Below are 117,954 nucleotides of genomic sequence, written 5' to 3' on the forward strand. Positions count from 1 at the left end.
TGCTTTGTCACATCAGAAGCATCCGTCCAAGGATCAAAGTACTGCAACTAAATACAATTATTCCTGTAAACTGTTGTTAAATTTTGGAGTACATTACAGTCACTCCACTTGAGGAAGACTTTAGAGTACTCATGTTTCCAATGCTGCACCTACTGACACATTAAATCATTGATACTGAGTTCAGTCGTGTTATCACTCTACATATGTCCATAAAACAAATATTTGAGCAAAACCCCTGTGTGTTTTTCCTCGTCTGTTTCAGTCATCATCATGTGCATGCACTCAGTCCTGGTCGGAGGGGAGCAGCAGGCTACGTTTCTTCTCAAAGCACAGAAAATGGGCCTGACGTCGGGGAAGTACGTGTTCATGCCCTACGACACCCTCCACTACAGCATGCCCTACGTCAACATCTCCTACTTCCCCCTGCAGAACAACAGCAGGCTGAGGGAGGCCTACGATGCCGTGCTCACCATCACTATGGCCTCCGAGATTCTGTCCTTCAACGAGGCGTTCGCTGCCGCCAAGAGGAGTGAGGAAATTACGCTAGCCGTGCAGCCAGAGGAGGTAGTAACCAAGTCTGACTTAAAACTCACATGCCCATATGTACATTTCTGTAAGTGATTATTTCCTATCGTGACTCCAATGTCCGGTGTAATAAGACCCATGTACAGTCATTATTACAATAAGATTCACTCATTCTGTTTCTATCCTTCCACCACGGCTCCACAAGGAAAGAGAAAATACAAAGAGTTTATTCAAATGTAATTACCAAAAAGTGACCTTTGTGACGATTTGTTGCACAACATTTCTGGAGATGATGATTTAAAGTACTTGAAATATTATACCAACCCATCTTTTCTTGTCGCCCTTGCAGGTTAACCCACTATTTGGGACCATCTACAACAGCATCTACCTGCTGGCCAAGTCCATCCACAACGTCAGGAGAGCAGGCATGCGCCTGTCAGGCTCAAACCTGGCGTATTTCACAAAGAACACGACCTTCACTGGCTTCAACCAGAATGTCAGAGTGGACACTGGTGGGGACGTTAAGACCACCTTTGTCGTCCTGGACTCTGACAGCAGGGGGAGCCAGCTCTACCAGACCTATCTGGTGGACCTGACGTCCGGAGTGCTTCGTTTTGCTGGGAGGTCCATTAACTTTCCAGGAGGATCTCCTCCGCCGTCTGATTCCAGCTGCTGGTTTGACAAGAATGCCATCTGCACCGGAGGTAAGAGGCTTCGCTTTGGCATGTGTGTATTTGACTGTTATCAGGCCATTAAATAGACGTTATCGGTCACTATAAGCCCCATAGATGTGGGTCAGTAGGGCCCTACTACGCCTATTATGCTGTAAAAGTGAAAGTGAAACTTAAAAGCAACGTAAAACTGAATCAAATGTTATATTTTGAACACAAATAAAAAGGCTTCTTTAGGTTTAGGCAACAAAAACACTTAGTTATGTTTAGGCAACAAAAACACTTAGTTAGGTTTAGGCACAAAACTACAACTTCTTTAGATTTAGGCAACAAAAACAGTTCGGGTTAGGGTTAGTTAAGTTTAGGGGAAAACATCATGTTTTGGCTTAAAATAACTAAGTTTCAAAAGTGAAAACGAAACTTTACGCTTGTGAACACAAAGACAACTACACACTGTTTCATATGTGTTTCACACAGGATGTAAACCCCAGCCTCCTGTGTGAAAATACTGTGTTTTGTCAAGTTGTATCAACTTTCACACTGTCTATACTACAACGCCTGACTTCCGCTTCCGCGACTGTCATAATTATAACTGACGCTAGAGGTTGCTGTCGTGTTCTTTTATACCTTCTTTCAGTGATCTACCATGTGAATAGATGATAAAACCTACTAATGGGTGTAGTAGGGCCCTATTGATGCACATCTATGGTGCTTATAGCAACTGATAATGTCTATTTAATAGCCTGACAACAGGCTAAATGGCTGGTATATTCATGCTTGTGTATGAATATCGGTGCACATGGATATATATGGATGTGTTTCCTCACAGTTTTATGGCATGCTCTCCATACATTTCCCACAACATCATGTTACCTGTTGTCATCAGGTGTGGAGATCACCTACATCATAGTGGCGATTGCTGTCATCTTCGTTCTGGCTGTAGGAGGGCTCCTTATAAGTCTTTATATCAGGTACAGCCTGTAAATACAAACAGATTCATCTTTTCAGTCAAACAAATTGTGTTTCTCTCGTGTGCTTCCCCCCCCCCCCCCCCCCTCCTCTGTCTTTCCAACCAATTTTAAGCAGACAGATTTTTGTATCTCTAAGGTTTGATGTAATAATGGATGTTTTGTGTAAATACAGAATGAGAAAGGAAGATTGAGTGAATAGTCCTCCAAAGCATGAGTTAGCACAGACATCATATCTGGAGTAAAGAGCATTAAACAAAGGAAAGCAATAAGTCAAAGTAACCTTTAATTTAAAAGTACTTTAAGCAAGTACATATGAATGTATTTTCCAAAAGCAGAGACTTGATTACTGAAATCAAAAATCCTCACCCTTATTTAATATCTTCCCATTTGACTACCTTATAAGGACAGGCCTTTCTTGTTCATCATCTGTCTTTGGTCCAACGATGATCTCCGAGTTAGTTTTAGGAAACCCACTTCCATTGGTTGAACTTATCTTTATCTGAATCTCGTTGGCAGGAGGAGACTCCAACAAATCCAGCTGGTCAAAGGTCCCAATCGGATCCTCCTGACCTTAGAGGATCTCACTTTTATCAATCCTCAGCTTAGCAAAAAGGTAAGCAGTGTCACTGTCTCAGTCATCAACATGAAAAACATGAGCACATTAATCTATTGTCCACGTCTTTTCCTCATTCCTTGGACACAACACTTTGAATATTAGTTCAGAATATGAGAAATTGTGCACATTTACTAAATCAAATCTTACCCCTGGTGTTTTTATGACCTACAGAAAATTACTTTAGAGGATCTGAGCGAGTCCAAGAGCGCTCTAGAGGAGAAATCTGGAGACCACTCCAGCATGCAAACGGCAACTCATGAGACCACCAATGTAGCTGTGTACGAGGTACGTTACACTGAAACAAGCATTGCATTGTTGCTTCAGTCTGTGAACGCAATATTTACAAATGCAGGGAAGGGTGTCCTTAATTACGTCTGGGCCCTTAGCTACTCTAATTGTACATATTCTTGTCATATCTTCCACAAAGTGTCCACACTGGTTTAAATGTGTTATTTGCATGGTTGTGTTTAAATTCAGTTTTTCTGGCGGTTAAGGTTAAACCTTTTGTTTAAGGGTAGTGTTCAGTTTATTCGGCTAAAGTTAAAGTGAGGTTTTATATATGTTTTGTATTCTCCAATATCCATTGATTCTATATGGTCCAAAACTTTTTATCCCTAATTCAATAATGACTTTAATAACTTTTACAAACAATTAACAATTTTACATTATTTTAATCACTTATTTTATTGTATTTAAGATTTAAAATTGTATTAGATTTTTTGTTTGTTTTATTAGTCACTTATTTTATTGTATTTAAGTTGTACACTTTTATTCTATTTTATTGTTATTTCATTAATTTAGTTTTTATTCAATGCTGTTTTACTACTATTACTGTTATTATAGCTTTTAATTCTATTACATTACATTTCTATCATTTTATTGTCTCGTGTGCATTGGTCTCTAATTGTCAAATCGTTAAATTGCTGAATTGTTTTTGTCTTTTCTATTCTGTCTCATTTTTGGCTTGTCAGTCAAGTGTGAAGCACTTTGAACTGCACTAACCTGTATGAAAGGTGCTGTTCAGTACAAATACAGTTTGATTGATTGATCTATAATAGTAATACCTTCTTTAAGGAAGTAAAACCATATGTCCAAAAACTGCAAGTGGAAAACAAAGGTTTGATCTCACTGTAACAACATGGCTTCTCTTCCAGGGCGACTGGGTTTGGCTGAAGAAATTTGAGGAGGGACAGTTCAAAGAAGTAAAGCAGAGCACCACCAAGATTTTCACAAAGGTAGAGCAACATATCTTCCACCTGTAGAAAGACAGTTAAAAAACAAAAAACTGCACCTGGAGTTCCAGTATTAATAAATACTGTAGATTAATAAGGTATTATGATTATCTAAACATACGTATCCCTGCTTCCTCAGATGAAAGACCTGAGAAACGAGAACGTGAATCCGTTCCTCGGCTTCTTCTTGGACTGCTCCATGTTTGCGGTGGTGACGGAGCACTGCTCTCGGGGCAGCCTGCAGGACCTGCTGAGGAACGAGGACGTCAAATTAGACTGGATGTTCAAATCTTCGCTATTGCTCGACCTCATCAAGGTAAACTCTGACATACTGAATACTGTTACCATTATCCCCGTTGGCTTGTTGATATTTCCTTTATGATTAACTACACTGTTGAACTGCTTTCAGGGTGTTAAATACCTCCACCACAGAGATTTCCCTCACGGCAGACTAAAATCTCGTAACTGTGTGGTAGACGGGCGTTTTGTCCTCAAGATTACCGACCACGGCTTCAATGAGCTGCTGGAGTCTCAGAAAGCTGTTATAGAAGAACCTGCACCTGAAGGTAAAACATGCCTCATTACTATTCTTGACTTAAGATGAGGTCGAAGGTTTTAACGTATGCAAAGCCATACATTTATTCTCAGAAATAATTAATCTTTTCTCTTTTTCCCTCAGATTTATTTTGGACAGCTCCAGAGTTCTTGAGGGACCTTGCAAGCTCACGTAAAGGCACCTACAAGGGAGACGTGTACAGCTTTTCTATCATCCTTCAAGAGGTGGTGGTCAGAGGGCCGCCATACTGCATGCTGGGTATACCGCCCGAGGGTGCGTATCCATCATGGAAGAGGAGATAAAGAGTAGCAGACAAATTTGAGATGGATTTCATTAAAAGTTTGAGACAACCGAGGTGTCGATTTCAGGAACATATTTACAACATTTTGATTTGAAACTTGATTGTTCCATGTTCTCCGCCTCCTCATCAGAGATCATCCGTAAGGTGAAGAAGCCTCCTCCGATGTGCCGCCCCACCGTGGCGCCGGACCAGGCTCCTCTGGAGTGTATCCAGTTGATGAAGCAGTGCTGGAGCGAGCTGCCTGACCGCAGACCTTCATTTGATGAGATCTTTGACAGGGTATGTTTTTGGAGACACATAAACCACTTTAAAGAATATTATACATATTGTTTAACGTCATTTTGTTGTTTTTTTATGAGTAGTTCAAGATAATCAACAAGGGTAAGAAGACTAACATCATTGACTCCATGCTGAGGATGCTGGAGCAGTACAGCTCCAACCTGGAGGACCTCATCAGAGAGAGAACAGAGGAGCTGGAGGTGGAGAAACACAGGACAGAAAAGCTGCTGTCAGAGATGCTACCACCGTGAGTTACCATTCAGTTACGTTTACCTGATAAAAAGCCTGACCGTCTGGTTCTTGTAACGTTTCTGCCTCTCCGTCTTCAGCTCTGTGGCCGATGCCCTGAAGACTGGTGCCACAGTGGAGCCGGAGTACTTTGACCAGGTGACGATCTACTTCAGCGACATCGTAGGTTTCACTACCATCTCCTCACTTAGTGATCCCATCGAGGTGGTCGACCTCCTCAATGACCTCTACACTCTGTTTGACGCCGTGCTCAGTAACCACGATGTCTACAAGGTCAGAGAACGTGCTCAATATTTATAAGTGTCATCAATATTTTAAGATGTCATTCAACCATAACTGAATACATATGTGAACATTATCTATAGGTGGAGACCATTGGTGATGCCTATATGGTAGCGTCGGGTCTGCCAAAGAGAAACGGCAACAAGCACGCCGCTGAGATCGCCAACATGTCTCTGAACATCCTCAGCTCAGTAGGAACCTTCCATATGCGGCACATGCCAGACGTGCCCGTCAGGATACGCATAGGAATCCACTCAGGTGAGACAGGACAAAGTCTCTCCATCACACTGATTACATTATTTTAACTCAAATTGAGCAGGTGCACAGCTCTTTGCAGAATATGAGGGACTGTGGGGCTTATTTCGACTGCATGTTTTGTCTAATAATGGTCCACCACAGAGGAGACACTCTGTCCCATATATCAGACAAACAGAACAAAGACAGTGTTGTGAGGCTGCACCAGCTGTCTGAAACAGGTGGTCACTCCTATTTTTCTGGTGTCAGTGATTTTCTTAAAACATTTGTCTGAAAGTTCCATTGTTTTTAATGTAACCAGAAGTCACTTTTAGCTTGTACATGTTGAGATTGTGCTGATGTAGTGTTTAACTGTCAATGAAAGTTCTAATGCATGCTGGGAGCAAGGTTATAATAGTTATGAATTTTCAGTTAAATCTTATTTTATTTTAGTTTTGACTTTTCGATTTCATTTTAGTTTAGTTTTAGTTCTTTTTCAGAGTGTGTTTGTTAGTTTTAGTTTAGTTTCAGTTTGTCAGACAGGTTTAGTTTTAGTTTTTATATATTTAGTTTTTTACAATAGTTGTAAAAAAAAAAATTGTTAGGGCCAGGTATAAGTATATCTCAGAAGTATGTAGCTACATATATATACAAAATATGGTTGGAGAACTGTGTAGGAATGGCCTTAATGTTTAATTAAGTAGTTAAGCAATTGTGGTCTAGCGCCGTCTCCTGGAACGTCAAGTCCATTCAGTTTCTGTGGTTCAGTGTCACGTGAGTTCAAAGAAATTCATGCGGTATCCATTCGGTAGTGATATTGTGATTTTTTTAGCCAGGCAATATCTTTTCTGTTTAGTTTTTCATAAAGGATATGTTTTTTATTTAGTTTCTGTTTACTAACACTATTTTTCACTGCTTATATTTGTTTTAGTTTCAGTTTAGTTTACTAAAATAACCCTGGCTAGAAGTCATTGCTGAGGCAACGAAGCTCAGTGACAACGCTAAGTATATTGTGCTACAGGAACCAATAGACATTGATGACAAAACAACACAGTTATAGCATTTGTTAAATTGGACTTTGTAATGGTATCACTTACTGTTGAATCCACCATTAATCTGGATAAACTCTGGCTTTGGGCTTGACTTGTTAAGGTCGTCTTGTTTACACCTGTGCACAGCTACAACACAGCAGACAGTGAAGCCTATATGTGTCTGATGCATTCCCCGTATATCAGATTCTTTCTGCTGTGTCTTCAGGGCCCTGTGTTGCTGGGGTGGTGGGTCTGACGATGCCTCGGTACTGCCTTTTTGGAGACACCGTCAACACGGCCTCTCGTATGGAATCCACAGGGCTGCGTGAGTTTCCTGCACACATACCTGCCACATTTTGTTGTTGTTTCATGTTTGGTCTGATGTCTTCTGTCCTCTTTGTCTCTCAGCTTATAGAATCCATGTAAATATGACCACTGTGAAGATCCTCCGTTCTCTTAATGAGGGTTATAAAATAGATGTCAGAGGCAAGACAGAGCTGAAGGTAACATAACAGACTTCTATTATTTAACATCAGTATTTGGTATTGAGACAGTCTCAGGTTCTATTAATCCATGCCTTGTTTTGTTTTTCAGGGTAAAGGTATTGAAGAGACATACTGGCTTGTAGGGAAATCAGACTTTACAAAGCCTTTGCCAAATCCGCCAGAGATCAAACCAGGGTAAGAGCTCCAATCTGCACCTTGTGTATGGCTGAATCTTAAAAGAATAACTAAATGTAGGGCTGTACCGCATAGTTTGAAGTTTGACATTGACATTCGAATGCTGCCAGCATTTCTGCACAGTTGCAGATAAAGATCAGGCTACACTAATGTTATTAGTATCAGTACTATTTGTAGAATTAGATTCCAGTGTTGGCTACATAGGATTGTTTCTGACTAGTGTGATCCAGACATTTCCAATAACTCCAGAGCGTTTTAAAGTACAAAAGTAAAAAATGTATTGAGAAAAGATAGATTTCCAAAATTCACAACATGGTGTTATCTTACGAAATATTCTGCTGCAATCCGTATTTGTTGGCGTTTAGCCTTTAAAAATCAACAATTTCAATGCAGTGTGTTCTCCTGCTTGCCGCACACAAAGGGAAGCACCACTGGCGAGTTATAGTCATTAAAGAAAGTTGATTTAATACAAAAAGACTAACTAATTTAATCCAATTAATCACTTTATTCAAATAGAGGATTTTTGTACAAGGATTTTAAATTTTTTTGTAGGGTGATGATGATGTCATAAAATATGATGACAGACATTCGAAAACCTCCATCGGATCTTTGAATGTAAAATAAAAGACATTCGGTACAGCCCTTACTAAATGTGTTTATATTGTTTGATATATAGTGATTAAAAAATCTCTCTTAGTTGGAGTTGGAATATAAATGACGTGTAAGTTACATGTAAATTACAACATGTAACTGCCTCCTGCTGCCACTGATTCACTCTCGATTCATGCATATCACAACTATGTGCATGTTACTTCAGGGGAGACAATCATGGGCTGAACCCGGAGGATATAGCTGCGTACAGGAGAAAGAAAGCTGAGAAAAAGGCTTGACCCTCTTAGTCCAAACACAGGAGGTAGAGACCTGCATGCCAGCTGGTGTTGTGTTGTGGAAATGTTACTGTCAGCTCGATGTGACCAAATGACCTCTGAGTGATTCCTGAATCTATGGTTTCATTAATCTCTTGATCTTATCACTTTCTACATCTTCTTAAGCAGATTGGGGAAATCCCCTCTTTGTTTAGTTCCCTTTTATTGTGGCACATTTTCATGATTAACTCTCGTTTATTTTGTTGTGTTTTTGGCAGCATTTGTTGTGCTTTCTGTCTGCTTTGTGGTTTGCTTTCGTGGTATTTTCTTGCTTTTGAATCCCAGAGTTACTAATTATTAGTAATGCTATAATTTATGTTATTTTAACAGTTTATTGTTGCACACATTATAACATTATATGTATCCATCCATTATCTGTAACCGCTTATCCTATTCAGGCTCGCGGGGGGGCTGCGATTAATTGCATGATTGTTCATAGTTAATTGCGATTAATCTCAAATTAATCACATTTTTCATCAGTTCAAAATGTACCTTAAAGGGAGATTTGTCAAGTATTTAATACTCTTATCAACATGGGAGTGGGCAAATATGCTGCTTTTTGCAAATGTATGTATATATTTATTATTGGAAATCAATTACCAACACAGAAATGATAAATATAGTCCAGAAACCCTCACAGGTACTGCATTTAGCATAAAAATAAATGCTCAAATCATAACATGGCAAACTGAAGCCCAACAGGCAACAACAGCTGTCAGTTTGTCAGTGTGCTGACTTGACTATGACTTGCCCCAAACTGCATGTGATTATCATAAAGTGGGCATGTCTGTAAAGGGGAGACTCGTGGGTACCCATAGATCCCATTTTCATTCACATATCGTGAGGTCAAAGGTCAAGGGACCCCTTTGAAAATGGCCATGCCAATTTTTCCTTGCCAAAATTTAGCGCAAGTTTGGAGTGTATTATGACATGGTTGGTACCAATTCAGTCCACCAATATCTTCACTCTAGCTTTAAAACTGAGCCCACTACGACTTAAAAATCCCATTGCATTGCGTTAAGGCATTAAAGAAATTGGTGGCGTGAAAACGAATTTAATTGTATTTAATTGTTGTAATTTCACGAATTGTTGCGTTAAATATATACATATAAATATATATAACCGTCTATAAACATTATTTGGATGGCTTTTATAAAGTTGCAACTGATGATTATAATACCTTGTTAAATGGTTAATAAATACTTATTGTTAAACTAATTGTTTCATATTACACAAACTAATGATAAAATAACAGAAATTATATCATTACTAACAACTAGTAAACATTATTAATTATCATTTCATTGTTTATTAATGGTAAAATAACTATTAACTAAGTTTAATTAACTATCAATGTACTATTTATAAATGATGGTTATTATCACCTGTCACCATGGTAACTCTACCCTCTGTGTTTATAGGGACAACTGGCAGCTGATGGTGACAGACGAGATCAAGATGCATTTTCGCAAAGCCAACAGACAGGTGGACAAAAACAACTGAATGAGAGGAAGAGGAGGAAAGAAGTAAAACCAGAGGAGAGGAAGAGAGGAGGACACATCCAGAGAGACAAAGAGCTGGGGTGGGGGAGCAGGCAGAGGACAGAGAGCCCCACCCAGCCTCTCACTGTGGCTTAATGCAGACTTGTTTAAGAGGATTGTCCATCGACTGGCTAATCTGCCTGCAGCCAGCGCAGCAGAACACAACGGTGCTAATGTAATGAGAGTTACCTGCCTACGTACCTGCCTGCGTACCTGCAGCCAGCAACGCAGCAGGGAAGGTGTACCGCTCCTTTAACCAAGGATGCACTCATTCACTCCTCTCTGCGCTCACCGGCCACTGAGTGGTCACCTATTTCAGGGCAACCAGAGGTTCACCCATCGGATGATTGAACGCCCCAAACGCCTATTTCAAAATGAAATGTTACATATTTCTGGTGTCTGTTTTTTAGTTTGCCTTGAGAGCTGATGATAGAGTTGAGGGGGCGAGGATGTTACTTAGCTATGGCTGAATATTATATATTATGAGCTTCTGAAGTCGGGGGCAAAGGCTGCTATTGTATATAATTATCAACAGAGAGAGAAAGAGACATTTGCCACTTTTATTTCTACTCTATAAGGGCAGAACAACAAGGAAGAGTTGGTCCATTCCTACAAATTATTACATGTTTTTTGAGCTGTCACTTTTTTATTTACACAAATGAAAGGGTGACAGCACTTGGAGAGTCATGACAAGTCAATAGATTTTAAAGTCCTTTAGTGCACTGGTTCCCAACCTGGAGGTCCCGACCCCCACTAAAGTTTGGATTATTATCTAATATATAAAATTTGAAGACCTGAACACAAGTTATATTCACAGTCTTCCCTCTCTGCTAAACACCTACACCATGCATTAGAAAAGTATGCAGTTTAAACAACCAAAGAGCTAATAGAACAATGGCCAAGCGTGAGAGGAAAACTCTGAATTTGTAAAAAAAAGAAGCCTATTAAGTATGTATGATTGTTAAAATTAACAAGACAACAGAAACTCCATTAAAAGTTCCTAAAAATAACAGGAAAACTGTTACAATAGGAAATAATCTGCTTGAAATGCCTCCAAATCGCTTGTTTTACACAAACTTCCTGCAGTTATTGTGTTCACTATTTGGGTTAATTGTACAGTTTATCAGTTGTTCTATACTGTCATTCTTATGCGATGAATATAATGTGAATTATTCATAAAATATGTCACTTAGTCAGGGATCGTCAGTTTGCTCAATGATAGAAAAGGGGTCCCTTATGGAAAAAGGTTGGGAACCACTGAGTTAGTGAAACGTGTTGCAGTTTCCAAAGAGCTCAGTGATGCATTTATTCCACTGTTCATCAGGAAAATGATTTGTGAGACTCTGCATTGATGCTCAAACAGCAGTTTTATTCATTACACCAACCAAAATGTCCTCTAAATTAAATGTCACTTTGTAGCTGTAGTGCACAAATCCATAAAGATTTATTTCTTTGTTCAGGAGAGCAAACTGTGTGTACAATGTTAATCACATGTGGAAGTGTTACAGCTGATGTTGCACTATTAATGTTCCACTATGGTGCATTTAAAGACAGATGTGTCTGAGAGCTGAAGAGACACGTCTAGTGTTCAAATTAAGATATTTTCTAAAGAACATCGAAAAAATCGTAAAAAAATTATAATCAACATATTCACTGCAATTTATTAAACAATGTATGAAGGCATAAGGGAATACCTGAGAGCACACACTAAAGATAATATGAAACTAAATAGATAATAATATTGAAATATTCTACTTAATAGACGTGTATTTGTGAAAGAATTGTTTTAACTCCAAATATGAATTTTTTAAATATATTTTTTTTAATAACATTTGGAAATAATCCCCTGAATCTCATCATCTGAATGTTGAATATAGGAGCAGCTTATTTCATGCTTGGTGCGCAAAAAAACAGCAGAGTCAGTCAGAAACATGTATATTGTGTAATTTATATGTTGTCATTTGTCATGTATATTATAACTGCAATGCAAAGTATAAAGTGCATGTAAATAAGACGTCAATAAGTAATTAAATCATTAATTTGTAACACCTTCATTGTTTGGCCTTCCTTACCAGTGTAACCAGTCCAGTGGTGAAATGTAACTAAGTACATTTACTCAAGTACTACAATTTTGACACAGAGTTTATTTTCTGTAATAATTCTGAGTGCTTCTTCCACCTCTGAACCAGTCCTTTTCCTCTCTGCCATCAGAGGGGGGCGCTACAGCTCTTACACACAAAACCATGAGGCATTTATTTCTCACAAAGGTTTTTTTTTTGTTGTTTTTATCATTTTGTAAGAGAGAAGTATTCAAGACTTTAATTGGTTTTGCATTCTTTGACTTATTATTATTATTATTATTATTATTATTATTATTATTATTATTATTATTATTGTTATTATTATTATTATTTATGATCATTTTAATTGTGTGAAGTGTCTTTGAGTTTCTTTAAAAGTGCTATATAAATAAAATGTATTATTATTATTACTAATAAAAATAATAATAATAATAATAAAAAATAAAAAAATATATTTAATTATTTATGATCATTTTAACAATGTAAAGTGTCTTTGAATTTCTTCAAAAGTGCTATATAAATAAAATATATTATTATTATTATTATTATTATTATTATTATTATTATTATTATTATTATTATTATTAATAATAATAATAAATTATTTAATTATTTATGATCATTTTAACAGTGCCTTTGGGTTTCTTGAAACGCGCTAGGCTATATAGATCAAATTAATTGCAGGAGATTCCCACTCACCATGAGAACCCTGCACTCCAGTTTTTGCAAGTCTGCTTTTCCTCTGTTTGGGACGTCCAAACAAAGATCCCACTGACTTTATTATTTAGGCCAGTGGTACGAAGGGAAATTAACCACAAAATTCTCCCGATAGTTGTCTACAGCAGACTAGCAATAGCCCCTACATTCCAGACCTGGGAGGATTGTTTGACCTCCAGCCGACTGGAAAGATTGTTATCCTTTTCCTTCGAGCTCACATTCCTCTGTTCAACGCTCCAGAAATATTCAGACATGACACAAAGATCCTCTTTGTTATTTTTATTGAAAAATCAACACATTTTTGTTTAATCACACAATTCCAACAGCTTTTTTTGTGGGATATACCTGCTACAGCAACACAATGACACAGATGGCAAGTGAACATGAATTAAAACACCAGACTTTTGCCAGCTTTCCTCTGCAGGCTCAGCTCGTGCAGGGGAACAATTCAGTGCAGACTGGAGGGAGGTGCGTGACAGGAAAGAGATTGTTGCAAAGATCTTTTTGTCTTTAAACATTAAAGATGATGCAAGAAAACACACATAGCCGAAGCGATACTGCACTGGCAAAAACAGGGTGTAAAGAAAACTTACTTAATATAAGCATGTTGTCTGCCGTTTGTTTGTGGAGATCTCAAATGAGGCACATGATATTTGTAACTGACAACATATTCACTGCAAAGGGGGCTTAATAAGGCTGAGACATGACAGAATTGTTCCCTGGGAAAGTTTAGTGTCAGCTCCGGTCCACAGGTTGCCTATTGGAATGTGCTCATGAGGTAACAGTCAAACCAAAAACACACACAGTTTCCTGCCATCGTTTCAGAAATAACAAAGCTACCCGACACAATTCACAACACTGAAATCACAGCTCGTCACGCATCTTGTCTCCTTTAGGTCTAACCACTCGGCCGATGTACAGGATGGAGTTGGTCTTGTTGTCCTTCACCAGGAAAATGAAGGGGTGATCTACGTAGAATAGTCTTGGGTCGCTCAGCTTGCCGGAGCCGTAGATGCTGGCGTTGAACGGGTTTCCTTTCACGTCCATCTCCAGGGCTGACGCGTGGAAGAAGTTGGACAGGTAGAGGTCCTTCTTTCCGGAGATGTTGGACAAGTCGGCCTTGGCTTTGTCCACAGCATCGGTCAGGCCAAGATCTGCCAGATGTTTCTGAAAAAGACGGAGAAATGCTCAATTCAATTCAAAGATTTTTAGATGACTATACTTTAACTTTCAATTATAACAACCATCTTATTTACCCCAGGGTCAGCTCTAGCCCTTTTGGTGCCCTAGGCGAAATTCGGATTTGGAGCAGCTGTCAGTGTGCTGACTTGACTATGACTTGCCCCAAACTGCATGTGATTATCATAAAGTGGGCATGTCTGTAAAGGGGAGACTCGTGGGTACCCATAGAACCCATTTTCATCCACATATCTTGAGGTCAGAGGTCAAGGGACCCCTTTGAAAATGACCATGGCAGTTTTTCCTCGCCAAAATTGAGTGTAAGTTTGGAGCGCTATTTAACCTCCTTCCCAACAAACTAGTATGACATGGTCTTGGACTTGGTACCAATGAATTTTTGTGGTTTTCTAGTTTCATATGATGCCACCAGTATCTTCACTCTAGCTTTAAAACGGTGCCCGCTACAACCTCCGAAAGATCAATTGCGTTAATACATTAAAGAAATTAGTGGCGTTAAAACAAATTCCGGTTAACATTGAGTTTTTTTAAACCAGCCGAACCAACTCCAGAAGGTGGCGCCCTAGGCGACCGCCTATATGGCCTATGTCTTAAGCCGGCCCTGTATTTACCTGCAGGTTGTGGCTGACTTCCACTGCGATTCTGGGGAGGGAAATGGCCACAGCCTTGTTTTCCAACTTGCTGATCCAGGTGTCCACCTGCTTCCTGGTCAGGAGTTTCTCCAGGCGCTTCAGGGGCTCCAGGTAGTGGGGCATGATATAGATCATAGAGGCCTGCTTCTGGCCCAGAGGCATGTTCAGCACAAGGACATTGTTCTCTTTGTCCTCGTAGAAGTCATACAGACCTGCAGACAAACCAAATATCTTGACTTGCTTGCATTCTTGTTGGCAGAATCAGGTTTGAAGACATAATGAGATCAGAAGTAGAGACGATGGAGAAACTCACCTGTGCGATGCATCATGGGAACTGCAACGGTTAATGAGCGGGTGACCAGGAAAACACGGTCGTCCACCATTTTATCATTGAATGTCTCATCCCAGTGAGCTGTGGGACAAAAGATATCAGACTCAGTTACACATCTGCACAATCCTCCGCCATCTCCATTTGATTAAAAGACACTATTTATACTCACGCTTGAAGAACATGGCATTGACAATCATGGCTCCATCTGGGTTCTGAACATCCTTGGTGACCTCCGCCAGCTTGCCATCTGTGGACTTGGCCGCCCACTCGTTGATGGAGTTCACCGCACTCCTCTTGTCTCTGAAGTTTATCTTCGAGTGGTCGTAGTTGTAGTGCTTCTTGCTGCTTTTCACAAACTCATCAGCAAAGGAGACGGAGCTGGGGCCGTAGAGGCGGTTGTTGATCTTCCAGGTGGTGTTGCGCGTTTTGGCATCGCTCACCTGCGAAGGAGCAACGTAGTTTGAGGCTGCGTCTTCTTATAAGAATACGGTCTCATATACAGTGTTTTATATCGTTGTTCTTACCTCAGAGAGCAGCTCGGACAGGCCTGCATGCAGATGCTCATCCTTCAGTTTGTCAGCGCTGAGGACGGTTTTGACCTGGGAGGCGGTGGCGGCCTTGCCACCGAGAGCCACCATCCCCAGGGAGGAGGCCACTACCACGGGAGAGATGAGGATGTTCTCTGTGTCTTTCTCCTTCGCCATGTTGTGGTAGAGGCTGCATCAAGATCACAAGAAACATTAGTTGCTTAAGCAAAACCAGGTGCACCATTATACACTTCATTATAATGCATAGATGTCAGACCTGAACGCCAGATTGGCGCTGTTATCAGCCAGAGTGGTGGCGTGGCTGCTCAATTTCTTCTCCTCTGCAGAGACCACGAGGGCCAGCAGACAAAGAACTACGACGTTTGTCATCCACATCCTGTCTGTCTCCAAAAGCAGCTGTAGCAGCCTGTGCAGAAAGAAGACAAAGACAGGGTTAACATCTCTTTAACCGGGGTCGGTTTCCTAAAATCTAATAAATGTGTACTGAGTTTGAGATGGAAGAAGGCACAAGTCAGAATATCTCATCAGAGCGAGTTTGTGGAATGATTTTGATTTCATAAAATGATATATGTCAGAAACAAAATGCCAGGACTATGGCTGGGATGTGGAGCTGTTAGTGGTGGGGCAGGGTTGGCTCAGCCCACAACAAAGCTTGGAAACGCCTCCAGTTTCAGGCAGACATGTTCCTCGCCACGTCAGCAGCAACTGAGGCTTAGCTGTACAGCTGGAGCTGCCGTCCACTCAGACACTGAAATACGATGCCTCACTGTTCCCTACATTTATTCTAATTGATGCAAACTGTTGCACGTCTGCACTTTATTGACTTCTTCTTGAGCCAGTAGAGCAGAAATCACGGCGTTTAACTGTGTAGACCTGCAGCAGGCCTACTTCTACATGCTCTCTGAGCCATCTTTTGTCTCAGAGACAGGGCGTGTGCCTGCAGGCTACATCTAACTCGTCCCATAACTTGTTCAAACAAAGGACCAAATGCATTCGGCTGTGATTAATCCAACACGTTTCTGATCCTCATCCACCATTCTGAGTGCAGAGATAATGTTTTGTCCACCTATCTGTATTTGTATATTTGTGTTACAGTAGAAATTACTTTGCATCGTATTCGGATACCTTGAGATGTTTTCATATCTGTGATTTTCATTCTGAAAGACAAGAAGTGTACGTAATAATCTCCATAGAGCAGACAGTTACACATTATACAGGCTCTGGTGGAGGCATATGCTGCGTTGGATAATTTTCTATCCTAGTTTCCAACTTTCAGAATAAAAACATTTAAGTTTATTATACAAGTTAGTCATCACTCATTCGCAATCATGTTTTCAGTCTGTTCGGTCTGTTTGTGACCCAGATAAAAACTTTCATCCTGTCAGCTGTGCCACAAACGAGCAGCACTAATTTCTAGAGGACAGACTTGAACCTCTCTTCATCAAAAAGTGATGGATTCATGTGAAAATGACAGATTGGGTGCATACACAGCACTAATGCATTAAATAGACTGCAAAGAAGTGACATGCAAGAGGCAAAAAGCTTCAGTATCATCATGCCGTATGAACACTTTAAGCAGTGCCAAAGATTTGATCTTTCGATGAACTATAATATTCTGTGTGCAGGACAAACAGCCAGAGAGATAGAAGAGATTTGAAGAGTTAAAATGAGGAAAAAATGCTGCACTGTAACTTTAAACCATAAAAACAAAGCACCCCATTCAGCCTCTGCATTCCTTTCCTGAAAATAAAGACGGTTTCTAATCCTTACCTAGTGTAGATTCACAGGGTTTCTCTTCTGAGTTGTGTCCTGTGTAATGTTACAGACTCTCCTGCTCTTTATATCCTTGAGATAGAACTTTCTAGAAGTGGGAATGGGATATTCAAATGAGGGTGTCTGTTTCCTCAGGAAGCTGGGAGCTGGGACGTCCCCCCCTTGAAGCCACAGGCTGGTCTGGGCTCAGCTTGGAAACTTTCTTTCCTGTGGCTGTAGACAGAAATACAGAGAACATCTGATTCTGGGTCAGTCTCATGAACAGAAATACCTCCTCAGCCTTTAGTTTCTGACTCAATCTCCAACACTGGTTTCATCACATGTAAAATATGTGTTTTAATATGAACTGAATGATTCTTATGCATGAAAGTATGTGGGATGTAAATACTGTTTTTGCAGCCTCTTTTGTTTCAGCCTCTTTGGGGCACAAAGACATCAGTGAATGGGCTCATTGTTTGCAAATGTTCCCAGAAGAAAAGTAGTCATTTTTACATTTTTACTCTTGCTAACCTTGTTACACAGATGTCTCACTCCAGAACTGTAAAAGCTTAACTCGGTGGTGTTCCTGCTCCACAGTAGACCTCCAGCCCTGCCCCCACCCAGACAGTGCCACGTCTGTCTCAGCTGCTGATTGCAGGGTGCTGGAAGGACGGATGGACGTTGGTGTTAAGGAGAAACACTGTCGTAAAAACTGCCGTGTCCTGACCAGAACAAACAAAACAGAATAAGTTATAAATACTTGTGTAAACCTGCTCAGTCTTTAATGTCTGCATTATCATATCAAAGTTGAACAATGTTAGTCATAATGTTAAAGGGATAGTTTGGGTGTTTTGAAGTGAGGTTTTATGAGGTACTTATCCATAGTCAGGGTATTGCGGACAGTAGCTAGATGATGGTCAGCACACAGCAAGAGTACCGGTGTTACACCAAAATCTGGGACCGCAGAGCGCCTCACATTTATTTACACAAAGGTTTTAATGTGTGGAATCAGCAACACATGAGCAACATGTTTCGAGGTCACAGTTTCTGATGGCTGTCGTCAGAAAATGAGTGACTCCACTTTACCTGTGTAATAAATGAGGCAAACACTAAACAATAGATCAGAATATGTGACAGAAAACACACAAAACTAAATTGTTAAAATGTATTTTAATATATTTATTTTAAAGATATATTCACCAAACTCTAAAAGAAAAGCAAAAGATAGGTACAGTGGGTACACATTTTCTGACGACAGCCGTCAGAAATGGTGACCTCAGGTGTTGCCGGCTCTCTGTGGTCACAGATTTTGATGTAACACCGGTAACTCCTGTCTGTTTCTCCAAACTAGGGGCGTGCTGACCGTCATCTACTGGAGGTAATACGCTGACTATGGATAAGTACCTCATACAACCCCACTTCTTTCCTGTATAATCTGAGTAAACAATCTACAGAAATCAATGGCACATTTGTCCCAATCAACTCCACTATAGAAGGACAGAGCAAGACATTTTATAGATTTGTGATCACTCTGCATTACATACAGTTTAAATATTGATCATGGTGTCTGTGGCACAAACTATTTTCCAACCAGAGGAATTCCATCAATCTCTTAATCCCTCAAACTCCTCCTCTTCTGCAGCTCTCTGCTAAATGCCCTGACATGTTGAGTGGTTTGTATTCTTTGTATTTGAGTGACTTGTTGGGGCAGGCATCCAGAAACTTCTATGAAAATAAAGTCCCCCAAATCCCAATTTATTCACATGTTGGGGGATAGTGAACCCACCCAACAATTCCTCCTTTGAAAGGTTTGACACCAGAGCAGGATTGCCAGCTCTTTCTTCCCCTCAGGGGGTGTTTGTCATCCTGGAGCAACAGTTTACACTGAAATTCCTCAGCAGCGTGCTGCAGAGTGATGAGGGTGACTTCTGGGTCAAGCAAGTCTGGTCAAATCTCCTAATACACATAATCCCCATTAAAATAGCAATCCTGCCATTGTCTCCCTTGAGTGGCAACGACCTGGAAGGTCCAAGACGTAAAGACTGGGATGAAAAGGAGGCTCACAGGGGCAGGACATTTAAAAAAGGTTTGGGGCATTCATTTTGGAACAGTATATAATCTAAAGACTCATGACTGCAAAACAGAAAATCTGACCAAATATATTTGTCTAATTACCAGTCAGAATATCTCATAACACTTAATTATTAGACACACCGCGTTACAGTAATGCGGTGGTAGTTAGTATCTCCTGTACACTGATTAAATATATACTGTGTGTATGTGTCTGTGTGAGCGTAAAAGAAGCTTTCAGCACTTTTCTGAACCACCACATGCAAACATTTTAAATACTGTGAGACTTTTACCTTTAACATGTGGAAAGAGAAGGATTTAAAAGCTATAGGCACAACACTAAATGATGCAATATTTCACCGCCAACCAAGATAGCGAGAAGACTGCTTTAAATGACAGTATGTAAAGCCTGTTTTTATTTTTTTTGACAGGCTGAATCTGATGCAACAGCAGGAATAAGAGGCCTCAGGGGGCGGAGCGATTCTCACACAACTGCAGCAACAAATTGCTATTTAAGGACCAGATTCAACATCTGGATATCGTTACACCAACCTCCAGTCTACGTCAGCTGCATCCTAGTGTTGCTAAAAGACAATCTATCAATAAGGTTTTTGCTTGCGGGTTTTAATTTCCAGTCCATACATTTGCATTTTAATGATAAATAATGTGTATGGTTGACAGAATACCAACACTTTTACAAACAGGATCATATTGAGGAAAGTTAGGTAATCATTATTATTTTTATGAGTTGTACGTCTTTGCTATCTATCAAGTTATAAAGTAACTAAGGAATGGAAAGAAGTCATATTCAAACAGTTGTTCATACAGCATTGTAGTTAATGTGGCTTCTGTAGAAGAAGACAGTCGTATTTGGGGGTTGTGAACAAACAAAGTCACTGTCCTGTTTTACCATCTGTGTTAGTCCTTCAAACAAAAAGACAAACAGGATTTTGGCAGCCCGTTGCAACTCTTTAGGGGGGTTCTAAACACCTTTCTTTCTGCTCATCTCTTCCAGACGGATTGGTGTTTGGTTTCCTCTCTGATATACTTTCCAGATGGGCTGCAATGTTGTTGTTTACTGATTCCAATGCTAGACTCTCCCCAGATGTCAAGGAGACAGTCTGAAGCATTCTCTTAGAAAATGTATTAACCTTGAGGTGGAAAAGTTATCATTATTATTCAAAGTTTCCAAAAGACAAAAGGTTTCTAACAGTTTTATAGATTATATACAGTATATGTTACATATCTGTCTTTGTTGGTTGCTTGTAGTTTGCCATTTTGTAACAAACTTCCACAATCACAACTGGACTCTTTTTAGGGGTGCTCAAGCACACCTAAATAAGGAATCCACTGGTACCAACCAGGTCATGTTAGCTTGTCGGGAAGGAGGGTAAATAACGCTCCAAAGTTTGGCTAAATTTTGGTCCCTTGACCTCTGACCTCAACACATAAAGAATGCAGGAAATGAAGTGTTTGATGCCCAAAATTTCCTGAGGGCAGACCCCCAGACCCCACTTAATGTGTGTCCCCCTCCTCCCAGTGTTAAAACAAAACCTACGCCCTTGTCTGTACACGTCATATTGTCATTAGGTGCTGAGCCCCCCTAAAGGTCTGATCCTAGAGTCGCCATGCACTGAGGAAATGTTGGACACAAAGACTCCACTGAAGGAAGCAGAGCAGCTGCCAAGTAGACCATGACGCAAGACCTGAGAAGTGTTTCAGCTGCTGTATGATGTAACTTTCTGAAGTTTTGTGTCGATGAGTGCAGCGAGCTGCTGGATTATGCACAGTTTGTAATTCAATTCAATTTATTTTTATAAATCATAACAGCAGTTATGTCGAGACACTTTTCATATAGAGCAAGTCTAGACCACATATATGTAATTTACAGAAACCAACATGAAAAGCAAACACTAGGGCGACAGTGGCAAGAAAAAATTCCCCTTTAACGGGAAGAAACAGGATCTAATCTGTCAGTGAGCACCGTCAATCTAAACCAGACTCACAATCACTATATGAAAAGTGTCTCCAGATAAATTCTGTTATGATTTGACGCTATATAAATAAATTTAATTGAAAATTGAATTTAATGAACCAGACAGGATTATATACAATATCATATACTCCATTTTCAGTAGATTTATGGCAAGAAAAAAGGATTTCTCACTATACCACTGTTTGTATTCTGTCAATAAACAGTTCATCTTTAAGTTCAGTAATAATAGATAAAGCTACTCTAACACTGACACCCATCTGTCTGATATAAAATCTATTAAAAATGTCAAATTAATTACTTTTTGGGGCAAATTAATATTCCATCAACATTATTAGCCCACGTGTTTAAAATCTTTATTGGACAAAAAAAGAAATGATAGTTGGATAATCCAGGGAAACATATGCAGAACATTTATTGTCAGTTTTTGCAGGGTAACAGTCTAAATTTGGTCTAACTTGATGATGAAGGGCAGCACCACTCAGGTTAATCTCTCTAATGGTGTTAATACCCAACATGCCCCCTGGTGGGACAAGTCTGAAAACTTCCTCCAAAGCCATCAACGTTTTCTTTGTTGTAAGTCATTAATTATCTTTAGTCTTAATTAAGGTTCAAGTTTGTCTTCTTTATTTTACTCTAGGGATGTTTTTTAATTAAAAAATGTTTTTGTTGGATTTTTGTTTTATCTTCCACTATTTGCTTGAGAAAAAAAAAATGCAAAAAGAAGAAATTTTGCACAGAAACTAAAGACATACACCACCAACCCTCATGATCTTATAGGATATAGACCCTGAATGTCAACAGAATTATAGAAGAACCAGTGGAAATCATCATATGTGCGTTCCAATACCCATACTACTATACTATTTAGTAAGTCCCAATACACAGTATGTCAAATGCAGTATGCCAAAAATAGCAGGATGTCCTAGTACATCCGGTCACATTGCTTTTCTGTCTATTCTGACCCACAATCCTCTGAGCAGCAGATATGTGAGCAAGAGGGTCAAAGTTCAAGGCACTAAGTTATTTCAAAGTAGTACGTCCTAATTGTATTATGCATACAATGACATAATTACTGCATGCAACAGTAAGGGCAGCTACAGTATGTACTAAAAGTAAAAAATAAAAAGTACACAGTTTATAGATATTTTATTTGCTCCTGTGTTGCATCGTGGACAAACAACCACTAGATGGGGCGCAAAGCAACCAAATAAAGTATCTGTTGATGGACACCAACAGGAGATCTGACTTCCACTGACACATTTCTCTATTTTCATACGTCCAGTGTGGCAAAACTAAAGAAAATTGAAATCAAAATACTCAAACAAGTTCAGTGAATGTGCTCCTGACACATCAGCATTCGTCTCTGTCTTCTACCTGTGGGAAAGTTGTCACATATATTGGATAAAGTGTTTCAGATCAAAGTAATATGTTTCATACTGACTCCCTACATATATTTATATTATATTAAGTCAATGCTGTTTCAGTTCCCCCTCAGACTTGGTGGCCTCTGAATAATGCGTACCTAGCTGTGAAATTCCAGCAGACCTTCAGAGTCATAACAAGCTGTTGAAATGGCATTTAGACGATACGGTCAGTATTTCGTCTTTGTTCCCTCTTTGTGCCCTTTCAGACGGTACCAGTCACAAACTCTCCGCCTACAGATGAGACCTCTACCTGCTGTCCTATCCCTTCCTGCCTGTGGATTCTGGTTGGCATTTTAAAATGGGTGGAGATCATAATAAAGCGCATGCAGCAGCTGGAGCAGCCCACTAATGCCTACCTGTGGAGAGAAGAGCAGGAAAGCTCAGCTCTGCCACATCAAACGGGGATATGCAACAGGAAACCCACCTGTAGAGATGTTCATGGAGAGACAATGTCAAGGTGTGTGTGTGTGGCTGCATGGATCTGAGCTGATATAATCTCAGCATTTAAGTATTTGAAGTCTTGTTAAATGGTAAGAGTATTAAGTGGCTGTTTGATCTGAATACAGTCTCAGGAAAGATGCACACAAACTCTTCATTTCCATCAATATAATGCTGATGAATCTGGCAACATCACTGTTTCCTTGGTGATCAACCTGATCTCCATAACACAACTCCTCCTCCACTTGACACATAAATAGAAACGTTCATAGTTCAGGCTAACAACTTAAAAGCAACTGATGTGAAAATGGCTGAACGCTGCAAACACATCTGTATCTGATGATGAATCATCTCACACACCAGAGACCTGCTGACTATGTGTCATTGTCTACAACAATCAACTGAGTCTGAATAAGTTTCACATCCAGTGTTTATTATCTCTGTTACAATTAATACTGGAATTTGTCTGTGTAGCTTTGGTGCAGAGAAACATAACTTACATGACACATAATAACCTGATGACACGAGGATAACGGAAACGTATGAAATAAACAGTTAACTACTATATAATAAATGCACTTCAATGTGTGCAGCTGAGTGAAATACAGTGGTTTGTTGACCACTCTTGATCTCTGTTGTCATGGTGTCCGGGAAAATCAGTCCATCCAATCAAACACATTGTAATAACACATTTTTATGTTGCCAGCTGCCACTTTTGGACAACACAGCACATCCCTGTCTGGATTTCCACTTTAACAAGGGATTAAATTTAATCTAAGCAGTCAGAACAATGTGTTTCTTGATGTTTTTGCCAGGTTAAATGAGGTTAAAATGTGGTTGAATGTAGTTTTTGATATCATTGTCTTGTCAAGTCAATTTTATTTGTATTGCCCAATATCACAAATCACAAATTTGCATCACAGGGCTTTACAACCTGTGCAGGATGCTACACCCTCTGTCCTTTACAGTGTGACCCTCTCATCGGATGAGGAAAAATGTCCCCAAAAAACTCTTTTAACCGGGAAAAATAATGGAAGAAACCTCAGGAAGAGCAACAGAGGAGGGATCCCTCTTCCAGGACGGACAGACGTGCAATAGATGTTGTGTGTACAGAGTAACAACATAATGAAAATACAACATAGACAATCCATATGACAAAATAAATACAATACACATAATGTGAACATATTTTGTAGGTAAAACATATTTTATTTGATTCATTTCCTGAAAACCATTCCCCCATACAAGAGCTTAAACATTTGACATCACCCACCAGCACTGCGGCACCATCAGTGGCACTAAATCAAGAGGAATACTATACTTTATGTGTCACAGTGTGTCTCAATTGGTCGATTATGAGGCACTCCTGTCCTGACATTTCATGCTGTCTCTGATTAAGACTGGTGTGCTTGTGACAAAAATCAATAAATCAGTTTCGTTTAATGAGTCATCAGGTTATGTGTCAATATGAACAAAGGTGACAAAGTCTGAACCTGGAAAACACTTGAGAGTGGAGAGGCTGTGGTGGTTTGATTGTTTACTTTGTTTATTTGCCTGGTGGATGAATGAGAGTTATTTGAAGAGTTGCTGATTTTATCAGACACAGTGGTCTGCAATGATAAAGGAAAGTAGACCTCACCCCTTGTTGAAGTGTACAACGATCACAGAAAATAATGATATTAAAACATGCAATGCAAATGAGTAATCTGACTAAAAAGAAAAGCCTTCTTTGTTTTCAGATAAAAGAAAAAAAAATGAAAAAACAGAAGTGATAAGAGCAGGGTTGGTTCTATAGAAAGTGTGTATAACCTTCCAAGCGGATTCTGTTCATAACCTTTAAAGAGGACCTATTATGCTTTTGTGTTTTTTTCCCTCTCCTTTAGTGCATCGTATAGTTTTTTTGTGTATGTAAAAGGTCTGCAAAGTTAAAAAGCCCAAAGTCCAAAAGAGAGGTACTCTCCCCCACAGAAACATTGCTACTGAACTGCCTGAAACGCCTCGATTCAAGTACGGATTTTTCTATCGTAACGTGGTGATGTCACCAAGTAATACACTTGCATAATATCTGCCTAGTGGCTAGTTTGGCACGCCTTAAAACAAAGCTAGTTAGAGCGGAGCTGGAACGGAGTCCGAAGAGTTTGGTTTGGTTGACCAGTCACAACAGTGGGCCAGCTGACCAATCAGAGCAGACTGCAGACAATCAGAGGAGCTCAAACAGAGCGTTTCCAGAGTTTTGTTGTTGTGAGACAAATCTTTGCGGGGGTTGATGGAGTTTAGCGATACTAAGTGGGCAAAATATGGCAAAAGAGTGGACTTAAAGATTGGAATCGTCCTCAAGAGGGGGACAATACAAAGGCAGTTTGCCGTTTGTGACATACGAGCACATCATGCCGATCTGGTTAGAGAAGAAAGAACAAGATGTAAATGTAAAGTTACAGGCTAAAAATAGGATGCAAAAATCCAATGCAATGCAAATATGAAATGAAATGCAGGCAATCCAAAATAAATTCATACCTATATATGAAGTGATCAAGTGGCCGCCCCTCTCTCTCATATTGTGGTAGGTAGGTGAGGTTGCTTGTTTTGGGCTTTTTTGGGGGCGGGAGTTGCTTCTTTTGGGCTTGTTTCTAGACCTGGTTGCTTGTTTCTCTCCCAAGATCTGGCAACACTGAGCGTTTCCGACAGCTGGTGAAAAGAGGTGCTGCAGCGCAGCCGGTATGACAAAAGCAAAGCGCTTTTCTAATATTAAAGGGACTGTTTGTAAGAATCAGAAATGCTTGTTAACAGCGACACCTGTGGCCATTAAGTCAACGAAAGTCAGCGTCGGGCTTGAGCTTGTGCTCGCTCTAAATAGACTTGAACGAGCATCGCTCAAAACAGTGAGGCGACACACGTCAGCTAAAACCACAATATCACTCTATATTTTACCTGCTTGGCAGTAATGTTAGCTGACCAGACGAAGGTCTCTCCATGAATCACTGCTGATCCTTGTGTTGGCTTTTCCTGCCTCAGCCTCCTGACCGCGGCCGGAGGGAGACACCGGCACCCGGTCGGAGACGATAACATTTCTCTCTGTGGAGCCCCGTCACTTCACAAGACACGGAAAACCTCTGTTGGTCTGGAGGAGCTGCAGCAGTTATTTCTGCACAAACGTCCACTGTACATTCACTAGATATTCTCAGAGCTACGAAGTCTTCTGCAGTGTCTAGTGTGCAAGCATGCACGTGAGGTGGAGCGAGCTGAGTGAATGCAAGCAGGCAGGCAGCGGAGCAGAGTACAGCAGAGGTTGCTTCCGTGTAGTTTGTGCTGGAGTCTTGTCTGAATAGCGTAGCCACAGGCGAGCAGGCATGGGACACCGACCCAGATTGATTTATACTTGTAAGGAGTTACAAACAGTCCCTTTAAAGCATGTAAACATGTTCTAGTAGAAACCCAAAATACAAAAGTATGCACCTGAAAATAAGCATAATAGGTCCTCTTTAATATTTGTCATGTGTCAACAAGCAAAACTGCATTTTTTAAATTATCAGTCACTATCAGCAAAGTGTATCAAGGTGTGCTTTTAAGATGATAAACAGATTCATAAAATGCATTTTTTTGCTGCACGTTGTTGCATTCAAGTCACATCGGAATTTTTGCTTACACACGATCAGACGGCTGGGGAAACCCAATGATGGTGGTTTTTAGTGGTGGCTTCGATTCATCCCACTAATAAGGTGACAATAAATGATCACAATGACATTTAAGACCTCGTGAACATTATCTAAATGTCAGATAATAAATAAATAATAAATGTCGGTCTGTTTAGTGAATTAAAACGAGGTTATGTGTGTGACCTGAGAGAGTGAGCTCTGTGACGCTCCTCTCTCTGTTCTCTGTTCCAGGAGGGCTGGAGATAAAAACACCGACACTCACTCCTCCCACCGTCCACTACACTGAGCTACTCTGCCGGTGTGTGTGAGTATCGCTGCTCAACACAGAGAGACGAGGAGTCACGCTTTATCTCTGCAGAAAAGGACCGAAAAACACGGAGGAACTGAACAAATATGACTTCTTTTTATAGCTAGATAACCGACGCCCTGCTGACACCGTGAACCCACCGGCTCTCAACCGGCTGCTTCTTTGTTTTCGGTGTAAAAACTTTGTCAGCATTTCTCGTCACCGACCACCCACCTCTCTTTCTCTCTCTCTCATACCTTTGACACCGGGTTGTCCCTGTTTGACTGTCTCTGGGAGGAGACATTTCACCTGGGAGAAGAGAAAGAGAAACTTACAAAGCTACCTGGAATCAAAGAGCAGCCCTCAGACAGGTGAGTCGCTTGGTTTGTTTGTATCCCTTTTACCTGTCTGGGAGTTTTATTGCAACATTTGTAGCCTGTTTTATTCTTTCAGAACATTTTTTGCAACATTTTTTGCAACATTTTGCTGTTACATTCCTCACTACCATTTATAATGTTTAGTTAATAACAGTTTTTCACCATGGTAACACTAAGCTAACATATCTGTCAGACTCCACAACCAGCACTGCTCCCAGTAGACCACTTACACACCAAAAGACTGACAATAACCTGACATTTTCAGGTGGAATTTCATTCATTCTCACTGTGCAATATCATTTTCCACTTGTGCAATTTTGTTAGTAGTCTGTTAATTGTCAATACTGTATATACAACTTTAGGTTGAGCATGGGCAACAACATATATCAAAGATAACATTTAAAGTGAATATAAATAATTCATTGTGCAATTTTGTTAATAGTCTGTTTATTGTCAATACTGTATATACTGCTCCTATTTTTATACTTCCTTCTATTTAAATGGTTCATATTTTGTTACACTTTGTTTAGCTCTTTTTTTACTGTGTTAGCTGATGCATCTTGTTTTTTGCACTATCCCCTTAGCTGCTGTACACTGCAAATTTCCCCATTGCGGGACTAATAAAGGAATATCTGATCTTATCAAATACAAGCTAACACCCCCTCACAAGTTATTAGGATGTTTCTTTCCTGCTTTATATTTAGAGGTTGGGCTCTGTTGGCATCCTCACTTATATCCCTATTTAGTGTATTATAGCTATAACCATGTGTTTTTACCCATCACAGTACTTGTCCCACTGCTCACTGGTGGTCTCGTGTGCACCCAAAGACATGTGGACACGCCCATGATGAAGTGTCTCTTTTGGTGAACCTATGGCTTGATTCACACATCTGAGTTGTCAGTTTACTGTATTTAACCTCCTTTGTGATGAGCTAGTATGACATGGTTGGTATCAATGGATTCCTTAGGTTTTCTAGTTTCGTATGATGCCAGTATCTTTACTCTAGCTTTAAAACTGAGCCTACAGTTACAACAGCCGCTACAACCTCCAAAAGATCGATTGCGTTAAAGACATTAGTGGAGTTAAAACAATTTTGCCTTAACGCGTTATCGCATTAACTCTGACAGCTCTAGTTTTACCCATCACATGCTTTAAGCTCAGTACTTGTCCCACTGCTCACTGGTGGTCTCATGTGCATCCAAAGACATGGGACACACCCATGATGTTGTTTCCCTTTTTGGTGAACCTATGGATTGATTCACACACACATGAGTTGCCCATCACCAGTTTATGTCTATCACAGAATAATGAATGCATGTGTAGCGGCTTAATGCAAGTAAAGCAACAGAGGCTGAATGCAGAGTGTGCATTTGTGTTCACTCATGCACAGCACCTATCCCACTTACCTGCATAATTCATGACCCCATTATTTTTTGTGAAGGATGAAGGATTGTCATTTGGGTGTTCCTGGTATGATGGTATTCCAAGAAAAGATTGCATAGTGTTCTGTCTTGCTTATTAATTTTAAATTATGTAGCACTTAATCAGAGGGAATTTAATGTATAGAACCACAAGGATTAGTCGTCAACTAATAAACGAATTGCCAACTATTTTGATAATCGATTTTTAGAAAAAAGCGAAATTCTCTGATTCCAGCTTTTTAAATGTGAATATTTTTAGTTGTGGACAGCTGTGTGCAGGTTTAATAATAACTGTGCGCTACATAAAACGTGCAGTCATTTTCATTGCCATTCATTCATTCTAATATAACGGGTATTTTTCTTTCAACTCTTGTCCCAAATTTGTCCCAAAATTAACTTTCATCCTCCTTGATCATATTTTTTCGGCCCCAGGATGCCCTTAAAGCTGGGGACATACCAACCCGACATCAGAGAACTAGCAGCAACAAACGCCGCCTGTTGCATCGCCTCATGTCGTCTTTGTTTTGGCTGACAAGTTGCATCTGAACACACCGCAAAGACTACAGCTGACGGTCAGTTAGCACGGATGTTCTGCGCATGTGTGAGAGGAAATAACTCTCCACACCAGCAGGTCACGGTAGTGTTCGTCATTCAAAAAGGGAAACCGGAAGACTGAGGGCTGTGGATATACAAGCCGTTGTTATGATAGGTACATGGAACAAAGCAGCGTTTGCTGACCATTTTCACACCACTCTCACTCACCCCACTTAGCTTCATTCCAGATAGCCATGCCGTTGTGAACATATCCGTGTATTGGAATGATCAGATGAGATGAAGATGAAACATGAGAACAGCCTTCTGTGTTTTTTTTCTTGACTTTACTCGTTGGCTTGCTTTCTTCACGTCCGTTTCTTTTCTCGTGCACTGATTCGTTTAAGCTGAACAGCCAATCAGACGGACACCGCCGCCGATTCAACATACTGAATCGGCCAAAAAACCTCAGACACTGGCAGACAAGAGCCGACGGTGTGGGACACACCAAAAAAAAGTAGGACCGACAGATGCTCACTGATGGGCCCCAAACTGTCCAACGATCGACCGTCGGCTTGGTGTGTCAGGGCCTTAATCTCGAGCACTGGTTGTGAACATTTTAGGACGTCATCTTGGGCTTTGGGAAACACTGGTCGACATTTTTCAACTTATTGACTAATCAAGAAAATAATCAACAGATTAATCAACAATGAAAATAACCGTTAGTTGCAGCCCTAATCTAGTAAATATGTCGGAGTTTCATCATGTTAAAATCTTTGGCCGTTTGGTGCATCATCTCTTGACCATGTTATCACTTCTCCATCTGTCACTACCACACCTCCAGTAAAAACAGCTCACACTTATTTGCTTTATAGCTTCCAGTTGACAGATGACATGTATGTGAATCTATCTAGGCATATCAATAATTACTTTAGAAGGGATTACGACCTGTTTCAATAGACGGATGACTCAGGACGAGTCAAGACTTTAAAAAGTCTGTGCAAGGCTGTTTTTTTTATCACTTTTTTACGACATTTTTAAATGGATTGGAGGGCTTCGGAGTGGAGGGCGCTGAATACTGTATTTGACCGTACTGTATATGCCTCTGCATAGTAAGTTGGGCTCCTGTCCTGAGGGCAGCCAGCACTATGAAAATGTTTTCGGATCATGACATTGAAACTCATCTCGTATGCCACGTGAGAAACTAAACATCACTCTTGACATTCAGATTGCTCCAGTTTCAGCTGAGGGACTTTGACAAAATGATACAAAGGTTGACATTTTGAGGTAAGCTGGGAAAACGGTGACATAACATATCCATTTCTACAGTTTCAGTTTTCAAATTTGCTTGGATTACAGTGAGATATGGGTACGGTGTTGTGGTCAAAAAAATGTACAGCTATGCTGAAAAGGCTTGGGCTTGTATTGAAAAGTGCTTTAAAGATCACCCTAGAAATGTTGTTTTAGGAGAATAGATGGAGAATAGAGGGAGATGTAATAGGTCAGAACAGGGAGGAATGTGGTGTTCACAGCAGTAATCCACTTACTTCTTACTGACTCTTTGACACACGGTTTTGTAGATATGTTGTAGAGCTTTTAAACAATTTCTTCTTAATCTTTCTTTATCGTGTTGCTGCTGATTTGAAAGTAGCTGTGCTGCTGACTAGAGCGGACGCTATTGTCCATTTGAGTCGAGCATTGATTCTGTGTCCTAGACATTCTTCTTTGCTCTGCTTATATAACAGACACTGTGTACGTATATGTTGTTGTACTGTATCCTTAAATAGCTGTTTCTAAGAAGAGAAATGTATACAATAGATGCAGTATCCTATAGGTTATTTGCTAGCTTCATATACCAAAAGAAACACATCTGTAAGATCTGTCGAAGCTGTGCAGAATCATCCAGAGGGAGTGCAAATCTGACTTGTAAAAAATGACCTTCGGCGCTGAGTTGCTACAGCCGTTAATTATGGGTGTAAAATTATATTGATTCTTTGGACAATGATACGATATTTGCTGATATCACAAAGTCTGTCACGATTTGATTCTGGGGCCTGCAATCAATGTTGGACAATATTATATGCCCATTTAACACAATCACATTTATATAAACTCACAAAAAGCAACTAAAATATGATTTGATAATTCAATTTCTGGGCTCTGTAGGAAGGGCGTGCTTGGATCTGCCATGGGGATTTCAAAATAAAGGCGCGTATCTCAAAGATGATTATATGTATCAATGTTTTTGCTTTGCATAAATGACATTGGATCGTTGATCATTGAATCAATATATCGATCCAGATCGATCAATGTATCGTTACACCCCTACCGCTAACTGAAAGGTCGTCTCGTCTCCCGGAGCTGCCGCATGCTTTCCTCCCGGCGAAGTAGTCTCCTGGCGGCGGGGAGGACGAAGCGAAAATTCAGTTTCTAGTGACACATATTTCTGCCCATAGAATATCATCAACAAGTTGGATGATTGGCTAACATGGTGGCAAGACCAATTGACAAGTCAGCTCTTTATCTGCATGTGATATCACTTAGTCAGCGTCTTTCAGTTGGCAATTTTCAATCTGTCAGAGAACATGGTGGGCTGAGTTTATTAATTCATATCTCTACTCATATGTTAGGCGAGGGATGTAGCTGATACTGTGATTACTTTCATGCTAAGTGCAGCAATTCCTGGATTGATATTTTTACACTGCAGTAACAGATTGTGAGTTAAACAAATAAGGGTTAGCTCACATTTACAGACACAACTGGTTTGTTCCAGCATCATTTCACCCTGCTCCCGAGAAGGTTGGAGCCCTGCTGTGTGAAACGTGCTTTATATTTGCAATGCACAGCAGATCCTGTCACTATGGATAAGTTCAGCATTTGTTAGCAAATCTGTGTGAGGTCGTTACCTGAAGGACTGTGGTTTCTGACAAATTGTTGTCAAATGGGAGCCCACAATCAAAGTCAGAGAAAACTTCACTTTCTCTGCCTCACCTTATTTGTGCAGGTAACATTCCCGAGGCCAATTGCTATTAATTGAACCCTCGTAGGAACACAGGAGGCTTTGGTTCGCTGTCTTTACTAGTTTGAAACTTGAGCTGTCTTCAAAGTCCAGCGCTCAGACAAACTACATAGTTATTTTGTCAAAGCTGAGGCTCCGCTTTGAAAAGAGGCAGAAAATACCTACTTGACTGGATAACAAGTCTGCTTGTTTTTCTTTCATTCTTGGGGATATTCCCACCATTTGAGACCCACCACCAGGGAGTTCACACATTGACTAGCTGAGAAAAATAGACTTTTATAGTTTTTTATATGGTCAGTGCCTGCAAGTAGTTTTTCACATTATTTCAGACTTATACTCTACTTGTATTTACCATACAGTTGTGTTGCTTTTGTGTAATCCCTGGACTAGAAGTAAAGAAGCCAAATGTTCATATAAGGAGAAAGCTCAGTTTCCCTTTCAGAAAGCTAAGTTCACCATAGCGGCACCTGCTCGTCTGGCCCTGCCTCCCGGGCTCAGACAGCAGTCACAGTAGAGGACAGAGCTCACTGTGATGTCAACACACAGATGGTGGTGAAGAGCCCTCATGTAGACGTACAGATGGCACATTTGATAAAACATCCTAGTTCACCGCACAGAACAGTCAGACCGAAGAGGCCGGAGTGAACTAAGCCAACGGAGTTGTCCATTTGCCACACACACACAGTACAACAATGGTTCCCACCGTGTCTCTGCATGCCACGGATGTCTTTGTCAGCTGTTTGTTTTCCAGGCCACAGTATCAGCACTGCAGTTTCACCTATGATTAGGAACCAGAATACTTTCTCTCAACCCTAACAGGCAGACAGGCCACGTGGGGTCGAGATATAACTGATTCTGCCATAGAGAGGTGAAGCAAGTAATTTTGCATGTCAAGAAAGTCGCAGTTTGTCGTAGTATCATTTAGTTTTGTGTGAAACCGCTCAGTGAACTACATCTCTCGTCTCGCACAATATACGTCACCAACACTAGCTAACTTAGTTATGTTCCACGCACAAATGCAACGTTATCTTACCTGATGTGTTTTATCCAGCGACTCCTGGTATTTATATCAGCCAGAAAGCGAAAGAACGAACAAGACCCGTTGCTCATGTGAGTACATCCCAGTAGGAAACACACAAGCATCGTAGCTTCAGCTAGAGTTGGGTGTGCAGTCTTTCTAACGTATTTTCACAGTCTTATACTTTAACAGTTTTACATCAAACTGCGACTTGCAAAATTATGTTTTAAATTGACAAACATCATATGTGTGATTCATGGTGAAATTCAAACAGGATAAAAACAAATATTTGTCTCTCGCCGTTGACTACCGTTCATATTTTTTCCGTAATAAGGTCCCATGGTGGTCCACCGGAAGGGACGGGACTTCGGCTCTCTCTTGCTTTATATTTCTTTTAGCCTCACAGCAGAAAGCAGGACACATTTGGTCATAGCAAATGAGTTTAGGAAGCATTGCTCCAGGATGAAACAGTGATGTGTTGAAAGTAGTTTCAAAATGTTCTGCCTGGCAGCACTATAATCATGCACCATGAAGTGGCAAGCACACGGTTTTCATCCCATCAAAAGGTACGGTCACTGATTTCAGTACATTCTCAGTACAGTGATTTTGACTGGTCAGAGGCCCCACACACTCCTCTCTGTTGACTGGCATTTTATGGCAAAAGCAGCTGTGAAAGCAGAAACAGTTGTTGAATAAAATACTGTAGGTTCAACTATATGGGGGAACTGTAAAAAAAAAAAGTAATTGGAGCCTTGGTTGAAAAGCATTTTTTGGTAGGCTGCGGAGCTCTGACAAGTGGTTGTAATGGACTGTATATGCTATTACTCTCTTTCACAGATATGTAAAATGGACCATTAACTTTATCAAGCGTCAGTAAAATGTATCCAAAAATATCTGCATACGCTTTTCTCTGTCATTACCAAATTCATGGAGCATTTTATGAACAGTTTGGTGAATTAATAATTACATGCTTGGATAGCTGGGACAGGCTGTTTCTGTAAATTGAAGCTGCTAATATGGCAGGAGAGCTTTGAGCCTGGAAGCTCAAAGCTTTGTTCTCTTTTACTATCAAAGCTTTAATAATCAGAGAGGAGGAACATCAAATCCAGATGAAAGAGTGATTATAAAGCTGTTTAAAGAAAAGAAACCTCTTCATATAAGGCTTGAATATAGGATCAAGATGTTGTAGACCTGCTGCTGGTTATAACACCCAAAACACTCAAGTTGATGTGACGAAATAGGCAAAGTGCCCGTCTTCTTCCCCCTCGCTCCACCCAAAACACCCTCTATCCCCCTGTATTGTGTTTATTTTTTTTATAGAAACAGAAAAGATGTCGGAAAACTCTAGTTTTCACCTTTGCACTTGTAACTCTTGGTTTCTTAATGCATTTGCATTTTTAGCCATTCTAGTGGCATGGCTCTATGTCAGTCTGTCCGTTGGTCCAGCACTTTGGTCCAGACTAAAATATCACAACAATTACTTAATGGATTGCCATGCAATTTGGTAAAGACAATCATGGTCCCCCTGAGAATGAATACTACTGACTTTTGATGGATTTAAACAAAATTTCGTACATACATTCATGTTGTTATCTAGGGCCATCATCAGGTTTATGACTAAATACCTGCAAAATGACATTCCCTTCAGCCTCAGCTGTAGGGAAGAGCCCATATGAAAGTAACGCGGTACAAAAGTAACAGAGCGATTTCCTTTGAGCCCGTACATGTCTGATATGCCAAAATAAATCAGCATGTACAGCACGCAACACATACCTGAACTGCGAACATTTGCTTGGATATGTCATACCGTCGCGGTGTGTTAACCAGAAAGCTGTTTTGGATCACGGAAAGTAAATTCACTCAAGCGGTATTTTTTGTGAGTGACAGGTTGTTTATTGTTTCATGAGTCATAGTCTTGATCATTTGACATTTACTTAGTACTTTAACACATCCTGAAGTTTGACATGTCAGTATAGCAGCAAGTCGGGTTCAACTGTCAGGAGTCATTGTTTGGAAGAAAGTAACCGATGTTTCCTTCATCCCTTTACACCATTGTTACTGTACAGTCAAACAACAAAATGAAATGTGTTATTATCAATAATTGTCTGAATCACTGTTTAACAGTTATACTGATTTTGTAAAACGTTCGATGAAATTGAAAATTCAAATTTAAATGAAATTTTATATTTTTTTATAAAGATAAAGGACATATGTTTACAATCACATATTAACAAGGACATTGTTTGTTGTTACTTTCGTTCCCAGCTGACAGTGTCAAAAGTAACATCCATTCAAAGTCAAATTATACCGAAGTTGTTCCACATTTGTACAAAATAACACCTGGTATTGACAGAACACACATGTGAGTTAATTTGTTTCTGTCTGTAACGTTATCTTTTAAAATGACGTTTATCTGAAAAGTCCCCTACTTTGTGTTTTTAGTGCTAATTCGCAAATGTTAGCTTGCTAATATGCCAAACCAAGATGGTGAACATGGTAAACATTACACCAGTTTAACATCTTAACATTGCTGATGGTAGCATTTAGCTTGACGGACCACTGTGGAATCTAATTTTACCACGTGACACCAGAGCATTTAGCTGTTATTTATGGATTCTTGTCAGCTTGAAAAGTTGTGTGGGCAGCGTGGACGCAGACATTCAGCTCCGGTCTCCCTAGACATGTCCGTCCTGCTAGCTCTTCATAGCCTGGCACTCTTCTCTGTGGGTGCTTCCCTTCACTTTTCCTCCAGACATCCGAAATCACAGGCTGTACTAAAGCTGATGAGGGAAGTGTGGTGCACATGTAGATTAAGCCATCCAGTCTTTTAAGGTGATAATTATTCAAACCCACACACCATCAGCTGCCTAAACAGTGGCATGGTGGATCAGAGGTTAGCACGGTCACCTCACAGCTGGAAGGAGCAGGGTTCAAACCCCACAAAGTTGACTTTGGCGTTTCTTTGTACGCTTTCCTCTCCAGTGTGTCTGGGTGGTCCCCTTGCGGCATGCTCCAAAACACAGGAATCCTCCCGCCTTTTGGCTTCCACATCTAATAGATGAAACCTAATAGATGTTGCTCAAACTGTACATTCCTATTTTCATGGTACATTGGGTGAGGCCTTCAGGGAGAAGCAGTATTTGCAGTACCTGGCTGAAATACCTAAATCAATAATGAGCAACCCCTCCATCCTCAAGGCTCTGGAAAGCTCCTAATATGGCTTTATTGTTCACTATATCCACATTTCTTTGTCAAGCACTGTCCCTGCAGCATCAAGCCAGATCACTTCTCCATCAGATCATCAAACCGTCCTTCAGTCCATGAAGGAGGCTTCATACTATAAGGTGAAGCCCACTCTTTAGAGGTTATTTTTACCTCCCAGATGAAAAATGAGAGCAATATCTCCACATATCACTTGACCTACTTATACCGCTGTTGTTTTGTCCGCACTGAAATGAGTGGGTGGATTTCTTTCTCATCTCCCAGTCATTCATTTCATGTTGTTTAGCTCTAATAATGGAAATAAGTGACAGTAATGGCACTTCCTCTTCCTGCTGTCAATGTTCTCATTTGAAGACACTAATGGAGGGTGATTAGATGATTTTTTACTCGGATTATCTCTGACCCATATTTTTTCAGATTGATGAGCTGTCAGTTTGATGTGTCAGATTGTCTGGAAGTTCTTCTACCACCAGCTTTACTAATTCTGTTGCCGGTTGTTCTTTGCTATTGGTGCCTTCAAATGGGGTCGTGTTTACCGTATTCACGAGTTGAGCCCATATGAACGCCCCCCTCATGTGGTATTCATGACCTCGTAGGTGGAACATTTTTGAAAGCTCTGAAAGTGACACGTTTGTTGACGTTATCAGAAATGGCGGAGGTCATGGAAGTTAATTTTTTTTGTGCATAATAAGGGAATATATTGAAATTATAGGCGTAGATTGTTTTTCTTCGTAATTTTATAATATGTCAGAGGAAAATGTTGATATACCCAACGGCCTCATCTTGTTCCTTTGTCATTATGCCTTTGCATTTATTGCATTATGTTACCCACTTGCTAAATTGTTAGCCTTTGTGGCTTCTAGATGCTGACAGTAACATTAATATTGTTGTTGCTTAGCAGCGGTGTTTTCACGACTTAAACATTTGAACGCCAAGCATATCGTCTACACGACTTCCCATGTTGTAAACACGAGCTCACGAGTTTCATTTGAAGGCACCATAAAACTCTAGTTGACGGATTTTCAGCCATTATTTCATGCTGTTGGTCAGTTTGAAAAGTAAGATTCCCTCCCAATAATTCTTCTTTCTCAGCTGCACTGCTCACTACCTTGTATGGCAAAACCTTGGAGTCTTTTAAATCTCGGGTTTAATGTACGACTCTGATGCTGTAAGCTGCTGTGAAGACTGCTCGGCTCAGTTGGCCAGAAGAAGACCCCAATCATTCTCTAACAGTGAGCTGTTGTTTGTGCTCCATCATGCTGTTCTGTCCCTTATGTTGTTTCTAAAGCTTTCTTAATGTCCCAGAGAACACAATTATTCAAGATTATTTATACAAATGGATCTGTCGGTTTCATAGTCAATACTCATTAGATGCAAATCATGACCTGTCCAGTATTATGAGCACAGGAAGGACATTAACACAATTGTGTAAGCGTTTGGCAATACCCCTCTATCCTCATTCGTCTGTCCAGAATATTCTGGCACCGGCGCCTCTCAACAAGTATGTGTTGAATACTCAATTCTTTTTTCATCTTGATGTCATAAAGCTGGAGAGAGCTAGAGAAACTTTATGTTACTGAATATTCATCCTGCCTCAGGTCTTGTATGCTCCGAAATGAAACTGTATTTGTTCTCATGAATATTCTTGAGGAATATGTCGAGGAATATTCTTAAGGTCACCAAGCTGACAAAGAGCTTTAGAGGTGTCGGTGCACATTGCCTCATGTCTTCTGTTAAAAGATGCACTTTACACCACAACTACCGCCGCCTGTTCTGTCAGCTTAAGGCTGGCTCACACTAAAAGATTTTTCAAATCTTAAAGGGACTGTTTGTAAGAATCAGAAATGCTTGTTAACAGCGACACCTGTGGCCGTTAAGTCAATGAAAGTCAGCGTCGGGCTCACGCTTGTGCTCGCTCTACATAGACATGAACGAGCATCGCTCAAAACAGTGAGGCGACACACGTCAGCTAAAACCACAATATCACTCTTTATTTCACCTGCTTGGCAGTAATGTTAGCTGACCAGACGACGGCCCTCCATGAATCACTGCTGATCCTAGTGTTGGCTTTTCCTGCCTCAGCCTCCTGACCGCAGCCGGAGGGAACAGGGGAGACACCGGCACCCGGTCGGAGACGATAACGTTTCTCTCTGCGGAGCCCCGTCACTTCACAAGACACGGAAAACCTCTGTTGGTCTGGAGGAGCTGCAGCAGTTATTTCTGCACAAATGTCCACTGTACATTTACTGGATATTCTCAGAGCTACTAACTCTTCTGCAGTGTGTAGTGTGCGCGCATAAACGTGAGGTGGAGCGAGCTGAGTGAAGGCAAGCAGGCAGGCAGAGGAGCAGAGCACAGCAGAGACTACAGCCGTGGAGACCGGTCTCCCCTGCGTCCTCCGACCGTGGCCAACACTGTTTTGCAAGACGGGCTTCACTAGATATAACTTTGGTGCTTCCGTGTAGTTTGTGTTGGAGTCTTGTCTGAACAGCGTAGCCGCACGCGAACGCGCATGGGACACCGACCAGGATTGATTTATACTTGTAAGAAGTTACAAACAGTACCTGTTTGTATAAAACTGATAAAGTATGTCCATGAATATGAGATATGAGTTTACAGTTAATTACAAGTCCTCCTCGGCATTGAGGAGTTTGGTTTATGGCGTTTTGCAGGTCACGCTCGTTAACTTCTTCGTTCTTCACAGAATCTTTTGTTTGTATGCCCTCTGGCGTTGCAGAGAATACTGCAAAGAACAACACATTGAGCTTAAACCCCTTTGTGCGTGCGCCATCTGTGGAGGTCCGTGCCTCGTGCGGGCATAAACAAAAGCCTTACAAAGCATGTGCATCACCTTTTTTTGCCCCGGCCCAGGTGGATCAGATTATTTTAATATTGATTATCTGCCAATACTGAGTCTCATGCAATATGTTTAGTCTATGCATGAAAGTGAATACAGTAAAAACATAAATCACATAACACATCTTCACATGTATGTGCCAGTTCATTCTCAATTTATTAAATCCAGCTAACCATTTGTAGTTGAATCTGGATGAAGACCTCGGGAATAACTTCCCTGACATCAACCTTTCCTAACAAACTGCTTGTTAGCCAGGATGCACTTCATTCTACAGTGTTGGTGCTTATTAACTTTTGCTTACCTGCAGCTACCTAATCAGTATCCCTCCCTTCCTCTTTACAATACTGTATGAAAGCAGGCTGCTAATCAAAACACCCTCCTATCTGAAGGTGCACCAAACAAAGTGGAATCAATGGCTGTGATTAATTCTACCATAGATCAGTTATTTGCCTCCTAAAGCTATGAAATGCCCAGTTAATCCTAACTCCAGATGCCTGGATATAGAGTGGATACATAATTCATATAAAACTGGTAAACTGTAAGCAGGCTGTGAGTAATTGTTTCAGTCTCCCGCTGTGTATTCATGACTGGAAGGCTTAGGGAGGAAGATGATGTTTTCATCACTATCACAAATCAGCTTCCCTCTTATGTGCGCTAGTTGTCACTAACTGGCACAGCTGACCAGACAATTTGAGAGTGGTTTGTGGTGGGACTTAATGTCAGACTAGGGATGAACAGGAGCTGTGGGCTGGAAGCTGTGGCCATTAATTCTTCAACCACACTGACTCATGGGAGTGATTTAGGGTTTGGTTAGAATTATGTGGATAACTTGTGTTGAGCTGATAATATTTACGGTTGCATTCGGGATTAGATGGAAACATGCCGAACATTGTTGTTGTTGGGTAATGCAGAGGCTTTCTATTTGAAGTGGCAGAAACAAATTGCAGCACTAATTAAAAAAAGCTCCTTATATATTGCACTGTATTGTTAATACATTGCAACATGCAACATTTTAAGACCACCAGAAGTATGTTGTACGCTCCTTTCCTGAGCTTGGGCAGAGTAGAGCCGACGGTGCGGGACACACCGCAAAAACTAGGGCGACAGATGCTCTCCGACATTGTGTCAGGGCCTATAGACTGTCAGCACATGATGGCAGATACATGTTTGTTGTCTGATTTATTATTTTCATTATACAGGTAGAAGAAACTTAATGAAACGGATGCTTTGCGGGCCTCAGAAGTAATTTAGCTGTGTGAGAACGGCATGAACTAAGCAGAAAACCTTTTTTTTTTCCTTTTTAATCAAGTGCTGAGACTCTCCTGCTGGGATTTAATGTATGTTCTACAGTCTTACTTTAGAGAACTTAGACTGATCCACAGCTCTCCTTTGTGAGTTAACTTAATATAATCGTATTATTAAGTGACCTTAGTTCCCCCTTGCTTTACCTGAGCACTTGAAGGAGTTATATTCTGTAGTCTACGTCTGGCCAGTTAGAACACGTCTCCAGACTTTTGCCTTCTCAAGAATCTCAACTGGCTTTGTCACATGGAAAGATGAATTAAAGAAAGCAGTGATCAGCTTATCCTGCATTAGTGGGTGTCTATCTATATTATCTGTGCTCACCTCTGTTTACAAAGCTGATGATCCGCTCTTATTTATCTGTCGCCATTCAGGATTGATCAAGTGAAAGTCTGCCTTTTTGAGGTTATTAAATCAGAGATTATCTGTGTAATACAGGATGTCCTGTCACATCATATTTTAATTTAAGCTTTAAACTAAAAAATCTTTCATTTTCTTTAAATGGATTTGCCAATTCATAAAAGCCTGTAATGTTACTGTTATAAACACTGGTTTGTTTAGTTTAAACAGAGGAGGAGGTGAGTAACATGAGCTAACAGTACCAAGAGTTTTCTTGGAAGGCAAAGGATCTTTCATGACTTCATTTTAAATATTGCCAAGACTCTGCATATTTTCTACAGCGAGAGCACTCGACTGTCAGTGCTGAGCCAGCTTTAATAGCTCCGATATAATTACTCTCTCATTGCTTGTTATAATGGTCTTTATCACCCATGTGTCGCTAGTCGACTCCCTCACAGGCATCTTCTGTTGCCACATGATTCAGCCGAGTCTCCATGGTGCTCCATTGCTCATCTCAATAAGCAATTCAGATTATTCAAACAGGACGGGGATCAGGAAGAGATTAAGTGGAGGCCCATTTGCAAAAGACTAAATGGAGATTAGGGTGTTGTGTTTAAGTAAAGATTTACTCTACTGTCAGTGTCACCAAGGTGTTCACATTTAGTCTTGCCATTGTGCCTTCAAAATTCTTAAATATGTGTCACTGTGTCATGCAAAAATCTACTTTGTCGTGAAATCCGCACGGAGTATAAAAGATTCAAACGCTTCCTCGCCATGATTCCACGTCAGCTCATGTCTGTGTGGCCGTCCTTCCGGAAAGTATAACCGAAGCTTTACTCTAGTAACACCCTGTTTACTGGTGGTAACAGCAAATGCAGTTTAAAGGACCAGTGTGTAACAATTAGGAGGATCTATTTTCAGAAATGGAATATAATATTAATAAGTATGTTTTCTTTAGTGTATAATCACCTGATAATAAGAATCATTGTGTTTTTGTTAGCTTAGAATGAGCCCTCGTATCTACATAGGGAACGGGTCCTCTTCACGGAGTCCGCCATGTTGCAACACCATGTTTCTACAGTAGCCCAGAACAGACAAACCAAACACTGGCCCTAGAGAGAGCCTTCCACGTTTTTACGTTACCTGAAGGCCACCGTAGTTCTCCAACGAACTTTAAAACAGTGGCACCGCCAGCCGCTGTCTGACTTACGTTGCTCCTAAAGTAGTGTTATCATGGTAAGGATGGCCTGTGAGTGTGGAGAACGGCATTACCACTGTTTTGCACTCGGCGGCTCACGTTACCGCAGTCTTGGAAAGGGAGGAGTGAGCGGAGGGGTACTCAGTTGGTTGCAATCTGCAACAACACCACTAGATGTCACCAAATCCTACACACTGTTCCTCTAACACACAGCGCTCAATAAAATATCAGGAACAGCTGATAATAAACATTACCTTTGTGAAGCTTAGGATGTCATCTGTCTGAGTTCAGCTGCAGTTGTTGGTTCAACTGTATAGTAATATGAACAAGAACACTTTACACTGTAGTGTAATATATATAATATATGCACCAGTTGAATAAAGTTGGGAACAGTAAAATTAGCCAATTACCTCTCTAAGAAAGTCAGTAATTGAACATTACAAGCTTCACAGCATTATTAAAAATTAGACCAGGTATTACTGTCATTTTGTCAACTCTCTGTACATTACAGTGGTGTTTTGAGTGACCTTGCGCTGGTTGAGAAGCATAATTTGTCCCTATTTTGGTGAACTATCTTCTCTTTTTCGTTATTGGGTTGGCCTTCGATCCCATAGTCCTCTGCCTCTTGGCCTCTCGCTCAGTTCCCTGGTCAGAAGAAGACACTGTTTTCTGCTGGGAAACTGCTGAAGCATTTCCTCCCCTGCAGACTGTTTTCCCTCGCTGAGCCTTTGATTGAAGGAAATGAGGCAGCAGAAAAGGGGATGACAACAGCCGTTTTTGGGGTTTTTCATACAACCCTCTTATCTTCTCTTCTCGTTCAGACAACTTGTGACATAAATGTTAGAGAAGCTGCTTGACTTGCTGATTTCACCTGTTAAATCTATTTCAGTCACGATGGGGCAGTGTAGCTGACGGGATTTGTGTATTCACTCGAAATTTTGATGTGAAACTAAGCACGAGGAACATGGTCTTCTCTTATTTTTTGCTCAATCGTCTCAGCTTTTGTGGCTCTGTTGTGGTGAGTCAGTGTGACAGTGCAGCCCGCATGGTGGTCACACTTCTGCTGCACCTACTGACTGTGGTCTGAGGTGTCACATCAATGTTGGCAAAATATGAGTGCAAGTGCAGACTCTTGGATGAATATTCTCTCTGAGATTCAGAACATTACGGCTCGTGCTGGATTTAACTCGCCAATTCATTGCGGTTTATTCAAGATTTAATCGTCTCCACTGACTGGGTCACATTTAGCTGATGAGTTTCTGCTAAGACATCATGCTGATAAAAGGATTAATTGCAGCGCTTTTCCTTCTGTCTTTATACAGCTCGGATGAGGGTCGGAGCATATTAACTAGGAAGTAAAAAATGAATGAGCCTGCTAGCTCAAGGTGACAAATCTGTGGCCTCAGTGCTGCTCTGCCTCATTATGATAAGATTTCACATCAAATAGTTTGAATTAAAAGGCTGTTTGATGTTCGGCTCAATTGAAGTAGCGATGATGTGTGATATTTTTGACTTTGAGGATACAAGTGGCTGCGACACTGGCATGAATGGAAGCTTTAAGAGGTAAACATGTTGCTACATAAACCGCGTGAGCCTCTTTGCTGTAACAACATGGAGGTACTGCTGTGGATACAGGTTTGAACGCTATAATTTGTCAACAAGTGACAACATGACGACGTGCAGAAAGCGGTTGTTACTTGATGAGCAAGCCAACGGAGCTTCACTGTGTCAGCTGCACGCTTGTTTTTCTGTCTTGAGGGCTTGGTTGGCATGCCCAGACACAATTTTTTTCATTATGTAAGGAGCTGTTGATCATGCACAACCATCATTGACAGGTGGTTCAAGCCTGCCAATATTCATTTTAAATCTTAATCAAATTAACCCCTAAGAGACCCAGACTCGTTTTTGTCTTTTAAGGAAGGTACAGTGGGTCTTTAGGGGGAGATGGCAAGTAAACAGTATATGTTACATAGAAGTGGTGTACATCATCTGAAAGCTGGGAACCACAGCTGACAGCTCAGCACTGTGTGTCAAGTTGTTCTAGTCATAAATCAGAAATAAACATGAATTAATTAAGTGAATTGTGAGTGTATAAGGGTGTAGAACATTATGATAGAGGTATATGATGGCCATCCCGGTGCTCTATCATGTCTCATAAGTTGTTGCAGAATTTTTTTTTTTGTTACACAGACCCTCAGACTGCAACACCATCCTTACACCTCTTCCTAACATACAGCGAGTGAGCGAACTCTGGCGAATGGAGCGCGAAAAATTGTCCAGATATCCTATGAGTGATATCACTCTCTATTACATTGAGAGCGTGATATTGATTAACGGTCGGCGTTGATTTAGACCAATGAAAATAGGTTGGAGGTGCGAGAAACTTTGCTTAAATAGAGCCAGGGGGAGCGTTTTTTTTTTTTTTTTTTAAACGACACGTTGGTCAGCCTGTTCGCTGACACACGGAGCAGGTTAGGACATTTTCATTGGGAAAAACTGAAAAATCTGATGTTAACTCGTTCGCATCGCGTCCAGTTAGGAAGAGGTGTTGGAGCCCTTCTGCTAGCAGGATTGAAGACTTAAAAGTCTGTGCTTGCAAAGCTGTGATCTCCATCTATCCGACAGACATGATTTATTCAGCAGAAGCATCAAACAGGCGTACTTGCTATGATGTTCGCTATGCTAGTCGAGCAGTTCCTGATGTGATCAAGGTCTAAATCCCTGGTTGACAGCTTGATGAGGATACGGTAGTGCAGACTCCAAGTTAGATAAGATGATTATTGATAACACATTGGCTCAGTTCTCTGCATCCATCCGGTCTATGCCTGCTGTTGTTTGACAGTTTGTCCTGTATCAGCAAAGCACAACATTGACCATGTCAGCATCAGGGGTTTGAATCTCATTTGTAATATCAGTATGTGGTAGATTAAAGTGCAGCACTTTTCATTTTAAGAAGCAAGATTGCCTGTCAAGACCCTTGTGGTCCTGCTGGGGTGGGCGAGGTTCATAGTACCCTCGGGTCACGCCCGCCCTCCTCAGAGCAGTTTTACTAATAACAGGAAACATGGCCACTGCAGCAGATGCTAATGAGCAGCTGCCCAGAGCCTGAGAAAGCCTGATTACAGCAGGAAGAGTGTAGTTAACATGCACAAATGCTCTGAGAGATCAGATGTAGCCGTATGCTAGCTGTGCTTCACAAACTGCGAGGAAAGAGGAATATCACCAGTTAAAATGCTCCAGGGAAACCTGTTTTTTTGGGGGGTTTTGTTTACTTCATTCAAGTTTCATTTGAATTTCAAAGTCAGTATCACGGCTTTTTCTTTTTTTTCTTTTTCGTGTTTTTCTTTTTTAGTACATCTATCCACATCCCAACATTTATATAGTCCAGTATGTCATAACTGGAGTCCATCTTTGTAGAAAAATGTCCATCTTCATTTGCAATTTTGCTGTCATATATTCCGTTGTGTAGACTTGTTTCAGTCTCTGAGTGCATTGGACTTGCGTGGTCGCTTTCCTCCAATTTACAGTTATCTTTCTAGCAACCGGTTGAAGTATGCGTAGTATACTGTCTATCTTAGGTCTTTACCCTTTACATTTTGGGGTGGTTCTCCAAGTAAAAACAACACAGGATCCATTTGGAAAGCAATTTTCAATATTTTTTTCAATCTCCTCTTTTTATATCTTTCCAAAATCCCTGCAGTACTGGACAGTCCCAGAAGATATGTGAATGATCTCCACTCATCCCACATTTCCTCCAACATAAAGCTGATATTGAACTTTTGTCAAACGTAGAAACTATCAATGGAGGTCTGAAAAATCCAATTTTCTCAAATTCTTTCCATGGATGACTGTTAATACTTTTGTGGCTACTCATACAGATATCTCGCCGCCCAGTCCTGTCAGCTATTAACAATCTATAGATGTGGGAAATGTGTTTTTTACTTGGCAAAGAGTTTTTCCATTACCATAACAAAGTACTGTGTGAGTACTTGTTGGGTTTCTATTAAGCTTTTCCCACTCTCCATGGCTTTTAATGTAATGCCTTATTTGTAGGTGTGTACACTTTTAATCGTGTTTGTTTGACTCTCACCAGCAGAGAGATGACATTAATTATGCATGGTTTATTTATGCTTTTGATGACCAAGAGATGCACTTTCAACCCCAGATTGATCTGAGGCAGCACAACAGGCTCCATCATGTCTCTGGAGAGTGAGGTAAACTTGGGATAACAGCCAAGCACTGCTCTGATATCATTATTGTTATTATAGCTGATTGCGAAGTCTCAGTGCTGAATCAGCAGCAGCTCAATGGGAGGACTGAGTTATAACTCTGATTATTCACAGCCAACGCAGCCTGTTACTGCCTACCATGGTCACTAATGCAGCATTAGACAGGCGTGAAAGGGGTGCTGGGTTTTATCTAAAATATCGTGGTGCTCATTCACTGGGGATAGTGGAGTTGTTTGGGTTCACTGCAACACAGAAGTTGTGTTGTTCTGCTTGCAGGTTTAGTTGCCACATCTACCATTAAATATTTTTATACTGGAAGCTGAAGGGTTTGCTAAAATGTCACTGTTATAATACATCCTTGTTGCACCTGTTGGCCTTTTCTTTGCCTAGCCTTTTTTTATCTGGCCCTGACAACATAAAAGGGAGAGAAGGGGCCTGCCTGCTGTCTTTTGACCCAGATATGTTCTGGCTGTGTGATATATTCATGGTCACTGTAATTTAATGTGATGTTCAATAGATGGTGGGCTCACCAAGCCTTTTTCAATTTAATTTTCTTTTCTTTTTTTTCCTTGATCATATTGATGAAAGCTCGCAGCAGTTTCAGTTGTCATTGGAAACGGGAGCTTGGAAACAAGGGCTTAATTTTAGGCTTTGTAATAAAGCATGTTGCCTTTCGGGTCAGCATGTGTTTTCTATCAAAGTGCCAGACATGCTGCTACTCTAGTAACCGTTTGTTCCATGGATTGTTCAGTTTAGTTTCAACATGTTGTTTGCATCAACTTTAAATACTAACGTTTCATATATGTGTTTCTTATTTTTCTGACAGGATACTTCGCGGTCAGTGGGATGTTAGAGCTCTGGGAGCGGGACTGACTGAAGGAGCATGGTGAAACACCAACCCCTCCAGGTCTATGAGCGCCAGCTGTGTTTGTCATGTATCACTGGGATCTACGGTTGCCGCTGGAAACGCTATCAACGTTCCCATGATGACACCACCAAGGTGAGAGGGGGAGGAAACCCGCTTTGTGGGTGAACTACACCAATCATGATTTACATCAGAATTGCTGTAAATAAGGCAGTCAGTAATTTAAAAAAAACACATCATGACTTTTTCTACAGAACATAGTCACATATTGTATACAGTGCAAAGTACAGTACATGTATATGATGGTCACCAGATAAAACACTAAAATCACTTATCTGTTAATGTACTAGAATGACATTTGACTGACTTTGCAGCGTTATACTGCAAGTCTGAATCTTTCACATCTTATAGCAAGAACAGTGTTTTTCATGCACTGATCAATTTTGAGATTTTGGGCTGTTTTGCTTCCACAACATGTCTTCTTTCTGACTAGTAAACATCCAAAATACACATCTAGGTGTTTATTTTACTACTTTGTCTATTCGTGTCTGTAGATTTCTCCTAAATTCACTAAGAGTTAGCATTAGATAATGCCTCATTTGCATATTTAAACATAACATTTCAGAAAACTTGTAATACAAAAACTAATTGTTTTAATGTAAGTAATCAACTGGGGAAGTTTCATGGTAATAACTATTAGTTTTTTTCTTTCACCCTATTCACCTGTAGTGTCTTCAAAATGTTTGATATTTTACAATACATATCTTTAAAGGCCGTTTTCTCAAAATTAGTTTTTTCCAAACCTTCTTTACAGTTTTATTCCTGTCTATATTCTTAAGGTTTTTACAGAGGGGTTTGTTCATACTGTATGTCATTCATAGCCTGGTTTATATAACATTTTATTCCTACTGTTGACATTATTTTCTGATTTACAGAGGTAAAATAAAAGGCATATCCAAATTTTCCTCTGTAAAAACCTTTGACTCTAATATGTCAACAACATGAAACAAGGCTTTATCCAATGTTCAGATTTCTGTTCTGGAAATGTATGTAAGTTAGCACATATTTAATAAGATAACGCTTCATTTGTATATGTAAACATGAAATGTCATTGTCGACAGTAGGAGATATGGTTGAGGCTGACCTTGCCGTCATTGTATACCTCTCACAAGATAATTATAAGCTGTATACACACTCATATGTGCACACATGCTCACGTCAGCTTGGCAGTAAATGAGACCTGATCATGTCATTCTCTGATTAATTTATCTTGTCAAGGTCCTCTCAATGATAACCGTACTGTCCTGGGAGATCGATGCAGAATCATATCACTTTTCAGCTTTTTAATAGCTTTCCTGTTTAAGAATGTGAAAATCTATGAATTTTAATTAGACGTTACAGTTTTTCTCGCCGGTTTTCTGCATCTTCCAGTGACCTACCATCTACATTTAGACAAATGAAAAATGATGGCATTCCTCTTCTTGATTTCTGGCTGCTGAATTAAAAAGGCATTGTAGCTGTTACATTAACGACAAGATGGCTGTGTAGGAGGTGGGAAATTAACTAAAGAGCACACTGTTACTGAATGTGCTACTGAGATTGTGATTGGCATCCATAGCAGTGTGCTGTGACACCTCATGGTCTCTAGATACCTTTTGTCTCTCAGCATTGATTTACGATGAACAATCTTTGACTAAATATGTCCTTGCTGGCTTATCCCCCATTCAGTAACCTTGAGCTTTCCACATTGAGCTTCATTTGACATTGCAGTCCTCCACTGCTTCCAACAGTCTGTCATCTCCTACGTTCTGCACATTTTGTAATGAGTTTAATTAGATTTTGTTATGAATTTTATCCATCAAATGTTTTTTTGTCTGTATGCCACGACCTTGGCAGTTTTTTAGTGCATCTGTATAGGAGTCACATTTATCGAGAGACAATATGAGAGTTATGAGAGTTGTATTTGGCATCTAAATTATTTTCAAGCATTTAAATGTGTGCCTTAGGTGTGGGGAAAAAAAAGCAATGCAGCATAGTATCGCGATATTTTGCGTGGCAATATTGTACTGATACACGGGCGGCAATCTTTTATTACATACACTATTAACCTCTTAACAATCCGACGGCCACTATTCTGTCTTTCAGAGGTTGTAGCGGGCTCAGTTTAAAAGCTAGTAAAGGTACTGGTATACTATAGAAACTAGAAAACCTCAGGAAGCTATTGGTACCAACCATGACGTGTTAGCTTGTCAGGAAGAACGCTAAATAACACTCCAAAGTTACGCTAAATTTGAGCGAGGAAAAACTGGCATGGCCATTTTCAGAGGGGTCCCTTGACCTCTGACCTCAAGATATGTGAATGAAAACTGTATCTTATTAGATAAAACAGATGTTGGCAAACTGCTTAATTTGCAGTTGAAAAAGGTAATAAATCACAATATATCTTATCGCAATACTTTACATATTGCAAAATGTTTAAAATAATGGTGATGATATATACATTTGTAGCTAAAATCTTAAACCAAAGTGTGCACTGAGAACGGCCTCATGTAACTCCCAACCAAAGAATACCACAGTGTTTTTTTTCCAGTATCACAGGATAAGTATTACAGCCGACACAAGATGAGCAATTTGTCCTGACCTTTCCCTTTTCATCTCTACTCCGTATTTAGGAAGGACACACAGGTTATGTTGCTGCAACAAACACACAGCACACACCCATGTGTGCACTCGCACACACTCAGACTCTAGTAGGTTGGATAATTTATTTATGCCCACATACCATACTGTAGATAAGCAGGAACCTAGCACACAGACAATAGACTCTCATGTCACTCACACGCCAAAGAATATATGTGGCGTGCATTAAACCTACATTAGGTGTGTAAACAAACAGACACAAATGGGGATGGGTGGTTATATTTTGATAGCTCTTGGATCATACACATAAAAAGCATTTCAGAACTAAATAAAGAGGTATAGATTTTTCCCCTCCAGGAAACTGGACACCGTGTTGCTCTGTTTCCTGTTGCAAGTGCTTGTCTTTCAGTCCAACTGATGGCAGTGGCAGGATAGTGCCGAGTCAGCATTCTTTGTCCACGGTGCTCATCCTTTGTTTTGACCGTGTGGTGGACGGATGGATAGCACTTGTCTTGACCCCACAGTGTAAGAAGCACACAGTCAGGCACATGCACTCTGCAGGCTGCTGTCAGTTTCTGTTCAGCTGATTCAGGAAGTGGATATTTTTCCCTCAACATTCTTCTAATTTTTTTTTTTTACATAATCTAGTGGTGCAGGAATGAGTCCTAAAACCTGGAAATGAGTTAGCATTTTAGCACTTCCAGTTCCCTCGTCTCAAAGTCAGTGGGTTTTTCGAATGGGGTATTTAGTTAGATGCTTGAAATAAGGTCTGTAATTAACACAAGCTGAACAGATTGTAACGTTTTGTTCTAAGATATAAAATACAACAATAATTAATTCACCAACTCGTGAATTTTGAAGCTTATACGTGTCTTAAAAAAGGTTGTTGCTAACAAGTGGCTAAATGAGACTACTAAGCGTCATCACTCTGACTCGTCTGCCATTACAGCCTCGTTGTGTATACTCACGCCCGTGCGACCCGTGGTGTAGTTTGTTTATAGCCTAACATTAGCTTTTTACTTCTAGCGATTGCATTCGCACTTCAAAAATCATGGTGGTGTTCATTTGTGAAGATTATCTTGCTGAACAAAACCATAAAGTATCATAAACATAGTTTGCCACAGAGCTTATTTTCTGCAATAATCCAAATCTCAATGGAGAAATCCCATTGGCTTTTTATCTAGGGAACCAGGGCGATGCTAACTTCCTGGTTGGCCTTCAAAAATATGTATTTCGTAACAAGGTAGATTTTCTGATCTTTCATACTGTGAATAAAGGTATCAATCAACACATTGTGCGGAACAGGTTGAGTTATAGTTGTCCATATTTATGAAATAACAACACGGAGGCTCCATAGTCCAAACCAAGACGACAAACTTTATTGTTCTTTTCAACCAAACACAGAGCAGATCCGCTCCTTCCGTTCTTACCCTTCACAATAAAAGCCCATGACATATAATATTTGCAGGCAAGTATTTCGCATTTTCATGTCATTTATTCGTCACACCCCTGGTGTGTAAAGGCCTTGAGAGTGCAGCTTTGTAGTGCTGTCAATAATTATGAAGAAAAGAGGAATAGAGCAGTATAATGTGCTATTTACCTGTCTGTATTTATTTGAGTGTCTACTAGGAGAAGAGAGATGTCATCTCCATTGAGGATGCTTCCTAGCACAGGTCAAGGTGATGTCATATAAGACTGCATCTTTAACGATCCCAGTAAACAAACTGTGACCAATCAAGGACAGGTATCAGCTACATGTAACTGGACCTGAGCGAATCACAGAGGCGTGAGAACTGAGAATCTCATGTTGAAACAACTGTAGCCTCATTCATAATCTACAAGTGGATCATGCCATTTCTCCCCTTCTTCATCTTTGTTCACTGTAATGAGCCACGCAGGCTGACATGCGGTCCCAGTGAAGTTGCCTCTGTCTGTGTTCAAGGTGCTTTGTAGGAAGACGGCCCACGTCACGCAGTGCAAGCCGATCTGGCCTCTCAGTAATAATTGAAAGTATTTCCATTTAGCCAGTCTTTACCATTCAGTCACACAAAAGGCTTCAAAAATAGAAGCAAAGCTGCTCTGCCTTCATTAGTCCGTGATCTTGCGGTCTTCATTAGAGCCGGCCTGTGAAATATTGGACAGATAATAAGACAACAGAGATACCAGGAACAAGCAAATCACTGATGGTGACTCCACAAAGTGGCACATTGTTGTTTCATTTGCTTTGGATAGCAACAGTTAATAGAAGATCAAATGAGCAGAATTCAAAAGTGTTGTAGTGATGTCTTTTTTTTTAATTTATTTTGCATCCTTTGAAATATAACTTGGACCGGTGACTTTCATTCATTTCTGAAGGACATTAACGGTTTTCAGCTCATTTTTTTTCTGCATTTTGTGTGCTTGATCACATATTTGTCCACTCGTCCCTCCAGCCGTCAGACTGAAAGGTCATAAGCTTCAATACATCAGAGGAGGTGACTCAATGATGAGGCTGAGGGTGTGATGGACGGTTTGAGATGTGTTTAATGTAGGAAAAAAGCAAAGATCATATTCTTCCGCTAGACCTCCTCTCTCCATAAGTCACATCTACGCCAGGGCATCTGTCATCTTTTGTGATTCTGTCATTTTTGGAATCACATGTGGTACAAAATATGATGGTCTTGCAGGGCAAAATCTTCATTGAGATTCATGAATATGCTTCAGAATATTATAATAGGAACCATTTATCTATTCACTAATGAATAATCCGTGATGTCGCAGTGACTACGTCCACTTTTAATTTACAGTCTATGTGTCTTATACCACTTATTGGCTGGAGCGGCAGCATGATTTCCTGTTTAGGATTTATAAAATCTGCACATTAAATATTAGAAAATTAACATCTTTTGTCTGTAAAATACATCAACAGTGTTATTTCTGTATTTGTATCTTCACTACGCTAAAATTAATTGAGAAACTGGAGGTTCAGTTCATTATTAGAAATGTGTTTCCAGTTATTAGGACCACAATTGTATGTTTGCAGACACTTTTGCATTATGTGCATCGTCGGGCTGCCCCCGTTCGTTCGGTCATTTTGTTCTTAGCCGACTAAGATTTCTTTAGTCGATTAGTCATTCTTTATCCTTTTTTTTAATGCTGAATGATTTAAAGTGGCGATTTTGGGTGATTCTTTGTGGAGAAACTCAAGTTTTACAGATCTGTCTATTAAATCAACTAATCGATTAGTCGACAAAATCGTATGAATTTAAGTTAGCTACCAATTTCTTTGGTGGAGGACAGCCCTAGTGCATCGCTCTGGTGGTCTGGCTGCATTATAAAGCGGTGCACAGCCTGTGTGAAATGCCAGGGATTTATCTGGATATGCTCAGGAATGTGACAAGGGACTGAGGTGTTAAATCCGGTGAAGATAGATAGAGGCATGTGAGCCTGTGCCTCACAGGGAAAGAAGCACCGTCAGCGAAAGAATAACAGCTTTCCTTCTGCTTCATGTGATGATCTCTCCTGCATTTACATGAGTCTTCACATTTATTCACACACACCAACATGTTTTTGTTTGTTTGTATCGGTCTGGATTTATCTTTAACAGCAAATAAATTCAGGACCGTCTCTCAGCATATTTCCTCTCCACAGTGTTGGCATGTTAGACGGCAACACACTGAGTCAAGCTGTCATTTATTCATCATTTAATTGTCATTCACTACATAGGAAATCCTTATGTTGGCTATTCTTTATTATATAAAGTACATTTTATGAGATACATATGGGAACATATTCTTCCCTCTGATGACTAATCTTTTCATATAGTCAATATGTACTGTAACCCACAGCCTGAAGCACATAATCAGCTGAGCACAAAGAGTGTTCAGACAGTTGTATTCTGATATCTGTGTGGAGAACGTTCACTGTAAATGGAGACGCACTGTACATGATACAAGGACAGTTTCCTCATGTACTGACTGTCGTCCTTGCGCCTTAAGTAACCAGCAGCACAGATGCAAACATGCTTAATTATTATTTTCCTGCCAGCTCCTACTGTAGTTATACAAAACAAGGCTCTGTGTGCAGTTATTATTAAACTATAATCCACATGCTTGCCTGTGTGATTTATAGGCTGTCAGGCTTTGTTCTTTCTCCGTGTACGTGCTGTTGAGGGCACAAAAAGCTATTGTAGCTGTGTAGTTTGACAGTTTGTATGAATTTAAATATATACACGTCAGGGCTGTGCGATATGGCCAAAATCTTCTGTCATGACAAGTTCATATCTCAATAATGATATATATCGGGATATAGCATGTCTTCTGGTAATTTAATAAATAGTCTATATGAAATAACCACATGGTAAAGCCTATTTTTGTATACTCCGGTGTGAATATAATACTGATAAATGAAAACTTGAGTACAAAATGAACATAAGTTTTAAGTGAAATAATAGAGAAAAAATACATAAATATAGGTCTAGCCTATCACAAGAGAAACAATATAGAAAAATATATACGATAGACATTTTTATATTGTTTTGACAATATATATCATCATCATATTGCCCGCCCTGATACACGGCAATACACAACTTGACTTGTGAATCTGCAGAGAGATGTTTTGTGTGTGAATGTATTTATATATTTTCTATCACTTCTGAAGAACATTGCATCCTGGCTCCATATTTGGTCCCTGGTTGACTTGCAAATCAGATGTAAATCAAAGTCTATAGTATTGTCGTTGGCTTTGTTTAGATAATCATAGCATGTGTTTGTTTTCTTACGTGTATGTGAGTAATGCGGGGTACAGACTACATGAAAATCATCATTTTAATGGTTCTAAAGATTATCTAGCCCGATATTCCTGTGATGTGAGCTATGATAAGAGTGTTTTCTACATCCCCCGATCTGCTCAGAAGTCCATCCTGGAGCCGATTTCATGTTTAAATATTAAACATGTTCAATATTTACGATCCGATATCCTGTTGTGAGGGAGGAAACCCCGGACAGCTGAGGACGCAAAGTCGCAATTCATTGCTCTCCACACACTATAGGAACCAAACTGTTAAATGTATCGCTTCATGGTGTTATGTGTGGGGTCTCTCATATGTTAAACATCTGTTAAGACTTTAAACATCTTTTAGTGTGGGCCAGCCTTAAGTAAGCATGCATGTGTTTGTCTATGCATGTATAACATTGTGCTGTAGAGCAGCTGCTGGGCATGAATAATAACCATCCTATGGATATGACACTATAGCCTACATCCTGTTTGACATATTGAAGCATTCTTGGAGCGATAAGCGAGAGACACGTTGGCATTATCATTAGCGGTCGCTCTTACAGGGAGAAGTGGAGCAAATGACTATCGGAGAAATATCTGCAACCGTTGTCGACTCAATGACTAAATGCTACGTGCCTCATTTTCCTGGTTTTAATCTGATTGGGTCGTCCCAAAGGACCACATTAAACGCGCCAGAAAGTCACCACTAAAATGCAAAGCACAGTATTTAGAAGTCAGTTTATTACATATCTCTGTACACTAATCTTCTATAATTACAGTAATTCACCGCTAAGGGGGATATTTACAACAAATTACTGTCAGGGCTGCAAAATTTTGGTCATCAGTTTAGCGATATATTTACTAAAACGAATGACTTAAATGATCTTAGCCACGGTTAAGTTTATTTGCATGAACTAAATTCAATATATTCATTTCTAATAGACCTGACGCTATGTGAGGAAATGGGAGTTAAATAGCTTGACAGCGTCAGTTCAACAAGAAAATTGGTGATACAATTAAAGAGACCTCCCAGAATTATGTGAGATATTAAACGTCACAAGATTACTGCCGTAAACAGATTAAAAAAATCCAATAAGCCTGTTTAATAAATACATTATTGGCTGCTGCGGTCATAATCCACTGCACTGGACTGAGCCATTAAAAGTCAAGATAAATAGAAACTTCAGGCAGAAAGCCACTGAGGGTAGCAGAGAGGTTATTGCAATGCTGCTCTGCGGTGGTTCTGCGCAGACGGAACCTGTAAAATGACTTTATATGCTCCTTTTTTATTTGCATTACATTATTTGCTGCTGTCACTTAAGTGACGCAACTTGCAATTTTTAAGGTTGTAGCGGGTTCAGTTTTAAAGCTAGAGTGAAGATACTGGTATCATATGAATGTCGTCTGTCATACTAGAAAAGGAGGTTAAATAACGCTCCAAACTTACACTAAGTTTTGGCGAGGAAATACTGGCATGGCCATATTCAGGGGGGGTCCCTTGACCTCTGCCCTCAAGATATGTGAATGAAAATGGGTTCTATGGGTACCCACGAGTCTCCCCTTTACAGACATGCCCACTTTATGATAATCACATGCAGTTTGGAGCAAACCATAGTCAAGTCAGCACACTGACACACTGACAGCTGTTATTGAGTTTACCATGTTATGATTTATTTTTTATGCTAAATGCAGTACCTGTGAGGGTTTCTGGACAATATCTGTCATTGTTTTGTGTTGTTAATTGATTTCCAATAATAAATATATACATACATTTGAATAAGGCAAGCTTATTTGCCCACTCCTGTGTTGATAAGAGTATTAAATACTTGACAAATCTCCCTTTAAGGTTCATTTTGAATGGATAAATAAATGTGCAATTAACTATGGATAATCATGTGATTAATTGCTATTAAATATTTTAATAAATTGACAGCTTTTAAATATTCATGAACAAAGGCCAAAGATTTCGTCTCTCTCTCTCTCTCTCCACACCTGTTTTTCCCAGATGTTAAATCACTGATGCAATATCACCTGACGCGGTGGTGAGTCAGCGAAGATATATCAGTTTCACGCTATTTTTAGAGGGTTTTTTTGCAGTCCCTTAACGTAATTGGGCCAGAGCAAAACCTTGGTGCAATCCCGCAATAAAAAAAGGACATGAAACACTATGAAAAAGGGCTGTCAGTCCTTGTTAGATATATTCCTAAGAGTTGTTTGTTTATAGCATTTATGACACTTTTAGTGAGCAAGTGAAGGATTTTCATGATTGTATGCTTTTTAGTTTTTAATATGATCCATTTGATCCTTCTATTTTTAGCATTGGAGTTTATCCTCTAATGACTTCCATCCTTTTTCCATATTTCTGGTTTAGGAAGCAAATGTGTTCACTATTTTAGAAATGTATTTAATCTTAACCACTGCAGCTGTCTGGACGTCATCACTCAGAGTAGCTACAGAAAGGGTCCTTGATGGTTTTGAAAAGTCATTCGAATATTTTTTGAGTTACGTTTTAATTACAGCAGACCACATAATTTGATTTGAATTAAAGCTAATCCAATAGGTCTGAATCTTCTGAAGGAGAACTTGTCCTCTTTGTCCTCTATGATGTCTCCAAGGGGCGAACAGCATAACACAAGTCAGAATAATTATAGGAACAAAGCATACACTGCTCTTCAAACATTCCCAGAGACTGTGGTGTTCTGATAGATTCCTGTTTCCGCAGTCGGCCCGTGCCACGGGGCGCTGTGCCTGGATAAAACGCCAGCCATGCAGAATGGTAATGTGATGTCACAGGGCAGGCCAAGTCATGCTCTACTGCTGAGTTAGCTGGCAAACAGGAAGACAACATCAGACCCAACACGGGGCTTCAATCTTCAGTAAATGAGAAATCAGTTATTCTTCAATACAGATTTATTTGTCTAAGTTTTAAAACACTGTCACACTCACAGCTAAACTACGAAATTAAATAATACTGTAAAATGACTTCATCTTTTTAATTTGCTACAACATTCTTTGCTGCCGTCACTTAAGTCTTTGAATATTTCTGAACAAAGGCCAAAGTTGTCAACTTTCTCTCTTACTACACCTGCTTTTCCCAGATGTTAAATCACTGATGCAATATCCTCTGACGCGGTGGTGAGTCAGCGAAGATATATCAGTTTCACGCTATTTTTAGAGGTTTTTTTGCAGTCCCTCAACGTAATTTTACCAGAGCAAAATTAATAAAAAAAACAACTAAAAGTTGGACCTCATGTAAAACATCCATGAAGAACAAAGAGCTAATAAACTGTAGCGTGTGCTGGTTGACACATTCAGGTTGCATTTGTCATTTGGATGCAGTTTTCATAATTTGCATTAGAGCTGCAATGATTACTCCATTAGTTGTCAACTATTAAATTAATCAGCAACTATTTTGATAATCAATTAATCGGTTTGAGTAATTTGTTTAGGACAAAAAAGTTAAAATTCTGATTCCAGCTTCTTAAAAGTTCTCAAAGTGTTTTACAAAAAAAAGCAAAACATTAAAACAAGGGCAGGTAGACAATAAAATGAGACGATAAAAAGAAAGTTGATGCAAACGTATAATAAAAAGTGAAATTAAAAAAGAATTAAAAAAAGGAATATTAATAAAAGAATAATAAAAATTAGAGAATTGATTAAAAAAAAAAGAGAAAAGGAATCACAGGGATGATAAGCCAAACAAAAAAAATGTGAATATGTTTTGGTTTCTTTACTCCTCTATGACAGTAAACTGAATATCTTTGAGTTGTGGACAAAACAAGACATTTGAGGACGTCATCTTGGGCTTTGAGAAGCACCGATTGACATTTTTCTGCATTTTCAGACATTTCATAGACCAAACAACGAGAAAATAATCTACAGATTTATCGATAGTTGCAGCCCTAATGTGCATTAAATTAATCATAAGAAATGGGAGATCGAGCAGAAAAGATGGACGGGCTCAAATGAATTCTGCCATGAGAGATATATAATTGCGATATTCAAGTCAGTATAACAGTGTGAGTTATAGTAGATAATAAAATCCCATATTTAGCATCAGATCTCAGAAATGACATTGGGATATAGTTTATTAGGTGATCCAATTAATTAGACCTCAATGTAGATAACTTATTGACCACGCCATCACAGCTCTATCGGGATCGTGTCTAGAAGGTAACCCGCGAGTTGAGAAAACTCTTGTGAGATGGATAGGGTTAGGCATTGACTCGTCGGGCAGTGAGTCTCGCAAGAGTGTTTGCAAGTTTTTGCAGATTTCAGATCAGATTTCGCGGTTACCTTCTAGACACAACCCTCCATCAGGGACGTCTCAGGTCGCATCTATCATAATCCAGATGAGAGATGGTGGGAGTGAACAATGCCCTCTCTCAGGAGCAAGATCGGATCTCCTCCCAGGTGTGTCAGCTGGTCATTAAGGTCCACCATGGGAACCGGGAATCAGGGTCGCTGCTTTCTCATCAATGAACAGAGTTGTCTGTCACACATACACAGAGCTGCTTCCCACAGAGACCACGGTGTCCTTTCTGTTACTGGAATTGATCTGCTGTGCTCTTTTTGTTATAAGACATGTAGGTAAATGTGTGTAGGGTTAGACATTGCTTTTTTTTGCACTGGACAAACAGTATTTGCTTTGTGTGTTTTTCTAGATAGACTGCTTTTACTTTTTTAGGTTTGTTTCCTGCCTGTAAAGACAGCCAAGCTGATCTGGTGCCCGTATTATCTGATGAGAGAGAACCTCCTTGCATAATAAAGTCTGTACTTCAGAAACCATGTCCAAATATGAGAGGGAGATTGAATCAGCATTCCTTAAGGCTTGTTTCCCTTTTTTGTACAACTGAGTGATCTCTGTTATAAAACCATGCCCAGAAATTAATAATACATCTTTATATCATCATGATTTCCACTTCAAGTCTGACCCCAAGTCTGGATGTTGAAATGTGGGAAAGCTCTTAAAAAGAAACTTGAGGTCAAAACATGACCTTCAAATGCTGCACTGTTTTGGATTTTGATTGTATCGTGATTCAAAACATCCATATTTCACATTTGAACAGCTTTTACTTTTTGTCCAAGAACCAACCTCACTGAGACGGAGAGCAGATATAAACAGGTCAGGCAGACTGTCTTACCTGTGTGTCGCATCAGCTGGCCGAGGTGATAATAATCTGATCCTCTGCACACACAACAATGGTGCATTCAAGCTGATGTGCTAAGGTTGCTGAACTGAGTGTCTTTATCCTGACGCTACAGTACAGCACACACATACGTGAGAGTTTTCAAGGACACTTAGACGGTAACTAACAATGAAATATGGATTGGTCAAATTCTTCTTCTCTCAGTCCATTGTTTCATTTTATAAAATGTGCATCACTGGGTTCTTGGAGCTCAAAGTCTTCAAATCGCTTGTTTAGTCCGATCACCAGTCCAAACCCAAAGATACTCAATTTACAGTGATATATATAATAGAAAAGAAGCAGCAACCCTGTGAATCTTTGGCATTTTTGCTTCGATTCATCAATTATCAAAATGCAAATCCATATTAGGGCTGTCAAAGGTAATGCAATAATAATGCTTTAACACATTAGATCTGTCAGAGGTTGTAGCGGGCTCGGTTTTAAAGCTAGAATGAAGATACTGGTATCATATGAACCTAGAAAACATAAGGAATCCATTGGTACCAACTATGTCATACTAGCTTGTAATGGTGGCAACGCAGTGTGTGGTTTTCTCACATCACTTCATGTGTTCACTGGCCTCAGATGATTTAAAGTCCTATTACTCTTTAACCTAGAGACTTTATTCTTTGAACACTGTGTTTGTGTTTCTTAAAAGTTATCAGCACATTTTAAGTCGACCAACACTGCTGCTGCTCAGCTTCTTCATGTGCACTGAGTTTTCTTTAAATGATTTTCTGTTCTTCATGAAAAGGTCATAAGGTTTTATTCTGAGTCACAGCAAACGTAGCTGTGTTTAATGTACGCTGAGAGGGAAAGATGGAGATGAGCATGCCTGCTTGCACGTATCCTCCCGATTATGGCCTTGGGGTGAGTTTCTGTCTGTCTGTATCTGAAGATGGAGCCAATTTAATATCTGCTGTAGTACAAAAGTGCACGGCAGATGAGGACAGTAATTAGTGGGCTTGCTTGTGAAGTTATTAAAAGTCACTCCTTGATGATGAGTCAGGTGTATGAGGGAATACTTTCTCCAAAGGTCAGCAGCCAGGTTGACACCACTTAGGTATGTTTGCTGAAACTTCTAATGAGCTCTGCCGCTGTCTGAAGATCTTCTGGAAAAGTTGAAGTTGTGCTTTTCAAATTTTACAAATTCATCACACAGACATTCAACACAATAGCTTTGTGTCCACAACAGCAGAATTATATAATTATATATTTTTTCTTTTGTTTTCGCTGCATTCAGAGCTGCTCTGCACTAAGTCATGTTTCCAATCAAACATAGTGCAGCCGCAGAGTAATAAATTGCATTTATGTGTGTGTGTGTGCAGTGGGAGCTGCTGTGGTCCCTCATCCTCCTCTTCACCTTCAGTCTGCTGCTGGTCTGGTTCTACTTCTGGTGGGAGGCACACAATGACTACAATGAGTACAACTGGTGAGTACCATAGACTGTATATAAGAAGTGGACGTTGTCACCGTGACGTCATTGGTTTGTGGACTGCCATTTTGAAGCTTTGAGTTCGTCATGTTGGCCGTCACCATCCTGGTTTTTGACCACTGAATAAGACTTCTTCAGGCGAACAAAAATGAACTGAAAACACACTATGAAAGGTTTAAAGTTGTAAGACGAAAACACAACTGGACAACTCCCAGACCGGTCAACGCCGTGGTAGCGACCTGTCAATCACAAGGTAGCCACGCCCTAAAACATACCCTAATTTGTTGTGTATTTGACTCTAAATGTGACCATAATTTACTAAATGAACATCATGCTGCATTGAAGAAGACTTGAAACTAGCGATTGAGACCATAAACTCATGTTTACATTGTTTACTGAGGTAATAAATTAAGTGAGAAGTAGGCTCATTATCTCACAGACTTCTATACAATCAGACTTCTTTTTGCAACCAGAGGAGTCGCCCCCTGCTGGCTATTAGAAAGAATACAAGTTTAAGGCACTTCAGCATTGGCAGACCCCGGAGGTTACCCACTAGTGAGTACACAGCCAGAGTGCTTCTGTGTGTTGTCGGGTCAAACTGGAGCCAGACGCCTGCCACCATATTGTTTCTGCTGTAAATAAATTCTATCCATGCTTGTCGGCTTATTGATTTCCCTAAATCATCCGTTTAATCCGTCCTCTGCCTTAATCTGACCAGAGACCACCCAGCCCTCCACAGATTAACACCGTTACATAACAAAGTTGGCTCGCCCACCATTTCCTATACTGTAAATGACTCAGCTCTGTGACCACAGCAAGTTTATGTGACTGAAAACATTACAAGAATTCATCTGTTTTCAATTGCATGTGCTTATGCAAAACCTCACACACGATTTTCCTTAAAGCTCAAGTAATCCCATTATTTCATACCAAAAGTGCTGCTGAAATTCAAAACAGATGCTTGACTTCCAGTCTTCAAGGTGAAAGCACTAGCAGACATTAAAGGGACTTTATGTAAGAATCAGAAATTCCTTGTTAATAGTCACACCTCTGGCCATTAACGATAGTCAGTGTCCTGTTGCTCATACTACGTAGACGCGAGCGAGCATCGGTCAAAACAGTGAGGCGACACACACGAGACAGAACATGATTGGCAGCTAAAGCCACAATATCACTATAGATTTCACATGCTTGGCAGTAATGTTAGCTCACCAAACGAAGGTCCTTCCATTTATCGAAGGCCCGATTCTAGTTTTCCCCTCAACATCGACATTCCTGTTTGCAAGACGGGCTTCACTAGATATAACTTTGGGGTTTTTTTTGTGCTTCCGTGGAGTTTGTGTTGGAGTCTGAGTTGTGGTGGGGGCTTGTCATTTGTTGGCGTTAGCAGACGCCATTTCTAACTGAACGTTAGCTGTCGTTGCACGCTGTTAGCCCTGAAGCGGAGCTGAAAATAAAGGCACTTGCGCATGACGTCACATCCGTTGGATTTTCCTCAAAAAAACGTCCTGCAATCTTCACATTAAAAACGGTTTACAGGCTGATAGAGGAAATCAAACTAGTCGCTGAAGGTCTAATTTTTTAGGTTAGGTTATAACCTGTTCACACATTGACAATAAAAAATTATTTATACGTGTAAAAACGTACGTACTGTACAGGCCCTTTAAGATTATGTATTATTGGACAAAGTTTCAGCGTCCTACAAGATGTGGATCAGACAGCTCTCAAGACATTATTTCCCCAAATTCTTTTGTAATAAATCGTGTATGTTATTCCTGTTCGGCATGTTCTTGTATATGCTGTAGTAGAAAATGGTTAAAATGGCGTTGTCCCATAATGTCACATCCCCAGGTCTTTCTATCCAACTACCTTTCCCATCCCCCTCTCCTCCTGCTCTCAGTAACCTCTACAATGTCACCTTTTCCTCTTAATATTCTCCTCCTTTCCCCAATGTAGTTTTCCTTCTCTCATTTATCCCTTTTGCTATTGTTCTCATTTAACTTTTAACAGCCCTCCACATGTTTTGCTCTATATATGAATCTCTATCCAGTCCACTTTTATCAGCAATCTCACCAGTGTTTATTTATCTCTGGATGTCAGCTCTGGTGGGCAGACATTTGCCATTCCTTTCTAATAGGAAGTGTACAAATTTCCTGCTTTTTCCTTCCTGCTTTCTGTGAGGTTTCCACAGTTAATCACTGAGATGACATCCCCTGCCCTTATGTGTTTCAGTGATTTAGCAGCAGGGAGTGTCCCAGTCCATCTGCAGTATAAATTTATTCACAAAGGGCTCGGAGCATCAGCGCTAAGTGACCCCGCTGTGGCTCTGTGCCACTAGAATCACTGATAAGGCTTTGAAAGTAATTAGTGCTATAGGCGCGAGCTGTCATGTCAAAGCACACATGTGCACGCTCACACACTTGTCTTTGCTCTGCAGATGGGAATCTATTGAAACACCCAGTGTCACTTTTTTTGAGCATTACAGCTTAGAGACATGGATTTATATTTTTACAACTATGTCTGGCTGCGTCTGTCTGCAAAAAATAAATACAATGGCAGGCAGTAAACGCAAAAACAAACATAACCAGCCTGCACTTGTTTCCCTCACTGAAGCTCCCCATAAAACAGAAACCAGCAGTCAATAATCCATCCATCCATCCATCCATTAATAAAACATCACACAATCTCTTTGGTGTGTAGGCCAACAATAGTGTTTACAGTCACTGAGGTTGCTGTCTTTTAGGGTTGCCGTAGTTTCAGAGGATCAGCTGTTCTAGCGGCGGAGCATTGTAAAACATTTCATTCAAACTCAACAGAAACGACCGGCGCTGTACTCCGTCAATAACAATGGTCTTTGCTGTATCTGTGTTAGCTTTAATACAACAATAAATAACAATAAAGCATTAATCTTGAGGGTACTTCATTGGTGTCTGCACCTTTTGAAACACCAACACCTGCCATTGTTAACTGATACCCCCGACTTGCAGAAGCTGTAGACGGTTTTAGAGCTACAGTAACAAATGATATCAACCCAAAGATTTCTGCAACAACTTATGAGATGTAATAGAGCATGGGGATGGACATCATATACTTCTATCATAATGTTCTAAACCCTTATACACTCTCACAATTTATTTTAATTAATAAATTCATTCATGTTTATTCTGATTTATGACTAGAACAACTTGACACACAGTGTTGAGCTGCATGTCAAATTAATCTTCAGGTTCCCAGCTTTCAGATGATGTACACCACTTCTATGTGACATCTACTGCTGACCTGCTATCTCCCCCAAAAGACCCCCTGTACCCCCCAAAAAAAGACAAAAACGGTTGTACTGTGGGTCTCAAAGGGTTAAAAACTAATGCAAAAAGGCACACACATGCATAGACTCAATTCTCCCAAGCCTTCACACCTGTTAGTAATGCTGAATTGCAGGTGAGCTCTCAGTGTTTCTTGTTCCTGCAGGTTCCTCTACAACCGTTCTGGGGAGTGGAGCGATGGCACCGTTCCCATCCTGGCCACCACCGCTGCTGGCTTCACCTACATTGCATTTTTAATGGTCAGTCCTACATCAAGTATTCACTGTGGAGGTGTTAAACATGTTGTTCATCACAATGCCTCGGGGGTGAATTAGCTGCTTTGCATGTGTTGCCAGACATCGTTACAGAATGTTGTTGAGCAAGTTGAGATCTGTGAAGCAGCAGATGTGTTTTTGAAATGTTGTGTTGTTGTGTTTTTTCAGGTTTTAGCACTTTGCCACGTTGCACTTGGGCAACAGTTGAATTTGCACTGGCTCCATAAGGTAATGTGCCAAATGTGAGACTGAGCAACTGTGTTAGTGTGGGCGGTGGAAGGAGAGTGGGTGGGTTTTACATATGCATCTTTGTTGTGTGTGTGTGTGGTGGTGGGTGTTTATACATGTATCCGTTGGCCTGGTGCCTGCATGTGTGCTCAATCATTGCTGATCAGCTGAACTTGTCCTGAACTTACAGCTTGGACCGTGTTGTCCCAGGCAGGTTGTGAAAGTCCAGTAAATGACTATCAGCAAACCAAACACATGGACAAACACTGTTTGAGGTGTGAAAGTGCTGGGAGCTATTTGAGTTTTTCTGTAGTGTGTATGTGTGTGAGTGTGTGGGTGGGTGGGTGTGTCCATGCATGTATCTAAAGTGACAGCCTGTCTGATTTTCTTGTATCTCTCCCTCTCTGTCTACACAGATAGGAGTGATTGCTGCTCTGCTCACCACTATTGTTGGGGTGATATCTGTCACTCAAACATGGGGGCAGGAGTGGGATGTCATCCCCATCTCCCTGCAGGTCAGCAGACACAAGAAACACAGTAAAACCCCAAAGTCTCTTTTGACAGCATCACTGAGTTTGAGTACTAAACTGAGTGTTATGATACAAAGGCTGGTCTATTATACCCTACTTACAACCTAGACTTGGACTATTCATTTGTGGGAACTAGATAATTTATTTAGCAGTAACCACTTTTACCTCGATAAGGAAGTCCATGATCGACTGTTAGAGAACTCGCAGTATCTCTTTCTGTCTCTCTTAGTACTTGTTTGAGCCTGGTATCACTCTGATATTCATAGACCTGTATCTATATCAATCAATTTTTTTTTCTCTTCTCTTACAAAAAGTCCTTGTAATGTAAGCATACTTTGGGGATAATTTACAAGCATGTCGTGAATTATGTTTGTGATCATATTTCCATATTTAAAGGGATAGTTTGGGTGTTTTGAAGTGGGGTTATATGAGGTACTTATCCATAGTCAGTGAATTACCTACAGTAGATGACGGTCGGCACGCCTCCGGTTTGGAGAAACAGACAGGAGTTACTATACGGGAGCAAAGCAATACAGTGCTGCGGACGGGGCCGGCAGCAAAACATATTTTAGTCACCTAAAAGAAAGGCCCACCGAAAAAAAATCAATATCAGTTTAAGTGTATGCTATATTTAGAATATTTTCACTGCAATATCTTGCCGTGAGACAGCCCTTTCTGATGTGGAACTGAAGCCGTTGTATCCATCTATGCTCTCGCCCAAAGCCACCAGACTCCATCGAAAAAAACAGTAATTTCACAAGGGAGACCAAGGGAGTTGCTGATCTACCGCTATCTTGATCGGTTAGTTTATTTGTGCTGTTGTGTGACTTTGGTGAATCCAAACAAACCAAAGTCACACAATAACACAAACAAACTAACTGATCGAGGCAGCGTTAAACCAGCAACTCCTGTGTTTCTGTGAGGTAGAAATTTTTCAATGGAGTCTGGTGGCTTTGGCGAGAGCATACATAACGTCTTGAGTTCCCTGTCGGAAACACAGAACTGTCTTACAGCAAGGTAAACCGGCAAAAATATTCTAAATATAGCATACACTTAAACACATTTTTTTAGATGTCTAAAATATGTTTTGTTGCCGGCCCCGTCCACAGCAGTACATTGCTTTGCTTCCGTGCGGTAACTCCTGTCTGCTTCTTCAAACTGGAGGCTAGCCGACCGTCATCTACTGTAGGTAATACACTGACTATGGATAAGTACCTCATACAACCCCACTACAAAACACCCAAACTATCCCTTTAACACTACCATATGGAAAAACAGTGTAATAATTTAAACTGCATATACTGTGGTGAGGAGACACTCAATCCACATTTATCCTACTAACAATCAATAGCTAAACGATATCCAGGGAGTTGTGAGAAGCTTATAATTAGTGTGTCCCTGTGAGATTATTGCACCTCCATGAATGTGTGATTGAAGTGGACGTGCAGTCCCACTGAAACTGATGCCATTAAAATTGAATGCCTCTACAAATTACAGTTATTATCTCTGAGTAGTGTTGCCACTGTCTTAACCCCAGATAATGTCTGTAATTCCATGCCTCCCTGTTGTCGTTATCTTTGTTTCTCTTCTCTTCTGTCATCTCTCTTAAACCATGATTCTCTTTCTCTTAACCCTTATCCCTTTGTCTCCATTTCTCCATATCTCTACATCTCCATCCAGGCCACAGGTCCCTTCCTGCACATAGGGGCTGTTGCTGCGGTCACAGCGCTGTCTTGGATTGTGGCTGGACAGGTCGCCCGCGCAGAAAGAACAAGTATGTTTACCCCTGCAACAACGCACAATACGAGTTACTCTTACCTGCCGTATCCGTCTCCCACACTCCTACATACACGCAGAGGAAGAGTGGTGAATGATTAACACTATGTAGACAGAGGCCAGGACCTCCACCCAGGGTGTCGGAGATAACGAACATTCCTACGGGCTCATGTGATGTTTTCCAGCCAGGACACCTTGGATTGTTTTCTCCTCGAGTACAGGAGTCTTTCTGGGGATTAGCAGCTCTTAGTGGGTATTGTAACTCTCGCTGCCATCAATCCTCTGAAGAAATTATAGCCAGATAGTAATATTGATTATATAAATGCAGCCAAGTAAATCATGCAATTCTTCAGAAGCAACCCTCTGAATCAATCTGAAGATGCATTTAGCTCAGAGGATTTTACTTACAGTCTTTTTTGGCTGGACCGCAGAGGGCCAGCCCTAAAAAACGCAAAAGTCTGTCACTGACTGAGGGATGAAGTTACACGATTGGTTGGCCGAGTGTTGGAGTTTCCTCATTGGCCGTTGCTCTTTCATAATGAAAAATTAGGAAACAGTCCTTTATGCAAATGAGCCCGTCCGGCTCACGAAACTTGGACCAAGCTGTCAAACTAGGCGGTCTAGTTCTAAAATGAAACAAGATTCAGCAGTGGCATAGCCTAGTTCTTGTTTACAATGTTTTCATAAGTAGATTTTGTTGGATTGTTTAGACGGAATAACAGAAAGTTTACGCCACCATGTTGTTTCCTGTTTGAAACAGCAAGCAGAAAACCAGGGACAAATCAGGTGCATTCAACGATAGGATACGTCATCGCTTGAACAGCCAGTTGAGAAGAGCAGTTGTCCTCACCAGACCTGGTGGACATGTACCGCTGGATTTAACATTATAGACATAACCACTGGCTATTTGTGTAACAACTTAGCCATAAATTCACAGACTGACCAAACACGGTCCAGACTTATACTCGTTTTTTTAGTCTTGTTATGACTGTCCTCAAATTGGAGAAGGCAGTTTGTACTTTGTACTTTGGGAGACAGACAGTTAAACCTAATAAAAGTCCTTAGCTACATTTTAGGTTCTGCTTTTGGAGAGGCTTGATGAGGTGGAAAGGTCAATACTTTTCCTACTTAAGCATCTCTGCTTTAATGCAGAGTGGAGTCTGAATACCAAAGAGGATATGAGGGTGTGTGTGTGTGTTTGTGTGTGTGTATGAAGGCCGTGAGTCTCCTGTGTGTAACAAGAGTTGTCTACTCAACCCCACCCCAGAGCTGACCTTGAAACAAATACATTCCCCTGTGTGTGTGTGTTTGTGTATGTGTGTGTGTCCACACCCGCAGCCTTCATTGCTCACTGAGGTGGATGCAGGGGAAAGTGTGTCTCCTTGGCCCCAATGTTGTTGGCCGCTGCGCGTCGCTATGAGCATTACCTACATTCACAGCAACTACTTACATCTCACATCTCTTTGAAAACTAAGGCTGTGTCCGAAATTATTCACGACTCCCTATTCACTATCCAGGGAGTTCTACGTAAAGGACTATATAGTGAACTCATCGGCAAAATGAAAGAACACTTTTGGACACTACTCGGGTAATTTTCTCCGCGTCGTTAATTACATCATTGCTGTCACGCAATTAAAACGTGACAGATCAGCATCAATAAGAGGAATCGATAGTCACGGAGGCATGAGAAGCCAAGAAAGCGGACAACTACGGTTCTCTATTCCCATCACTAGCGTTTTCCCTGCCTGCCAAAGTGGCGGATGTCCTAATGATTTCACCTGAATCACCTGAAGTGCTAATTTCAGACCCTGAATCTAAGTCTCGTCAAGAAAGCAAATAAGCAAATTCCCCTAACCCTCTGCAACTATATTATCATGTGTCCTCTCCCAGCATTCCAGGTGGTGGTCGTGCTGCTGTATCTCAGTGTGTTACTGGGACTCTACGTGGTGCCCCTCTACATCACCTCCCCCTGCATCATGGACCCCTCCAACCTCAAACAACGCCCTGATGTCATTGGCCACCAGGGAGCCCCCATGGTGAGTCAGCTGACCTCTGTCATCCAAATCCCAATGTGGGAATATTATGAAACAGGCCACTTTAAATAAATTGTATTACATATGCCTTTAGCTACCTGATATTAACTTCACAGAGGGTCAAACCCCTAACAGCATGTTGATGACACTGAGCCACTCAGGATATGAAGCCTTTAATCCAGACTGTCAACGACCACTTGATTTGGAGAAGGCAGAGGAGAAACTGTGCTGCCCTTACAGATATTTTGTTTTTCATTCATTTCTCTTCTCATGCACTTCCCAAGGCTATTCTAGTCTATTAATGACCTTGTGGTCGTGCAACTGAAAATAGTCCACAAACATAACCCAGTGGGAGCCTGCAGCTCTCACTGCCTGATATAGGGATACAGAGATATATTTTCTGAGGGGTTTTGTGTAGTTCTGCATGACAAAGACAAAGACTTGGCAGCTTGTTGTGAGAGAAAATCGATTAGAGATTGCTTATGACCAGTTTCACTGCTGTCTCCTCGGCTGTTTTCTGTTACACCATCTCTCTCACAGACTCCACTACAGTGTTACAAAGCCTGTAAGAGCCTGTTAGTTAAGTATGCATTAGAAGGCCACATTAATATCAAATTTATGCACACCTAAGCACATTTTTGCTTTGTCATTTATGAGCTTGGATTAATGTTATTGCTTCTAAACGTTACCTGAAGAAGGATTTATGAACTTGGCACATTGTCTGGCTCAGTATTATGCAACACTTGGAAGGAAAATGAAGGAGGATTCCTCACTCAAAAACACACCCTGCTTTTTGTGGTATTTTGGTAAAGCGATCGATCCTCACAGTGGAATCTAAAATTAGGAGTGGCTCTGGGAGGCTGTGAGAAACTCACAGTCACATGACTAGACTCTGTTTCCCAGAAGGACTCTGTATTGATTACATTACATTCCTACCCTGTGTTTCCCAGTCATTGGCTTTACTCACAGGGTCTCCTTTCTAGTAAGTGATGTTTAACCTATTGACGTGGTGTTGGTCATAACCTTGACGTGAAGCGATGAAGAGCAATCCACAATGCTGCTCTAATTCATTTCTGTTCAGAGGAAGGAGTCTAGTTTCTCGTACATCTGCGATACATCACACTCATGTTTATTTTTTAACATCATTTATTATTAATTAACATTTCATCCGTCATGTTTTTCCTCAACAGTGGTAGGGTTTCCATTAAAGTCACCTATGAGATCATTGTTACCGGACTACATTTAATGATTGTGTGCTTGTCTTTACTCTGTGTATGTGTGTGCTTCCAGCTTGCTCCAGAGAACACACTGTGGTCCTTCCAGCGAGCTCTGCAGATGAACGTCACTGGGTTGGAGGCTGACGTGGCTATCAGGTACACACACACACACACGCACACACACACGCACACACACACATACACACACGATCGATACAGCAGAATGACCAAGCCAAACAAATAAAGGGTTATTTAGTCTGTCTAGATCCTGCCTCGCTGTTTGGTTTCCTGTTATAGATTATTAAAACATTTTTAGTTTACCCAGAACATCTTAATACCTGTACTAGAAAAAGCTTTAATTACCAGATAAAAGTATATTGTAAGGTAACATTTATGTAGTCTTTTAACTAATTATTATCGTCAAAGAGAAATAGGCATATTCTTTCAACTTAAAAAACAAGTAAATAACAATATAAAGACATACTTGGGATACTATCTACAACAGTCACAAGACTGTAGTGTTGAACAGGCCACAGCGATGCAACATCAGGCAGTAGATGGAGGTAATGACATCACCAACATAATGAGAGGTGACGGGCTGCATTCAAAGAGGCAAACTGGGAGGAAGAAGAGAGGAGAAGAAGTGGGGGGTTGGTACTGTAGGGCCATGGTATATGATGGATAGTGGGTGTACGTGTCTACTCATGCATGTGCAGTGATGCAGGATGAGATGGGGGCGTGTTGGTTTTCTGGTGCAGGGTGTTTGTTTGTGGGTCAGGGCATTATTTTTGCAGGGTAGGTTGTATCCGGTTATTTTCAATTACTCTTGCATCTTAATTAGCTTTCCTGTATTAGCAACCATGTGTGTGTATGTGTGTGTATGTGTGCTCACTGTGTTCCCTGTACATTATGTCTTAAGAGAGGTGAATGTGTGTGTGATTGGTGCAGGCCGCTGACAGGTGAGCTCCTGACTGTGCTGAGTAATTAGACTTGATGACAGCCAGAGCGACAGTGAGACTCCACTCCTGCAGCAGATCACACACACACAGAGACACACACAGACACACACAGACACACACAGGAAAGGCATTGTTTTTCAGCGAAGAATTTGAATAGCAAATATTGAGATATGGGATGGCTTTTTCTTTAGTCTTGGTTTGGTCTTGCTTCTACTGGATAACACAAAAAGAGAAGTCATTTGGTATTCAAATATCGAGCAGCAGCAGTATTTAAAAAATGCCTCAGAAGTGGGCTAAACTCTTGTCACATCTCCTCTTCTCTCCCTTTCTCTTTTGATCTTGTTTGACGTGATTTCCTCCAACCAACTCCTGTCTCTTCTGCTCTTATCTAATAATTGTAATGTCATTTTGAGAGCTGTTATTCCTCTACAAAGCATGAGCTACAACGAAAGTTACCTTTGAGTTGCCTTTGAATTATTATAGAAATATGAGTGACAGAGGTTGGGGAAACCCTGCTCCTGTATTTGATGTCAGTGGGCTTATAGAAAATGATACAGATGCAATATAGCTAGGCCTGAGCGATGATTCAATATGATAATTTATCGTCCTTTAATGGAATCACATCGTGATGAAATCATAGATCTTTATATCGTGATACACAAAAGCACATACTAACTAGAATTTCTCAGAAAATCTAAATAGATATGAATTCTGCTTATGGGAATAACCCAGTGTAGTTAAATCAAACTATTGTCTTAATCTGATTACTCTGTATTTGTGTGCATGCCTGTAAACACAGTCGGTGTATAGTTATATTTATTAATTTTTTTCTCAATAATTTCACTTGAAACTGTTATGTTAATTTTGCACTAAAGTTCTTAATTAAATAAGAAAATAGTCCGTACTTTTCATTTGTCAAGTATAGGGCTGACCCGAATGATTCGAAGCTTCCACCGTTGCCATGGTAACAGGCCTCCAAAATCAGTATTTTAATGCTTCGTTTTGTGTTTGTATGTAATAATGTGTAAATCCCAAAATAGCCCATGAAATAGGAATAATCCCACAACATTATTCATTATTCATATTCAACATTCATTATTATTAGTTATTCTCAGCCGGATATCACTGTTTGTTATATGTAGAGGTGCGTGTGAGTACAGTAGTGCGGCAGCGGCACTGTCCCGAAGCTCCGAATACCTTCGAATATTTCTCACCGAAGCTTCGAAGCCCAAAAAATGGTATTCGGGAATATAAAAAAATAGGCTTTACCATGTGGTTATTTCACAGAGACTCATTGTTTATTGAATTACCAGAAAACATGCTTTATCGTTATATATATCGTCATCAATATATGAAATTACCTATATCGTGATAGAAGATTTTGGCCATATCGCTCAGCCCTAACAGCCCAACCATGAACCATGAACTGCATATTACAACTCTTCACCCCCTCTCTGACCATTAGTGAGGACGGAGTGCCTTTCCTGATGCGCGACCGCACCCTGCGGAGGACGACAGACGTGGAGAAGGTTTTCCCAGACAGACAAAGGGAAGACGCCTCATTCTTCAACTGGACAGATCTGCAGCAGCTCAACGCAGGACGCTGGTTCCTCAAGGTAGTTCTTGGTTTGCTGATGAAGCCGCTTCAGCTTTGTTTGACTGACGTGGTGCAGTGATGTGTGATAAAGGTCATTAGCCCATTGAGTCATGAGTTCTCTGGTCCTCTGGTTTCATCTAAATACTGAGATCCATTAATGCTCTCCTGTATGCAGAGAGGATCAGGGGTCAACTAGTGCTTGAAAATAATTGCTTGTTTCAACCTGCTTGAAGTACTAGTGGGCCAAACAGGATGAAAGCTCTGACTAACAAGCTGTGAGAATTGTTTACAAGTGCTGCCTGTTCTGGTACCCAATTATTCTTGCACCGTCTAGAAGAAATGGAGAAATGACCCGCTCCACTGTTGTGTTCTTGTTACCTGCAGATTGTGTAAATGCATTTATCTTCCCATTTTGGTACAAAGGACGAGAATCTGTATACAATTGGGGCAAGATGCAGTGACGTAAATACATTGCTTTTTGTGCACTGTGCTACTTTTCTGTGTGCCACTTTAATCCCTCTACAGCACCCTCCGGTCCAGTATATGTTCTCTCTCTATATACATCTGTCTGCTCGCTCATACACTGCTATGGCAACGGTTTCTTCTTATCTGTACATTTTGAAATGTATACACTCACTAGTGGTGGGAATCACCAGAGGCCCCACGATATGATATTGTCACGATAATTAAGTCACGATACGATCTTATTGTGATAAGATATATTGTGATATATTACCTTTTTTCAACTGTCAACATCTGCTTTATCTAATAAGATCCAGTTTTCACTCTGTTCACCTCAGAGTTTTCATTCACATATCTTGAGGTCAGAGGTCAAGGGACCAAAGGTTGCGTTAACCGAACATTTTCCTTCATTGACTGAATTTTTTTAACAATGATGGAAAAATCTGTAGGCCGTCCGTAATTTTTCTGGATTTTTTTGCAGAGCACACGCAGAACAGACAGATAGCAGACCGTGAGGAGATATTTGCTGAATTTGACAAAATGTGTATTGGATTAGAATCACAGACTCTGCCTTTAAACAAGCCTATGTATTATTGTCATTAAAAAATGAAAATGCAGGTAATAATAGATATGACGGAATTTTTACAACCCTGTCCGTCAAAATTACCGACAACGAGAAAGTCGCAACCACTACAAGAAGAGACCCCTTTGAAAATGGCCATGGCAGTTTTCCGTCGCCAAAATTTAACGTAACTTTGGAGCGTTATTTAGCGGTCTTCCCAACAAGCTGACATGACGAAGTTGGTCGACTCCTTAAGTTTTCTAGTTTCATATAATACCAGTATCTTTATCTTCTAGTTTTAAGACTGAGCCCGTTACAACCTTTGAAAGACAGAATAGCGGCTGTCAGATTGTTAAGGGGTTAATAGTTTATATAATAAAATAAAATACTTGACGTCTGTGTATCGATACAATATTGCCACGCATAATAGATTTTTTTCCCCCACCCCTAAGACTCACTGTGTAGTTTTGTTTTTAAGGGAAGGTTTAAACTCATGTTTTTGTTAAATATTTCCTTCTGAAGCTTATATTTCATGAGATCAGATTGCTGTGCAAAGCACTCGGTCTATCTACGTTATTGCATGTGAACACATTGTGGCTGGAAATACGGCATTCCAGAAAAGCCTTTCTGCTACTTCAGTGCGTAATTATGACAATTCGCTGTCATAGTTTGATTTCTAGATGCCCAAACATGCCCTAATCTGTCCTGATTGTGTAATAAAAGCGCCATTAAAATGACAAAGCTAAAGTGTCTTCAGTAGTGAAGTGAAGCACATCTGGTCTTCTTCTCCTGCGTGCTTTCACAAGGAGCAGTGAAGCGAGGAAGGGTGTGAAGGAATTTTTTATTTGCTGTAGGCGTTGTCCAAACGCTCTACATAAAATGGATGGATGTTTTATTCAAACTAACTATTAGGATTATGCATGCATGCATATATTTCTACAGGTCTCCAAAAACACGATAGAATTTCTTGCAGCAGTAATGTTATCATGTTTTGATTGTATGTTAATAAACATCTGCGATCTTCATCTTCTGTCCCCGTGTTTCAGGATGACCCTTTCTGGACGGTGCGATCCCTGTCAAAGCGTGAGACGGATCTGATTGCCAACCAGAGTGTGTGCAGCCTGGAGCAGCTTCTAAAGCTGGCCTCCTATCACAACAGCACAGTGGTTTTCCGGCTGAGGAGACCTCCTTCGGAGCACCCCTGCTATCACAGCTGGATCAATGATACACTGCAGGCTGTGCAGCAATCTGGGGTTCCTCAGAGCCTGGTAAGTGTGTAGGACCTGACTGCTGTGATAAACCCAGTCCGCATCGGGTTGAGTCCTCTGCACAGCAGGTTGTCTGGCTGATGTATTCTCAACATATTTTATGCAAACATGATGGAATAAATGTGAATTAATCTATTAAAATTACACTCTCTGGGCAGTGAGTTTTCCTTATTGCTATTCATGTGCATTCAGACCACTTCACTAATGTTGACGACACAAAGTCTCAAACATGCACAATATATTCAGTTTTTGCCCTTATTCCAAAAAAGACAATATTCCTACAAGGCTGTTTATACGAGCCAAAACGTGCATTTAGCCTGTATTGTTTATTAGTATTTGTTTAGGCTGCACATGTTCTTTTGGTTAGTATCATTTCTGGTTTATGGGCACAGTGGTGTAGTATTTACTTTATCTACCTGTGCACTTTGATGGCGGGATTCAGACAGAGAGGATGAGTTAGGCTCTGACATTTTCTGTGAACCGCCACGTCATGTCACATACTTTAGTTACTCCGGTTAGCCTACGTTATTGTTTGTGATCCTTTTCATTTTATAAACATCATAGATTTGTGTTACACGTCACACATTAAAGAGCCTACTTTAGACTCTTAGCGACTTTTTGATTGATGGTAGTCGCTACACTGTTTACATATTCCACTGATATTCCTGTTTACATGCAGCCGTACATACTTCTTGAAAAGGTCAGCCTTGTGATATTTGCGCATATCCAAAAACCCGTTGATATCCAAGTCTTTCATAATGTTTAGAAGGAGGTATGTTTCTCCTTCCCACCAGAAATGTGGGCTTTTCTTTAGGTCACGCATCTCTGCAAACTGTCAGCCAGTTGGTTTGTGTACAACATACAGAGTTCAACGCAAACAGGCAAGAGTCCGTGTGTCGCAAACTGCAGTAAAAACCCTAATTGAGACACATATTATGAATGTGCTGTAAACATGTCCAAAGAATGCTCCTAAAATCCGAATAATCTCGGCAAATCCCACATGTCTTAAAGGACCAGTGTGTAACATCTGCCGGCATCTAGTGGTGAGGTTGCAGATTGCAGGTGCCAAGCGTGTAGAAAATCTACGGTGGCCGATGTAAAAATGTAAATGGCCCTATCTGGAACTAGTTGTTGTAAGAGCGTAGGTCATTTGAAGAATAGCAGAGCTATAGTGTGTGTACGTGGAAAGTGAGTGGTGAAGCGAGAGAGAGCGACGAATGTCAGAATATCCAAACAGCTAATACATCATGGCCCGTATCACATTCAGAATATTGTCTTATTTGGAATAATAGTGGAATATTAGTGTGCATGTAAACGTAGTCTGAGAGAAGTGTAACTGTAGTGCTGTGTGTTGTGCTGTGTGTAGGTGATGTGGACTCCAGATGAAGACAGAGCTCAGGTGAGACAGCGGGCTCCCGGTCTGATCCAGACCTCAGTGAAGAAACTCAGTCCTCAAAGTCTGCATCAGTCCGGCATCAGCAGTTTGCTGCTCAGATACAACGTTGCCAGCACACGGGAAATCGGGTAGGAATACACAAACCTGATACTGTTATCAGGCTGGCGCCTTAACACACGGATTTCTATTTAAAGACGTGCCTGACTGTGTGTGATTGCTTTCAGAAACTTCTCCCAGAGCAACATCAACCTCACGCTTTACACCATCAACGAGCCCTGGCTGTACTCGGTGCTCTGGTGCAGCGGGGTGTCTTCAGTCTCCTCAGAGGCCTCACACATCCTCAAAAAGGTGCCTTACCCCGTCTGGCTCATGGTAAGGACCCATGAAAAAATACTGTATAGCTTTCTCTTCTTCTTCGCCTGGGACTTCTCAGTCATTTTGCAATCACGCACTGTTGCTTGAAACATGTTCTTGCTCTGTTTGTGGATAAAGTTTCTCTGTATGGCTTTCTGTTTTCCCTTTTCTGTTCAGCCGTAGTCTCTCTAGAAAAGATCTGCTTGGTAACAGGTTGTTAAAAACAAATGTAAAAGCTTTCATAAACTGGCCAATCAGAGTAGATGTATTAGATGATACCAACAAGGGAGGCTAGCTTTCAACTGAACTCATCAAGTCTGTTAATTTCCCGCACTGAGCACGCCATCCTCTTATTTTTCAACACTCATCAGAGGTCCCGGCCCAGTAGAAAGCATCATCACTGTAGTGTGCATCCTGTAGTGCATGACTCACGCTTTTCTAGTTCAGTCGTCTCCTGAAACCTCTCAACGCGGGTAGCACCCACACTGTGCCTCTGCTATCATTTCACCCGCCTCGCCTGTGTGCCAGCGTGCCAGCCTGGTCGCCCCGTCTGTAGCGCCATACGGGGACTCTGCGTGACAACATGTGGACGCAGACCCCTGCTGTGGTTCAGCGAGAGATTAATCTGCCAGTGCATCTGCGGTGCTGTCTGTCAGTGTCCACTGTGAATCTGTGTAACTGGATGTTGTGAAAGTGAACATTTATCCTCCTCTTTTTTTTCATCTTGCTACTGTACATGACAATTTTAAAGGGATAGTTTGGGTGTTGTATGAGGTTCTTATCCATGGTCAGTGTATTAACTACAGTAGATGACGGTCAACACGCCCCCCAGTTTGGAGAAGCAGACAGGAGTTAGCGCACGGAAGCAGAGCATTGTACTGCTGTGGGCGGGGCCGGCAGCAAAACGTATTATAGAGAACTAAAAAAAAAGGCTCACCCAAAAAAATCAGTTTAAGTGTAGGCTATATTTAGAATATTTTTACCGGCTTACCTTGCCGTCAGACGGCCCTTTCTAATGGGGAACTGAAGCCGTTGTATCCATCTATGCTCTCTCGCCAAAACCACCAGACTCCATTGAAAAAAAATATATATTTTTTTACATTGTGGAACAGGGAAGTTGCTGGGAGGTAAAATTGCTGTTTTTTTCACTGGAGTCTGGTTGCTTTGGCGAGAGCATAGATAACAGCTTCAGTTCCCTGTCAGTAACAAAGTACATGTATAGTTGTCTGATGGCAAGGTAAACCAGTGAAAATATTCTAAATATAGCGTACACTTAAACTGATATTGATATTTTTAGGTGGGCCTTTTTTTTAAGTGGCTAAAATACGTTTTGCTGTCGGCCCGTCCACAGCAGTACATTGCTTTGCTTCCGTGCGGTAACTCCTGTCTGCTTCTCCAAACTGGGGGCGTGCCGACCATCATCTATTGTAGGTAATACACTGACTATGGATAAATACCTCGTACAACCCCACTTCAAAACACCTTTTGATTACAGCTTCACAAGCGTGCACATCTTAAAGAAATGCAAAATTCTTGCATTTCCCAATTTAAATGCATTTTTTAATAGTGGATTTATTCTTAAAAAGTTAGTTTATTTGCAGAGGTATTGTACAAGACAGTTTGGATATTGCTGCTCACATAAGAGATTGTATTGATGACATATAGCGCCACCCAGTGGTGGATTCTGCTGTAAACATGTTGAGGCTGAACCCAGATCAACTGTACCACGACTGTGTGTGTGTTTCCAGAGACCAGATGAATACTGCCTGATGTGGGTGTCTGTGGACCTCATCTCCTTTGCGGTAGTCATAGGAATATTCATCTTCCAGAAGTAAGTACAGCCACTCGATGATGATATAACTGTAGTCAAGTCATTACAGTGAGTTGTTACGTAACACTTAATGTTCCTCCATTTTTCTGCTGGTGTTTGAAAAGGAAAGTAAACACTGACCTTTTTTTTTGGTTTTGGGTGTGCGTCACTCTCTCCTGTTGTGCTCTTTCATACATGCACAGTAAATACCACTAATTGCTGCTATTTAACAAGCACCCTTCACTGACACCTCTCATTCTGTGTGACACATCTGTCTGGAACACCTCGTTAAAATAACAGCTCATACATATTTATGCTGTCCCCTTGTGTTTTCATCACTTTTTTGAAAAATTATTTTGCCAGTAATAACTCATGTTTATGCCTGAACATAAACAAAACTGTATGATTTTTTTTACACGGAAACCCACAGAGACTCACCAACCTGATGTTTTTGTTAAAGGACAGAAGCTCAAGGTGGTGTCTGATTTTAAATATCTTGGAATCATTTTAGATTTGAATCTGTTTAATGCATGTTAAAAAGGTGGCCAGTTCTATCAAATAACACCTTTAGGCTTATCAGACCATACCTAACAACAGAGGCGGCCAAGTCTTTATACATGCTATGATCTTTTCCCACATTACTATTTTACAAGCCGGTCACAAGCAAGCATCACAACTCTGAAACAGTAGAGTGCTCCACGGATGACCTACTTTTGTAGGCCAACAAGGAAGTTATCATCGCCCTGGTTCCCTCCACAAAAAGTTAATGGGATTTTTCTATTGGTTTTGGATTATTGCAGAAATTAAGCTCTGTGGCAAACAAACGTTTATGATTCCTACGCGTTTTGTTCAGCAAGATGATCTCCAAAATTGAACACCACGTTGATGATTTTTGAAGCATGAATGCAATCGCCAGAAGTAAAAAGTTAACGTTGTTAGCAACCGACTTTTTTAAAACACGTAAAAGCTTCAAAATTCACGAGTGGGATGTTTACTGATGTATTTTATAACGTAGAACAAAACATTAAAATCTCTTCAGCTTGTGTTAACCACAGACCTTATTTCAGGCATGTAACTAAAGATCCATTCAAAAACCCATTGACCTCCAGACGAGGGAACCGGAAGTGCTAAAACGCTAACTCATTTCCAGGTTTTAGGACTCATTCCTGCACCACTCTATTGAGTCCCTTTACAAACCGACACTAAAAACACTCGACCAAAAGGTCAAGAGCTATAACCCTTGTCATATAGTACAAAAGTACAATTTATGTAATTTTGATAGTTTTAAAGATTTTGCAGACGCTTGCCTCATCTTTAAGGTTTAACATGAGCTTGCATCTCCCTCACTGAGTCAGTTCATAACGCAGAGGGATCGTAGCGGCAGAGCAACTACCAGAGAGGACTGTGTTGTACAATACAGACATATTCTTAGTCAGAGCCGCCCACTACTGGAACAGTCATCCTATTGAATTTAGAGAGAGCACTAATTACCTAACCTTTAAACATAAACTTAAGAGATGGGATAAAGCAAACCAAACCTGCAGTCATGAGTAATCATACTACCTCATCACTGGCACTGCCGTTATATATTCTCCTTGTTTTTACATATCTGCTACTTTTCTACTTTTGTAATATATTTTATTGTATTGTAACATATTGTGTATAGACATTTTACACAGCAGACATTTTGTCACAGAAGGAAAAGCTCAGATGTAAAAACAACAAATGAATGAGGGCTGCATTCCAGTTAAGGGAGGCCCTGATGTTGAGAATGCTGTTTCACTGGAATAGCTTACCGGGACACTTGATGGAATTGAGCCAGTGTTGATGTTATCAATTTCACCTCCGCTTTTCCTGCTATGACGAGTCAAAGTGTCTGCTGATGTACTGTGTGCTGACGTATTGTATTGATAATATTCTAGGCCACTACTTTGTAATAACCTGCACAGAGACTACAGATGACAATTAGCTCTTTAGCTAACTCTGGCACATTTTAGAGGTAGAAACTGTCCCAGGTAGGTCAATAAAGAAATAATGACCTTCAAAGAAAAGGCTGGAAAGAATATAGAGTTACATGTACAGTATGTGTTATGTGATTTTATAAGCTGTTCTGATGTATTGTTCTCCTCCTGTGTGGTGACAGAGAAGATGTACTTTGTATGAGCATGTCTTCTCTTCACTAATACTCCAGTATTTCCTCTTTCTGTTGGAGAGAGTAGTTTTATTGTTTCTGTGACGACTCCAGAGACAGATGGTCTGTCCTCCTGTCCTCTCTGGGATGATGGAGGGCAGTCATCTTCTTTCTTTTTTTTAATTTTATGGTCCGGTGCGGGTTTGCTCTTCAGTAGCTTCTGCTGGCTTCTAAACTGACCTCTCTTGTCTCCCGCCTTCTTTTGTCCTACCTCCTCCTCTTCCTCCTCTCTGCCTGATGTGCATGCTCTTCCTCCTCTGCTGCATTCTGGCATCTTCTCTCAGCTATCACATGATCAGGTAACCGGGTCACCTCTTCTGACCCAAACTCTTCTCTCCTTTCACCCTATTTCTGTCTTCATCCATCCTTCTTTTGCTTTCTCTCCATCTTTTTTCCATTCCTTCTCTGTCTTTTGTGTCGCTCTCTTTTATTATATAACATCCATCAGATTTTTTTCTCCACCTTACTGTACTTCCATCGTCTGTCTTTTATTTTCTCTCTCACTTCTCTCTGTCTCACCTGAATCGTTGTATTGCACTGCTGCCGCTCTCCTCCAGAGGGAGGAGCTCACGTCTTTAATAAATTGAATGCTTTCCACCCACACAGCACAAAACATCCACAGCATTAAGTCACCGATGAGATTTCAAATTTATTATCCATTTTATTAAGCCAAAAGGCTAAACGTCCAAAATGAAGTACGGATGTGCGTTCATCAGGGGAAGTGCCTCAAGATTGGCTTTTATTGATGCTGATGAACTAAGAGCTCGCTTGTTTGCATTTCTGTCCCTCGTTGCCTCCGTGCATTAGTCGCAGCTCATTGTGACTAATGCTCCTCAGCGCAGTTAATTGAAATCAAGGCTGTTTGTGTTCATTAAAGCAAGGATGCAGTTTCCACATACAGGAAATTAAATCCTCTGCCTCGTCCTCTGAGGAACTGAAACATGTTGTTTTAATGAACACAGAACAGAGCAAAATGTTCTGTATTTAAATGATATTTTACTAATTATCCATTCAGAAGGTAAGGAGAAAATAAAAATAGCTTTATTCTATTAAAAAAATACAATTATTTTTGCATTTCTGCAAATGTGTTATTTGCAGCACACACTGTAATTACCACTTTCTAATAAGGCACCCTACATAGAATTGTAACCATTAGTTTTATTAATGGGTAATGTGTCATTTAGTAATGCTTAACAAATAAGGGCATTAATAAAAACAACTTTAGGGTTGCCAGGTTGTGAAAAATTACCTTTTACCTCCTGGAAAGGGAGGTATTACTACGTTATAACATGGAAAGCTTATTGTTATAACAAGATGTTTTCACGTTAACCGTAGCTGCGTTTCAGGAATAAGTGATAACTAATTGAACAGATTTGTTTTCCAATAAAACAGAGTTAGACACTAACTCTATAGCTCATCTAAAAACGTAGATGTTATCCCTCTATGGACCCTGAACTTATTGCGAGAAGAGGCAGCAGTATATAGTGACATCATTATTATCTGGAGAGGATCTCTGACATCACGTGTGACCCCGCAGGTATCGGATGAGCGGGATGCGCAGCTACAACCCTGAACAGATCATGCTGAGCGCCGCCGCCGTCAGGAGGTCCAGCAGAGACCTCAACGTCATGAAGGAGAAACTCATCTTCTCTGGTAAGACCAGAGGGACGTGGACGTGTTTGTCCGTCCTGGATGTTTTCTAGTGTGTTGTTGTTTGTTTGTTTGTTTGGGCTCCTGAACTCAGAATCAAATTCCTCTCTTTGTACTTTTGGTTTTTGCTGATTCACAAAAAGTCTGTAAAGATGATGAGTTTCAGGTGCCCATCTAGCACGTCTCTTGCATCCCAGCATGCATCTTTCTGAGTGTCTGTGAATGTTTCTCGCTCCTCCTCTTCCCTGTTGAAGGTCATCCCCAGTAGCAGCCTGTGTGACGTGCACCTCCTCCTCTCCATCCATGCTACCACCTCCTCCTCCTCCTCCGCCAGCCGTGACTTCCTCTTTTATTCCATGCATCCCTCGTTACTCTGCCCTTCTCCCTTTCATCCATCCATCCATTCATCCCTTCATGCACCAAACCTCCCACACTACCCCCCAACTGGAGACAGCGTCATGTGTAGGGGAGCTTATAGACGCCCCAGTCTGTCTAGACAGCCTCTAGTGCTGGGGGTCAAAGGTGAGTCACATCTGGGCCAGCTGTTTGAGGCTCTTCATCATTTTTTCATTCATTTTTTCACTCAATGACTCCTTTCATCTTTTATTTTTCTTGCAAATTGATGTGGTTTGAAAGTGATGGTAGTCCAGTTCTAAAACTTGTTGGGGCTAGGGACTCCTTAAAGGGGAGGAAATCTTCCAAGGACCCCCTTTTAATTGTAACACTGATTAAGCATAATGCTTACTACTATTTGTATTCTTAAACTTTTCGACCTAAATACCTCAGAGCTGTTTGATAGTGATAAACAGAAACACATTTTAATAACACAACTTTGTTTTGCCCTGATATTCTGGGTGCTTTGTAATCACATGTCACTTTAGTTTGGCTTCATGGCTTCGTTCGCTAACACCTGAAGACATATGACGCATTTTGGACATCGCTGTTGCTCGATATAATTGTCGTCATATTTTCTCAATTTAGCTAGTTTGGTCTTAAGGCCCTGACACACCAAGCCGGTGGTATTTGACCACCTGAACGAGCTGCACACACCTTGCGTACTGTTATTGGCTCGAGGTTACACCCCCGCGTGGGGCTTAAAGGCTATTTGTAGACACCCAGAAGCATCCTGAGTAAATCAAAATAAGAAGAAAAGAGAAAATACAGGCAGAGGGCTGCAGGATCTCTGCAGAAACAGACACCAACATACACTTCTAGTGGGGCATAAGTGATGATTGAGAGGGATCATTTTATTTTCAGTCTATACTTTGTTTTTAAGTTAATTCTTGCATATTATACCTGTAATGATACAGGACAATTTTATATTTATAGTAAATTATTTCACGGATCCCTCCTTGAGAATCACTGTGGTAGTGCATGTCATCTTACAGTACACTGACTTTTTCTTCTTTATCCTTTGATGCCCTCCAGAGGTGGGGAACGGAGTCGGCAGTGCCGAGGAGCTCTACGAGGACAATGGCTACGACTACTACACCAATCAGGCCATCAGCCAGTGATTGTTTGGGACTTTGTGAATCTGCTGTAGCGAGACGGAGACGCCAGACGACGCTCTCAGTGTTTACATCATTCCTGTTCCAGTCAGTGTGATCTCCTCCTCTGTCCTACTGATGTGTCTGATGGAGAAAAACAACCACCCAGTTGCTTTGTGTACATTCTGTAAATAGTTTTGTGTTTCGCTTGTCAGACATACTGTATATCACACGGGACTACACGCACTTTTTATTAATGGAATTCGCCAAATCTGTGGCCTCCTCCTCTCACACATCTAAATGGCCCCTTCCGAGTCACCTGCTTCTTTTTAAAGATGCGTCTCCAGATTATTTTAAGCTATTTTTTTCTCCCAAAGCAAGTTCCTTGTTTTTAAACCACTGTACATGACGTTCTTCTCTTAGCAGATGAATTTCTTTTTAACGAGAGGCAGCATGAGACTAAACGCTAATTATGCTCTCGCCTTCCGTCAGCACTCCACTGTGCTGTTGTTCATAATAACATTAATATTTATATTTAAAGAGAAAAATTAAAAGAAAAAAAAAAAACATGAACAAGCTGTTTACAGAAGTCCTGCCTTCTCCTCCAGGTGAAATATTCACACGGTGTATGTAAGATAAGTATTTTGATAGAGGCTGAATGCCTCTCCAGCCCCCCAGTGCATGTAATGACCATATCAACTGATGTATGTGAGCTGTGCTCCCAGTGCACCAGAACATCTGGTGAAAATGGTTTGGGGGGTGAAGATCAGTGCAGTCTTTTATGGGTAATGTGAATGTGTTTTGTTTTTTTAAAGATGTGAACGGTGTATTTTGTGTGAGTGTGTGTGTGTGTGTGTGTGTGTATATTCTGGCTGGGTATATATTTTCTACCCTGCGTGCAGTGCTACGTTGAGTGTGTTATTGTACATAAAAGGTGAACCAGTGTGTGAGACGCTCCAGCCAACTCAGCATTACATTTGAACAACAGTGATTAATAATAATGACGACAATAGCAATATAAGCCTGGTGGTCATGATAGATTTCAATTCCTCTGAACTGCGGTTAAAGTCTGAGGTATTTCAGTGTTGACATGGATCCAAACGTTGGTTTGCTGGTGTAAAACGGACTGCTGTAAGGTGAATGAAGTGGGTGCTAAATGTGAAAATAAAGCTCTAAGCTAAGTGAAGGGACGCTACAGGGATCACAACAGGGTCAAGACATGGATTGCCTTTTGTGTTTATTTTCTTTATTTGGGTATTACTGTGCCTCAGAAGTAAACATTAAAAAAAACCTTCTAATATGAGAGCTTTTAGTTGTGTTTTGTTCGGTTTATTTGTTGTAATTTTGTGGTCTTAAACATGCGGACGGGAGGAGCCGGGCATCGAACCACCAATTAAGGAACAACCCGCTCTCCCACCTGAGCCGCTCTTTTTTATTTATATATGTATATACTGACTGAAAGTAATAAAATGGATTCATTCTTCTTGTCTCTGGACTTTCTACTTTTAGTTATGTTCAGTCCAGAGTTATTATAGTTATTAAAGCTGAAACTAAAATGAAAACAAACTGTGAAAAATATTTATAAGTATCATAAGTATATTCTTTAAGAAAAACTAAACTGAAATGATATTGCCTGGTTAAAAAATAAATAATACAAATTAATGTTGATTTCGTTCAGTTTTAGTTTTTGACTATAATATATCACTACAAAAAAAAGAGAAGAGACTGCATGAATTTCTGTCAACTCTCGTGACTTTGAACCACACAAATTGAACTGACTTTTCCATCCAGGAGATGGGGCTGTGCCACAATTTTTTTCACTAAAGTAGTGCAAAGATTAAACATCATGGCCATTTCTACACAGTTCTCCAACCATGTGTTTTGTACGTATATAGCTACAAACTTCTGAGACATTATAGCTGCCCCTCACAAAAACAAACTAAAACTAGCAAGCACACTCTGAAAACTAACTAAAACTAAACTAAAATAAAATTGAAAAGTCAACAGGCCACGACCCCGAATAGGATAAGCTGTTACGGATAATAGATGGAAAAATAATCTTATGATTAGAAGTTGGTGACGTTCTCAAGATGATGAGATGATTAATGCGACATGTGATGTGTGTGAAGAACTTTGTGTTTGTTTCCCAGAAATACGAGACTCAAAAGTTCCACATTTGTGGACAATAATGATTATTATTATTATAAAGTAAACAGACAGTGAAGAAGTTGACAAATTGAATTTTAATTGGCTGAAAAGCAGGTTGTAACAGTTTAACATGTAATTTTTTAGGTGGCTAGACTGAGTAAAACATGTCTTATAAAAATAGATCCTAGTCTCATATGTTTTAATTTTTCTCCCTATTTCAATAGAGATTTGTACATTATCAAAGGCAAACAGTATAGCCTTCATCTTTAGTAAAGGCTCTATTATAATAATCAGTTCCAACATGATAAATACAACATTTGAAAAGAAAAAGATCAGATAAATAAACCTACTCAGGAATGACATTTGGCAAAAGTTGTAATACTTTTTAAGGAATTTATGGTCATATTGGACCATCTGAACTTCAGTCTTGGTTTTATGTTTTCCAGAGACAGATACTGGCTGTGCAGTAACCAGCCTACTGTCCACCAGAATAAGGGCAGGTGAAACCAGTTTTCTTCACACTCAATTATTATACAATATAATAATCTGTCAAATGTAAATGCATCAGATCCATTAAACATCCTAAATGTGACCGTAACACATTTGTCGATATCAAACACACAAGGCACCAGTAAGCAATGATTTGGTCCTTCTGTTGGACCACCAGAGTTGACCTTCTCTACCTGCAGCAGCTAAAGAAGCTTATCTCTGATACGCAGCACAAATATTAGTCAACGGCATTTAAATAAAGCGCGCACTATTGCACAAAGTTGGCCAACAAGTGAAAATCCTCAAAGTGCAGCACCGAGCACAACTCCTCTTAAACAAATAATGCAGTCGTTCAAAGGGAGGAAGTGTTGGTGGTGCTAATAATGATTTAAGATTTTACAGTACTGTGTGAACATTAAGGCTTTCTCCAACATGCACGTTCATCTATCAGCTCACCAGAACACCTTATTTATGAGGTGAGTAGTCAATAATATTTCAGTGAATTTGTTTGAAATGAATTGTGCATCTTTACACTGCTGTCTTCCTCTGTCTCAATGACTTCTAGTGGACATAAAATCCTCCTCGGAACATTATGCAAAGACCTTACAGCGACCTGGACCAGCCAAGGTTCATCTCTACACTTCGATTCAAACATTATAGCAGCTTTCTGAACAGGCACAAGCACACTGTGTGTCAACCGCTGATGGAAAGATGTAAAAAAATACATGCAAAACACATTCACAGTTAACGGGAATAAATAAATAAATAGCTGAAGATGTACTGGCTAATCTGTAAGTCCTTTGAAAAGGTTGTTCCCTGAATTGAACACCATTAAAGTATCTACTAGGAATGAATGAGCATCATGAGTGAAGCTGAAGGGATCAGTAGACAAATGAGAGGCGATTATTCACATTTCCTCTCCGTGTTATTACGGCTGAAACAAACGCAGCCGTCAATTTATAAATAGAAACAGGTGCAGCTGTTATGGTATCTATCTGTCGAAGAGGAATGTTGTTGTGTTTCAGAACGTAATCATCACATTTTTCTGCCGCCGCCGCCTCACGAAGGATAAATCATGAGTTGAAAAAACCTGAGTTTCCTCATGTCTTCATTCAGGTGACGGTGTCTTAAGATGTTAAATGACGCACATGAGAGAAGCATGAAACAGTTAGAAATCAATGAAAGTTTCTGAGGCATTCCTTTTATCGTAATAAATAACCTTAATAATAAGGATTAGATGAAGTTCGTCTTGCGCAGGTGTCTGTTGGGGATTTCTATAGCGCTCACTTGTAAAGGCCAGGAGCCGCCCATGATGCCCGCCTGGATGGCTACACCTGTAACCACAGCCAGGTCCGGGTCTACCGAAGTGTTGGGCTCCTTCCCAAAGTACTCGCTGATCAGCCTCCTTATCCGAGGTATCCTGGTGGAGCCTCCGACCAGAACAATCTCATCCACTTCCTCCTTCTCCAGTCGGCCCTCGGCTAACACGGTCTTAACGGGGGCCAGGATCTTCTGGAAAAGGTCCTCGTTGAGCTCCTCGAACAGCTCGCGGGTGATCACAGCCTGGAGGAGAACCGGAGTGGGAGCGGAGCCGTCGGCTGACTCGTGAATGTGAAGGTGCAGCGGCACCCTGATGGTGGCGCTGGGCTGTAGGGTGAGGTTGAGCTTGGCGGCTTCCACAGCCTGTCGGAGACGGTGGATGTCCTCTTTGAAGGTGGGGGGGACGCCAAACTCCTGCTCGGCTCGCTCTATGGTGTACTGGAGCAGCCTCTGGCTGAAGTCTTGACCTCCCAGCTTGTTGTTTCCTGCCGAAAAAAAACACAATTAACTTAAAATTAGACCACAGTCCCCTCCAGCAACAACACTTCTGATTTAGACAAATGCTGCTTTGCCGAGTTTTAAATTAAAGATGTTAAAATTAAACCAGATTATTGCCTGAACAGATATTGGAAACACCCACAGAATTAAATGATTTAAGCCTTTAAACGCACAATATGTAATTTCTGCCACTAAGGGGCTCTCAATCAAAACAATAACAAAAGGAGTAGTTTGATGATGTCGTGAAAATCTATCTGACGTGATAGACGTAATGTATAAAACTTTAAATCATGTTATGTTTAGTCACGTTTAGTCACATTTATTCACATTTTATTACACGGCTTTGTCGAATACTCGATTCTGATTGGTCAATCCCGGCGTTCTACAGTCTGTTATTTCTTTATAACAGATTTAAAGTATTACATCACGGCATTACATTACTGTGTAGTACATTACTAGTCAAGAGCTATTCAAATTGACAGACATTGACTTTTGGGGTTTTAAGCAGGAGGTGTCAGAAAAGTTACCACAGGGATAACTGGCTTATGGCGGCCAAGCGTTCATAGCGACGTCGCTTTTTGATCCTTCGATGTCGGCTCTTCTTATCATTGTGAAGCAGAATTCACCAAGCGTTGGATTGTTCACCCACTAATAGGGAACCTGAGCTGGGTTTAGACCGTCGTGAGACAGGTTAGTTTTACCCTACTGACGATGTGTTGTTGCAGTAGTAATTACCTGCCATGGCTCTGGTGAGGAACATGCCTCCCTGTTTGTTGAGCAGAGAAACATCCAGGGTTCCTCCCCCGAGGTCGACCACCAGCACGTTGAACACGTCCACTTTGTGCAGGCCGTACGCCATGGCTGCAGCTGTGGGCTCGTTGATCACACGCAGGATCTCCAGGCCTGCAACACAATGGAAAGAATGAACACCGTTATATTACTATTGCAGTATGTGTAGCTTGTATATTTAATGCTATTGGGGAAGAAAGGCTGTTATCTTGTTATCTTAAAAATAATAAGAGAACTGACCAGCGAGATTGGCGGCCCTGATAGTGTAGTTCCTCTGTCTCTCGTCAAACTCTGCGGGCACCGAGATGACAGCTTTCTGGATGGGCATGTCAAGCTGCCGCTCGGCCATCTTCCTCATCTTCAACAGCAGCCTAGAGCCGATGAACTCCGGGCTCACAGTGAAGGTGTGGTTGGTGGAGATCTCAAACTCTGCACTTCCGTTGTTGTTAATCACCTGGAAGAGGCGCAAAAAAAACTGATAAGTGAGAGCAAATCACAGGCATCTGGTTGAATTTTTTTTTTGTGATACTGTATCGCTTCTCAAAAAACGTGTATTGATTTCTAATTAATGGTTTAAAAGCAAAGATTAACTCAGTCAATACTTTATTTTATATGCAAAGATATGCGTCTTCTGTGATAAAAGCAAATCATACTATTCTGATTCTAGTAGAAATGTTCAGTGACCTGCCACAGTGGCACGTGAGGAAAAAACTTAATTTTAGACCCTGACCATGACCCACCTTAAACGGGTACCGAGCACTCTCCTGCTCCAGGACTTCTGGCTCAAATATCTTCCCGATGAACCTCTTGGCATCGTAGATGGTGTTTTGAGGGTTGCTGTCAGTCAGCTCCACGGCTTCATGTCCAGCAAGCACCTCGGTGGTGGTGAACGAGACGGCGCTGGGGATGCTCTTCCTGCCCTCCTCATCAGCTATCACCTCCACCTCCCCGCTGCCCGGATGGAAGACGCCGACAGAGCAGAAGGTGGTGCCCAGATCCAGGCCGATCACTTTGGGTTTGGGGGGCGGTAGGTACTGCTGGCCCAGGTAGCCAGCCAGGAACAGGGCCAGGATCACAGAACCTGGTGGTGACAAACACGTGTTATTACAGGTGCACCAAAACCAAAAAAGGACATATTTACATCCCTTTAGTTCACCTTTATCGACATTATTTATTTATTAATTTTGTTTATCTCCAATCCTCACCCTGACTCAAAGTATCCCACCCACGCTCAAAAATGATATACTGTTCTTTATTTCTATTAAGATCCTTCTCAAGAACCCACTGATGTTTCAAAAACATTTTGAATTGAATTGCTGTCTTTTTTATAGCTTTAAATATAAATGCTTTCCCCATTGTAATGATGATGTTGTTCAGGTCTTTTCCTTTTTCATCATCCCTTAAATCACCAAACATAATAGATAAAGGACAACTATAGAAATTTGATTTGTAGACTGAGATCCATAATAATAATAATGCAACTTCCTTACAATAACAAAATAAATGAATGTCTGACTCCTCTTCCTCCTCACAGAATCCACAGAAGTCACATTGTTGGATACCACATTTTTTTTAGCATTCTCTTAGTAGGTAAGAATTTGTAGATTAGTTTTAGTTGTAAAAAATTGTAATGGAGACATTAAAAGAAGTTGTGTAAATAAATACATGCACATACTTTCCTCCATATGGCATACAGTTGTCTAACAAATCCTCCTATTTTGACTGGATAGCTATGGTGTTAAGCTGCATGTATAACTGATATATGTTCTTGTTTATTTTTCTCTTATTCTTCCATGTTGTGTCCTTAATGTATGATGGCAACATGTCATTTGTTTTGACATGTAGCTCAAGTGTTAGCTCAAGTGTTAGCTCATGTGTTAGCATCCAGTTAGCATCCAGTCACCGGTTAAAAAACACAACTGCCATTCAACTTACCAATCATAGAAATTTCTCCAGACATAGTCACACACTTGCGAAGTCACCCACTGCTAAAATAAATTAAATAAATTGTTCAATTTGTAGTTAACTTATGTCCAACTGGCGGCTTTGACAACCGGCTGATTTCCAGACTACCAACAAAATACACGTCAACGTTTCATTGCTCCTTGTTGGATGCTGGGTAATGTAGTTCAGGGCATACACTATATACGCGACGGCTATAGCGAGCCGATGTAGCGTTATACTACATTTCCCAGCAACGCTAGCGACATCCCAACGTCTCACGAAAAGTTTCGTGACGTGTCCTGGACATATCCGTGTTCTCAGCCAATCAGGCAGAGCCAAATTATACGTATATATAATATATATTTATTTTATTATTATTATTTTTTTTATATAAATAAATTAAGTCCAACTGGCGGCTTTGACAACCGGCTGGTGAGGAAATTTGAGTTTTCCAGACTACAAACAAAATAGACGTCAACGTTGCATTGCTCCTTGTGGATGCTGGGTAATGTAGTTCACGGCATACACTATGGGAGCGATGGCTATAGCAGCCCATTGTAGCGTTATACTACATTTCCCAGCAACGCTAGCGACATCCCAACGTCTCACGAAAACTTTCGTGACGTGCCCTGGACATATCCGTGTTCTCAGCCAATCAGGCAGAGCCAGAGCTGTTTAGGTTTGATAATCAAAGAAATAGAATAGGAGTAGAATGGACATTACTGTTCACATTAACGTAGAAGGGTAGTCAGTTCAATGACCGTTCTATTTCTAATTTTATTCTATGTTGATAATAAAAGTAAAAAAGATTGACATTGAAATAAAATATTATTAAAATAAATGTAAAATATAGAAAATATCACGTTTAATAAATTAAATCTTAATAAAAGTAGAAAAATAAAAATAAATAAAAATATTCTAACTAACGTTATAATCATATATATATATATATATATATATATATATAAAATTATATATATATATAATTTGTATTCATTTATTATATTTAATTCATGGCTGTTTAGGCATCAAGCACTCATATATCAGGCACTGTACTGATAGGTGAAATAAATAATTCTGACTGTAAAAAAAATATACATATATATATATATATAAAAAATTAAACATATATATATATATTTATATATATATGTTTAATTGTTTTTCTTTGATTATATTTACAAAAAGTTGGGAAAACAGTTTTGAATCCTCACTTTCATTTAAGAAGAAACATTTAAATAAATAAAAATATTTTAATCAACTTGTTTGATTATCAAATTAAAAATCACTTTTATATTATATGTTTTATTCATTTATTATATTTAATTCATGGCTGTTTAGGCATCAAGCACTCATAAATCAGGCAATGTGCTGGTAGGTGAAATAATAATGAAAATAAATAATTCAGACTTTGATTTTATTTACAAAAAGTTGTGAAAACAGTTGAATGCTGACTTTTACATACACAGGCTCTCCCACGCACTCATTCACACACGTTCAGAAAATACCACGTTTTCCTGTACAGTATACATTATAGGCAAGATTTGAATATGAATCGTTCAAACCCAGACACTACATTTCAAAAACATCTCTTCACCAACATCACCTCATTCATTTATAGGAAGATTACACAGGATGTTGAATAAGATTGATGAGAAAGGTAAAAATGATGCAGATGTGATAAATAAAGGCTTTATATGGAAATAAAAAATACACTGGATGATTTCAAATGCAATAAATACAGGTGACATTTTATCAATAAAAATGCCAATTTTTCAACAACATAAAATAAAGAATACGTGATTATTATATAACTATAAAGCAAGCATCTCTGTCTTTCTGTCTGTATGTGGTTATATGTGCTGCATATCTCGAGAACCGTTCATCCGATCTACTTTTCACTTGGCAGATGGATTTCTGGGGACCCGGAGGAATACTTTGTCGAATGTAGCGCAATTTGGACACGTTCCATATTAATACACTTTGAATAAAACAAGCGAACAGCGGCAGTGATGGAGGGGAGAAAAATTATATATTTAGGTTTTTGAAAGCAACCGGACTGTTTACAAGGATAAAACAGAACATAATAGTGGACGATTAAATCCAGTAGGAGGCAGTAATGCGACTTAAAGGATGCCAACTGCCGGAAAACACCAAAGGAGGAGAAGAAGAGAACAGCAACAGCGGGGCGGGCGGTCCACCTGTCCAACATGGCGTCCGCAGCAGGCCCGGCCTTACAAACAAACCGCCGCTCTGGATACGTTACATGGATGCTGGATATAGTGGATAACTAACGTTACATAGATGCTGGATATAGTGGATGGTAGTGGACCGTGAGTAAACCCCAACTGTGTTTTGTGAGTAAAAGACTTCCCCAGTATTTCCCCAGTGCATGACTTGATACTTTTAGGTGGGTTCTTGCGTTCTTGGGTGTGTGACGCAACTACGTCATGGCAGGTGTATTGCTAAGGACCCAAGTGAAGCGCTGTGTTGAGTGTTTAAGTTGTTTGTATGAGCGGTTCTCGAGAAAACTGCAATCAGCAACACCACAGGCCGAGCATTCAGCCCAGGCATGTTCAGAACGGTCAGCGCACTAGTCTTATTGATAAAGCGACAAATGGATAAGATGACATCTAGAATATCGGTTTTGTTCTTCCTTTCACACTTTTAAAAAGCTTGTACATTAGGCAAGCATGTAGCTAGCTTTAGATTAAAGGATAATTGTTAAAACCGCATCTGTCATAAGAAAATACACAACACTGAATTCCAAATTCCAAATTCCAATTGTCAAAGTATCCATCTGACAAGTAATCACATTAAGAGTCCACGGCGTCTGTGAGCGGCTCTGCGTCCTCCTTGCTTTCTGAACATTCAGATGGGATGAAGCAACCCGAGTCTCTGGGACAGTCGCTGTCGTCTTCTTGTAGACTGTGGGATGATATGTGCACCTCCGGTTCCCTGACGTCATCACCTGCAGCCACAAACCAAACAGAATTAAATCAAATGTCATAATATTAGGTGTTTCCGTTTCCAAATGTTTCCGTTTCCAACCACATTATAGAAGAAAAAATCTCTGCCAAACCCTTCAATAAGTGGAAATTAACCCATATTGAAATGGATGATTCAGAATGACTGTGAAACCAGGAGGATGTGTTGTTGGCTGACTGTGAGATGCCAAATTATCCAAATACTAGAATAACTTCTGCCGGTGTGTCCCAGTTAACAGAAGCAGAAAACTTTCAGATGCCTCAAAATGTAATGTCCTCTTTGACTTTTATTTTCCACTCTCACAGAGTAAAAATATTCCACCATTCTTTAATATTTCTGCTTCACTGATGGAAGCTACTAATCCTCCCGTCCAGGTTGCCAAACCACTAACCTAATGGAGTTCAGCTTGATTAAATTACTGGCGTCTCATGAGTCAACAAGCCTGGCAGGGTCACGCTGCAGGCGCAGCCATCTGTTAAGTAACACTGTCACTCAGAGAGGAAAATTACAATAACCTTTAATTTGCCTCGTCTACAACCGAAATAAAACATGAACATAACTAACCAGTGGATTTTGGTCCTTCTACGGTAGTGGTGGGAAAAAATCAATACAGCATAGTATCGGGATGTTTTGCGTCATAATATTGTATCGATACACAGACGTCACGTATCGATCTTTTATTAGAATGATTAAGTTCTCTGATGGGATTTTTAGCTTGTCGGGAAGAACGCTAAATAACGCTCCAAAGTTACACTAAATTTTGGCGATGAAAAACTGGCATGGTCATTTTCAAAGGGGTCCCTTGACATCTGATCTCAAGATATGTGAATGAAAATTCTGAGAGTGAAAACAGTATCTTATTAGATAAAACAGATGTTGACAAACTGCATAATTTACAGTGGAAAAAAGGTAATAAATCACAATATATCGTATCGCAATACTCAGCATATCGCAAAATGTTTAAAATCGTAATAAGATCGTATTGTGACATGAAGCATTGTGATAATATAGTATCACCTCTGGTGATTCCCTGTTACTTAGTCGATAGGTCGACTAACAGGTCATTTTGGTCTCTTTTTTTTCATGCTGAATGACTTATTTCCAAGAAATTTATGAGCACATCTCTGGTAAACACAAGATTTAAAGTGGTGCTTTTGTGTGATTCTTTCTGGAGAAACTCAGATTTACTGTTTTGTCGATTAAATCAACTTAAATCATATGAGTGTTAGTCGACTAAGGACATTTTTGGTCACGGACAGCCCTATAGTTCCTTCTTCACACTGGAAAGTAGTTTTGTTTTCATTCACGCGGCGATAATCAGCCTTCTGCTTCAAGACATCCGATTACAGGAACACCTTCTGCCCCATTAAGCACTTTCAATCTGAGTAACAGGAAGTCTCTGATAAGCCTCTCACAGAGCGCAGGATGTATTTCACTTCTGTGCCTCCGCTTTCACATATGAACCTTTCAGCAGAAATGAAATCGCATATAATTTCCAACCAAGTCGGCGATAAGCAAATTCAGTGACACTTACGTAGTTCTATATTTATACTTTGTTTTCGCAGAAACAGGATGTTCATATTAACATCTTTACCTCGGCGTCTCTCGCTGTTTGAATGTCACTAATGCTTTTTGTAAAATTACTCTTGTTACAGGGCTTTGTTGAGTGCTGTGATGAACAAAAGGGTGTGTTGAGTTACCTTTAATGTTGTGTCTGAAGCTTTGGTAGTAAGTGCTGCAGCCCATGCTTTGTTTGGTTTTGTTTGTGTGAGCTTTGTTGATGTCGCTGGGTTTACTGGTCCATGTGCTGATCTCCATTGTTTTGTGTTAACTTTATTTTATAAATTATGTTTTAAGTAAACATTCCTTGAGCCAGTTTGTGACACTAGTATGACAAGTAAAAATGTGTGCTGGGAAAAAATGGAATATGAGCTTATTTAAAAATAAGCCACCAAAGAATAATTGGAGGCCTTTACACTGGGATTTATTTTCCAAGAGTGATCATCTTACTGAAAATGAACTACACTTTTATCAGTTTTTTAGTCGACCATGTCGCTGTTTAATGAAGCACTAATTAGTGGACTGTAAAATATAGTGTGGTTAATTGTTGTTGATAATACAAGTGATAGCCATCATCGCTTGGCATGTTGCTAACCTGTGTAGCGGAATTCAGCAGCGGCGAGAAGCTTGCGTCTGTGCTCGGGGTCTTTGACGTTCAGCTCTATCAGGTGTTTGTCCTGCAGGTGCAGCAGGTCCTCCACCGACTGGTAGCCATTTAGCAGCAAGGCAGAGGCGTACTCCTGCAACAACAGTGGCATTCTCATTACCATCAACCCACACGGCGCACTTGAGTAGAAAACAAACCCAGTGGTGTACACGTTCACCTTTCATCTCTTAACGCTCTCAAGTTTCAGATCATGTGGTACAAAGTGTTTACAAAGGTCTGGAGACCACAGAGACTTGATCGTTTCAGGTGTTTTACCCGCAATGTATGTCTGTACTTTTTTTAAAGTACAGCAGCATTTCATGGTAAATTTGTTGAGCTTTCACTTTAGGATTTCTTTTGTTAGATTATGTTTACAGCATCAGAGGAGTTCATAATCATCAAGGAAGAAGAGTTAACTTTTTTAACTGCTTGCCTGTTACAATCATAACTGTACTAAACTAAAAACCAGTGAGTGATCTCGTCCTCACCTCCAGATTCAGCCGCTCCAGTAACTCCAGCAGCGTTTTAGGCCGAGGTCGTTTGCACAGCTTCTGTTGTCTGATCTTGGGAGCTACCTCTTCTTCTTCTTTCTCCGCACAAACGTCTTCCACATAGATGAACTTGAAGTTGCCCACTTTGTTGTTTAGCATGCCCGTCCAGATGCCCATCGGAGGCTTACTGATGATGTTGATGATGTCACCGACCTAGGAAAACATTATAGTGAATAGGGATGTCACGGCACCAGATATGTAGTGGTCGATACCAGTACAAGTGAACTTCCACGATTCTTGATATCAATTCGATACCACGGTAAAAAACAAAACAATAACTCCTATGTACTTCAACATACAATCCTTTATTATCCTTTGCATACTTGTTACTACACAACATATCAGTGTAGACAAACAGTGTTGTGTCTCACCTTGAGTTTGAGTGAGTCTGTGTCGTACGGGCTGGGAACAAAGTCTGTGTGGACGCGAGCTCTGCCACAGAACTGCCCCTGATAGGAGCCGTCCTCCTCCAGCCTCAGACTGTCTCTCTGACCAGAACCATTGGACTCACTGGTCACACCGCCTGAACCCACAAACACAACACCGCACAGTGTGATTACACATGGTTATCTAATAACACTTCATTGTACCGGTTAATCGGATCAGCTGGCTTCCAAAGTGGAATTAGTTATATAACCTTATTCATTTATTCACTATGTGGGCTAAAACAACCCAGCACTCTCTGGTCCAGTGTGCAGTGTATTCAGGATATGCAGATACTTACTAGAGGAGCTCTGGCCGCTGTACAGACTCTCTAAGGAGATTCTTGTCTTATCAGAGCTTTTCTCAGCTGGAGGGCCACTCTCTGTCTCTGCCTCTGGGTCTTTGTCTGCGTCATCACCCTGCGAGGAAAATAAAAGATAGACAGTTTTAATTGAGACATTCTCATGATCCTTAATTGATCATAAATGAAATGTACATAAGTGTGCAAACTCCAGTTAACTGATCAAGTTACGTGAAAGTGAAAGACAACAAGGAAACTAAAACAGAGAGCTTCAGATAGAGATGTAGGTTGTGAAAGTTGCAGAGCAGCTCTCATTATCTCTCATCAGTGTTGCAGTAAAACAGAAAACTGCAATCAGACGCTTTTTCGGTGTAGGTCAGAGCGAAGTGCGTCATTTACATATTACCACAGCATCATTGAGGATGTGGGTTCATCAGAGATGAGAGCGATAAGACACTGAAGAAAAACAACACAGGTTTGATGTGACTGATTGTCAGCGAGTCTGGACTTTTAGCGGATGTGACAGGTATCCTGTTTTGTTTTTATCATTTGAGCTCACACATTGTTGATTGACGCATATGAAATAGTGATCTGTACCCTTGAATTACCAATGTATGTGTATGATCAAAAGCTTTACCTAATAGTAATTAAAGGTGCTCTATAAATGATATTCAGAGCATTAATATAGCAGCAAACAACTATTTGCTATGTAGAGATATAGAGGAGTAATGTCTACCTGAGCAGAAAACAAAGTCACTCTCCCTCTGTGTGTGTTGTAATCAGAGCTTCTCCGCGCTTTGTTGACATAGCCAGGCCGGCCAAGCATGCTTTTAGTGCATCTTAAGGCCCAAACACACTAACCCGACATCAAAAAACCAGCGGTGACGAAGGCCGACCTTTGAGTCGCCTCAAGTTGCAATCAAACAAGCCGACGGCCGACTACCACGTATGTTCTGCGCCTGCGTGAGATGAAATAACTCCCCCTACCAGCATGTCGTGGTAGTCTGTATTCGCCATTAAAAAAGGGAAACCGGAAGATCTAGGACGACAGATATACAAGCTGTTGTTATGATACGATTCAACAGGCTGAATCGGCCGCAAAAACTCCAACACGAGCAGATTAGAGCTGATGGTGTGGGACACATCGCAAAAACTAGGCTGACAGACACTCACCAACGGCCCCAAGCTGTGCGGCGGCTGTGCGGCGGCTGTGCGGCGGCTGTGCGGCGGCTTGGTGTGTCAGGGTCTTTAGTGCATGTGAGCGTGCCCCACTGGCTAGCTCATGGCCGCCGCTCTGCACTGCTCTAATACGGCGGTTAAAGCTGATCTCGCCGTCCCGACTGACGACGCAGTGACGGAAGCGTAGCACCCACCTTCTGATTCCCCCCAGGTTAACACTGTTATCTCTGTCAGCACTGTTGCTGTTGTTTCCACTGTTGGCACCATTAGCTGCGAGCCACCAGCTCAGCCTTTTTCATGTTGAGAGCCATGCAGAGGCAATAGATGTGTAATAAGTGTGTGTGTGTGTTATTTTCCAGTGACAGTGACTCACCATCTCCTCAGAAAAAGACTTGGCGTGTTTTTTGCCCATTTTTCTGCGCATGGTGAGTGAAATAGCCTTCATCTTCTTCCCAAGTCCAGCTGATTTGTGTTGGTCCAAAATGGTCTCACATTCTTCTGTGAGCTGTGTAAAGAGAGTTGGTTTAGTACATATACAGTTGTACTGTGATATTAAAGAGCTTCCTCATATTTATCCCATCTACTGCTTTTGTATCTGTGCTCCATAAACATAGTCAAATGCATCACTTCCTGTGCAGCAAAGGATTTTTCCCAGCATGTTTTCCAATGTCGCATTATGGCTGCACATTTTTGTATGTGCAAAAGGGGAACCACCTTAATGCAAATGTTATTGACAATTAACTGCTATCATTCTTGCTACTTAGTACTATTTTGTTTGCAGTTATGCACATAAAAATGAACTGAAAACAAATCTACGAACCACAGTTGTTCCATTTTCCTCTGGTTTGGCTAGTGGCGAGTGATTTCTGAGACCCTCAAACCTACCGAAGCTGGTGGAGCGCTGTGGGGAGGATTAACAGACAGAGACAAAGGATGGCATTAATTACATTACATAACATCAATTCGTAACAGCAGTAACGTCATTGCACTTGTGAGTCCTTGTTCAAGCTGTCTGAAAGCATCTTCATTCTATGACCCGAGTGGATCTTTACTGATGAACTTTGATTGAAGCTTTACTACTACTATCTACTTTACACTGTCTCTTAAGGAAAGCCAAAGTGTTCCTAATTTTTTGCTCATAAAAGCAAATGGAAGGCATGTTCAGTATATACAGTTTATATTTATATATATGCAGCAAATATTCACTCCATTCGGAGAGTTTGTTGAAGTGAAAGCTCGTTAGTTTTTGTGGTACATTTGTGGTCATGTATTAAATCATGACGCAGATGATGTGGCTGCAGAGAGAATATTCAGTCTCTATACAGCTGTTCTGGTTAACATGTCAGTATTCAATATGAGTAGATAAATACATAAATGAAACTGTCGTGTCCTCACGACCCCGGCGACATGTACTCATAGTTACTTTACTCCGGCTCAGTTTTAATTCTTTCCTCTCTCCAATTTTTCATAAAACTAAAAGTCATTATAATCTCTCCCAGCTCCCCATCATCTCCAAAATAATTATATAAATGACAGTAATCCCTGGAAATCCTGGTTAAATATGAGCTCCATACTCCTAGACAGCTCTCTGTGGATTGATTTAATGCGGCAGCGTCTGACAGGCCAACACTTTACTCCACCGACTACAAATACAAAGAATGAAGTGTTTTAAAGCTTTCGTCTTCCCCCTAATTCAGTTTTTGGTGTTATTGCATTGTTTGTATTTCATTGACATTGTTGTTTGTCTGTTTTACATTGTGAAAATTCACTTGGAAAATACAGTTTACTGTACATATTTGGACAAAAAAAATCACCGTATGGCAACCAGTCTTTTAGTGTTCAATCAGTATTTTACAAACAATTTTCTTGACATAATTTATTGTTTTTTTAAATGATGTTAGACATTAAATTCAGCTGCAACTTCAGTACAAATTTGTTGCTGTCTCTCTTTTTTTCCTTGTGAACACTGGTCATTGTTGAAGTGACTATTAGTAACTATAAGTAATCGATTAGTTGTCTGTTTTGATAATCGGTTTGTTAGTCATTTTTTAAGAAAAATAGAAAAACTCTCTGATTCCAGCTTCTTAAATGTGAATATTTTCTGGTTTCTTTCGCAAAAATAATTGACAGATTAATCGACAATGAAAATAAGTTGCAACCGTTGTGAATATGTCAAAAGTGACATTTGGACATCTTTGCTTATCAATAAATATCATATTTTGTCTCTCTGGCTCCTGCAGTTAACTCATATTTAGTTTTGATTTTCACCTACCTTCGGCTTGCTGCTCTTTTTGTCTGACACATTGGATGCCGCCCTCTGTAACATTTTCTCCTGTTTTAAGGTTAATGTCAGATCCTTGCTCTTCTCTTGTCTTTACTCTCCTGACAGTGAAGTGTTAACTAAAAATGAGACTGCCTGTCTGATGGGCTGGCTGGCCCACTTCCTTACAACACACAGGATGTGAGGCAATTGACGCTGCGTTTCTCGTAGCAGTATTGCTTCGACAGGGGAAAATACAAGTGCTGGAGTTTGCATTTTGTGGCCTGCTCGACAAAAAAATTGATAACCATTAACCACTTCCAGGAAAAGCTGTATCTAGGTTTTTATAATATTGTTTTTCATAAGATCTGAGATGACGATGATAGCTGAGGTTGATCTGCTCAGAGTTGGGCAGCAATGTCACCAAGTAAAGCTCAATCAAATAACCACTGGAGAGTCATGAACAACCACATGAACAAACTAATATAATTATTCAACAAAAGTTTAAAGTAAAAGCTGTTTTAATTTCATTGACCAACATTTGAAACTTTCCTCAAAATGTCCTTTTAATAGCAATGGGGAACTTGGTTATGGTAAATGATGCTGAGTGATTATTGTGATGCACTCATTTCTTAATGTTGGGTGAATACTTTTGAGGAAGTGCGGATGTATCACAGAGGAACAGCTGGAAGTGGCAACTCAGTTGTTTCGAAACACTTTCCGGTTTGTCTCTGCTCTCAACATGGAAGTGGATATATTTCATTTTATGTCTTAGAAACACTAAGACATGAAAATGAGATGTGTCTAGTGGATTTCTGTTTTGACAAGGGTTAAAAGTCACTAAATAACCACCTGTAACCTTATTATAAAACATGGTGTATCTGAGAGGCAGTTTGACTCTCTGCAGGATCATCCTGCCCTGATATTGCCATGTGGGGATTTGCCGCTGTGTTTACATTGTGGGGTATTTCAATTGGTGAGTTGTAGAAAAGGGAATTCTACAAACAAAACCATTTCCTAATCCCACTGCTTGCAATCAACTGTAAACTCCTGTCAATCCAGATTAGGGGATCTAATCTATTACTTCAGAGGCTCTTGACTCCCTGGAGAGACAGTTGTTCATCTGGAGAGTTCAAAATGAGATATCTGCAATTTTAAAAAGTCAGCTGATCTTTGTTGGAATATTTTAAAGCACTGTTAGTGAAGGTCCTCTGACTTCTGGCTTCAGAGTTATTGATTTAATTTGTTTTAAATATTTTTCAAACAGAGCTGGAGAAGAAGATAGGATTGGGATTTTCTAAAACAGAGCATCATATTTGCAGTAAATGTGCATTATAGCAGTGGTTCTCAACCTGGGGATAATCAGATGGTTGAGGAGAGTAAAATAAAATAACATAGGGAAAGTAGTGGGGAAAGCAAGCCAACGAGTAAAGTTAAGATCTCATCTGATCGCTCCGATACTCGGATATTTTCACACGACATGTCCATCTGAAATGAAGCTAAGTGGTGAGAGAGAATGGTGTGAAAATGGTCGGCTAACGTGGTGTGAAGAGTTATTTCCTCTCACGCAGGCGCAGGACGTACGTGGTAGTTGGCCGTTGGCTTTAGTCTTTGTGGTGTGCAACTTTTTGGCCAAGACACAGGTGATGTGAGGTGACACAACGGTCGGCATTCATCGCCGCTAGTTCTCTGATGTCGGTTTGGTGTGTGGACTTGTAGGACTCTTGGAGAGCTATGAAGTCATTAAAGAGGGAGTCTTAACCTCTACACCATCTCTTCTATACTATTAAGAGGCTTCGTGTCCAATGAAATGACGTTTTACCCCTAAGGACCAAAGACACTATAGATCCATAGGGATTTTGTAATCTCTACACCGGATCATCCGTTTCATCTTCGACTATTTTCTCCCAAGTCATGTTAAGCTTTAACTGCTTTGTGTCACCCTGCACGTGCTCACTGGGTATCAGCAGAGGTCTTATGCTTTGAGAGATGTCAAGTGCACGCAAAAGCACTGACCTTTAAACTCAATCGGCACTGTTGTGTGGTATTAGCGCTGCATGACCATTGAACTTGCTGTATTGAACAGCAACTGACTGAAAGAACCCCCTAAGATTAATTTAGAAAGTAATTACCAACTGAATCCCACAAATTCTTGTCCTTCAGATGGCCTCTCAACATGGGCCTGCCATTGAGTCTGCGGCGTTTAAGAGGTTAAATGATAATGATACCAAATCTGTTTATATTGTGGTGCCTTTCAGCTTCCTTAAGAGACCCATTCAAGCACATTGTATCAGCATGTGGGGCACAAGTGCATTAAAAAGGCAAGAATAGTTAAGCTTCATTAGGGCTGCATAGTGACCAGTACTGTAAAACTGCAGTAGCACTAAGCAGTTCTCACACCCCTCACACCCTTCACACCCCTCACACCCCTCACACAGACTGTTTACACCTCTGCCATCAGGCAGGAGGTTTCGCAGCATCATAACCACCACTGCTACGTTCTGCAACGGCTTTTATACTGCTTTTACTCTGTTAATCATCCTGTCATCCACTTTTTATTCTGCTGCACTATCGCACTTTGTTCACTGTGTTATGTTCTATGTTTGTGACTGTTTTTGTATGTCTGTGTTTGCACCTTGGTCCGCAAGCAACGAGATTTCGTTTTAACCGTTTACTTTGTATGTGGAAAAATGACAATAAAGTTGAAATTGACTTGAACTTGAAGTGTATGATGCAAAGTTAAAGCCGTTTCACACCAAGCACGGATTTTCGTCTGAACAATTTGCGCGAAAATTTATAAAAACTGATTTTGTGGGTTCTTATGAAGGCTTGCATTACCTCTGCAGAACCTCGACTTCAGCAGATTTACACCTACTGAAATATATATTTGACCAATGAAATCCCTTATTCCAACTGACCATCATTCTGCATAATAATTAACTATGTGCTTGTTTTTTTTGCACAGAGAGTGTTTTTTCGGAACAACGATTCTGGAACAATGGGTGTTTGTTTTTGGGGTAACGGACTGTCGGACAAATGGGCTTTTTTCGGTCCAATGGGACTTTTTTTGGACTATTGGTGTTTTGGAATAACAATGGGCCATCCCCTTCTCAACACCCAATAATGTATGACAAACATAACTACCTCAACAACCAAATAAAGGACAATATATGGCTTGAGATCCCCCAGCATCTGGGACACGATGAAGATGGTAATGTATCTGATATGCACTTGTTAACGTGATATGTTGGTCATGGAACGGGGCTAGCCACAACATCAAATTGGGGTCCAATTAGTTTATGTATTGTGTAGATAACGTTAGCCCCTTAGACATTCTCTGTCTGTGTTTTTGTTGCATGAAGTGGACACGGCACTATTTTGGAGTAAACTCTTTAGGCCTCATTGACTAAAATGGAACACAGCAACGATAATTTGCACCGGAACCGGTGTGCATTGCTGGCATGCGGAAAAATTCCATACCGTATTTTCGCATCGCACTGATGAGAAACGGCTCTTACACATCAGAATTGTTACAGCACTGACTCAGAGCATGCTCAGATCTCCTTCAAGTACTAACTAATGACCAGCAGAAACTTACATTTGGTTCTGATAGATCCACATCTGTGACAGATCGCGTCACCTTTGGAGGAATCTGGGGTTTACTGTCCTGTTTCAAGCTGTCATCCTGGGCCGTCGCCTGCTGCTGTCTTCCTTCCCACTCCCTCCCAGGGGACGCGGTGAAGTCATGGGAGTACACGCGGTACTCTGTGAGCGGCCTGCGGCAGGTGTGCTGGATGGTCCCCCAGGCAGGACTGCTGTCGCCTGGGTTGCTCCAGCGCTGGTGGTGGTGGGAGTAGGTGTGGGTGGGCGTCGCTCCACCGGGGAGGGTGGCCATGTCTGTGCATCGGCCTGGCGTTGCGTTCTCCTGAGCGGGGAGAGTGGAGGACTTGCCTAGGTAGGGCCTCCTGTCTGACCTGTACGGCACGTCCAGATATTGGGGTCCCATGGGTGGGCTCATAGCGCATGGTGGGGAGTGCACTGAGAGACGACACAGAAGACATTTTGTTAACTTTCTGGGACTGGTAAAATGTCAGGGATGTTGATATGTCTCATGCGTCATGCTGAGGTGTTGCTACAGCAAAAACTGTTCATTACAGCAATGCAGCATGATTCATAGTTCTGCATATGCTCTCCCCACCGAGTGTCGTAACACCACCACAGAGCTACTTGGCAAATGTATGCAGTCACGCAAAGAAATACTGATTTGTCTCTTTAAACATTTACTTCACGGCAACGAAGAGATGCTTTTCACTGGAAACTGCTTTGATAGATGTAGGAGACCATCTGTGAGGCCACTTTACACATCGAAGCAGCACCGGAAAGAGGGGGGGAGTGAATATGAAGATGGCCTTTGTGTGTTGTTTGAACGGATGCTTGTTTGCTATAAAGCAGCCGTCTGTGTACCTGTAAACTGTAAGGACACCACAGACACATTACACTGAAGGTGTTGCAACACTTAAGAGCGGAAGTATAATTCAGAATTCATCAGAGCAGAAAAGTCATGAACTGGCATGAGTTTCGTTTAGTCACAGCCAGTGAGTCATACAGACGCTAGAGAGGTCAGAGAGGACAGCTTGATCTAGTAGGGAGATGGTACCCTTATCTCGCTGTTGCTGTATTAAGTTGTCTCACCTGTGGAGTTGTGATTCTTCTTCGACCCCTCTTTCCCGCTCTTTCCACCTGGTTTCTTTCCCGTCTTTTGGTTTCTTTTGACAGCAGGTTTAGCCTCTGTAACCGTGCCGTTGGCATGGACATTCTGGAAAGATGCAACACACAGAATATATAAATACTTTCATTTCTAAACCTCTAAAACGTGATGCTGATTGCTCAATAAAACGTTCCTTTATTGCAGTAGAAAAATAACCAAACAACTAATCGATGTGCCTAAGTATACCGCCACACAGAGCCGCTAGCATGGCTGCAGACTTTTAATTCTTTATTTTATTTGGTGGTTATTTATAAAAAGTGTAGAGACAATATTTTCTACCAAATCCCATTTGGGTCGCTGGTCCTTTTAGCAGCAAAGCCACATTGTGAGGCGCTGAGAGCTGCTGCTGATCCACTACTGGCAAGCTCTGTTTTGTTTGCTTCTCACTATGATGGGCATTAGTCAGGATGGGCACTGGGTGACCTGGCATCAGGCCCCTAAACCCTCCCCACCCAAAACACACACGCACACACACATAGACAGTTTAACATCTCTCTCTGCCATGTGGACCAGAGATTACACAGAGGGCAGCACCCTCTTTGGACCATCTGCACTGTATTAAAACCCAATCAGCATTTGCGTTAAATGATTGTGCCATTTAGGCCACAAGAGGATGTCGCAAGCAGCTTGAAACTCCCAAGTTGACACAAAATGGCCTGTTGTGTGATGTGACCATGAGTCTGCACCTGCAAACATGCTCATGTCTACAGATGCACCAGTCTGTGATGACAATTATTTGATTTAGTGGTGTATTAATAACATTGGTGCAGAGATATAAAGGAGGGTGAGCATAAAGGATGTTATGCTCTTCTTTGTGGTTGCTGGCTTGGCTCTTATAACTACCGACTTATTCAACGTATCCTCATGCAATGGTTCGTATGTTATCTTACAAAAAGTTAATCCTAATTTTTCGTGCTTAAACAACTTAGTTAGGTTAACATTGTGTTAGTTTAGCATGAATAAGTGAAGCTGGCTGAGAAGACTGCAGTGAAGCTTTTCATTCTTACCTGGCCTGAGGGCGGTTTCTCCTTCTTCTTTGTGCCAGAATGATGAGCTCCTTTCCCTTCTTTGGTTTCTGTTCTGTGTTTAGTCTTCCTCATTTCTAGAAGGACACAAATAAATTACAATATCATCAGGTTAGTGAAACACTGGAAAACCAAAAGAAAAAACATATCCTCCAGTAAGGGGGTACAGGAAGATGATTCATTCATGTATTTCTCTACTCCTCAGGATTAAAGGACACAAAGCACAGTTTTTCAAGTCCGTCTTAAATGTCAGGTGACATTATGAACATTGAATCAAGTTTTGCTTGTTGTAATCATTCCTTCTGTTCATAATGGACATTAAAAAAACCTTCCTAATACGCTTCCAATGGAAGTGATGGGGGACAAAATCCACAGTCCTCATTTCGTGCAAAAATGTATTCCAAAGTTTAAATGTAGCCAGTATGAGACTTCGGCAGTCTGAGTCAATCAAATCAAGTAGATATCTTCCATAACAATCCTCTTTGTGTTTCCCCAGACAGTGTTGATCCTTTAAAACATCACTGTAAGTGAGACGTTCAAGGTCGGTGTTCAAGGCCGGCGTTTTTTTCTTGTAAATTACGTTAGTGACGTTTGTGACATGATCTAGCCTTTTGATTTTGCTCTCCAAGTGCACTAGATTGGTGCATTTAACTTAAAAATGTAGGCTAAAGTATTTTCTTTCTAAATGCATGATGTTTCCAAAGTCAATGAGTAATCGTGTTAAATAATCATGATCTCAATATTGACCAAAATAATCGTGATTATGACTTCTGCCATATTCGAGCAGCCCTACCTACCACTGCTTTGTGTTCAGCATCATGCACAATCATTGCAGGCCTGTGTAACATTATTAAATACGCAACAGTCTGGTGGTGAATTGGTTGGCAAACCCAGCCCACGTCTTCAGACGTCATGCTGAGAGTCCAAATGAACGTTGGCATACAGATGAGCTTAACCTATTTATTTCCTATTTACCTTCATTGTGATTGTTGGCGGTGTGGACTAAATCTTCTTGGCTCTTGGCGGGCTGCCAGACTGCAGTATTACAGCCGGGGTTATCTGCCGTGGACGGAGACAAATCACAAACATTGAGGGCTTTAAATGAAAGGTTAAGGAGAGGCCACAGAGACACTGAATGAAATTGTTTTTTAAGTCACAGACAGGCAGCCTTGTAGGTTATTGGAGGTTTTAATCTAAATAATAGACAACTGTATTTTCTTAGCATCTTTTAAAAAGGGTAAATTATTTTACTGTAGTCTAGAGCTCCAACGATTAATCGATTAGTTGTCAACTGTTGATTAATTGCCAACTATTTGATAATTGATTAATTGGTTTGAGTATTTTTTTTAAGAAAAAAAAGCAAAATCCTCTGATTTCAGCTTCTTAAATGTGAATATTTTCTGGTTTCTTTACTCCTCTATGACAGTAAGCTGAATATCTTTGAGTTGTGGACAAAACAAGACATTTGAAGACATCGTCTTGGTCTTTTGGAAACATTGATTGACATTTTTCACCATTTTCTGACATTTTATAGATCAATTCATCGAGAAAATAACTGACAGATTAATTGACAATGAAAATAATCGTTAGTTCCAGCCCTACTGTACTCTTCCTTAAGGTTTATGATACAGGTGAATATATGTCTTTATATTTATTCATGCCATTATAATCAGTTACTCTTAAACACTAATGAATAAAGTCAAATTCATCCAGCATTAACAAAACACAAAGGAAATTGTTTGTACTCACCCAGTGCTTCATTATCTGATGCAGATTTGGATATATGTGTTCTGAAAGTAAAATTAACAAAGAAATATATTACCCAGTTGCATTTAATTAGTGTTTTAGTAGATTTGTTCTAGCCCTTTAGTCTGACAACAAAACACAACAACCCCTCTGATATGATTGTTCTTTATAATGTACTGTCACTTAACGCAACAACAGAATATGACAAAGGTAAAAAAAAATCACACAGCATGAGGGTAAAAACTGAGATCTCATTGTGAGAGGGTAGATTGATATTGTGCAGAGGTTTCTTTCAAAGTAAAGCCGGGGCAGAAAAGGTGTTGAGGCGACATGGGGACTCTAAGTAGGTGGGTCTTGAATCCGCTTAGTACAACTATCCCAAAGCTATAATCTGCCTTCTGCTTTCCCAACAGTCCACAGGGCACCGCTTCTCAACAAACACTCACTACCAATCAAACTAAACAATATATAAAGCTTTTTTTTCAATTGCATATAATGGGCTGCCAATCCCTCTTCTTAAGACACAGCATTGCATTGAACAGACCAACTGAGCTAAATATGAGGATGAGGAGAGGAGCATTGCTGAAGAGCTTGTCTGATCTGCTGCGGGAAGGATTTACAGTATTAACCCTCAGTGAAAATAAACTGGGAGCCTTTCAAGCCATATTATTACTCCATATGGGAAAGCCCCTTTCACTTGCATGGCAGATTCTCTCTGCAGTTTGCACGCAACAAAAGAAGCAGAACGATGCCTGAATTCCTGGCAGGATTACAATGTTTTTAAATGCAATTTCATTGTGTGTTTACAGCAGAATGACATATATATAATATATATAAAATAGATTAACCTGTGAGCTAAAACCAATGTGATTTGGTGCCACAAGTTAGCATGTTTGTGTCTAACTCTCTAGTGAGCTCACCTTCTTTTCTTTTTATTAGAGTTGGTTCTCTGCACCTGAGGCATCTCCTGAAAGAAAACAAACATTTTCAGTTAGATGTTAGTGTTTAACAATCTATTTAACAATCTGTACAAAATATGCAAATTTCCATCACATTCAAATGGATTTGATAAATAAATTATTTACATTTAATTTACATAATATATAATATAGGGCTGTCAATTGATTGACATATCTAATCACGATTAAACCTCATACATTTTTTATCTGTTCAAAACGTACCTTAAAAAGAGATTTATCAAGTATTTAATTCTCTTATCAACATGGGAGTGGGCAAATATGCTGCTTTATGCAAATGTATGTATATATTTATTATTGGAAATCAGTTAACAACACAAAACAATGACAAATATTGTCCTGAAACCCTCACAGGTCATTTAGCATAACAAAATAGCTGTCAGTGTGTCAGTGTGCTGACTTGACTATGACTTGCCCCAAACTGCATGTGATTATCATAAAATGGGCATGTCTGTAAAGGGGAGACTTGTGGGTACCCATAGAACCCATTTTCATTCACATATCTTGAGGTCAAAGGTCAAGGGACCCCTTTCAAAACGGCCATGCCAGTTTGGAGCGTTATTTAGCCTCCTTTATGTAGTTTCATATGATGCCAGTATCTTCACTCTAGCTTTAAAACTGAGCCAGCTAAAACACGTTAACTTTGACAGCCCTAATGTAATATAAACTTTATATATTTATTTATTATTGAATAAAAAAATCGGAGTTGTCTGGCTTCAGCAGCAGCTGTCAACTGGCTCTGTTCATCATTCCATAATCAGCTTTATTTTAAAGGTACAATCTGGCGGGTGGGAGTCCAAAAGTCCCAATTCCTCTGAGAAGTGACCCCATATAATCTGATCATGAGGGTTCACATGGCTCCAACGTTCACAGTCTGTAAGACATGCATGATGTGTGGACACACAGTGTGCTTCCCTCTCACCATAGAAATAGATCTCCCAGAGCCTCGCCACTTTGTGTTGTCATCCAGCAGCACCGCTGGGCTGCAGGAGCGGCTGCAGGAACGGCTGCATGCGCGGCTGGAGGAGCGGCTGGGGATGGGCGGTGGTGGACCATCGCCGGAGCTCTGCACCGCCTCATACAGGCTGTCCATGGACCCCTCCTGGTGCCATGTGGACAGACAGACAGACACACAGCTGTTGAACTTTGGCAGCAGGCTTGATTTATGAATGGATTTCATCTATGCTGTTGGATTAAGTCTGATTAGTACTTTTGATGAAGCACATAGTGTGCACATATCAAGCAGGATTTATAGGTTAAACACTTTGTCAGTGGTGAGTAAATGTCCAGCCTGGTCGCACTAAAGGCGTGTGAATGACACGATAATGTACAAAGAAAAAAGTGTGTAATAAGAACGCCGTTCTTGCTATTGCTGTGTTATTTTTTCGCCATGTAGTCTGTACTGACTGCAATGTAAAAGCATCCTCGTAATATACGCTACGCTCAGAGATAGTGATGTGGATTAAACATGAGAAAGACTGTTTATAGTGGGAGGGGAGGTGGATGGATCCAACAAACACAGGACTTTCAACCAGAACACTGAATAAGACATTTTTAGACGAACAAACGGTTATAATTAACTTTCATGAACTGAAAACACACTTTGAAAGGGTTAAAGTTCCAGACTCCCAGACCGAACAATGCAGTGGTAGCAACCTGTCAATCACAAGGTAGCCACAACCTAGAGCATACTTTGCTTTTTGATCTATTTGACTCTAAATGGTACCATAATTTACTAAATGAACATCATGCTGTATTGAAGAAGATTTGAAACCATAAACTCATGTTTACAATGTTTACTGAGGTAATAAATCAAGTGAGAAGTAGGGTCATTTTCTCGTAGACTTCTATACAATCAGACTTCTTTTTGCAACCAGAGGAGTCGCCCCCTGCTGGCTATTAGAAAGAATGCAAGTTTAAGGCACTTCCACATTGGTTTCACTTTTCAGACCCCGGAGTTGCCCACTGGGCAAAACGTGACACTGACATACTATCCTCTGGTGGACAGGCGGGTCTATTACATGCTTTGGTGTGATACCAGGTTGCAGCGTCATGCAACTTTAAAGCACACACATCAGTTTAAAGTTTAAATAATGGATGTTTGCAGAGCCTAATACTGAGAAAAACTAAAATATAGGAGACAGCCAACATAAATCTTCGTTGCATTGTAAACAGACGCAAAGCATCACATTTAGAGTTATGAGGATTTGATATGACTGGAGGGATATGCTGCTAATGCTGCTCTAAAGCTCTTTTAAATTTGCTTGTCAACCATGGATGTAGAGGAGGATTGAAATTCCTCAGATTTCAGTGAGGATTAAAATGTGTTCGGCTCGTTTGGATTCCTTCTAGGAACGTATAACCAGTTTCTCCTTTCATCCAACTCGTCTTCTCTGTACTACGACATCTTATCTCTTTACTGGACAGACAGACATTTTTAGAGGCGACAAAGGACGGTGTTTTGGTTAGAAATTATCATTTTATTAGATCATCCTTTTTAGGTTCCATGTAGGCCTCATTGTTTTAATTTTTTGACTGAATTTATAGAAACTAAAAGATCCAATACACAGAAAAACTCACATTTATATACACTGAGGATTTTATCGTTTTCATTGCAGATATTTTAATATTGCTTCCCTTTTTTCAGTTGCTGTAATATGTTGAATTGTGGATGTAATCTTGAATATAATCATGTCATTTCATTATCCTTCTAGATAGTTTTCATAAAACTTGTGTGCAGCCCAGCAAAAGTGTCACATAACAACGCTGCTTTAGGCGTGTCATTTGTACGCCATGTAGTCTGTATGTAGTCTGTACTGACTACAATGTAAACACATCCGTGTAAATACTGTATGCTACACTCAGAGCTAGTGACGTAAAATAAAAAGTTAGAAAAAGACTGCTTATTGTGGGTGGGAGGGGATGTGGATGGGTCCAACAAACACAGGACTTTCAACCAGGAGACCGCTGTTTTGTTTTGTACGTGACGTTTGTAACGTGTTTTTTAGTGCAATTTGTGACGTGTTCTCCATACTTATGTAACGTTGTTTCCGTACGTATTGTACTTAGTTTACGTACTTAGTTTACTTACTTAGTTTACGTACTTATTTACGCGCTTCGGCGTGATACCAGGTTGGTTTATTTCGCCCAATTACATTTTACAGTATCATTTACTCTATTGTGACAAATGATTATCTTAACCAAACTACATGCATTTATAATGTTTTTTTCTTTAGTTATCTCATGAATGAGTTTGTACAAGAAGTCATCGTACACGTGAGGCAGAATAACAACAACAGAGACGACAATCAGTGCGATCACAGTTCTGTTTACTGTAGCAAGACGTAGTTAATAATCCTGATTATTGGTCAACATCTGTCCAAAGAATAGTCTGTATAGTTGCCCTTGTGTTGTCTCCACGTGTATCATGACAGCTGCAGCAGCATCTTGAGGCACCATATGTGCGTAATGCTCTCACCACACATTTGTCTTTACCCTGCTGTCGTTTCACTTATCAATACTTTCTTTCTGCTTTCTCCTCTAGCATCGTGAACGCATCAACTAATACATAACTACAGCATTAAAGTACACAAATATACTCTTCTCATTTAGTACATGGATGGTAAATCTGAGGAAAACATAATAAAACAGATGAGTTTAGAGAAGTATTTTTTACATTTTGAGACAGTTTAGATGTGGATTGTTCAAAAGGAGCAACTCAATATATTTCTAATGATTGAACAATTAATGATCTGACTTCAAACATGAACTAACAGTCTCACTAGAGTTGCTTGTCTTTGGGATCATGTGTAGATTATTTAGAGGCCGTTATAACAACCTTGTACATATTTTCCCACAGCATGCCGTCATTTACAGATATTTAAAGTTCAAGTTCACATTTGCACCATAGGGCTAAAGTTCTCTTTCACTCAGCTCCTCACACACAGCTTGTTCGGTAGATGCAGAAAAAGTAAAAGTGTGTCTCTTACCAGCGAAAAGCAGAAAAGGTTCATGTTGGCGTAGAGCTCTCCTGTTCACGTCGGTGCGTCTGATGGAGGTGAAAACGTCGAGCTGAGTGACAGCCAGAGACTGAGAGACACAACAGCTCAGCGTGAGCCCAGCCCGGGTCGCCTGCTGTCTTCTCAGATTAATACGACAGTGAAATCCCTCCACTAATCCAATAGATGGACCACCACTACTCTACCAGCTAAAGCAGGACTCACTCTTGACAACAGGCCCACCATTGGTGGAGCAACAGAGAGAGTCTTTTGTTTTGAATCTTTTTTTTTAGCAGGGAAGCTTCGTCCAGCAGCCATGCTTGTTTTTAACCTAAACTCAGTGGTGAAAGACTCCATTACTTACTTTATCATGTATTTAAGTAAAAGCACCAGAATATGAATCTAAAAATTCTCCATCACATTCTCCAAAAGTCCTGCATTCAAGTAATATTTCTGATGCATTATCAGCAAAATGCATCAAAATAAAAATACTGCAAAAACAATGTCCCCTGTGACTGAGATATTATGACATTATGAGATTGCTGATACTGGTGCATAAACGTATAAGCAATATTTTAGTGTTGTATCTGGTGGAACTAGAATTTAATGTTTTATATACTATTTGCTATACTACTTTATAAACTGGTATTTTTATTAATTTTTTTATACAACACAAATAAAACAGGATCTTTGATCTGGTACTAATAATAAATACTTAAATAAATGTAAATAATAATAATAATAATAATAATAATAATAATTAAAAAAATAAAAATAATAATAAATAATGAAAATTAATCTATAAATAAAACAAAAAATGCTTTCATATATATACATACTTGAGATGATTACTGGGGTAAGAATGAAGAAAAAATAGTGCTTTTTATGTGCAGTAAAACCTTAAAAATGGTTAAACCCTAAAAGGGAATTACTCAAGTAAATTACAATTACCTCTTTTGTACAGTATGGAGTAATGTACTCACTGCCTACATGATGGTTTGTATGCTGCATACTAAACAGTCACCATCTTTATGAAAATATCATTATCAACTGAGTGTCGTCATGACTTGATCCTTTTAATGGATATTTTATTAGATGCATTGTTCAAAACAGTTATATTCTACTATTGAAGTATTGATCAGAAATAAAACATTAACTAGGTTATTTTAAAAAGGACTTCCATGGAGGCATTATCTGTATTCACAGTATTAGCAGGACCAAAGAAGCGATTCAGAAATTAATTAAATAAAGATCTTATCTCCTACTAGTCGAGTGCCAAAATGACAGCAAGAGCTTTGATGCAGTCGTCATTAAGACATTAAAACAAACAAACAAACACAGCGAGCATGGGGCGTGCTGCTAATTCTCACAGCCTCAGCCAGCCACAGCTCTTTCCTGTGTGGGCAGAAAATGAGAATAGTATTTTCCCTCATGCTGTAAATGTGGCTTTGTTCAACCTACCGGCTTCCTCAGAAATCACAATAATTCCTCTAAATGATGGAAAGTTGTTACATTATTTGGTTTGGGGCGAGTCCCCCTAAAAGTGATGAAACGCATGCAGTTATTTTATTTTTCATCTGAAGACATTTAGTTGACTCTTTTAGACAAATTCCCTGTACAATATGTGTGTATTAACCGGTAACAGATCAAGTGTAAAGGTTGTGATCTATTAATCCACCTCTGATATCTGAGCTGCTGTAATGTAAAGAAGGAACAGCCGGAGAGATTAACACTTATGACCTATATTTTAAGATTTTCCTATAAGTGGAATGGACTGGAATTGAATCCATCAAAGTCATTCAGTTCAGTCAACATAAACGCCACAGAAGCACAAAAAAACAAAGTAACAAGTAACGTTATCGACTCCAGCCCAGGAGACCAAAACTACGGTGTCTCCCCTGTGTCTTCTGACCACGGTCGGGATGCCGAAGCAGGAAAAGTTAACACTAGTATCAACATCAGCCGGGCCTTCGAATCATGGTGGGACCTTTGTTTGGTGAGCTAACATTACTGCCAAGCATGTGAAATATATAGTGATATTGTGATCTTAGCTGTCAGTCTCGTGTGTGTCGCCTCACTGTTTTGACCGATGCTCGCTCGCATCTACGTAGTGCGAGCTCAAGCGTGAGCAACAGGACGCTGACTGTCGTTGACTTAATGGTCACAGGTGTCACCGTTAACAAGAATTTCTGATTCTTCCATAGAGTCCCTTTAAGTACGGAAGTTACAGTGACTTCTGGTCTCACACGGGACATGAACACCGGTCTCCTGGGCAAAATTGTTTTTTGACCCACGTGGATTACATACAAATTGCTTTCGCTGGATAAATACAAACTACAGTGCATTACTTTTCGTAGGTATATCTACAAACGGTGCATGAGAGCAGCCTGAGATATGAAGGACTCATATGAGCGAAAACACAAGTCTTAGTTTCAGGTGATTATACACTAATGAAAACATAGTTATGAATATTATATTCCATCTCTGCTCTAGATCTGTAGATTAATGAATAAACTAAATTATCACTTTCCCACTAACTGCATGGTTAAAGAGTCTCTTTACTCAGCATATTCCTGACCTCATCTGTAGTCAATATTTAATTGCGCCCTATCTTTAGCTCCATGTCGAGGCATCAGTTAATCTGAATGTAACCACAGTGTTCTGATTCTGGGCATGGGTTCTCGGGCACACGCAGTACCTGGCAGTCTGTCCAGGTACTGCGTGTGCCCGAGAGTAACAGGGTGTGACTTGGCTAAAGGACGGGTGAAGGCTGCCAGGCAAAGATGCACAACTTAACCACACGTCTGGGTGTGGGACACCTTTGTGTACCTTTCTATGACGCATCGGCCAAATTCTTCACCTGACTGGTCCACATGTCAGCTGATCGCATGTGTGCATGGCTACGTGGGCGTGTTGGCGAGGTTAATTGTCTTACTGTAACCAGTTTATTTTAACCCATGCAAATACATTTTGTACTAGGCAACTGGCAGTAGGCCCAGTTTAAAGGTACGCTGTGGAGTTTCTTGTAAACAAACACTTACATTTAGCATTTCTCGATCGCCTTTTCTTGATTTCAACATCTGCAGAGCAGATCTTTTGAATATAATTTATTAAAACATGCATTCTTTACAACCATGTTTACATCGGCTACAGGGCTGCACAATTAATCAACATTGTATCAAAATCGCAACATGTATTTGTTAAAATTGTATTTGTTAAAGGCGAAATGTGTGTCAAAATACCATTTTAAATTAAATATTATTGTGCTGCAGAGATGTCCTGGCCTGCACATCATATTCGACAGACTTTAGAAACAATCTTTGTTTGGTACGGATCACAGGCGCAGTTTGCGTTGGTTCAGGGGGTTCACTGAACCCACTAGATATGTGTCTATATTTATTATAGGCTAATAACGCAGAACTAATAATCTATTGTATTGATGAATAATATTGACCTTGTTGTGTCTACACATTGACAGAATAAGAAACCAACAAGATAAGAAGATAGCTTTGTGGTCTTTTTATTTACATATAATAACACCGGACACTCTCACACAACGTTAAATATGCACTTTCTGTTACGCCATGTACACAAACTACGTACCTAACAGCTGTGCGGTCAAGATCA

General features: G+C 40.3%; 5 protein-coding genes across 12 annotated transcripts in view; 2 read left to right on the forward strand and 3 right to left on the reverse strand.

The window, feature by feature from the left end:
- gucy2f (guanylate cyclase 2F, retinal) overlaps positions 1 to 10,844 on the forward strand; it is a 13,662-nt gene extending 2,818 nt beyond the window's left edge. Inside the window, exons 3-19 of the mRNA XM_037775373.1 lie at positions 263 to 564; positions 875 to 1,229; positions 2,083 to 2,167; positions 2,684 to 2,780; positions 2,955 to 3,068; positions 3,938 to 4,018; positions 4,155 to 4,331; positions 4,425 to 4,581; positions 4,695 to 4,844; positions 5,003 to 5,151; positions 5,235 to 5,398; positions 5,481 to 5,673; positions 5,766 to 5,940; positions 7,174 to 7,272; positions 7,356 to 7,450; positions 7,542 to 7,627; positions 9,975 to 10,844. Of these exons, the coding sequence (XP_037631301.1) occupies positions 263 to 564; positions 875 to 1,229; positions 2,083 to 2,167; positions 2,684 to 2,780; positions 2,955 to 3,068; positions 3,938 to 4,018; positions 4,155 to 4,331; positions 4,425 to 4,581; positions 4,695 to 4,844; positions 5,003 to 5,151; positions 5,235 to 5,398; positions 5,481 to 5,673; positions 5,766 to 5,940; positions 7,174 to 7,272; positions 7,356 to 7,450; positions 7,542 to 7,627; positions 9,975 to 10,056 (2,561 nt within the window). The 3' untranslated portion in view covers positions 10,057 to 10,844. The remainder of the gene's footprint in view (positions 1 to 262; positions 565 to 874; positions 1,230 to 2,082; positions 2,168 to 2,683; positions 2,781 to 2,954; positions 3,069 to 3,937; positions 4,019 to 4,154; positions 4,332 to 4,424; positions 4,582 to 4,694; positions 4,845 to 5,002; positions 5,152 to 5,234; positions 5,399 to 5,480; positions 5,674 to 5,765; positions 5,941 to 7,173; positions 7,273 to 7,355; positions 7,451 to 7,541; positions 7,628 to 9,974) is intronic.
- A 2,312-nt stretch (positions 10,845 to 13,156) lies between these two features.
- serpinh1b (serpin peptidase inhibitor, clade H (heat shock protein 47), member 1b) lies at positions 13,157 to 17,509 on the reverse strand. Of its 5 annotated transcripts, none has more exons than XM_037776318.1 (8): positions 17,371 to 17,487; positions 16,726 to 16,757; positions 15,857 to 16,006; positions 15,577 to 15,769; positions 15,222 to 15,492; positions 15,035 to 15,133; positions 14,701 to 14,933; positions 13,157 to 14,059 (listed from the first exon to the last, which is right to left on the reverse strand). In XM_037776318.1, exons 3-8 carry the CDS (start codon positions 15,973 to 15,975, stop codon positions 13,757 to 13,759), a joined length of 1,218 nt encoding a protein of 405 aa, XP_037632246.1. In that variant the 5' UTR covers positions 15,976 to 16,006; positions 16,726 to 16,757; positions 17,371 to 17,487; the 3' UTR covers positions 13,157 to 13,756. The 5 variants fall into 5 exon arrangements, with proteins under 5 accessions (XP_037632246.1, XP_037632248.1, XP_037632249.1 ...); XM_037776320.1 differs by having other exon boundaries at positions 16,706 to 16,757; positions 17,371 to 17,429; XM_037776321.1 differs by lacking the exon at positions 16,726 to 16,757 and having other exon boundaries at positions 17,371 to 17,509.
- A 9,655-nt stretch (positions 17,510 to 27,164) lies between these two features.
- LOC119491258 (glycerophosphodiester phosphodiesterase domain-containing protein 5-like) lies at positions 27,165 to 86,200 on the forward strand. Of its 4 annotated transcripts, XR_005207573.1 has the most exons (18): positions 27,165 to 27,590; positions 47,560 to 47,733; positions 61,514 to 61,617; positions 65,089 to 65,182; positions 65,366 to 65,425; positions 65,842 to 65,940; positions 67,636 to 67,729; positions 69,622 to 69,767; positions 71,055 to 71,137; positions 73,406 to 73,556; positions 75,608 to 75,829; positions 77,196 to 77,353; positions 77,450 to 77,597; positions 79,328 to 79,410; positions 81,865 to 81,879; positions 83,118 to 83,233; positions 83,485 to 83,752; positions 84,659 to 86,200. XR_005207573.1 is itself a non-coding variant. In XM_037775071.1 (17 exons), exons 2-17 carry the CDS (start codon positions 47,617 to 47,619, stop codon positions 84,742 to 84,744), a joined length of 1,776 nt encoding a protein of 591 aa, XP_037630999.1. In that variant the 5' UTR covers positions 27,165 to 27,590; positions 47,560 to 47,616; the 3' UTR covers positions 84,745 to 86,200. The 4 variants fall into 4 exon arrangements, 3 of the variants coding, with proteins under 3 accessions (XP_037630999.1, XP_037631000.1, XP_037631001.1); XM_037775071.1 differs by lacking the exon at positions 83,485 to 83,752; XM_037775072.1 differs by lacking the exons at positions 81,865 to 81,879; positions 83,485 to 83,752 and having other exon boundaries at positions 84,659 to 84,797.
- A 741-nt stretch (positions 86,201 to 86,941) lies between these two features.
- On the reverse strand, positions 86,942 to 92,062 carry hspa13 (heat shock protein 70 family, member 13). The gene is made up of 5 exons (XM_037775074.1): positions 91,897 to 92,062; positions 90,702 to 91,042; positions 90,202 to 90,415; positions 89,908 to 90,075; positions 86,942 to 89,159 (listed from the first exon to the last, which is right to left on the reverse strand). Exons 1-5 carry the CDS (start codon positions 91,919 to 91,921, stop codon positions 88,588 to 88,590), a joined length of 1,320 nt encoding a protein of 439 aa, XP_037631002.1. The 5' UTR covers positions 91,922 to 92,062; the 3' UTR covers positions 86,942 to 88,587.
- A 1,243-nt stretch (positions 92,063 to 93,305) lies between these two features.
- On the reverse strand, positions 93,306 to 114,427 carry samsn1a (SAM domain, SH3 domain and nuclear localisation signals 1a). The gene is made up of 17 exons (XM_037775771.1): positions 114,319 to 114,427; positions 111,252 to 111,431; positions 110,273 to 110,319; positions 109,356 to 109,396; positions 108,582 to 108,665; positions 107,589 to 107,683; positions 106,506 to 106,629; positions 105,412 to 105,851; positions 105,294 to 105,310; positions 101,826 to 101,925; positions 100,374 to 100,454; positions 99,927 to 100,058; positions 98,375 to 98,492; positions 98,022 to 98,179; positions 97,588 to 97,803; positions 97,049 to 97,193; positions 93,306 to 94,876 (listed from the first exon to the last, which is right to left on the reverse strand). Exons 1-17 carry the CDS (start codon positions 114,340 to 114,342, stop codon positions 94,722 to 94,724), a joined length of 2,157 nt encoding a protein of 718 aa, XP_037631699.1. The 5' UTR covers positions 114,343 to 114,427; the 3' UTR covers positions 93,306 to 94,721.
- Positions 114,428 to 117,954: the final 3,527 nt, after the last annotated feature.

Source organism: Sebastes umbrosus, chromosome 7, assembly GCF_015220745.1.
Source record: "Sebastes umbrosus isolate fSebUmb1 chromosome 7, fSebUmb1.pri, whole genome shotgun sequence".
Classification (NCBI taxonomy): Eukaryota; Metazoa; Chordata; class Actinopteri; order Perciformes; family Sebastidae; genus Sebastes; species Sebastes umbrosus.

What these genes read in the sequence shown, in the direction of transcription:
- serpinh1b (XM_037776321.1), bottom strand. Translation starts at nt 15,975, where the DNA reads ATGTGGATGACAAACGTCGTAGTTCTTTGTCTGCTGGCCCTCGTGGTC. An exon ending in AGCGCCAATCTGGCGTTCAG is followed by an intron (nt 15,770 to 15,856) that starts GTCTGACATCTA and finishes ATCTTGATGCAG; the next exon opens with CCTCTACCACAACATGGCGA. An exon ending in AAGTCAGCCACAACCTGCAG is followed by an intron (nt 14,060 to 14,700) that starts GTAAATACAGGG and finishes CGTCTTTTTCAG; the next exon opens with AAACATCTGGCAGATCTTGG.
- LOC119491258 (XM_037775071.1), top strand. Translation starts at nt 47,617, where the DNA reads ATGGTGAAACACCAACCCCTCCAGGTCTATGAGCGCCAGCTGTGTTTG. An exon ending in GAGGCTGACGTGGCTATCAG is followed by an intron (nt 71,138 to 73,405) that starts GTACACACACAC and finishes TCTGACCATTAG; the next exon opens with TGAGGACGGAGTGCCTTTCC. An exon ending in CTGGGGTTCCTCAGAGCCTG is followed by an intron (nt 75,830 to 77,195) that starts GTAAGTGTGTAG and finishes TGCTGTGTGTAG; the next exon opens with GTGATGTGGACTCCAGATGA.
- hspa13 (XM_037775074.1), bottom strand. Translation starts at nt 91,921, where the DNA reads ATGTCTGGAGAAATTTCTATGATTG. An exon ending in GTGCTCGGTACCCGTTTAAG is followed by an intron (nt 90,416 to 90,701) that starts GTGGGTCATGGT and finishes CGCCTCTTCCAG; the next exon opens with GTGATTAACAACAACGGAAG. An exon ending in CAGGGCCGCCAATCTCGCTG is followed by an intron (nt 90,076 to 90,201) that starts GTCAGTTCTCTT and finishes ATTGTGTTGCAG; the next exon opens with GCCTGGAGATCCTGCGTGTG.
- samsn1a (XM_037775771.1), bottom strand. Translation starts at nt 114,342, where the DNA reads ATGAACCTTTTCTGCTTTTCGCTG. An exon ending in CGCCAACAATCACAATGAAG is followed by an intron (nt 107,684 to 108,581) that starts GTAAATAGGAAA and finishes GTGTCCTTCTAG; the next exon opens with AAATGAGGAAGACTAAACAC. An exon ending in AGAAACCGCCCTCAGGCCAG is followed by an intron (nt 106,630 to 107,588) that starts GTAAGAATGAAA and finishes GCATCTTTCCAG; the next exon opens with AATGTCCATGCCAACGGCAC.